At 43.1% G+C, this 134,766-nt stretch overlaps 4 protein-coding genes and 1 non-coding gene across 5 annotated transcripts; 4 read left to right on the forward strand and 1 right to left on the reverse strand.

The window, feature by feature from the left end:
- Nucleotides 1–63,562: 63,562 nt before the first annotated feature.
- On the forward strand, nucleotides 63,563–66,139 carry LOC134338404 (cytochrome c oxidase subunit 6A, mitochondrial-like). The gene is made up of 3 exons (XM_063034206.1): nucleotides 63,563–63,722; nucleotides 65,021–65,163; nucleotides 65,918–66,139. Exons 1-3 carry the CDS (start codon nucleotides 63,626–63,628, stop codon nucleotides 65,996–65,998), a joined length of 321 nt encoding a protein of 106 aa, XP_062890276.1. The 5' UTR covers nucleotides 63,563–63,625; the 3' UTR covers nucleotides 65,999–66,139.
- An 11,417-nt stretch (nucleotides 66,140–77,556) lies between these two features.
- trnak-uuu (transfer RNA lysine (anticodon UUU)) lies at nucleotides 77,557–77,629 on the forward strand. The gene has a single exon. It is a non-coding gene; the product is annotated as a tRNA-Lys (tRNA).
- Nucleotides 77,630–77,872: 243 nt separating this feature from the next.
- On the forward strand, nucleotides 77,873–79,022 carry triap1 (TP53 regulated inhibitor of apoptosis 1). The gene is made up of 2 exons (XM_063034207.1): nucleotides 77,873–78,169; nucleotides 78,741–79,022. The coding sequence occupies exons 1-2, from the start codon at nucleotides 78,023–78,025 to the stop codon at nucleotides 78,831–78,833; spliced, it is 240 nt and encodes a 79-aa protein (XP_062890277.1). The 5' UTR covers nucleotides 77,873–78,022; the 3' UTR covers nucleotides 78,834–79,022.
- Nucleotides 79,023–83,870: 4,848 nt separating this feature from the next.
- gatc (glutamyl-tRNA amidotransferase subunit C) lies at nucleotides 83,871–98,546 on the forward strand. The gene is made up of 5 exons (XM_063034599.1): nucleotides 83,871–84,101; nucleotides 87,339–87,389; nucleotides 88,523–88,683; nucleotides 93,773–93,876; nucleotides 98,411–98,546. The coding sequence occupies exons 1-5, from the start codon at nucleotides 83,958–83,960 to the stop codon at nucleotides 98,455–98,457; spliced, it is 507 nt and encodes a 168-aa protein (XP_062890669.1). The 5' UTR covers nucleotides 83,871–83,957; the 3' UTR covers nucleotides 98,458–98,546.
- Nucleotides 98,547–99,475: 929 nt separating this feature from the next.
- On the reverse strand, nucleotides 99,476–115,303 carry LOC134338617 (serine/arginine-rich splicing factor 1B-like). The gene is made up of 5 exons (XM_063034598.1): nucleotides 115,154–115,303; nucleotides 114,785–114,996; nucleotides 105,509–105,672; nucleotides 103,497–103,669; nucleotides 99,476–99,617 (listed from the first exon to the last, which is right to left on the reverse strand). Exons 2-5 carry the CDS (start codon nucleotides 114,973–114,975, stop codon nucleotides 99,486–99,488), a joined length of 660 nt encoding a protein of 219 aa, XP_062890668.1. The 5' UTR covers nucleotides 114,976–114,996; nucleotides 115,154–115,303; the 3' UTR covers nucleotides 99,476–99,485.
- Between the last annotated feature and the right edge of the window lie 19,463 nt (nucleotides 115,304–134,766).

Below are 134,766 nucleotides of genomic sequence, written 5' to 3' on the forward strand. Positions count from 1 at the left end.
GTTTGTACTGTGTCCACCTCAATTCCTGTTCTCTCATCAGTGAGTCCTTACACAAACGTACTCCCCTTGTTGGGGATGTGGGCCACACAAACCCCTGGGGAAGGCAGGAAATAGTTATGTACACTAACTACTTGTCAGAGTCATATTTCCCTCCACATTTGGTTGTGTTGGGTTCAATGTAATGCGACTTGTAGATGACAGTACAGTCAGCAACCAGCACATATGTGCAATTAACAAAGAGGAATTTCTCTGTCTGAACTGGGGTCCAAAGCGCAGCCCTGGAATAAAGGGGTGTCCTTTCAAACTGAGAGGAGGAGGAAGTTATTCAGCTAGATGCTGATAAATCTGTGGATTTTGTTGCCACAGAGGGTTGTGGAGGCCAAGTCACCGGGTGCATTTAAGGCAGATTCTTGACTGGTAAAGGATTAAAGATTATGAGGAGAAGGTGGACGAATGGGGTTGAAAAAAGCTCAGACAAGAGAAAATTTGCCGATGCTGGAAATCCTAGAAACAGACACAAAATGCTGGAGGAACTCAGCAGGCCAGGCAGCATCTATGGAAAAGAGTACAGTCAACGTTTCAGTCCAAGACCCTTCGACAGGACTCAGCCCTGATTTGAATGGCAGAGCAGAATTGATGGGCCAGGTAGCCTAATTCTGCTCCTATAGTTCACAAGATCACAAGACAAAGGAGCAAAAGTAGGCCATTCGGCCCATCGAGTCTGCTTCGCTACTCCCCCATGAGCTAAACTATTCTCCCAACTAGTTCCAATTTCTGATTTTTTCCCCATATCCCTTGATACCCTGACTAATTAGATACCTGTCAATCTCCTCCTTAAACACCCTCAATGATTGGGCCTCCATAGCTGTATGTGGCAACAAATTCCATAAATCCATGACCCTCTGGCTAAAAAATTTCTCCTCATCGCTGTTTTAAATGGGTACCCTCTAATTCTAAGACTGTGGCCTCTTGTCCTGGACTCACCCACCAAGGGAAACAGCCTTTCCACTCTACTCTGTCCAACCCTTTCAACATTCGAAATGTTTCTATGAGATCCCCTCTCATTCTTCTAATGAATACAGTCCAAGAGCCGACAAACGCTCCTCATATATTAGCCCCTGCACTCCAGGAATCATCCTCGTAAATCTTCTCTGAACTCTCTCTAACATCAGAACATCCCTTCTAAGATAGGGGGCCCAAAACTGCACACAGTATTCCAAATGAGGTCTCACCAGTGCCCCATAGAGCCTCATCAACACCTCCTTACACTTATACACTATTCCTCTTGAAATGAATGCCAACATAGCATTCGCTTTCCTTACCGCCGATCCAACCTGGTGGTTAACCTTTAGGGTATCCTGCACGAGGACCCCCAAGTTGCTTTGCACTTCCCATTTTTGAATTTTCTCCTCATCTAAATAATAATCTGCCCAATTATTTCTTCTTCCAAAATGTACAACTGTCCATTTCTCAACATTGTATCTCATCTGCCATTTCTTTGCCCACTCTCCTGAACTGACTAAGTCTCTCTCCAACCTTTCCGTTTCTTCAACTCTTCCTGCTCCTCCACCTATCTTGGTGTCATCCGCAAACTTAGCCACAAAACAATTTAATCCATAATCTAAATCATCCATATACATTGTAAAAAGAAGCGGCCCAACACCGACCCCCGCGGAACACCACTAGTAACCGGCAACCAATCAGAATAGAATCCCTTTATTCCCACCCTTTGCTTTCTGCCTATCAGCCAATGCTCCACCCATTCCAATATCTTTCCTGTAATTCCACGGGCTCTCATCTTATTAAGCAGCCTCTTATGTGCCACCTTATCGAAGGCCTTTTGAAAATCCAAATACGCAACATCCACAGCTTCTCCCTTATCAACCTTATTTGAGATTACCTCAAAAAATTCCAATAGGTTGGTGAGGCAGCATCTTCCCTTCACAAAACCATGCTGGCTTGGGCCTATCTTGTCATGCATGTCGAGGTATTTCACAACCTCGTCCTTGAGGATCAACTCCAATAACTTCGCAACTACCGATGTCAGACTAATAGATCTGTATTTTCTTTTTGCTGCCTCCCTCCTTTCTTAAACAGCGGAACTACATTTGCAACCTTCCAGTCCTCCAGAACCATGCCAGAATCTAGTGGTTCCTGGAAGATCATTTCCAATGCCTCCACAATCTCCAAAGCCACCTCCTGCAGAACCCGTGTGTACACCTCATCCGGTCTGGGAGACTTATCTATTCTTAGTCCGTTTAGCTTCCCAAGCACTTTCTCTTTAGTAATCTTGACTGTACCTAATTCTATTCCCTGAGACCTCTGGCTATCAGGTATGTTGCTAATGTCTTCCACTGTGAAGACTGATGCAAAATACTCATTTAGTTCCTCTGACATCTCTTTGTTACCCATCATAATTTCTCCAGCATCATTTTCAATCGGTCCTATATCTACCCGTGTCACTCTTTTACTCTTCATATATTTAAAAAAACTCTTAGTATCCTTTTTTATGTTAATTTATGTTCCTGTCGTAGCCTTCTGGGATTTCTTCATGCTGCTCCCACCACTTCTTTTTCTCCGGAGTATTTGAGTTATCTTAACCAGGCCTGCAATCGGTGGCAAATGAACGGCCAGCATGTCCGCAAGGATGGAGGGGAGTAGCTTCCGGGGAAAAGATCCACATTTATTTTCAGCCAGAGGTCAACACACCTGAGGTATTTCACAATCAATGAAACGGTTTTGAATTGTAGTCAGTCGTGTGGAGCAAAAGGCAAGGGGAAAGTACAGCAAGATTCCACCTGGCACCATACCAACTCGATGTCCTCTGAAGTGGCACAGAAAGCCACCGGACTATCATTTCCATCGTGCTTGGACAGGGAAGGATTATAACTGACTAGACCTCCTGGCATTGACCAAGGCACTGAACTAGGCTGTGACAAAGTCACTCCCGTCTCAGCTGATCCCGCTCCGTCCTCCTTATAATCACCTGGGCTCTGCTCTCTGAGTTGGTAGAGCTGTCCCACAGACTAATCAAGTAACACCCTGCGCAACACATACAAAATGCTGAAGGAACTCAGCAGGTCGGACAGCATATATGGAGAGGAACGAATCACTCCAGGCATGTCAGAGCCCTGATGAAGGCTCTCGGCCCCAAACGTCAACTCTTTATTCCTCTCCCTGGAGGCTGCCTGACCTGCTGAGCTCCTCCATCATTTTGAACGTGATACTCTGGATTTCCAGCATCTTCAGAATCTTTTGTGTTAAAGTAACACCCAGACAGAGTTGTACCTACATTTAGTCACATGGCATTAGCTCAAAGCTGAGCAAGGAAACCTTCTCCTCAGCTGATGAATCAATGCTTCTCTACGTCAGTCAGATTCAGATTCAGATCTACTTATCACAAGTACATCGAAACGTACAGGGAAATGCATCGTTTGTGTTGACAACCAACACACCTAGGGATTCTCTGGGGGCAGCCCGCAAGTGTCACCACACATTCTGGCGCCAACATAGCATTCCCACAATGCTCAACAGAACAACACAGAGCACAACGAGCATGAAAACAACAGCAGTGAAACAAGCCCCTTTCGCCCCTCCCACCTGCTCAACCACACACAGTCCTCCAGCTCCAGGACAGGCCTCCAGGCTCCAGGCTTCTGCCGTCGGGCTTCAACCTCGAGAGTTCTGATCAACCTTCCGGCTCCAGTCTTTGGTATCAACCCCCAGACGAGATGATGGCCGAATCCCGAACTCCAGGTCCGAAATCCGGCTGTGCCGACTTAACTGGCCTCGTCCCCTCCTGCGTGCACAGACATCCATACCCAGGACCCACCTGACCTGGGACAGCCCAACATCCGTGGATGCCCATCACCCGTCCACGCTGAACAGCACTTGGCAGAGAATGCACTTCGGGTGAGGACAGTGCTCACCTCCTGTGATCTCGGTCATTGCGGAAGCCAGTGTCACGATACCAGGAAACAGCTGAAAGCTCTGGACCCAGCAAAGCTGGTGGGGCCAGACGAGGTTGCTGCAGGAGTACTGAAGAGGTACAGTTCGGAAAAAGCCGTGCCTCTAGCCAAGCTGCCTCGCAACAGCCACAACACCGGCATCTGCTCAACAATGTGGAAAAATGCCCAGGTATGTCTCATTCACAAAAGCAGGACAAATCCAAGCCACAGGTTACTGCCCAGTCAATCTACCTTCGATCAAATATCTGCAACAGTGCTGTCAAAAGGGTTTGATTCACCAATAACCCGCTCGCCACAACCACTCAGCCAGTGATATCATCATAGCCAGTGAATTCATCACAACCAGTGATATCATCACAGCCAGTGAATTCATCACAACCAGTGATATCATCACAGCCAGTGAATTCGTCACAGTCCTGGTCCAAAGAGTCAGAATCAGAATCAGGTTTATTATCATGAAATTTGTTATTTTGCAGTGAGAATATATAGAAACAAATTAAATTAAATAAGTAGTTCAAAGAGAGAGCAAAAATAGTGAGGAAGCATTGATGGACCATTCATTAATCTGAAGGCGGAGGGGAAAAAGCTGTTCCCAAGTTGTTGTATGTGAGGTCTTCAGGCTCTTGTACCTCCTCTTGGATGGTAATAATGAAAAGAGGGCCTGTCTTGGATGGGGAAAATCTTTGAGTCCTGATGAAGGGTTTTGGACCAAAACTTCAGCGATTTATTCCTCTGCATTAATGCTGCCTGACCTGATGAGTTCCCCCAGCATTGTGCGCGCGCGTGTGTGTGTGTGTGTGTGTGTGTGTGTGTGTCTGTCTGTCTGTCTGTCTCTCAAGATTTCCAGCATCTGCAGAATCACTTGTGTTTGTGAGGTGAGAGTGGCCACGTTTGACATCAAATGTAGCTTGAAGGTGCCCTGATAAAACTGATATTCATGGACATCAGAGCAGAGCTAGACTTATTTCCTGGCATAATTTACCTATTACTATTTAACTATTTATGGTTTTATTAATATTTAATTATTTATGGTGCAACTGTAACGAAAACCAATTTCCCCTGGGATCAATAAAGTATGACTATGACTATGACTAGAAACACTTCAATGGTCGAGGCCACTGCTCATGGCAAACACAGATGGTTGAAGCTGGAGGTCCGTCATCCCAGCCCCAGGATACCACAGCAGTTCCTCAAAGAAGTGTCCTCAGTCCTTCTTCAACTGCTTTGTTTGTGACCTCCCTTCCATCGTGAGTTCAGAGGCAGGGATGTTTACTATTGTCAATTCCACACAAGCAACTCCACTCACCTTTCTTCAGTAAAGGAAGCAGTTCCACGTCGGCACATGGCAAACCCTGAGCAATACTCAGACACAAGCTGAGAAGTGGCAACTAACACCTGTACCACAAGCATAATGTTCCCTTTCAACAGGAGAGGTTTGATAGCTTCGTGGGGATGGTTTGGGGGACAGGGAGGGGAGTTAGGGGTTACGGACAGGGATGTGGGGGAATTAGTGGTCAGAATCAGGTTTAATATCACTGATATATGCCATGAAATCTGTTGCTTTGGGGCAGCAGTACAGTGCAATAAAAATACCAAGAAAAACATATTTAAACATTAAATTAAATAACTAGAGCAAAAATAGTGAGGTAGTGTTCAGGGGTTTATGGTCCATTCAAAAATCTGATGGTGAAAGGAAGAAGCTGTTCCTAAAACATTGAGGCTCCTGACCCTCCTCCCTGATGGTACAATAAGAATAGAGCACGCCCTGGGTGATGGGTGCTGCCTTTCTGATGCTGGGGAGGTCAGTGTCCATGGTGGGACTGGCTGAGTTTGCAACTCTCTGCAGCTTTTCCTGATCCTGTGCATTGGTCCTCTCTGCACCAGATGGTGACGCAACCAGCTAGAATACTTATTTATTTATTTATTATTATTATTATTATTTTATTTTGGGTTTTTTTTGCTTCCATATCATGTATCGCATTGAACTGCTGCTACTAAGTTAACAAATTTCATGACACATGCCGGTGATAATAGACCTGACTCTGATACTCTCTATGGTACATTCACTGAAATTTGTTAGACTTTGGTGACACCAATTTCACTCACACTCCTACAGCCACCGAGGTGTCTTCTTCATAATTGGATCAACATGTTGTCTCGTCCTTTGTTTCACATTAGGAGGGCACCGACGTGGGCATGGGACGAAGGACATCCATGGTCAGATGACAGCAAGTACAAGGGCAGGTCAGTCAATCATCGGCGGGTTCTGGGACCGGACTTCTGTGTGGGTAAGAGCCACGAGGGCCAGTGAACACCTGGGTAGGCAAATCGGCGAGACTGGAGTTTGAAGCCTGGTGATTGGGTTCCCGTCATTGACGAGACCGGAGTCCGAGGCCTTGTGTCAGTGTCCTCCATTGTCAGCAGCGAGTCCTGGGGTCGATACCGAAAATCAAAGCCCAAGGGTTGATCAGATGTTCGGAGGTCTGCAAGTCCACTGGGTGTGCTGGAGGCTGTCCTGGGACCGGAGGATGCGTACGTATGTGGGAGGGAGGGAGGAATAGGGCTTGTTTTGCTGTTGTTGCTTTTGTTGCCTGTTGTGTTCTGCTGAGCAGTGTGGGCACATGGAATGTGTGGCAATGCGTATAGCTTGCCTCTGTCATATCATTAGGTTGTTGGTTGTTGATACAAGTGACACATTTCACTGCAGGCTTCGATGTACATCTGATAAATACATTAATCTGGATCTGACAGAGTCATTGCTGCCAATTCAGAGGGCTCTAACCAGTGAGGTGCCTTTAAACCTCTACAACTTCCAATATAGAACATAGGACAGGGAACAGCACAGTCTGGGCCCTTCAGCCCACAATGTTGTGCTGATTTATATAAACCTACACCACATTCAATCTAACCTTTCCCTTCTTACATCCACGTGCCTAAGAGCTTCATAAATGCCTTACCTTAAATCTTTGCACCCGGCTATAAGCAGCTCAGCTACAGGGAAATGCTTCTCACTATTCATCCCCCCTCATAGTTTTTTAGGTCTCAACCTCAGCCTCCTCTGCTCCTAGGGGAACAAACGTAGCCTGTTTAGTCTCTCATGATATCTAAAATGTTCCCATAACGTCCTTGTGAATCCCCTCTCCTGTACGATGACATCCCTCCTAAGGTGCCGTGGCCAGAACTGTACACAGAACTCCAGCTGTGACCTAACTAAATGTTATATTCTTTGGCCTGGCAAATGCAGGCACATATCCTACTGCTAACTACCGGTGCTGTCTACCTGTGTTGCTGTCCTCAGGTGATCCTTAGACACGTACCCCACTGCTCCTCAGTGATGCTCAGAGGCCGACCATACGCTCTGCCCATCCTAGTCACATTGGTCCTCACAACATGCTTCACCTCACATTTCTCAGGATTAAATTCCACCTGCCATCTTCTGCCTGTTTGTCAACTCATCCTTATTTTCCTGTAACCTGAGACTACCCTCTTCATTGCTAACATCACCGGTTTTCAAGCTATCGACATACTTACTGACCATACTGCCTCCGCTCACATGTACAACAGTAGAGTGCCAATCCCTACAGTTTGTCATTGGTCACTGGCTTCCAATCACAAAGCAGCCCTGCCACGTCATCCCCTGCCTCTATCACCAAGACAATTATGGATTTAATTTGCATAATTCCATGCAACCCCCTTGACTCTGATCTCTTGGACCTGTCTCTCATGTGGGACCTTGTCAAAGACCTTACTGAATGCCATGAACAATGTCAGTCACAGTGCCCCCATCAGCAATCTTAGTCACCTCCTCGAGAAATTTGGTTATATTAGTCAACAAGAATTAACAAAGACATGACCCACCAAGTGCAGATCAATCCTGTCCCTCATTATTTTTAATAATAATTACCCTTTGTTTGATCTTATTCTCATCAGCCTATAATTACTTTACATATGCCAGCTGCCCTTCATGAATAAAGGCATGGCATGGCATGGCATTTCCTGCCCTCTGCTTCTGCAGTCTGAAAAGTCTTTATAATCTCTATCAGAGCTCAGCACCCCTTCCTCGCCTCCCATAGCTGCCTGGGTACATCTCATCAGATCCTGTAGGCTCATCCACCTCTAAGCCAGCGTGAGCATCTAAAACAGCACGCAGAAAGTGCTGCAGGATCTCAGCAGGTCGAGCAACAGCCATGGAAATGAACAAACAGCCAAAGTTCCATGCCAATACCCTTCTCGGGGACTGGAAAGGAAGGGAGAAGACGCTTGCTGAGTTCCTCCAGTATTTTGTGTGTGTAGCTTTGGATTTCCAGCATCTGCAGAGTGTCTCGTGTTTATAAACATCTAATAGCTCCTTATTCTAGAATTCCACCGTTCGCTCCCTAAATTCTCCAACTATAATGTTCCACAATAAATACAGACAAGAAGTATCCACTTAAGATCTCACTTATGTCTTTCAGCTCCATTGGCCCTATTCTTTACCCGACTGCCCTATGAACCTTAATATAAAGTCATTTGGGATTTTCCTTAACCTTGCCCAACAGGGTTATTTTGTTCCTCTCTTTCCCCTCCTCATTATGTTTCTAACAATTCCGCTACACTTTTTAATCTCTTGTATGTTTTCTCCTGTATTGTTTTATCAAAACTTGCCGTAAGTTACCTTTTCTTCTTTCATCCAACCTTCAATATTCGCTGACATCCAGACTTGTTATCTTCACCTTCACCATTACCCAAACAGCTGGGTCCTGAATTCTCACTCAATACACATAAAAGTTGCTGGCGAACGCAGCAGGCCAGGCAGCATCTCGAGGAAGAGGTACAGTCAATGTTTTGGGCTGAGACCCTTCATCAGGACTAACTGAAGGAAGAGCTAGTAAGAGATTTTGAAAGTGGGAGGGGGAGATCCGAAATGATAGGAGAAGACAGGAGGGGGAGGGATGGAGCCAAGAGCTGGACAGTTGATTGGCAAAAGGGATATGAGAGGATCATGGGACAGGAGGCCTAGGGAGAAAGAAAAGGGGGAGGAAGGGAAAAAGCCCAGAGGATGGGCAAGGGGTATAGTGAGAGGGACAGAGGGAGAAAAAGGAGAGAGAAAAAGAATGTGTGTATATAAATAAATAATGGATGGTGTACCAGGGGGAGGCAGGGCATTAGCAGAAGTTTGAGAAGTCAATGTTCATGCCATCAGGTTGGAGACTACCCAGACGGAATATAAGGTGTTGTTCCTCCAACCTGAGTGCGGCTTCATCTTTACAGTAGAGTTCACCAGTAACTTTTATGTGTGTTGCTTGAAATTCCAGCATCTGCAGATTTCCTCGTGTTTGTATTCCTGAATTCTCACTGTTTTGTTTTGGAAAACCTTTCCATATCCAACAGTAAACTTACCTGAAAGTAGCTGCTTCCAGTCTACTTTTGCCATGTACTATCTTATCATATTGAAACCAGCCGACCCCAATTCAGAAACTTAATTTCTGGTCTATCCTTGTCCTTCATAACAATACATCTACCCTGGGATGCTAAAGAAAGCAAGGAAGAAGACTGTGACGAGGTTTTTGCAACTTCATCAGCAACAGGCAAAGTACCAGAAGAGTGTAGGATAGCTAATGTTCTCTTGTTCAAAAAGGCCTTGAGGAACAGCTTGGAAACCACGAGCTTGGGAGCCTCACATCAAAGGTGGGGAATTTGTTGTACAAGGTTCTAGAGGACAGGATTAATGCTCCCCTGGGAAGACAGGGACTGATGAGGAGGAGTCAGCATGATTTGATCATGTCTCACAAATCTGCTTGAGGTCTATCAGAGGCAAAAGGGATTGGTGTAGGCAGGCATCATAGTTGGCATGGATGAGGTGTGCTGACAGGACCTGGTTCTGTGCTGTACAAAGGTCAGAATCAGAATCAGGTTTATTATCAAGGACATTTGTCATGGAAAATGTTACTTCATGGCAGCAGTGCAGTGAAAATCATAGAAATTACCGAAGTTACTATAATAAACAAAAGGTGCAAAAGAGGAATAATGTGTTCATGGGTTCATGGGCAGTTTAGGAATCGGATGGCAAAGGAGAAATAGCTGCTCCTAAAACATTGATAGTGGGTCTTCAGGCTCCGGTATCGCCTCCCTGATGGTGGTTTTGAGAAGAGGGCATGTCCTGGGTGGTGGGAGTCATTAATGATGAATGCTACCTTCCTGAGGCACTAGCTTTTGAAGATGTCCTCGATGGGTTCTACTTGTGATGGAGCTGGCCTACTCTGCAGCCTCTTCCATCTTGTGCATTGGAGCCTCCACACCAGGTGGTGATGCAACCAGTCAGGATACTCTCCACCGTACATCTGCAGAAATTTGCTGGAGTCTTTAGTGGTTTACCAAATCACCTCAAACTCCATGGTACATCTGTAGAAATCTCCTCATACTCCATGGTACATCTGTAGAAATCTCAAACTCCATGGTACATCTGTAGAAATCTCCTCAAACTCCATGGTAGATCTGTAGAAATCTCCTCAAACTCCATGGTAGATCTGTAGAAATCACCTCAAACTCCATGGTACATCTGTAGAAATCACCTCAAACTCCTAATGAAGTATTGGTGCTAGTGTGCTTTCTTAGTGATTACCTCAAGGTGTTGGGCCCAGAATAGATCCTTTGAGATGTTGATGCCCAGGAACTTGAAGCTGCTCATTCTTTCCACTGCTGACCTCCTAATGAACACTGGTGTGTGTTCTCCCAGCTTTCCCTTCCTGAAGCTTACAATAAATTCCTTGGTCTTGCTGACACTGAGTGCAAGGTTGCTGTTCCAATACCACTCAACCAGCCAATACATCTTGCTCCTGTAGTCCTCCTCGTCGCCTTCAGAGATTATGCCATCAACAGTAGTGTCATCAGCAAACTTATAGATGGCATTTGAGCTGTACCTAGCCATGCAGTGATGAGTGTAGAGAGAGTAGAACTATGGACTAAGCACGTAACCTTGAATTGCACTGGTGTTGATTGTCAGCGAGGAGGAGAAGGTATTTTTGATCACACTGACTATGGACCCACGATGATGAGCCAGTTGCAGAGTCTGATGCTGGGTCTTGACCCAAGTTGTTGACTATCCCTTTGGTTTCACCTTAAAGGGGGATGTGAGGGGCAAGTTCTTTACATAGAGAGTGGCGGGTGCATGGAAAGGCCTGCCAGTGGTGGAGGTAGAGGCAGATACATTAGGGGCATTTAAGAAACTGATTAAAAGATGGAGGGCTATACAGAAAATGTCACATACAAAAAGCATGCCGGGCAGACAAAGTAAGCACAGGGAAGAGGTAAAGCTAAAAAGTCAAGCTGCAGTTTCAAAACGAGCACTAATCTACACGCTGTTGATGAAAAATCTGAAAATGATGACAGTGACATTGGACTGAGTAGCCTTGAGATTTACAGTGTGGAAACTAACAATAGACAAGCACTATGGCTTATGCCGGAATTGAACGGAAAATGAATTAAAATGGAATTGGACATTGGTTCGGTTGTTTCAGTTATTCCACAAAATGAGTTTGAACACCATTTCAAACATACTGGACTGAAACCTGCAGTTACCCACCTAAGAACTCATACTGGAGAAAAGATCAGTCCTGTGGGAATGACATTCCTAACAGTGAAGGACAACAACCAACAAGGCACATTGGGCTTATATGCCGTAAAAACAGGAGGGCCAGTGTTGTGTGGGCATGAGTGGCTGAGGCAACTACAACTTGATTGGAGATCCATCCACCACTTGCATGCCATATCCCTTGCAACAGAGTCAACTGAAAGCAAATTAAGAAATGTTCTGGATGATGCTGGAGCAGGGTTCAGGGATGGCATTGGAAAACTCAAACAATAACAAGGGTAAAATAGTGTTAAATGAAAATGCCACATCCAAGTTCAGTTCCTTATACCAACCATGATAAAATAGTCAGTGAGCTAGATCACACGGAGGCTGAAGAAATTCTTTCCTAGGTTCAGTGGAGCCCATCAGCAATGCCAGTGGTCCCAGTAGCCAAGAAAAATAGTGTCTGTTAGGATCTGTGGTGATTGTAAGGTCACCATCAACCCAGTACTGAAAGAAGATCAATATCTTCTGGTCAGGTTACCTTTGCAAACCTTTCTGGAGGAAAACACTTCAACAAACCTTTCTGGAGGGAAAACTGGACTTAGCTGAGGCTTTCCTACAGATGGCAAGGGAAGAAGAGTGTCTAACCATAAACACAAAGGGCTTTATAATAGGTGTAATTTGGGAGTAGCATCTTCATCTGCATCTGCACTCTGACAGAAAGCTATGGACCAGGTGCTGCCAGGCTGCCCAGGCACTCAGTGTTACCTGGATAACATCATCGTTACAGGTGAGGATGACTAGGAACATCTCCAAAATCTCAATGCAGAGTTAAAAAGATTAGAAGATTATGGGCTCGGAGGACGACACAACAAATGTGAATTCTTTAAACCAAGCATCACTTACTGTGGGCACACAAGCGTGCTAAGAAAATTTAAGCAGTGATGAATGCCCCAAGGCCAAATGATGTGTCACAGTTGTGGTCCCTTTTGGGATTTGCCAACTACTGTAACAGATTCCTGCCAAACCTGGCTACCATGTTCCACCCCTTGATCTCATTACTACAGATTGGGAAGAAATGGCAATGGACAAAGCAGTGTGAGGTGTCTTTCCAAAAGGTAAAGGAAATGGTGACGTCAGACACTGTACTCCCACATTATGATTCACACCATCCAGTGAAGCTTACCTGTGATGCCTCGCCTTATGTTATAGGTGCAGTCATGTCACAAGTTATGAGTTATGGAAGTGAACGCCCCATAGACCTTACATCACATTCCAAAGAAAAACAATTATCAACACTTTACAAAGGTGCCTTAAGTCTGGTTTGGGGTGTAAAATGTTTCAACCAGTACCTGTATGGGAGAGAGTTTACCCTCAATTACTAACTATCAACCACTGGTGTCCATTTTCAACCCACAGTAGAGTGTTCCACGAACAGCAGCGGCAGGAATGCAGAGATGGGCTCTGTTTCTTGGAGGACACAATCACAAAATGAAACTCAAGAGGACAACTAATCATGCAAACGCTGACGGATTCTCCTGTTTATCCTTGGAAAAGGAAATATCTGAAAAATTTACAAAAGAGGACATTCCTCTTGACATATTCCCTAATGCAAATCGAGAGTCTCTGTATTACGGCAGAGATGATCCAAAGGGAAACCAGAAAAGAGCCCACATTGTCTCAGGTCTACATCATGACTCAAAATACCCGAAGGTGCAATGTGCAGCAGAAACTCCAGTAGTTTACCAGCAATGGGACGAACTTGCTCTTGACGGGGGCGGGGGAGGGGATTGCTTTATGTGGGGATTGAGAGTCGCGGTACCATCCAAGCTGAGAGCTGAAGTGTTGGAGGAGCTACATGCCAGTCAAAGTGTTGGCCGGGATAGGTCAGCAGATCGAGCAGCTTACCATACACTGCTCAGGAAGCCAAGAGCAGAGCCTCTCCGTCCCTGGGAATAGCCTGCATTGTCCTGGCAGAGGATTCGTGAGGATTTTGCCAGACCATTCATAGGCACAAATTCTTTGGTAGTAGTAGATGCAGCTGCAAAGTGGCCAGGAGGGTTCCCAATAGCCTCCACTACAGCTTCGCACACTGTCAATGTGCTGAGAAGCCTCTGCTCAAGGACTGGTGTTCCAGAACACTTGGTCAGGGACAATGGATCACAGTTTGTTTACAAACAGTTTCAGTCATTCCTGAAAATGAATGGAATAAGGCATATTACATCTGCACCGTACCATCCAGCTTGGCGGAAAGGTTTGTCCAGAGTTTAAAGAAGGCACTGTGAGTAATGTCAGCAGAACACACAACATGACACTGAATCAGAAGCTCACCAACTTCCTCCTTGCATATTGTAATGTAACACACTCCACACCCAACAACTCAGCAGCTATACTGTTCCTGGGTCATCCCTTGTGCTCACATTTGGATCTCCTCAAACCCAGTCTCAGAAGGAGTATGCAGGACAAACAGCTGAGACAAATTGAGGGCTCCTCAAACCAGGAGGTTCGATGTTTCACTCCTGGACAAGCAGTCCTGCCGAGGGACTACAGAGGTGATCAAATGTGCGAACTTGGAAAGATTAAGATCAGAACTGGACCACTTTCCTACACAATGGGGATTGAGTCTGATGTCTTCTGGAGACCACACATCAGTCAGCTGAGGAGAGCAGAGTCAATTGCTGGAGAAGAAAGGTGGTCAGAGCTGTCACAACCACTTCCTGCAGTCCCAGATTCAATGCCTACAACCTCCATGGAGGAGACCCCAAAACCTGAGATTGTTTCACAGCCACAAGTCTCACCTGCCAAGCAGAATGCCCCCCTCACACCTTTTTCAGGTAAGACATTATCATCCAAGATTAAGAAATCCCCCGCAGCGCTCTTTAGGCCTAAATAGAAAATTTTAAATTTACTGTGCTGTGGGTGCCTATATAGTAGTTACAGATAGCTAAGCAGGGAGGAGTGCTGTGTAATTTGCATTCCATTCCATTTCAGTTATTATCAAAGAATGTGTAAATTACACAACCTTGAGATTTGTTTGCTCACAGGTGATCACAAAGCAAGAAACCCAAAAGAACCCAATTAAAGAAGGAAAAATAATAAAAAGAAAAATAAAAGACCAACACTTGATGTACAAGTAAGAAAAAAATACAAATCATGCAAACAAATTAAGCAAACAACAGCGTTCCAAACCAAAACTGAGTCCTCACATCTGAACCCGAGTAGCTTGGAGTAGGCCGAAAGCCTCGCTTATCAGTTCATCATATGAGTGGGCACAGAGCGCAGCAGCTGGGGCAGTCTTCATAGCCTCAGCACCATGGAGATGACCATCGCGGAGCACGAACAAAATCAGCTCTTGCCACAGATCCCAACACCCTGTCTTTTCAGTCTACCTGGGCCAGCGTTTAAACTGACACAGTGATAGAACAGCAAAAGGCTCCGATGCCCTGGAAAGGAGTGAAGATCACGGAGAGTGAGCAAAATCGGCTCTCACCTCCGATCTGAGCCAGCGTTTAAGCTGTCTAAACGGTGTATTGTATCTCGCACTAGGACCCAGGCGCCGCTGCTGCGAAAGGCTATGGACCTAGACCATGCTGGCCAGCAACCCGATCCAGGCCCAGATTCCGCCGCCCAGCCTGAAACCGCTCTCAAGCTCTTAATATTTCGGTAATATTTGAATAATATTGTAAAGATATGGTTTAACTAAGCATTCTTAGGTTTGTTTAAAGAATTCATCACAGGTTATATGTGAGAAGTACATGAATGGCACACGTCATTACACCACCACATCATAAACACGCACCTCACTAAAGAAAGACAAAGACACTCCATGTTTTTCCTTCAATTAGTCTTATGGTTTGGAATTACAGGTTACGTTGATCTTAGACTAGGTTAAAAGGTCGGCGTGACATCGTGTGCCTAAGAGCCTGTACTATGCTGTAATGTTCTATGTTGTATGCTGATGGAGCCACTGAGTTCCCTCGGCAAGTAGCTTTTGTGAACCCAGTTGATAATGACGATGATAATGCTGAGGAAATGTCTTGGCCCAAAAATTTGACTGTCTATTCTCCTCCAGAGATGATACCTGTCACGTCGTGTGTGTTGGTCTGGCTGGGAACAGTTGTATTGATAGTAGTGGAGATAGGGCATAAAAATTAGATCTAACCAAACAAAGTGTGGCTTAAGACAGCTGATATCAATGTGCCTTTAAACAGCCTAAGATGGCCTTGTTGTACTTTCCCTGCCATATTAGTCAAAAGCACCATGCTGCCACATAAGAAATTCTGAATAGGACAAGGGCCAAGTCATAAATGCAGAGAATAAACTGACATGACAACTTCCACAGCATGCTTATGGGAGTTTCCTAATGCGGTTAGCTAATGAACATGGCTTTGTTCTTGCTCTCTCAAGCACCCAAGGGTTGGACTCAGTAGCAGCGGTTGACGTACTGTACATTCCAATTACAGGGCCTTTAACATTGTGCAGGGAGTGCATGGTTCTCCTTCCAGCGCTAAGTGACTTGACTTGAATCCCTGGGAGCAGAGATCCAGATTTCTACATGGAGCAGCCATTTTCTCTGGCTCTTCCCTTTTAATAGTCCATGAAATCAATCATCTTAAAGCCAGCCAGTGATAATGATGCTGACTGTAAACAAGACCCACTGTGACAATGAGAACATTACAGGACAGTACAGGCCCTTCGGCCCACAATGTTGTGCTGACCTTGAGATCAATCTCACCCTTCCCTCTCATACAGCTTCCATTTAAGAGTTTGATAATGCCTATCTAAGAGTTTCTTAAATGTCTACCACCCCGGCAGTGTGCTCCGCGCACCCACCACTCTCTGTGCTAAAATCATGCCTCTGACATGCCCTCCTATACTTTCCTCCAATCACATTAAAATCATTCTATGGTTCTTTGCGGGAATGGGACCCGCTCTCGGGGTTTCACGACTAGCCGTTGTTCGGCATGCCAAGGGCTCGGCCTAAGAGCTCAGCTCACCTTCGAAGGGCCGAGATCTCGTGGCTCTGGAGACTGGCAGATCGAAGGTCGGTGTCTGGGCAGAGAGCGCTGTGTCGTGGGAGATGGAAGATCTACGGCTGCGTGCCCAGAGACCCGAGATCTTTGGGCACAGAGTTCAAAAAAAGCGACACAACAGACTTCTAACATCATAAACCAGCGAGTTGTTTATGTCTCCCCTCTCGCTGTGAAATGGAGACATTGGAGACATCTCTTTTTCCTTTATTAGGAGAGAGAGAGCCTGTGGTATGTTGAATACTGGGTGAATGAGTAGTCTTCGGAGCAAGTCTGTGTCTTTACTGAGGCTTTGCTCACGCTTGAGTGCTTGGTGGTGGGTGCCAATGCTGTTTTTTTGTCAGTGGGGAGAAGGGGGAATAGTTGCTTGTTGCCGCTGACACACGGGAGGGAGGGGAGCTTGGGGGGAGGACTTTGGGGTTCTAACATTTAACTGTCGTTCATTCTTTGGGGCATTCCTCTGTTTTCGTGGATGGTTGCGAAGAAAAAGCATTTCAGGATGTGTATTGTATACATTTCTCTGACATTAAATGTACTTTTGAAACCTCTGAAACTCTTCGAATTAGCTATTTCTGCCCTGGTAAAGGTTTCTGGCCGTCCACTTGATCTATGCCTCTTATCATCCTGTAAACCTCCATCATGTCACCTCTCATCCTCCTTCGCTCCAGAGAGAAAAGCCCCAGCTCACTCAACCTCTCCATATAAGACATGCTCTCTAATCCAGCCAGCATCCCAGTAAATCTCCTCTGCACCCTTTCTAAAGCTTCCACTCCTTCCTATAATGAGGCAACAAGATTGTCCACACGGGGTGTCAGATCACAGACTTCCCTGCGACACTCAGTCAGTTTTATGGATGGGAAACAGAAAGTTTGGAGCTGTCCTGAAAAGACTGGAAAGATAAAAGAGGTTCAAATTGAGGACAAAAACAACAGGAATTCTGCAGATGCTGGAAATTCAAGCAACATACATCAAAGTTGCTGGTGAACGCAGCAGGCCAGGCAGCATCTATAGGAAGAAGCGCAGTCGACGTTTCAGGCCGAGACCCTTCGTCAGGACTGCGCTTCTTCCTATAGATGCTGCCTGGCCTGCTGCGTTCACCAGCAACTTTGATGTATGTTGCTTCAAATTGAGGACAAAGCTTTAGGTCATAAAAAGTACACTTGAAGTCATCAAGATGTGTGTGTGCCTCCGAGAGCATACCAGACATACCCAAACCAAACGCTGTGGATGAACCAGGAGATTCATTGTCTACTGAGGACTAGATGTGTGGCATTCAAGACAAATGATCCAGAACTACACAAGAAGTCCAGGTTTAACCTGCGGGAGGCTATTTTGACAGTGAGAAAACAATTCCGATTGAAGTTAGAGACAGAATCAGGTGCACATCAACTCTGGCAGGGTTTTCAGGCCATTTCCTACAACGTAAAATCTAACCATGGATAGCTGTGACGCTTCAGTCCCAGATGAGCTCAACACCTTTTATGCATGCTTTAAAAGGGAGAATAAAACTACACCTCTTCAGCATCTGGTGACCCTCAGATCTCTGTCTCAGAGACTAACATCAGAACACCTTTCAAGAGGGTGAACCCTCAGAAGGCATCAGGCACTGATGATATACCTGGTAGGGCACTGAAAATCTGTGCCAACCAACTGGCAGGAGTGTTCAAGGACATCTTCAACCTCTCACTGCTGCAGTTGGAGGTTCCCACCTGCTTCAAAAGGGTGACAATCACGCCAGTGCCCAGGAAGAGCAGGGAGAGCTACCTCGATGACTAACACCCAGTTGCACTCACATCTACTGTGATGAAGTGTTTTGAGAGGTTGGTCAGGGCCAAAATCAACTCCAGCCTAAGCAAGGACCTGGACCCACTGTAATTTGCTTATCACCACAATAGGTCTACAGCAGATGCAACCTCATTGGCTCTCCACTCAGCCTCGGATAACCTGGATAGTAGCAATACCTATGTCAGGCTGCTGTTTATTGATTACAGCTCAGTGTTCAACATCATCCCCTCAGTACCAATCAACAAGCTCCAAAACCTCCCTCTGCAACTGGATCCTTGACTTCCTCACCGGGACACCACAGTCAGTGCAGATTGGAAATAAAATCTCCCCCTCACTGGCAGTCAACAGAGGCACACCTCAAGGAAGCATGCTTTGCCCACTGCTCTACTCTCTCTACACCCACCTCTGTGTGGCTTGGCACAGTTCAAACACCATCTAAAAATTTGCCGATGACATAACTACTGTTGGCAGAATTTCAGATGGTGATGAAGAGGTGTACAGGAGTGAGATAGATCAGCTGGTTGAGTGGTGTTGCAACAACAACCTTCCATTCAACATCAGTAAGACCAAGGAACTGATTGCGAACTTCAGGAAGAGGAAGTTAAGGGAACATACAGCAGTCCTCATTGAGGGATCCAAAGTGGAAAGGATGAGCATTTTTAAGTCCTTGGGTGTCAACATCTCTGAAGTTCTATCCTGAGGCCAACATACGGATGCAATTACAAAGAGGCATAACTATATTTAATTAGGATTTTGAGGAGACTTGAGATGTCATCAGATACTCTCATGGACTCTTATGGAGGGGCTAAAAGGATTGGAAAAAGCTGCAGAAAGTTGTAAACTCAGCCAGCTCCATCATGGGTGCTGGTCTTTCCTGCATCCAGGACACCTTCAAAATGTGAAGCCCCAGAAAGGAAGCGTCCATCATAAAGGACCCTCATCAGCCAGGACATGCCCTCTTCTCATTGAGGAAGAAGTACAGGAACCTGAAGTTTCAGGAGCAACACATGCAAAATGCTGGAGGAACTCAGCAGACCAGGCAGCGTCTATGGAACAACCTCTTCCCCTCCACCATCAGATTTCTGAATGGACAATGAATCCATGAACACCACCTCAGTAAATGTTTCGCTCTCCTTTTGCACCATTAATTTCATTTAATTTTTATATATACTTCTTATTTATAGTGTTTTAATTATTATGTATTATGTATTATTATGTAAGTTGGTGACCTATTCCAGAGATATTAAACCTGATTCTGGTTCCCTGTTACTGTAATATTCACATTGTTAATTCAGAAGGACATTGTATTTACCAACCCTACATTGACTCCTCGTCTACTTACTATTCCTGAAGCTTCCTCCACTCCTCTTCTCCCTCTCCTTTTCTCTTTGATCTTCTCCGGCTCTACAAACTTCCGAGATGTTTCTCCAAGACTGGTACAATCAGGACATATAAACGATTCTTAGATGCCAGTCTCTTTTTCCGAGGGTTCAGATGTCTAACACTAGGGGAATACATGTAAGGTGAGAGCGGGGCGGGGGGGGGGGAGTTCAAAGGAGGTGTGCAGGACAAGGTGTTTGTCGAGTGTCAGGTGCCTGGAATGCGCTGTCATAGGTGGCAGTGGAGGGAAATTTGATTGTGCTTAAGAGACTCTCAGAGAGGCATGCGGATATGCAGATAATGGAAGCATTAAGACTTGGTGTAGACAGAAGGGGCTTGTTTAATTGGTTCTGCACAACAACACGAGCTGCAGGGCTTGTTCCAGTTTTGTGCTGATCTATAAACACAAAGTAATCTGCAGATGCTGTGATCAAAGCAATACTTTCAGTATGCTGGATGAACTCAGCCGGTCGGGCAGCATCAGTTAGATACGATGAGTCGACGTTTCGGGCCGGAACCCTTCGTCGGGACTGAAGAATGAAAGATGGGGAAGGATTTGAAGAATCTTGTGCTGATCTATGTTCTATAGGCACATGGCTGTAAGGAAAATAGAGGGTTATGGGTGATGTAGGAGGGAAGGACTCATCGTGAAATAGGTTTATATAGATGGGCACAATATTGCAGGGTGAAGGGCTTATACTGAGCTACGACTTTCTATGTTCTATGTTCAACACAATCACTCCCTCAGTTCTAATCCTCCAAAACCTGGACCACTGTACCTCCTTCTGCAACTGGATTCTTGACTTCCTCACCGGGAATAAAATCTCCTTGCTGACAGCCAACACTGGTGCACCTCGAGGATTTGTGCTTAGCCCACTGCTCTACTCTCTCTACCCTGACGACTGTGTGGCTAGGCACTGCTCAAGTGCCATCTATAAATTTGCCGATGACTTAACTGTCATTGGCAGAATTTCAGGTGGTGACGAGGAGGCGTAAGGAGGGAGATAGATCAGCTGGTTGAGTAGTGTTACTGCAACACCTTGCACTCAGCGTCAGTAAGACCAAGGAACTGATCGTGGACTTCAGGAGGGGGAGGTCGAGGGAACGCACACCAGTCCTCATGTAGGGATCAGAAGTGGACAGGGTGAGCAGTTTCAAATTCCTGGGTGTCAGCATCTCTGAGAATCTACCCTGGGCCCAACACATTGATGAAATTATGAAGAAGGTGTGACAGTATCTATATTTCATTAGGAGTTTAAGGAGAATTGTTATGTCACCAAAGTCACTCACAATTTTTTACAGGGGTACCATGGAGATCATTCTGTTTATATTACTTAGGATATGGAGGGGCCCCTGCACCAGGTCAGAAAAAGCTGCAGAAAGTTGTAAACTCAGCCAGCTCCATCCCGGGCACTCGCCTCTCCAGCATCGAAAACAACTTCAAAAGGTGATGCCTCAGGAAGGCAGCATCCATCATTAAGGACCCCCATCACCCAGGACATGCCCTCTTCTCATTGCTACCATCGAGGAGGAGATACAGGAGCCTGAAGGCGCACACGCAATGTTTCAGGAACAGCTTCTTCCCCTCTGTCATCCGATTTCTGAATGGGCACTGAACCCATGAACTCTTCCTCAATATTATCCCTCTCTTTTTGCACTACTTACTTCATTTTTGCATATAGTCCTTATTGTAATTTACAGTTTTTATTAATATGTACTACACTGTACTGCTGCCACAAAGCAACACATTTCACGACATCGCTGCTGAAATTAAACCTGAGTCTGATCCTGATACTTCTGGGCGTGAGGGAGAGAAAGATGACGTTGACGATGATGTCTGTCGAAGAAAACCCCCTCACCAGAACCGCCCCCATTGCCGGCCTCTTTCACTGCCCTGACACGTCCCAGTGGTGTTACTGCGGGCAACAAAGGAGCAATGGCCGTAAAAGGCAGCCTCCTTCATCCTCCTGGACAATGTAGACTGAAGCTCTGCTGGAGAGCAGGGTATTCCCTGGAAAAGGAATTCTGAGGGCCCTGCTGTTACTCTTTCACACCATCCTTGACAACATAACAAGGGTTTGTTTGACAATAGAACATGTCATTCACACCTGATGCTGTTTCTTTGCAGAGCATCCAGCAGCCTGTCTCACAGATAACAAGAGACATTAATCTTTCATTTTAACAGAGCGGCTGGTTATTATTCTCATTTCTAAAATGGTTCTCTGTACAGCAGTGAGGTGGTTGTAAATCACCCAGCCTTATAGTGACTGACCAGTTCACTTCCCTTGTGCTTTTCCCAGGATTTCTTCACCTTAGAATGATTGGTTGGGTGGATTTCCAATTCACTGCCCTGAATTATGAATTGGGCATTTTCTATGGAAATCAATTGGGTGTTTTCCTTACTGTTGTTCCAATATAAAGATCAATGTTTCCCCCCACCACCTGTATCACCTGTTGGAACTCATACGACTGGGTGGTAATCTTGCCCCAGGGTCAGACAATTCTTATATAGAATCAAGCAGCATGAAATCAGGCCCTTCAGCCCACCTTGTCCAGACTAGCCATCAAATACCTCTCCATACTAATCCCATTTACCAACACCAGATCACAAGAGACACAAGAGTATAGGAGCTGGAGCAGACCACTCCCCCATCCCTCCCCTCAAGCCTCCACATGCAATATGATCATGGCTGGTCTATGCTGCCCGCATCTCCTCAGACTCAGGTTCATTTACCACGTGTACATCGAAACATACAGCGAAATGTCCCGTTTGCGTAAACAGCTTATAAACCCGAGCCCCCACACATTCTGGCGCCAACGCAGCATGCCCATGATGTTTGGCAGAACGACAGCAACAAAGCAGCCACACTGAAACAAGCAGCTTTCCAGATGCATTGGTCAGGATCTTTCAAGAATCACTTAATCCTGGCATGGTCCAGGAGATGTGACTCCACTCTTTAAGGGAGGAATGCAAAAGAAAGGAAATTATAGGCCAGCTAGCCTAACCTCAGTGGTTGGGAAAGTGTTGGAGTCTATTATTAAGGATGAGGTTTCCGTATAGGGAACTCTTCCCTGACAAATCTGTTAGAACTCTTCGAGGAAGTAACAAGCAGGGTGGAGAAAGGATAGGCAGTTGATGTCATTTACTTGGATCTTCAGAAAGCATCTAATAAGGTGCCACACATGAGGCTGCTTAACAGGATAAAATCCCATGGCGTTACAGGAAAGATACTGGCATGGATAGAGGAATAGCTGACTGGTAGGAGGCAGTGAGTGGGCATAAAGGGGGCTTTTCTGGTTGGCTGCCAGTCTCTAGTGGAGTTCCTCAGGGGTCAGTATTGGGACCACTACTTTTCACATTGTTTGTCAATGATTTGGATAATGGTACTGACGGCTTTGTGGCAAAGTTTGTGGATGATATGAGGATAGGTGGAGGGGTTGGTAGTGCTGAGGAAGCAATGCAATTGCAGCAGGACTTAGACGAATTGGAAGAATGGGCAAAGAAGTGGCAGATGGAATACAATGTTGCAAAATGTCTGATAATGCATTTTGGTAAGAGGAACGATAATGTAGACTATTATCTAAATGGGGAGAAGGTTCAAACATCAGAGGTGCAGAGGGGCTTAGGAGTCCTCATGCAATACTCCCAGAAGGTTAAATTACAGGTTGAGTCTATGGTAAAAAAAAAACAAATGCAATGTTGGCATTTATTTCTAGGGAAATAGAATAAAAAAGCAAGCAGATAATGCAGAGGCTTTATAAGACACTAGTCAGGCTGCACTTGCAGTATTGTCAACAGTTTTGGGTCCCATAGCTCAGAAGGGGTGTGCTGTCATTGGAGAAAGTTCAGAGGGGGTTCACAAGGATGATTCCAGGAATGAAGGGGTTAACATATGAGGAGCATTTGGCATCTTTGGGCCTGAACTCACTGGAATTTAAAAAAAAATGTGGGGGGATTTTGTTGAAACCTACCGAATGTTGAAAGGACTGGATAAGATGGATGTGGAGAGGATGCTTCCTATGGTGGGGCTATCCAGAACTAGAGGGCATAGCCTCAAAGTTGAATGGAGTTAAGGAGAAATACTTTTAACTAGAGAGTGATAAATCTGTGGAATGCTTTGCCACAGACTGCAGTGGAGGCCAAGTCCGTGCATATATTTAAGGCAGAAGTTGATAGTTTCCTGATCAATCGGGGCACCAAAGGATATGGCAAGAAGGCAGGTGTATGAGGTTGAGTGGGGTCTGGGATCAGCCATGATGGAATGGCGGAGCAGACTCGACGGGCTGAATGGCCTAATTCTGCTCCTTCGTCTTATGGACCTATAATGTTTCCTACCTCCCATCCACACACCCACACACTCACACACAGTGTCTTCTGAACACAGGACAGGCCACCTCTAGGCTTTCAGCCTCCAGTGAACTCACTGACATTGGGCCTACGACTTTCCCAATGTAATCACAGACTCAGACTCAGGCTTTGGACATCAGACCTCAACTTCCAGACTTCTGATTGATCTTCGGATTTGCTCTTCAGTATCAACCCCAGGAACCAACCACGGTGTAGTCCCGAACTCCAGAATCACCAATGGTGGGATCCTGAACTCCAGGCCTTAGGAACTCTGGACTTGCCAACTCGCTACCCGGGGATCACTGCACCTTCATTAGCCACAGATGAGTATTCAAAAGACTGGAGACCTCATGTGGTTCCTTGAGTTTAGAAAGGTAACAGTTTTCACCAACACTTTCTCAAGGGCAGCTAGAGATGGACAATAAACGCTGGTCTTGACAGCAATGTCCATATCTCAAAAATATGATTTTTTTTTAAATCAGCCTCGATTTTTTTTATTGAGGGTTCTGGTGTGGGTCACAAAACAAGAGTGCACTGAACTGCTTCTTGTTTTTTGTTATTCTGGAAGCTCTCCATTCTTCCACTTTTTTGACCGAATTGGAAGACTTTGCAATTGAAGTTGAATCCATCCACTTAAGTCTTCAACTAACCTGTTAATATTTCACTGTAATTAGGTGCTTCCCTCTGCACTTCTAACAATGCCATGCCTTGCTCTGTCAATGGGTGTGTGGCTCCCTATCCCACCCTCTGAGGTGCTGAAGAACATGATGAATGGTCAGGTCCCTGTACAGTTTCACATGTGCTCACAAGATGGTAATTAGATAATCCAACTGTTGAACCTATTCTCTATATTCTCCATCATCGAGTTTCATTGAATCATTGAGTGAATATATCAACAATTCTACTCAGCGCTGCCACCCACACCCCTCTATTAACCCAGCCACTGCCCTGCACTGTAAACCCTTTAAACCACGTTTTATAATCCTGGTTACATTGTAAATGCATGATGCTGTTTATGTATTTATGCAAATTTTATTTAATATTTATACTTTAACCTCGATGTTATTTATTATACAATTCTTCATAATTGTTGAATGTTGTTGTATTTTGTTGCATGTTGTGTCTCACCAGTAGCAAATTCCCAGTACATGGAAATGTATACGGTGGTCCAAGAGAGTTTCTCACTTCAGGCAATTAGTTAGCTTCAGTTCAGGATGCCAATGCCATGCAATGAGAAGGATATACTGTCTTGTCATTAGTTCACTTTACAATACTGCTTTGTAAAAGAGCATTGAAACAGAAAATGCTGTTTTAGTGCAAAAACAGAAAATGCTGGAGCATCTCAGCTGGTTGGGCAGCATCTGTGGAAGGAGAAACAAAGTTATGGGTTCCACCTGGTGTTCTGACCAACATACTGTACATCTAATGAGCACAAACTGCAGATTATTTGACTCACTGCTTGCACACGGAGTGCTGTGTTTCCCACACACCATGGTGGTGAGAGCCCATGGAGAGTTTCACTTTGGGATATTGTGGGTTTATTAAATCTGCTACAGAAATGCAACTCTCATTGTCAAGGAGGAGGAAAGCCAGCAGAGGAAGGGTGGGAATAGGTAATGGTGAATGGCCACACAGAAGCAGTAAGAAGAATACCCACTCCCAGATGCCCAGTGTTCATACTTGATGAGCGTACACCAAGAGGAGGCTAATCTGTGGAATTCACTGCCACAGACGGCTGTGGAGGCCAAGCCTTTGCGGGATATTTAAAGCGGAACTCTGCTTCTCTTGAAAAATTAAAAGCTGGAACTAATAAAAGGAAATGTGATTGTCGGATTATCTAAGTTCCAAAGTAAGGATGTCCAAGGTTACAGGAAGAAGGCAGGATGATGAGAATGATGGGGTAATAAATCGGCCAAAGCTGAATGGCAAAAACAGACTTGACGGGCTGAATGGCCTAACTTTGCTTCTATGTCTTGTAGTCGTATGGTCTAACATGGGTGGCTTCCTATTAAATGTGTATGGCCTGAATGGCAACTTGAATTAACAATCTGGAGGGAGTGCGTTCAATTCTTGCTGTGCCAGCAGAGAAGTTGAACTCTGCATCTCTTGAAAAATTAAGAGCTGGAACCAATAAAAGGAAACGTAAATTGTCGAAGTATCAAAATTCAAAAGCTCAAAGGAAATTTATCAAGATACATATATCTCACCTTATACAACCCTGAGATTTGTTTTTGTTTGTTTATAATTTTTAATTGACATACAACGCAGAATAGGCTCTTGCGGCACTTGGAGCCACGCCACCCAGCAACTCCCCCATTTTAATCCTAGCCTAATTAGGGACAATTCTACAATGACCAATTACCCAACCAACCACTACATCTTTTGGACCGTGGGAGGAAACTGGAGCACCCGGAGCAAACCCACGTGGTCACGGGGAGAACGTATAAACTCCTTACAGGCAGTGGCGGAAATGAAGCAGGGTCATCTATACTGTGAAACGTTGTGCTAACCACTACGCTACCATGTCATTCTCTTGCGGGCATACACAGTAAATCCAAGAAACTGAATAGAACCATTGAAAGAATTAACCCTACAGACCTTACAAACAACCATTGTGCAAAGACGACAAAGTGTGCAAAAACAAAAGAAAAAACAATAATATTAAATAAATAAGCAATAAAAATCAAGAAGATGAGATGAGTCCTTGAAAGTGAGTCTGTTGGTTATGGGAACAGTTGAGTGATGGGGCGAGCGAAGTAGAGTGAAGTTAACCCCTCTGGTTCAAGAACCTGATGGTTGAGAGGTAATAATTGTTCATGAACCTGGTGGTGTGCATCCTGGGGCTCCTGTACCTCCTCCCTGACGTAGCATCGAGAAGAGAGCTTGCCTGAGTGTTGGGAGTCCTTGGTAATGCGTGTTGCTTTCCTGCGCCAGCGCTCCGTGTAAAAGCGCTCAGTGGTGGGGAGAGCTTTACCCGTGATGGACTGGGCCGTATCCACTGCTTTTTACAGGATTTTCCATTCAAGGGCATTGGTGTTCCCACACCAGGCAGTGATGTAGCAGTTAATATACTCTATAGAAGTTAGTCAAAGTTTTAGATGTCATGCTGAATCTTTGCAGTGCAGACTCTGCCATGCTTTCTTCATAAAGGCACTTTCGTGCTGGGCCCAGAGCAGGTCCTCACAGAGGAATTCGGAGTTGCTGAACCCCTCTACCTCTGATCCTCCAAGGAAGGGCTGGCATAAATCACTCAGTTGGGTCAAAACTGCATGAAAGAATTAACATAATTCATGGCACCTTGCCACGCTGATAGAGATAGAATCACAGCAGACGGAGGCAAACCCATCGGCTCACCGAGACAGCACTGACCACCAGTCATTGACGCTAATTCCACAATAATTCCATTTTACTCCCCCCACATTCCCACCAATTTTCCCCAGATTCCACCATTCAGCCACACACGAGGGATAATTTACAGTGGCCAGTTCACCTACCAACCTACATCTCCTTGGGACGGAGAAGGAATCCAGAGAATCTGGGGGGAGCCCTCACAGTCCCAGAAGAAAACGTACAGGCCCCACACAGACAGGGCAGGAGCAAACCCAGGTCTCTAGTGCTGTGAGGCAGCAACTCTCATGGCTACACTACTGTGCAATGTTTCCATTTCTGGGATCATCTGAAGACAGGCTAGTGTAACAAGTTTGCCAGGGAAACACATCCAGAGTATGTAAGTAAAGGGCAGAGCAGGGAGGGAGCAGCTCACAGTTGTGTAGCATTTCTTTGAACAGATTAAGCACCTTGAGGGACCCTGCTGAAACAAAATCACATAAAATCCGACATCAAGTCACTTAAGGCCAGGTGATGAAAAGTTTGGCCAAAGAGGATTTAACAAATGTCAAAGTCAATGCCAATTTGTCTAACTAAACGTATTATCAAAGTACGTATGTTGCCATATACTACCTTGAGATTCATTTTCTTGCAGGCATTTTGAGGGCAGTAAAGAAATACGTGAATAGGATTTATGAAAAGCTACAAGACCCTAAGACCAAAAGACATAGCAGAATTAGGCCACTTGGACCATTGCGTTTGTTCCACCATTCCATCATGGCTGATTTATTATCCCTCTCAACCCCATTCTCCTGCCTTCTCCCTGTAACCTTTGACGCCCTGACTAATCAAGAACCTATCAACCTCCACTTTAAATATACTCAGTGACTTGACCTCCACAGCCACCCATGGCAATGAATTCCACAGATTCACCATCCTCTGGCTAAAGAAATTCCTCCTCATCTCTGTTCTAAATGGACGTCCATCTAATCTGAGGCTGTGCCCTCTGGTCCCAGACTCACCCACTATAGGAAACATATTTTGCACATCCAATCTATCATGGCCATTCAGTATTCGATAGGCTTCAATGAGATCCTCCCTCATTCTACTAAACTCCAGTGAGTACAGGCCCAGAGCCATCAAACACTCCTTATACATTAACCCTTTCAATCCTGGAATCATTCTTGTGAACTCCTGGGAACTCTCCCCAATGTCAGCACATCATTTCTTAGATAAAGAGCCCAAAACTTCTCACAATACTACAAGTGCAGTCTGACCAAATCCTTATAAAGCCTCAGCATCACATCCTTGTTCTTATATTCTTGCGAAATAAATGTTAACACTGCATTTGCCTTCCTTACCACCAAATCAACCTCCCAGGTTAACCTTTACAGAATCCTGCACAAGGACTCCCAACTCCCTTTGCACCTCTGAGTACTGAAATTTCAAATTTTCTCCCTGTTTAGAAAATAGTCTATGCCTTTATTCCTCCTACCAAGGTGCATGACCTTGTACTTTCCTATGCTATATTCCATTTGCCACTTTTTTGCCCATTCTCCTAATCTGTCTTTCAGCAGACACTCTGCTTCCTCAACGTTATCTGCGCCTCCATCTACCTTTGTATCATCAGCAAACTTGGCCCCAGACCGTCAATTCCATCATTCAAGTCATTGATACATAGAACGTGAAAAAAAAGAGTCCCAATACCGACCAGTAGTCACCAGCAGCTGACCAGAATAGGCCACCTTCACTCCCACACTTTGCCTCCCTCCAGTCGGCCAATCTCTATCCTAGCTATGTAATACCATGTAATACTTCCTGTAATACCAAAACATGTAATGTTTTAAATAAAACATGTAACATTTCCTGTAATGTAATCTTGCTAAGCAGCCTCACGTGCAGCTCCTTGTCAAAGGCCTTCTGATAATCCAAGTAAGTAACATCCACTGACTCTCCTTTGTCTATTCTGCCTGTTGTTTCCTCAATGACCTCCAACTGATTTGTCAGGCAAGATTTCACCTCAAGGAAACCATGCTGACATTGGCCTACTCTATATTGTGTCTCCAAGTACCCCGAAACCTCGTGCTTAATAATGGACTCCATCTTCCCAACCACTGAAGTCAGACTAACTGGCCTATAATTTCCTTTCTTCTGCCTCCTTCCCTTCTTAAAGAGTGGAGTGACATTTGTAATTTTTCAGTGCTCCGGAACCACTCCAGAACCACTCTGTACATTCTAGAACTGTTCTATACATTAATAAGGACTGTCAAACAACCAAAGTGCAAAAGGAGACAAACTGTCCAAATAAAAAGATAAATAATGCTGAGAACTTGAGTTGAAGAGTCCATGAAAGTGAGTCTGCAGCTCGTAGGATCAGTTTAGAGTTGAGGTGAGTGAAGTTATCCTCAGTGGTTTTCAGGAGCCTGATTATTGTAGGATAATGACTCTTCATGAGCCTGCTGGTGTGGGACCCAGGGCTCCTGTACCTCCTGCTGATGGTAGTAGTGAGAAGAGAGCATGGTTTGGATGGTGGGGGTCCTTGACGATGGATGCTGCTTTCCTCTGGCACTCCTTGTAATGGTGGGGTGGGCTTCGCCGGTGGTGGAAGATGGACCCTACGAGGGGGTAGGGTAGGGAAGGTGATCCAAGGGAGAAAAACCCAGCCAGACAGACCGGGTTGGAGAGGCACGAGCACTAAACAGAACAGAGCTTTAGCAACTGTTTAGCAGAGCACTTGTTCTCTGTCCAGAACAGACACCCTGAGCTCAGGTTGCAGGTCATTTCACCTCCCCTTCCCATTCCCACATTGACTTGTCCGCCCTTGACCTTCTCCACTGCCACAGCAAGACCACACACACACAGTTACTTAATATGGTGACCAGGGAAATTGCTGCAGACAGTGACAAAGGAATGGCTTTTACATTGGCACCCAAAGATCAAGTCTTCTGTTGCCAATAATAGATTGGAGATTCCTGGGGGAGCAGTTGAAATGGAGACCATCAGGGAGGAGGTACAAGAGCCTGATGACCCACACTCAATGCTTTAAGAACAGTTTCTTCCCCTCTGCCATCAGATTTCTGAACCCATGAACAGTACCTAAGCCCCATGGTACATGGAGCTTAGAAAAACATAGGACTATGCAGTACACACAACACCTTGGGCTGAAGGGCCTGTAATGTGCTGTAGATTTCTCTGTTCTATGTTCTACCTCACTATTCCTCTTTTGCACTTTTTTAATGTAACAGTTTTTAAAAAATATATTGTACCATGTTACTACCACAAAACAACAAATCTCACCACGTCAGTGACAATAAACCTGATTCTGATTTTGACCCTTATTTTCACCTCCCGTTCTGCGAGGAGTGTGGCTCTGGCTCCCTTAACCATGGGGATATCAGTGGTGTCAGGGGTGAAAGCAGGCAGGATCGGGGTAGTAAGGCATTCAGCACAAATGATAAAACAGAGAGGAGTGTGTATACATCCCTCTGATAGGAAATTTGAGTTTCCTCTCTGCCCCCGAGTGGGGCCGACCAAAATGAAGGTCTGTGTTGTGTAACTGCCACTGACAGTGGGAAAGCTGGGCGTCTGCAGTCAACGGCACTTGTGAAGCAAGGTCCCACGGCCTTTATTCCCGACAAACAATCGCCTTTCTTCTCTTCCCTTGGTTCAGCAGCGAATCCAATTACTGGGCTGCTGCGCTGGGGAGCAGCCGGTCTGCTCGCTAATGAACGCAGGGGGAGAAGGTGGGCACGGGGAGAGTGCAGTGGAGGGTTGGGAGATGCATGCGGACAGGGCTGGGGTCTGCAGAAGGCAGCCCTGTAACAGCTCCCTGCTTTTGCAACAAAAACACGGAGAGTTCTGTTAAAACTTTCCAAACGCTCCTCTTCAGTATCCTTAAGGCCCAGGCAGTGTTTTGTTTTAAAGATTTTTAATGAGATTCTACTCCCTCTTTTTCTTTATCCCCCCCCGCCCCCCCCCGTTGACATAATTAAGCACAAAACACTCCTCTGGATGACCTTTAACCTGCAAGTCCCACCTCATTTACACATGAAATAGGAGATGGAGACCTTTTCTCTTTTCTCATTCAGGGTGAGTCCAGCCCCTTGAACTGCACAATGAGGAAGGCAGTAAAGCCTTTGTAAGCAGTGGCCCTTTGAAAAGGGCGGGCTGCACCTCACAAAGAATTACCCTTTCACTCCATTCCAGCCATCTGCACTGGGACTTTGAATTGGATCGAATCAGATTCAAGAAATAATCAGGTGTAAAATTAAAGGGGATGACCGAGCTTCCTTGCACTTTCCAGCACTGGGGTGCCCTTCCTTCTTTTTGTTTGTCCTCTTTATTTATTCTGCCTCCTCTGCTCGCTCCACCAACCATTAGGCCTCCTCGCCATGTCCCTGTCTCAGGCATCCCTCAGCACAAGGCCATCAAAATGGCAGCCTTCGGTTTAATTCTATCGAGACCAAATCCTGTGGCTCGCCGGCACTAAAAATAAAGCAGCCTGGCCCAGCGTGTTTGGACTTTTATTATCTGTCTTTGAACTGAGCCTGCCCCTCGTGTCGAAGGTCCCGTGGAACCACCAACAGAGGAGCAGGCGACCTCTAAACCAGAGTCCCTACAACACTCTATCTGGTTGTCGTCCATTCATTAATAGAAGCACAGAGGCACAAACCACAGAACCATTTCCTCGCAGTGCGAGCACCCCGGGTTCAATCCTGACCTCGGGTGCTGTCGGTGTGGGGTTCGCACGATCTCACTGTGGTTGCATGAGTTCCAAATCGTCAACACAAAATAATCTGCAGATCGGCCTGAAACATCGACTAACCTTTTCAACTGATGCTGACTGACCCTGCTGAGTTCCTCCAGCGCATTGTGAGTGTTCCGTTGTATGAGTTCCGTCTGGGTGCTCTGGTTTCCAGGAAAGTTTGCTATGTGTACATTAGAACAGAAGAAAAATAGGACAGGAGAGGCCACTCGACCCCTCAAGCCTGCCCCACCATTCAACATGATAATGCTTATATATGCTGGGCCTGTTCTCCATAACTTTCAGTTCCTCAATCATTCAGGGACAGACAGCCCCCGAGTTACGGGGGAGGGTTGCTGTTCCAGAAAATGGTCCGTACTGCGTTTTCCCATAACACTTGTGCACACAGGTTGAAGTAAATGTGTTTGGTGTTTCTTTTACTTTCTTCTGACATAAATTCAGTGCGAGCCAATTTTAGTTCAACACCACCAATGACGGACTGGAGCACGGCTTCAAAAGCAGGAGGGTTGGACGTGGGGCTTGCAACCCCGTCCTGTGGAAAGCTGACAGACACAGAAACGCAAACAGAAGCTCTAAAGATCTTATCCCTGGGAGGGGAAGGATCTTTGAGGAAGGGTCACATCTGGAGACGATTTGAAGGACAGGCCCAGGAGAGAGGACTGTGGCGAGCTGCTGTCAGCAGCCAATGCCCAGAAGGGCTGAAGAAGAAGAAGAAATAATTTATTTCATATTACAAAAATTTGGGTAGCAATTTGTGAATTCTGTGAGGACAGATTTCTGTAACTTAAGAGCTGGGACCTGTATGTATCCAGGTCCACCTTAGATGTACCCAATATGAATTGCCATCTTTCTTCTTCTGCAGCAATGACTACACTTCAATAGAGTTCTATCGGTTACTAAGGGTGGTGAAAGGTACTGAGTAAATTCAAGTCTTTTCTTTTCTAGATTGCCTGAGAATAGTGGGAATCTGGGACGCGGGAGTCTGGGATGTGGATGTGCTTTGATCTCTCAATGTTGCAGGCTCTAGTGACACCAACAATAGAATGTGCGCAATGCCCTTTGAGGAACAGTTGGACGGGCCAGATTTGGATCTGGTGGAGCTTAGGCAAGTTAGAGGCAACACAGTTGAAACCGGTTAGGTCCTGAGGGTGGATGTGAAGAGGATGTTTCCTCTTATGGGAGAATCTTGAATGAATGGTCATTGTTTAATAACAAGGGGGTCGACCGTTGAAAACGTAGAACAAGTCAAATCTTTTCCTTCAGGAAAATTGTGAATCTTTGATATTCTCTTCACAAAGGGAGGTGGAAGAAAGCCGTCACCACTAGGCTCAGGGACAGCTTCTTCCCCGCTCTTATAAGACTTTTAAACAGTTCCCTAGTACAAAAAAATGGACTCTTGACCTCATAATCTACCCCGTTATAATCTTGCACCTCACTGTTTACCTGCACTGCACTTTCTCTATAGCTGTCACACTTTATTCCGCATTCAGTTTTTGTTTTACCTCAGTGCCTTGATCTGTACAAACAGTATGCAGGACAAGCTTTTCACTGAATCTCAGTACCTGTGACAATAATAAACCAACTCCAATTCCACTTCCAGTTCTGATACTTTAAAGGCATAGGCGAAAGAGAGTGGTGGACGTCTGGCGTGGTGATAGAGGCAAGTACATTAGAGGCTTTGAACAGACATTTAGGTAGGCACATGAATATGCGGAAGGTGGAGGGATACGGACATTGTGTAGGTCGGAGGGGTTAGTTTTCAGGACTATTTGATTTATTTTTTAGCTGGTTCGGCACAACATTGTGTCCCTGTCCTGTCCTGTCTATGTTCTATGGAACCTGACCAGCAAATGGGGTGAAGGGACAGGACGATGTGGAGATGAGCTTGCAGACAGATCAGCCATGGATGGCCCTGTCAAACAGTGAGGCAGGTTCATGGGGCTGAGTGCCCTACTTGACATGTACAGGAGGACCAGGAACCACAGTCTACGTTTCCTGAGAAGAAATGGACACGTTCCAGCATTTATTCACCTGTAAACTCGGACATTTCTCTTTGTCTTGTAAACTCATTGATAGTGCACTATATGTTCAACAAAAAAACATGTTTTGGGCTCCAGTTAGGATAAGCAGGCGTAAAAGTAGGCCACTTGGACCCTTGTGTCGGCTCAGTCAGATCAGGGCTGATCTTTTACCTCAGTGTTATTTTCCTGCACTAAATCCTTACCCCTTTCAGTCCCTGGCTATCAAAAGATCAAAAGAGGTGAGTTGTTCCCAGCCTTCCTTTTTGGCTGTGTTGATTTGAGTGAGTCATTAAATTAAGGGGTTATTTTTAAACCAAATCGAGTGACGCTCACGGCAAACGAATTAGACTGAGCAGGTCTGGGTTTGCTGCAGAGCAGTTAACGGCTGGTGTTCATGCACATTCCCAAAATAGCGCCACCTAGGGCACACGAGGGACAGGTACCACTCTGAACAAACAGCATTTGTCCTAATGAAGGGGACTTCCTCCTCCAAAAGAAAAACTACCGGATTGGAAGAACCATCAGCTAGCTTGTCATCCTGATAGTCACATGACAAAAGTACACTGGAGGTGTCAACCATTGTAACAATCACCTTGACGGCATGAACACCGATTTCTCTGGCTTTCAGTAACTTCCCTCTGCCTCTTTTTCCCATAGATCAGTAAACACAGTACAATATTTTTGCCACCCTTTAACCTATTCCAAAATCAATCTAACCCTTTCCTCCTAAATAGCCCTTCATTTTTTTTAAATCAATGTTATTATCTAAAGGACTCTTAAATGTCCTTAATCATGGGGGCCTAATGCATATCTGCCTTAACCACCACTTATGACAGTGTATTCTTTATGCCTGTACTAAAAAACTATATCTGGCACCAACCCCACCTCCAAACTTCCCTCCAATCACCTTTAAATTATGCCCTGATGTATTAGCCATTTCCGCCCTGCGAGAAAGTCACTGGCTGTCCACTCAGTCTATAAGTCTTAACATCTTGTACACTTTTATCAAGTCACTTCTCATCGTCCTTCATTCTAAAGAGAACAGCCCTAGCTCGCTCAACCTACCCTCATAAGTGTGCTCTCTCATACAAGCCGCGTTCCAACAAACCTCCTCTGCACTCTCTCTAAAGCTTCCTCGTCCTTACTCTACGGAGGCAAACAGAACCGAACACAACACTCGCGGTGTGATTCATAGAGCCACAGCATTACCTCACAGCTCTTGAACAAGAACACGATTACAACAAATGAAAAGGTGTACTGCTGTGCAAAGTGGTCGTGATTAGGGTTGCACCAAATGGGCCTGAAGGAGCCTGCTACCTCATGTAGGAAGTCTACACATGGCTGTGGTCAGAGGCACTTGGTCTCAGCCCTGACAAACCACCCAACATCTGCAAGGCTGGAATTAAATGAATACAACAACATTTTAAGTCCCTCCAGGACACTATCAAATCAGTGTCACTGCCATTGGATTCTGTCCTCCTCTCCCCCACCCCCACCCTTCGGAGCCCTTCCACAGAGACCGCAGACTGTTGAACCTGCAGCCTAGGCGCGCCCACCGCCTGGAACACGGACTTCCACATCATCTCTCAGCCTCGCAAGTTCAACGAGTTGCAGAGGACATCTCAGCTGCCTGCCCTCCCTCCAGGCCTGGCAGGCTCATTCTGTACACCCATGGGAGGAGGCCTGCATTTTGAAAGGCTAACTAAAGTGGCAAGGCTTTGCTGGAGGAGCAGATGTTTCCGTCCCCCACCCCCGCATTCATTTGTTTCATGGATTAGATTATGAGGACACTCAGTCCTCGTTTATTGTCATTTAGTAACGCATGCATTAAGAAATGATACAATGTTCCTCCAGTATGATATCACAGAAACACAAGACAGACCAAGACTAAAACTGACAAAAACCACATAATTACAACAGTGAAAAGCAATACCGTAATTTGATAAAGAACAGACCATGGGCACGGTAAAAAAAGTCTCTAAGTCTCTCAAAAGTCCCATCATCTCACGCAGACGGTAGAAGGAAGAAAAACTCTCCTCGCCATGAACCTCCAGCGCCGCAAACTTGCCGATGCAGCACCCTGGAAGCACCCGACCACAGCCGATTCTAAGTCTGTCTGAAAACTTTTAGCCTCCGACCAGCCCTCCGACACCGAGCACCGAGCACCACCTCTGCCAAGCGCTTTGACCGGCCGCCGAGCAACAGGCAAAGCTGAGGACTCGGGGCCTTCCCCTCCGGAGATTCTGGATCACACAGTAGCAGCGGCAGCGAAGCAGGCATTTCAGAAGTTTCACCAGATGTTCCTCCGTGCTTCTCACGTCCGTCTCCATCAAATCAGGATTGTGTATGGCATCCTACTTGACAGATAACCGATATTCATTCCAGAGTGGCCGCTGCGTGCTATGTCGCGCTGTCATCTTCTCTTCTTCTTATTACTTTATTGACCTGTCCAATTCTCGGCCAAGATTACTAAAGAAACTGATTTTACCACACATGCAGACAGCACATACCAGATAAATATGTGGATACTGCACAGAAACAGGCCCTTCGGTCCATCAAATCCATGCTGACAATCACCAAGCCATGTACATTAATTCTATGTAATCACCCGGTTATTATTTTCACGTTGCGAACGACTGCCCTCGGGCTCCACAACGCACCTACACACTAAGAGCAATTTGCAGTTTTCGACTGAGCAGCAAACCCACGCTCTTTTGGGACATGGGAGAAAACCAGACAGAACCCCACACAGTCACAGGGGGAATGCGTGATCTCCACATGGACAGCGCCCCAGGTCAGGATTGAACCCACGTCTCTGACACTGTGAGAGCTGTGTCTCTGTGTCGCTGACATGACGAAAGGCTTTGCTTTCCTCCTGACCTTTTGCCAAATACGCTGACCTGACGGGAGAACGTACATCACTGCCAAGTCAGAAGCTTAGAACCTCCCTGGGAGGGAACACCCAGACCAGCAGCGGTTCAGAGAGAGGACTAGTTTCACTCTCTTTTTCTCTACTTATTTAACTTAGTGTTGTTTATACCTACTGCACACTCACCGGCCATTTTATTAGGTACCTCCACCTCCTAATGAAGCGGTCACTGAGTGGTCTTCTGTTGCTGTAGCCCATCCTCTTCAAAGTTTGATGTGTTGTGCGTTTACAGATGCTCATCATTGTAATGTGATTATTTGAGTTCCTGTCCCCTTCCTGTCAGCTTCAACCAGTCTGACCATTCACCTCCAATTTCTCCCATTAACAAGGCATTTTCACCCACAGAACTGCTACTCATCCGATGTTTTTGGTTTTTTTTCATCATTCTCTGTAAACCTAGAGACCGTTGTGCATGAAAATCCCAGGAGACTGACAGCTTCTGAGATACTCAAACCACCCCATCTGGCACCAACAATCATTCCACAGTCAAAGTCATTTAGATCACATTTCTTCCCCCCTCCCATTCTGATGTTTGGCCTGAACAACTGAACCTCTTGACCACGTCTGCATGCTTTTATGCATTGAGTTGCTGCCACATGATTGGCTGATTAGGTATTTGCATTAACGAGCAGGAGTACAGGTGTATCTAATCACTGAGTGCAAGTTTCTTATTGTAATTTATTGTATCTGCTGAACTGCTGCAACAAAACAACACATTTCTCAACATATATCAGTGATATTAAACCTGATTGCGATGCAGCAGCGTTTACAGGGAATGAATCAGAAATGCGATTTCGGTAGCATTTCCCAAAGACTGGGAAGATACAAATGGGAAGCTGGCACAAAAACAATAGCAAAAGCATCTGGGTGGAGAGCACGACCAGCTTTCAGGTGTGGCTGGCTGACTAATTCCAGTATCTGGGCTGTTGTTCCTGAGAAATAGTCCAATAATGCATTGTGGACGTTGAACAAGGAAGACTGGCAGAATCTCAAAATCCAACAGGCCGGGACCAATATTCACCTGAAGACGTTGCGTCAGCTGGCAGTGGGGTGCAGGGGCACTTCAGGTGGACCAATGCCGTCTCAGCTCAGTCTGGAGGCTGTATGCACCAGTTGAAATCAGAAGGTGGGCCAGCGTTTATAATGGCACTGCCTAGGTTATCCATGCGTCTCTGGGACTGGTGTTCCCCTGCAGAAGAAAGAGACGGTCCTCCCCACCCTTCGAACCCCAGCTCTCACCAAGTTTGTAGGGCCCACGGGGAGCAGAAATGTGTGCGGGTTATGGATGCAACGCGGATGGTGTTTTAATGATATGGACAAGCCTGCAAAAGATCATAAATGCTGACCCAAACATGGAGCCAACCTTAAATTAAAGTTATTTAATTTAATTAATTCTATGTAATTTTATCAATCTACTTATTTATTTTAATTTTATTTAATTATGTAGAGTACTGAGTTTACACCTTCTCCCCATGACCACTGGGTTTCCCCCAGCTGCTCCGGTTCCTCCACATTCCAAAGGCTTGGGGAGTTGTGGCACGCTGTGTTCACTTCAGACACCAAAGGCTTGGGGAGTTGTGGCATGCTGTGTTCGCTCCGGACACCAAAGGCTTAGGGAGTTGTGGCACGCTGTGTTGGGTCTGGATACCAAAGGCTTAGGGAGTCATGGGCATGCTGTGTTCATTCCGGACACATGGCCACTCTAGGGGCTGACCACCAGAGCAACCTTTACTCATCTGATTTGATGCAAATGACACATCTCACTCCACGTTTTGGTGTTTCAATGTACATGGGACAAATAAAAAGCTGATCTTTAAATCCACCTGCTTGTTATCCATCACAGCACGACTTACGGTCACTTTCACCTGTATGACGTCACTTGCCCTTCACCATCACCACTCATCTAAATCCTTCTGCCTCACTCAGACAATGCCCTGTCTGTAGGAGATTCGTTCAGACTCATTTATCACACTTACATTGAAAGACAGAGTGTACGGCATCATTTGGGTTAACAGCCAACATGACGGAGGATGTGCTGGGGGCAGCCTGCAAGTGTCGCCACACGTTCCCACCAACACAGTGCGCCCGCAATGCTCGGCGGAAGAACACAGAATGCAACAAACAACGAAACAACAACAGCAAAACAACTCCCACCTATTCACCCACCTACACACACGTACAATCGTCCAACCCCAGGATTGCTGTCTACGGCCTTCAACCCCAGTGGATTCGCAGACATTGGGCTCGACTTCCCCAGTCGTCTCAGGGCTCCAGCCATCGGGTTTCCACTTTCGGATTTCCAATTGACCTTTGTGTCTTGATCTTTGGGATGGACCCTGGACTCACCGATGATGACAATTGAGGAGTCTGGATGAGGTCCATGAGCTCCAGGCCTCGATTCTGGACTCTCCGATGACCAAGACCCTGACTCTCCGATGATCTGGACCCTGAATACAAGATCTCAATCTCTGATCTCCGTAATTTGCCGACCAGGGGGGTGGGGGAGGGGGGCTTGTGACTCCTGCCCACGTGGAACCCTGATCCCAGAACCTGCCAACAACTCACTGACATGGGGGGGGGGGGGCGGTGCACACTGCCTTCGAATGCGGACAGAGGCCTAAATCCTGGCCTGGCCTCTAATTGGCCATATCCCTGATCGTAAACCCTAATCTGACCCCAAACTCCCTGCTCTGTCCCCAAAACCATCCCTATGAATTAAAAATAAACTAAGGAAGATCTGACTGGAAATTTACTCACATCTCATAAATGATCAAACTTTCATTTAATGATGATTTTATATGGTAGATGTTATCAAAAATTGTGTGTTAATAGTTACATTCATTTTCCTGAATGTTGTTTTGTAAAACAAACTCAGGAAGAGACTGAAAAAGGTACATGGGCTCATTCATTTAGTCCCTCATCTTTACATGTCTGTCCTATGTCTGTCTGACTCTGTACCAGGAGTCAGCTTTGGTGCCACGTAAGAGGACAAAACTGAAGTGAGGTGCCAGAAATTGTACAGAGAAGGTCTTAGAGTCATGGTACTTGAGTAAGGGAGATATGGAGCTTTCAGACAGCAGATGACAGAATTACAATTATTTCCACCATTAAAACGTTGACTACATACATTCCTTGACTGAAGGTATGTTGAGTGGACTGCTGATGGGAATTGTTAACACATTGTGTCATAACTACACAAAGAGAAGAATTAGGAGCGGAAGTATGCATGAAGAGGTCATGCTTCAGTTAGATAGGACATTGGTAGGATCACATTTGAAGTATAGTATACAGTTTTGGATTCTTCCTCATTTAAGGAAGGATATTAATGGTCTGGAAGCTGTCCAGAAACTTTGTCTCTGTCTTAAATATTTAATTTATTCTCTGTCTTGTTATTTTTAAACAGTAGCTCCTGGTTCTCAGCTCTCCCAAAAGAGGAATCATTCTGTGCTGATTCCTCGAGAACTTATAACAAAGTCAAGTCCTCTCTCGCTCTCTGAACTCGAAGTGGATATAACTGCAACCTTTCCTCACAAGACTGGTGCCCAGGTGCAATAAATCCTCCCTGAACCCCTGCTCTGAGCACTCGGTGACAGGGAGGACGGACAGCATTGGACTCAGTCTTGGATGCCACAAGTAGAAGTTCTACCAGCTGTACTACCATGTCCTCTTCACTGATTGGTGTGTGTGAGCTCCTTCATCCTCCAACATCTCTCCAGGGGTGGCGCGGTGCAGAACAAACCATATAAAATGGAGAGCTACATGGGTGTGATTGATCTTGGAGCAGGTTAAAAGGTTGGCACAACATCGTGGGTCAAGGGGCCTGCAGAGTTTTATGTTTAAATTGATATCCTTCTGAACAGCCTCACTACTGTGAACAGTGGTGCACTTTCTCCAGAGACCTGCTGTGAGACACTTTTCATCCCAGTCCTACCAGGTCGACAACATAACGTCAACACTCTGAAACACAAGAGATCCTGCAGATGCTAGAAGTCCAGGGCAACACACACACACAAACTGCTGGAGGGACTCAGCAGGTCGGACAGCATCTGTGGAGAGGAGTTAACAAGTCCTGATGAAGGAGCTCAGTCCAAAACGTTGACTGTTTATTCCTCCCAGGGATGGCCAGAGTCTCGCTCCCTGGATGGATGGAAATGTCAAATATTAGAGGGAATTGGTTTAAGGTGGAGGGGGAAGCTTAAGGGAGTTTTATCAGGAATGTTTGAGGACAGTCAGTGGCTGGAGCAGAGACGTGGTGGAAGCAGATACGATCCCAAATACTTCTTGAGAAGATTGTGACGATCAAACACATACAGTTGCAAACAAAGTGTAACGGAGTATTTTTTTTTAAACGGTAGCACCTTTGGCTGAAAGACATAAGAGTTGAATTAGGCCATTCGGCCCATCGAGCCTGTTCTGCCATTCCATCATGGCTGATGCATTGTCCCTCTCAATCCCATTCTCCTGCCTTCTCCCTGTAACCTTTGATGCTCTGACTAGTCAAGAACCTATCAGCCTCCACTTTGAGGGATTTAGGGCAGGAATATCAGAATTAAGGGTCTTGCCACTGGAAGGCACGAGCATAGATGATGAATGATGATACTCAGGATGATCAAAAGGCCAGAAGGAGAAGAGTGGACGAAGGGTTTCAGCCCAAAACATCAGCTGTTAATTCTCCTCTGTAGTTGTTGCCTGACCTGCTGAGTTCCTCCAGCATTGTGTGGGTGTTGCTTAAGGATAGAGCTGAGATAACATTGTAGAGTTGTGGGATTGCAGAAGATTAGCAAGGCTGAGTCAAAGAAGGACCTGCAAACAAGAGCGAGTAGTATTTAATCAGTAGGTTAGCGAGTAAATGGTGATGGACGAACAGGGTTCGGTTTACAAGTCAAGGTGCAAACGAAGATGAAACCAATAGATCATAACACATTCCGCCCATCGAATACATTCCACCGTTCCATAATGGCTGATTTATTATTCCTCCCAACTCTGGCCTCTCGCCTTTGACATCCTCAATAATCAAAAACCTATCAACGGCCACTTTAAATACACTCAGTGAGGACAGTGTAATTCTGAACTCTACCTCCGCTATTGATCTGCGGTCATAACATAAACTCTTGAGGGAAAGAAGCTGAGGTAAGACTCATAGCTGGTAAATTTGTCACACGGTGTTCCATGATACCGTGTGTGGCAGAAGGTCCCGGATTTCACCTGCGGCTTTGTCCTACATTGTCCTGCACGGCTCTTACTGCAAAGTGGATTGCCCCACCTTCTGGCTCCACGGGGAACTGAAAGCTCCCCACACCAACCCAACGTGGACAGATGATTGTTCCTGCAGGTGACTGTGATCTCAGGTTAATCATTGTCACAGTAAACTACTCAATACTGAAAACATCAGCTGTTGCCATAAGTAAGAGTCACGGCAGATGAAATAAACACTGGGCATGTTACAGGGATGAGCAGAACAGGTATCACACTTACACTTCAGCCAAAGCTCCTGCTCACAACAGCAATTGCTCGGACATGTGTGGCCCAAGAATTTTGTGCTGGTGAAATGGAAACTGTGAGCATGGGTCTGGGACAGGAACACAGGTTGAGGAAGTGAGCATTGATGGAACGAAAACATTTCTATAAGGCATTTCACATGTAAGTAATGAAGTCAATTCAATTCAACAAACTCAGGGCATCACAAAGCTCTTAGCAGCAAATCTGCTCACAGGTTCTGAGTTAGAGAGAGGCCATTCAGCCCACCAAGTCCACGCTGATATCTACCACCCATTTACACAAATCCCATTATTTTAATTCAACTCTCCCCAGATTCTAACCGCTCACCTACACACCAGGGACAATTTATAGTGGCCAACTAACCTACAAACCCCATCATCTTTGGGACGTGGCAGGAAAGCAGAGCACCCGTAGTCACCGAGTGAAGGTGCACACTCCTTACAAAAGGGTACCTGAGGTCAGGATTAACCCCTGAGAGCAACGTGATCTATTTTGGTGATGTTGGCTGGGCCGAGTCACCAGAGAGAACTCATTTCCTCTTTATCCTTTAGTCTCTCGGGATGACCTGCACCAGCCTGACAGAGCAGATAGTACCAGAGTTTAATATCTCGTCTTAAAGCAAGCGGGGCTTCCTTCAGCTCCAACTGGACACTCAGTTCAGAGCAGTGGAGCGAACACCGCCACCTAATTCAAGGTGAGAATGTTTCCTACTCAACCATGGTTAACTGGTCTAGGATGACAGCAGCTGTCAGGAGGGCTCTGCTCCATCCCCTCTTTCATCTTGTGATGCGGTTGGCCCTTCCTTCGATGATTCCAGGAAACGTTCTTCAAATGTTTGGTTCTTCTAGAGGCTGGAAGCTCTCATGTGCTGCAGGGATCGGTGCTGGTACCACTGTTCCCTGTCATCTGTGTCAACAATCTGGATGATAATGTGGTCAACTGGATCTGTAGATTTATGGATGACACCAAGATTGGGGGGGGGGCATAAGTGGACAGTGAGGAAGGCTAACGAAGCTCGCAGTGAGATCTGGACCAACCAGAAAAATGGGCTGAAAAATGGCAGATGGAATTTAATGCAGACAAGTGCAAGGTGTAGCACTTTTGGAGGACAAATCAAGGTAGGAGTTACACAGTGAATGGTTGGGCACTGCGGAGTGTGGGAGAACAGAAGGATCTGGGAATACTGATCCAATAATTATTTGAATATCACAGGTAGATAGGATCATAAAGAGAGCTTTTAGTACATTGGCCTTCATAAATCAAAATACTGAGTACAGGAGTTATGTTGAAATTGTATAAGGCACTCTTATTCTTCTAATCCCATCTCCCCTTTACTGAGGTCTACAACAGGAGCTCCCCAGAGTCCTCTGAAGATTAATTGGCCCACTGGCTTCCGCTTTCACCATCTGACTTCATACATCTTCTAGGCGAAGATCCTTCCTCTCTTGGGGATGAGGTCTTTGGTGTTTCTGTAGCTCTGGGTTTTTAAGGGATGGGGTTGCTAGCCCCATTCCCACCTTCCTCCTTTCAGAGCTGGGCTTGGGACCGACTATGGCGGAGTTGTATAAGGCACTGGGGAGACCTAATTAGGAGTATCATGTGCACAATATGGTAACCAATTCGATTAGTATCTCCCCGCCATCATGATCACCAGTGACTCTCAGTGTAATTTATGCACCTTGCGATTTATGCACATTGAAATCTTTGCCACCAAGAGAATGAGCTTGCTTCTCATTCCCTTGTGCGGATTTTTTAAAGAACAAATTATTCAATTGCGGTGTTCCTGATCATGAAAAGAAATTACTTCCTCTGATGTGGAATGAGTAGGTATTGTTAAAAATCACGAGGGAACGGAAAAAGAATTGTGTCGTGGAAAGAGAGGAAGAAATTTGGATTGTTCTCCCTCAAAAGGTCAGTGGAATCACTGGATCACTGGAACAAAAATTAAATACTGCAGGTGCAGGAAATCTGAAATAAAAACAGAAAGCATACAGCAGGTCAGGCAGCACCTACTGAGAGACAAACAGAATAATGTTCCGAGTTAATGATCTTTCATCAGAGCCAGTAGATGTTAAAAGTAAAAATTAGCTTTAAGTTGCAGTAAAAGCAGGGTGGGCAGAGAGATTAGATTTGGAGGTCTGTGGCAGGGTGGAGGTTGGAGGAATGATTCAAGGGGTGGTTGACAGAGGGTGGTAGAAACCCGTCAGGAGGAGATCAGAGGGAAACAACCCTTTGCTTGAACTGTGGGATACAGTGGCAGAATGGCTGGTCTGATGTTGAATTTGTTAAGTCAGAGGGTGAGGAAAGAATATAAAACTGGTATAATATTGGTTTATTATTGTCACACACACCGAGACACAGTGAAAAACTTGTTCATACAGATCAAATCATTGATGTAACTAGTCTCTCCAACTCCTCTTTACTGCTGCCCCCTTCCTAGACACACCACCTCAGCATTCCCAACCCTGCACACCTACTCCTCTTCGGAGGCCACTCAAACAATATCGGTTTGGAGCCACCCGGGGGACGGAAGCCAATTACGATGTGCACACCTTCCCTCCCATCTCCCTTTGACTCAGCGTAAACCAGGGCTGCAGCAGGGAGACCTCTGTGCTCCTAGATACTAAGCTGCCCCTTGGGCAGTCCGTTTAGCTACAGATCGAATCCCTTGTCTATGCAAACAGGGATCCCTGCTGCTCGCAACCTGTTCTGTCCCACGTGACACGACCCAGATGAGAAACATTTCCACAGCAAACTCACACTCTGGTCCCTCTGTAAAACCAGCAGGATCTGTCCCACTGTAACTGACAGGAAGACAACACTGGAGAGCCGAAGATAACATATTTTGCAATGAAATAGAATTCAATTCAAGTCATCACAGAATAATTGATGAGTACTGTGTGATGAGAGGGACCTCCTTCCCCTGCTCTTCAAGATAATCTTAAGTCCTGAGTTGTGAGGAGATCAGTCTACATAGTTCCCCTTAGCCAGCCGACCTCTCCCTACCAGATGGTGGTGGAGAGAGATCAGAGGAGATTCACTAGGATCTTGCCTGGGATGGAGCAGTTCAGTTATGTAGAGAGACTGAAAAAGCCAAGTTTGTTCCCTGGAGCAGAGCAGGTTATGAGGGAACATCATATAGTGAGGTATTCTGAGGGATATAGAGGGGGTCGACTTCAGGAAGCCTATCTCAAAATCAGAAGTAAGTAAAACTAAAAGACATAATTTTAAGATAAAGAGGTAAAGATTTAGAGGGAAATTCAAATGTTCAAATAAATGTATTATCAAAGTACGGATATGTAACTAAGGAAGAAGGAAGAAGATAGAAGATAGAAAGATAGATAATACTAAGGACATGTGTTGTAAAATGAATCCATAGATCACAGAATCAGTTCAGTGTTGGCCAGAGGAAAGTTATTCACTGTGGGTCAGAAGCCTGATGGTTAAAGGGTAATAACACTTCCTAAACCTGCTGGTATTGGGACCCAAGGCTCCTGTACCCCCTTCCTGATGGTGGTAGCAAGAAGAGAGCATGGCCTGGAGGGTGGGGGTCCTTGATAATGGATGCCACTTTCTTGTGGCAGTGCTCTTTGTAGGTGTGCTCAAAGAGGGGAGGCCCTCTGATGGACCGGGCTGTGACCACCACTTTTTGCAGACTTTTTCATTCATGAGCACTGGTGTGACACCAGGTGACGATGCAACAGCCAGAACACTCGACACCATGCATCTACAGAAGTTTATCAAAGTTTTAGATGGCCTGCCTAATTTGTGCAAACATCTAAGACTATAGAGGCTCTGTCACGTCTTCTTTGTGAGGCACTTACGTCCTGGCCCCAGGACAGATCATCTGATATGATCTAAAATGAGGTGGGCCTTGAAGAAGAGACTGGCAAGTAACAGGGATGCCTGAGAAAGTGAATGAAGCAAAGTTGCTGACGATATTTATCACATGCTTAGATGGACACTGGAACTGGTTAGGCATAGAGAGAGCCACGGACCAAGTGCCGGGCAATGGGATTAGCACAGAAGGGTGCATGAAAGAGCTAGGCTGTATGACCCCCTCCATGGACTCTGTCTACACTTCTCCCTGCCTCGGCAGAGCAGCCAGCATATCAAAGATTCCACCCACCTTGGACATTTTCTCTTCTCCCCTCTTCCATTGGGCAGAAGAAGCAAAAGCCCGAAAGCATGTAGCACCAGGCTTGAGGGCAGCTTCTACCCCACTGCTATTACACTCCGTTACACTGCTATTACACTCTTGAATATGCTTCTTGTACAAGAAGATAGACTCCTGACCTCACAATCTACCTTGTTATGATATTGCATTTCCTTGTTTACCTGCACTGCACTTTCTCTGTAGCTGTTACACTTCATTCTGCATTGTTATTGCTTTACTTTGTTCTACCTCAATGCTCTGTGAAATGATTTGATCTGTACGAACAGTAATCGAGATAAGCTTTCGACTGTATCTTTAAGGTACATAATAATAACCAATTCCAATTCCAAATTGTGGTGTACAATTCTATGATCAGATGTTTGGAGTAAAACACAGGCAGATATTGAAAGCTAAATTTATTATCAAAGTATTCATATGGCACTATATACCACCTTGAGATTCATTTCCTGCAGGCATTTACAGCAAAATAAGTAAATACAATAGAAATTATATAAAAATACATAAAGACCAACAAACAATGTGCAAAAAGAAGACAAATTGTGCAATTTTTAAAAATACTGTGAACATGAGTTGCAGAGACTTTCGAAGGGAGTCAGTAGGTTGTGGAATCAAGCAACACACATCAAATTTGCTGGTGAACGCAGCAGGCCAGGCAGCATCTGTAGGAAGAGGTACAGTCGACGTTTCAGGCCGAGACCCTTCGTCCTGACAAAGGGTCTCGGCCTGAAACGTCGACTGTACCTCTTCCTAGAGGTACAGCATCGGCAGAATTCCTGTTGTTAGGTTGTGGAATCAGTTCAGAATTGTGGCGAGTGAAGTTACTCATGCCTGTTCAGGAATTTAATGGTTGTCGGGTAATAACAGCTCCTGAACCTAGGCCTCTTCGAATTGTGGAATGGGGCGATTCTGATGGTCCATTTGCAGTGGGATACGCTTTTCATAGAGGCCACAGGAGATGAGCCAAACTTCTCCAGTGGCTGACAGAATCCCTTTGATCCCGGGTCCAACGCTGCCAGTGTTTTGTGGTGTGTCCAACAGCGCCACCTACTGTGGAAACACCATCCAGGCACTTCCTGTTCCACTTTCTCTCCAAGCCCAGGCTCTCGGCCAAGGTCGTCACATCAAGTGAAGAGGAAAATGATTATTAATAATACCTCTTGGGAATATTCGCTTTGGTTTTGGGAGTTTAAAAGAAAATACAAGTAGAGGCCGAGTTTGTATCCCCTCAGATTGGAAGCTATTCCAAACAGCTGCCGATCAGTAGTTACTTTTAGGCAAGCCAAGACTAACATCGTCTCCCCACAGATTTTAACTAAATTGCAATAAAACTTTAACAGCTGCTAAGAGCCCTGTCAGGCTCTGGAAGTTACCAAGTTACTAGCACTATTTAAAAACTGGAAGCAAAAAGGATGGTGTCATTAAAAGGTGACATTGATCAGGCATCCCACCTCTCCCGGAAATTCCGGGAGTCTCCCGCATGGCCGCAAATTATATACAATGTCACGGAAATCAATTTTTTTGAGAGCGAGCGAGAGAGCGCAAGAGAGAAAGCAAAAGAGAAAGCGTGAGAGCGACCACAAGAGAGAGCGAGAGCAAGCAAGCGAGAGAGAGGGAGGGAGAGAGTGAGGGGGGAGGGAGAGAGAGCGAGCACGAGAGCAAGCGAGGGAGAGAAAGCAAGTGAGAGAGAGAGCAAGAGAGAGAGAGCGAGAGCGAGCGAGCGCACGCCATGGCAGAGTGTTCCAAAAAAAGAAAATATAAAACGTATGTCACCCCAGACTACCCTAAAGTGTACCCCGGCCCAATAGGGGTCAAAACAGTGTTGCTCGCTGCACTGTTTGCAACAGTGACTTTTCTATTGCCCATGGTGGGTTAAGACTGTAAAAGACATGTTGAGGTGAGTTTAACAGGTGTCATTCGTTCATTAGCATAGCTAACGTTATTTAAACTAGCTGGCCGGCTGCTAAGGAGCTACTCTGTTGCAGACATCCCACACCTCTCCTGGAAGTCTCCCGCAAATTGATGGTGCTACCTCCCTGAAATGAGTTTTTGCAGGGTGGGATGTCTGCATTGATACTTCCAGATTCCTCACTATTTTTTGAAAACAGCCTTGTCTTTAAAACAACTTCAGATTCACTGGGAGCTAGAATTCCGCAAGTGCCTACACTGTAACTTTAAATCTTCATTCACTTCTGGATTTCAAAATCTTCCTTCCTCTTACCACATTTTTGTACATCGTTGTGACCATAATTCAATTAGTTTTATACTAGTGATGGAAAAGGATGGGGCAGGTCTACAAGTTAGGGTTCAGAACTAGTTTGGGAGGAATTGGGGAGGATCTAGCAGAGGTTAATTGGTGACGCCTGTTTGAAGGAAAAGTAATGAATGGCAAGTGGCAGGCTTTTAAGAGTGAGGTAGCAAGTGGCCAGAACCAGCAGGAAAAGAGTAAACATAGCAAATTTAGGGAACCTTGGCTGACAAGAGATATTGAGGTTCTGGTCAAGAAACAGAAGAAAGTATGTATTAGGATAAGGAGGTTGAGATCGAGTGAATCCCTTGATGATTATAAAAAGATTTAGAATATTCTTAATAGGCAAATCAGGAGGACAGAGAGGATATGAGATTGATATGACAGGCAAGGTTACAGAAAATCGCAATAGATTCTTTAGCTGCTTTAAGAGTAAAAGGAGATAGAGATAGAGACAGAGACTGAGACCAAGTTCACTTAGAGATCAACAGGAGCTGCAGGGGATGGGTAGGACCTAAATATTTCTCTTTGGTTTTTACTGAGGAGAAAATCATGATGCTTGAGAGATGAGGGAAACGTGGAGATGTTTTGGAGGATGTCTGTGTAACCCTCTCACCAGGGCTTGTATACAAACTCAGCTTGTTAGCTAACAGCCATGTGATTCAACAGTGAGGAGGTCACATCCAATGAATGATATATACCTAGGGTCGGTATGATTTGGGGTTCAACCAAATAGGAACATCGTGACGTTCTGATTAAAGAAACCTCGATTTGAGCAAATGCTGTGTAAATTCTGCCCATACACAGTTATCAGTCGGCAAGAAATGACAGCTTGTACACTACATAAAATTATAAAGAAAGTATATTTACTGAACTTTCAACTTTAACAAACAGTTACAGAAAAGGAAAAGAAAAAGAAAAGGGCCCATTACAGTTAAACCAGTCCAATGTGCATGTAATGTTGGATCTCATACTGGAGTATTTGGGGGTGTATCTTTTACTCACACGCTGACCCATGGTCTGCGGAAAACACCTGCCACATTCTGAAATTCCCTCAAAGTCCATTTCGAACAAACTGGCTCTCTCTCAGGAATATTGATCCTTCCTCCTTGGAGCCATTCATCCGCACACAGCACTTCTTGCAACGGAGACTCCCCTTCCAACGGCATTCTGTGGCGTCTTCTCCTGTGCCCCCCTCCACTTCTCCCACCAAAGGACCCCAAGCCAGACTACCGTCCTTCAGAAATCTCTTCCCCACAGCTCTCCGGAACCTTCTCTCACAATTCACAATTCTGACTGGCTGACTCACATTCCTAATTTGGGCAACATGTGTCCTTATCTTAGCCGAAGCCGAAACACACTTTCCACCATGGTACACTGCTTTTACAGAAAACTGCTCATGTAAACCACCTCTCAGCATAACCCGGGTATTACACTTGTATTGCCAAGGAAGAGGTATTTGACATTTGACACAGCCATGCAGCACATTAAGGTGGATAAATGGGCAGCCCTGTAGCTTAGCAGTTAGCGTAACACTATTACAGCGCCAGCAGCCCAGGTTCAATTCCTGCCACCGTCTGTAAGGAGTTTTAACGTTCTCCCTCTCACTGCAGGGGTTTCCTCTGGATTCTCCGGTTTTCTCCCATATTCCTAAGGCCTGCAGGTTTGTAGGTTAATTGGTCCTATGGGTGTGATTGGGCGGTAGGGCTCAGTAAGCCGAGAGGATCTCAGCCCGCTGACGCACGAATGTGTCGCAGGACTCACCTCAAACCGTGTCGTCAGGCTTGAGGATGACACAACAGTGGTTGGTCTCATCAACAACAATGATGAGTCGGAGTACAGAGAGGAAGTGGAATGGCAGGTGTGTGAACAACAACCTTAGTCTGAACTCGGAGAAGACCAAGGAAATGATTGTGGACTTTAGGAAGGTGCTGATGAACCATCCCTCTCTGCACATACTTGGCTCCTCCGTAGAGAGAGTCAAGTGCACCAAGTTCCTGGGAGTTCACATCACAGATGACCTCACCTGGTCCCTTAATATCACCTCCCTGAATACAGAGGCACAGCAGCTCCTCCACTTCTCGAGGGGATTGAGGCAAATGAGTCTCCCCTCCATCTCCACTGAACGTTGCAGGAGCACCACTGAGAGTGTCCTGACCAGCTGCATCTCCATCTGATATGGGAGCAGCCGAGCATCGGACCAGAAATCCCTACAAAGGGCAGTGAAAATGGCTGAGAGGATCATAGGAATCTCCCTACCATACATTGGGGCCATTTATCAGGAGCGCTGCATACACAGGGCCCTTAGTATGACCAACAATTTCACCCACCCATCCAGCATCCTCTTTGACTTTCTACCATCAGGCGGGAGACTGCATTGCATGAAAATAAGAACAGTCAGGATGGGAAACAGTTTCTTCCCTCAGGCCATTAGGCTTCTGAACTCTCTGCTGCATCACAATCGAAGTGTCACTGGTTAGCTTGCTCTGCACCTTGCAATATTTAAAGTGCAAAGTGCACTTTACTTTGTTTATTCATGCCTAATTCATTTGTAGATTTTATTCTTACTTTCCTAAGTTGTGTGTTATATGTACTATAGTGCTTTACACCCTGGTCTGGAGAAATGTTGTTTCGTTTGACGGTATACATGTATGTAGTTAGATTAGAGTAGATTCAACTTTATTGTCATTGTGCCGAGTACAGATACAAAGCCAAAGAAATGCAGTTAGCATCAGACCAGAAATGCACAGAATAGTGTTATTTACAAAATAACTGTCAATAAAAAGTAAGTGCTACAGCACACAAATATAAAAGTACTGAGATAGTACAATATGGGTGCAATACTGCTTAGCGCTGTGATGTGAGGTTCAGCAGTGTCACAGCCTCAGGAAAGAAGCTCCTCCTATCCCTGCTGGTGCGGGAGCGGAGGCTCCTGTAGCACCTACCGGATGGGAGGAGAGTAAATGACAATAAACTTGGTACAGGAGCCTCAGGACTCACACCACCAGATTTACGAACAGTTATTACCCCTCACTTATTAGGCTCTTAAACCGAAGGAGATTACTGAACTCAACTTCACTCGCCCCACCACTGAAATGTTCCCACAACCAATGGACTCACTTTCAAGGACTCTTCACCTCACGTTTTTGATATTTATTGCTTATTTATTATTATAATTTCTTTATTTTCATATTTGCACAGTTCGTTGTCTTTTGCACACTGGTTGAAGGTCCAAGTCGGTGCGGTCTTTCATTGAATCTATTAAGGTTTTTATTCTATTGTGGATTTATTGAGTATGACCACAAGACAATGAATCTCTGGGTTGTATGTGGTGACATACATGTACTTTGAACTAGATAGCAAATTGACAGAGAGAAAATGGAGTGGTGGAAAAGTGACTGGATGCTGGTGGAGACCTCCCCTGACGCTCAGGGCTGGGAGCACTGATTTTCTTCTTAATATCCATATCAATGGCTTTGAAATGAAGCTTGAAAGTGTGGTAAACACTGAAGATTGCAAGGAACAAGCAGATGAAATGTAATGCGGAGAACATGGAGAACTGGAGAAAGGATATGGAGAGATAACGTGGATTAAATGCCAGGTGAGCGCAAGAGCAGAGAGACCTGGGTTTTCCGGAGATGGAGCAGGAGAGAAAGAGAGAGATGGAGGGATATGTCAAGAGGTGATCTGATAAGTATATACATGGCAATTTTAAAGAGAGTTAACAGAGGGAAGCATTTTCCTGGTAGCAGACAAATCAATAACCAGTCATACAGGTTTTGGACACAAGATAGAGGTGACAGAGGGGTATGTGAGGCAAAATATATATAAATTTTTTAAAAATGCAAGAGAGTCTACAGATGCTGGAAATCCAGACCAACCCACACAAAATGCTTGAGGAACTCAGCAGGTCAGACAGCATCCAGGGAGAGGAATAAACAGTGGACATTAGAGCCAAATCCCTTCACTGAGACTGGAAAGGAGGGGAAGAAATCAGAATAAAAAGGTGGGGGGGGGGAATGTAAGAAGTACAAGCTGCTAGGTGATAGGTGAAACCAGGTGAGGAGGAAGGTGGGTGTCTGGAGGAGGGGGAATGAAGTGAGAATCTGGGAGCTGATAACTGGAGGATGTAAAGTGCTGAAGAAGGAATCTGACAGGAGGAGAGAGGCCCATGAGAGAAACATCTCTTTTAAACTGTTATAATCTGAAGCTCACTTCCTGTAAGTGTGCTGGAAACAAAATCAATAGGGGCTTTGAAGAGGGAATAAGTAGTTAATGGATGGAGTGGGAAGCTAGGATTTAAAAGATTCGATTATTTTAACTTTAATTTGCACTGCCAGCAGCAGTGGTGGAAGCAGGTACAATTGAGTCTTTTAAGAGCCTCTTAGATAGATAGATGGAGCTTAGAAAAATAGAGGGCCATGCACTAGGGAAATTCTAGGCAGCTTCTAGAGTAGGTTCCATGGTCGGTACAACATTGTGGGCCAAAGGGCCTGTAATGTGCTGTAAAATTTGTATGTTCTATGTTTAATTGTCAAATATATATTGAAACATACAGTGAAATGTACCTTTTGCATCTACAACCAACACAGTCCAAGGATTGTGGTGGGGGCACACGCAAGTGTCACCACACTTCCAGTACCAACACAGCATGCCCACAACTTACTAACCCTAACCCATATATCTTTGAAATGTGGGAGAAAACTAGAACTATAAACTCCTTACAGTCAGCAGTGGGAATTGAACCCTGATCATCGGCACTGTAGAGTGCTGCATTAACCGCTATGTTACTGTGCTTTCAGGAAACCTGTATTGACTCAATGGGCTGAATGGTCTCATTCTCCAATTTGATGACACATGAAAATCCAACCTTCTAGGCCTCCTGTGAAGCAGAACGTGCTGGGAATCTGCAGGACTGGACGACAGATCTAAACCCGAGGAAAGACAATCTGTGGACCAAAGTCAATAGCATCCACAAAGCGAACCCTGACACCTCAGAAATGTGTAATGACATTGAAGAAAGACTGATAGACTGGAGGCAATAGGCTAAGGATCTCCGAACCGAATCGTTAACTGTTCCTCTCTTCACAGATGCTGCCTGACCTGCTGAGTGTTTCCAGTTCTGTTTGATTTTATAATGGAGATTATTACGGTGTCTTCATTTCAACCCAATATTGTCTCACGTTTACCTTTCCCAATACAATGGCAGTTCTGCTAATGTTACAACATCCACCTTTCGATACAGTAAATTCCGAGTGACTTCACAGAAGGAATTTTGGATTGTTCAAAGAGGAAATGCTTGAGAGCATTTATAGAAACATTAGCTTCCTGTTCTTTTGTTGCAATTTTCTAATATCAACACTGATGAATTGGACTGCAGTTTAAAAGTATTTCATGGTGGGAAAGACCTCGAGGTGTCCTGTAGAACTACACAAGATTTCCCTTTTTGGTCTCAGGCACTCCTTGGGAATTTACTTGGAAGCGACATTGCCCAACAACAGGGATTCTGCATGAAGGGCCAAGCAGAGTGAAAGAGAAGGTAACCAACTTTCTCATCCCTTCATGCTTAGTAGAGGGCGAGCAGAGAAAACAATATGACCACATCCCTTCTTGATTAAAGATGGTCTTGTATCATAGTCCTGAGCAAGATGTCCAGAAGAAGACTGGGATCACCATCTAACAGGATTTCTTCCTTTTCAGTATCAAGTTATAACTACTTTCGAGCACAAGGTAAAGCCTAGCTCCCACCCTGAGCAAAAGGGATGATGCTAATGATTGGTGCAAAGTTATTGGCTCCCAACGAGTCAGAAGTTCGGAGTAGATCCAGTGATATAGTATGAGACTGAGATCAGAAGCGTTTCATACCTCCATACTTGCAGTGCATATGGTGAACAGTGTGAGAAATTGGGGGGGGGGCGGGGTTGGGGGATGTTGGGACGTAAGCTGCTTGTAGGAACTGGGTGAAGGGAGTAGTCTGGCGGGTTGTGGGCTGAACCATTCTCAAGCAGAGTCTGCGGTCCGTTCTGTGGAAGTGCATGATCTCATTAAATGTATCATTTCAAGAACATGCAATGGATCAGACTGGATGCAAAAGACAAGGAAATGGGAGCTGGAGTAAGCTTATATGTCCCTGCTATTTGATGTGATCATGGCTAATTTGCCCTAAGCCTCAACTCCTCTTCTGTGCCAGTTCCTCACAGTCCACAAACCCCTCATCTTCCAAAAACTGTCGACTTCTCCTTTAAATCCTCCTGTGTGCAAGCCTTCTTAACCTCATGAAATAGAGAACTCCAGAAGGAAGAAGAAATCACAAAACACCCCAATTATAAACAGCTAACCCTTTATCATGCCCCACATTTACATCGATCCCAAGCCTTCCCAGGACCTTAAATGGTTCAATAAGCTCCCCCCTCATTCCTCTAAACTCCAAAGGTTACTGATCAAAAACACAAGGGACTCTGCAGATGCTGGAAATCTTGTGTGTGTGGATACTGTTTCTGGTGCATGCGTTAGGACAATCCTCTAGTGCTAGGAATTTGCATAATGAATCTCTTTTGGATTGTGTCTAGTGCGAGTATTTCCTTCCTTAAATAGGGGAACGAAGGTGTCCAGGTGTGCAATCACCATCATTTCATAGAATTGTAACCATATTTTCCTTTTGCTAAATTCAGACCCCCTTCACAATGAGGCCAATATGCCACCTGCCTTCCTACCTACTGTACCTGCTGCACCTGACTGCTAACTGCGATTCATGTGCAAGTACACCTATATTTTTGTGTTCTATTTATACACAGTTGCTTTGTTGAGATAATTGTCTGTAAGAAAAAATGAAATACATTAAATTCCATTTGCCAAGTTTGTGCCCACTCACTCAACCTATCCATAACTGCCTGTCATAAAGGCTAACATACTCTTTGCGTTTCTAATCACCTGTTGACCCTTTCCATCGGCCTTCAGTCCTTTGTGTGTTTCTTTGAATATTGGCATCACCCAGTCTCACCATTTCCCCTTATGTGCACCAATGTGGATGACCTCACCTTTTTCCTGATTATATTTCACAGATACGGCCCCACCCATTCATTCAACTTTCCAAATTCCACTGAAGTCTCTCTTGATCTGCCACAATAGTGACGATGCGAGGGCTGGTTCAAAGAGAATGACTAATTAACTGCAAACATAAGTGTTCTTGGAGGAGCAGCGGAAAAAAATACAGTGAAATGCATCATTTCCGTTAACAGCCAGCACACCCAAGGGCGTGCTGGGGGCAGCCCACAAGTGTCGCCACATGATCCATGCCAATGCAGAATACCCACAATGCTCAGCAGAACAACACAGAACACAAGTAACAAAACAACAACAGTAAAACACAAGCCCCTTTCCTCCCTCCCACATATCTATATACAAGGACAGTCCTGCAACTCCAGGACAGGGCAGGCCTTCGAGCCTCCAGCCTCAAGGCTTCAGCCATCGGGCCCATCAACTTTTGGGCTTTCACCTTTAGTATCAACCCCCCCCCCGGACTATCTGATGACGGGACCCCAATCTCCAGGCTCAAACTGTGGGCTCATCAACTTATCGGCCCTTGTGCTTCCTGTTCACACAGAGCTCCGACCCCAGGACCCACCGACCTGTGACAGCAAGTCACCCATGGACGTTCTTCGTCACCTATGGATGTTCTTCATCTATGCAGCTGGTCTTTGAGTGCAGAGCAAAGGCCTGGACTCCAGATGTTCTTCATCACCCGTCCATGTCACTAGCCTTTGAGCAAGGAGCAGAGGCCTACACTCTGAATGTCCTTCATCCATGTCCACATTGCTGGCCTTCGAGCTTGGAACGGAGGTCTAGACTCCACATGATTTAACTCCTCTACATCCCTATTCTAACCTGTAACTCCCTGATATCCCTGTCCCTGAACCCTAATCAAACCACTAATTCCCCTCTCTGCCCTCAAAACCATCCCTAAGAACATAAATGAACTAAGTCTGAGCCACAACCTCAACAGAGGCACTTGAGGATTAATGGAACACTTGGGACCCATAGATATGAGATGCATTGGACATCTACATGGATTGGAAAGGTTTAAAGGGACATGTGCCAACCACAGGCAAACGGGACCAGCTCCATTAGGCAACTGATCAGCATGAGTGAATTAGGCTGAAGGACACTGTTTCTGTGCTGTCTAACTCTGTGCCTGACAATTAGCCCATAAACTAGCAGCTTAGAACCCTGAGATATCTAAAGTAAAGATTGACGATTGGCTTTACTTGTCACATGTACATCAGAACATACAAAGAAAAAAAACACGTCACAAACAAGATGGCCTGCTGAGTTCCTCCAGCATTTTGTGCGTGTTGCTTGAAAAAAAAATTTCATCAAATCAGCCAGGATTGTGCTGGGCAGCCCAGAAATGTCGCCACTCTTCCGGCACAGACGGAGCATGCCCACAGTCACTAACTTTAATCTGTACATCTTTGCAATGTGGGAAGAAACTAGAGCACCTGAAGGACACCCATACAGTCACGGGGAGAACATACAAACTCCTGACAGGCAGAGGCAGGAATCAAACCCCAATCTTACGGCTGGCGTGCTCTAAAGCTGTGGTTCTCAACCTTTTACTGCTCATGGCCCACATTTGACTTTTATTGTGGGCCAAGGGGCCTGTATTGTGCTGTAGGTTTTCTATGTTTCTATTTACTGTTCCTCTGTGGCCCCCACCCCCCAGTCTCTACTAGTTGCTCAAGTGTTTTTTTTTTGGTCAACTGTACTAATTATTCTAACATACAGTCAATATTTATGTTTTAACAAGTTATACATACATATTATATGTTAAATATAATCTTACAGATGCATATGAAAAATAAAACTATTTCAAAGCTCTGAATAGGATACTTCATTTATAATACAGTTTATCTTCCAACCAGACTAGCAATTCCTTTGGGTATTTAGTGAGCTCCTTATGACTGATACAAACTAGTGAGTTTTTGAATATCTGGTTGTTACTTGATTAAAGATAATCAAAGATCACCTCTTTTCACATCAAGGTGGATACGAGCTTTTGATAGCAGGTGAAGAGCTTGATTTTTAAAAAAAATCACATTCAACTAAATAAGAGGTGGGACATCCAATTAATGACAACTTTGCTTTCTCCCAGAGCTGTGGAAACTTATTTGGAATGTCAGGAGTTATCCAGGATTTTTTTGGGGGGCTGTGTTTGAATTTTGCTTGAGCTGCTGGGTCACTCTGCAGCTCAGTGAGATATTGTTGCAACATGATGTCAACATCATTCATGGATCCACCACCCAATCTGGAATATCCATTTCCAGCAGCTCTCAGAACCAAAATCCATATCAGTATGCAGTTGTTTCAAATGATCAAGGTACAATCAGATCGCAATTCTATTTTAAGAGTAGCCAGTAAAGGAAATTACAGAAACTTGTAACGTCCAGTATTGCTGCTGAAAAGTTTGAGTCTTCCAGGGAAAGTGGTAATAACCTCTTTGCACGATATTGGATTACCGTTTTTCCCTCGTTTAATAAATTCAGCTTTTCAGATAGATCTGACAGTTAGCTTTCATAAGTCAAGGGATAGAGTTTAAGAGTCACGAGGTAATGATGCAGCTCTATAAAACTCTGGTTAGGCCACACTTGGAGTATTGTGTCCAGTTCTGGTCACCTCACTATAGGAAGGATGTGGAAGCATTGGAAAGGGTACAGAGGAGATTTACCAGGATGCTGCCTGGTTTAGAGAGTATGGATTATGATCAGAGATTAAGGGAGCTAGGTCTTTACTCTTTGGAGAGAAGGAGGATAAGAGGAGACATGATAGAGATATACAAGATATTAAGAGGAAATAGATAGAGTGGATAGCCAGTGCCTCTTCCCCAGGGCACCACTGCTCAATATAAGAGGACATGGCTTTAAGGTAAGGGGTGGGAAGTTCAAGGGGGATATTAGAGGAAGGTTTTTCACTCAGAGAGTGGTTGGTACGTGGAATGCACTGCCTGAGTCAGTGGTGGAGGCAGATACACTAGTGAAATTTAAGAGACTACTAGACAGGTAAACGGAGGAATTTAAGGTGGGAGTGTTATATGGGAGGCAGGGTTTGAGGGTCGGCTCAACAATGTGGGCCGAAGGGCCTGTACTGCGCTGTACTATTCTATGTTCTATGTTCTAAGATATGGTCAGACTTATTAACAGTGACAATTTGTTCTCCAAGCAGCTTATCGCTTAGAAACTATCCCAAGGTGCAACCAAGTGACAAAGGCAATTACCTTTTGATAACCACTGGACCGCGGTGTGCATTAGCAGCCGTTCAAATTCTTCTTCGTTCCCCCCACTAACTTGTGGGGGAAGACGATCTTGAAGTGCTTTTGGTTTGATGAAGCTGGCAGCCGCTATTACAGCAGCAAGGGCGTTGTGTGAACCTCCTCCCAATTTTTTTGCCATTGAAGCAGCACCATCAGTTACAGAGACTATTATACTTTCTGCCTGTAGTTTCTGCTATCATTTCTACTGATACAAATCAGAGCGCATACGCAGTCAGCCACTCTCTTGAGCAACTCAACGGTATCAAGGCGCATTGATGAAATGTCGGATCACATGGAAAATCAACGAGCTGCACCTGGAAATCGAAATAAACTAAATTTTCAGGCAGTTCTTTGAACATGTCATAAATATTTTCGAAATGCTACTATATATGCACATTCTAAGTGACAATAAAGAGCCAAGAAGTGTGAATTGAACTTCCTTTCAAAAGATGATGCATACCAGGGATGTCATGGAAGCTGCAGCGGGAGATAGCGATGCAGTGGCAGACCTCAGGTGTTCTCGGTTCTCCGCTGTTTAGCCCTTTCTCGCCGGTGACCCCACTGCAGTAACTGCGGCCTTCGTGTCACGTTTTATAAGTATCATGACACGAGCAGGTCAGTGGAAGGCAGACAGACCCAGCTTCCTGCTGCAGACAACCTGGCCAATCTCCAGCTTGCTTGCAATACTCATAAACTGTTTTAATTAGATTACTACAACATGCGCCAGTCCAGGCTTTCGGTATTACTTCCCTTCTGATATGGAAGACCTGACAACTTCTGACAGTCTTTCAGCTGGATTTAGGCATGGAAGGTTCCCTATTAACACATAATTATCTGTAGCAAATTAATCATAATCACTAGCTAGCAGAACACGTAGCGGGGTGTTGTGCTGGGTCACGCACGACTGCTCACTGTATAATCAGTGATTTGGGGGTGGATGTGGAGTGGGACTCAGTGGGGTGTGAACGGGGATTTGTGCATGGTCGGGAGCGTGGCGCGTGGCCAAGTGGTTAAGGTGTTGGTCTAGTGACCTGAAGGTCGCTAGTTCGAGCCTCAGCTGAGGCAGCGTGTTGTGTCCTTGAGCAAGGCACTTAACCACACATTGCTCTGCGACGACACCGCTGCTAAGCTGTATCAGCCCTAGTGCCCTTCCCTTGGACAACATCGCTGGTGTGGAGAGGGAAGACTTGCAGCATGGGCAACTGCTGGTCTTCCATACAACCTTGCCCAGGCCTGCGCCCTGGAAACCTTCCAAGGCGCAAAGCCTTGGTCTCACAAGACTAACAGATGCCTAAAAAGAATGCTAGGGAGCATATATCTCAATGGTTTAATCTGACTTGAAGTCTGCCATACGTGCAAACCTGAAAGTAAAGTTCACAAAATCCTTCAGGGGATCGTAAACTCCCTAGTTTCTTTAGACGGTTCTACAGTATGTTTCTTAAACTTGGTGGAGAAGGACTTCAGTCACAAATTCACAGGCTCATCATCCACATCTGCAAAGAGGGAGTCATGTCAAGAGACATCAGACATGCCACAATCATGACCATATTCCAGAAAGGAATCAAATTTAATGATGGTACCTGCAGAGGGGTCTCCCAACAATGAAAAGGACAATGGATGGCTTCCCTTCATCAGTCCCCTCCCCCAAAGAACAAGAGGGTCCTTCCCAAATCACCTTGTAAATTCAGTCCATGCAGAAGAAAGACAAATAAGATCTTCACTAACTTCAGGAGAAATGAAGGAAGCAATAGCAATGATGAAGAAAGTATTTCTCAAAAGCATCAGTCACCATCAGTTGAGAAAGTTTGTGCAGTATCCTTCTTTATGTTTAGGTGTCTTCAATTACATATCTCCCTCCTTCATCTGTTACATGGTGGCAGGGAAACCATGATCTTCAGAAAGACTTGGGTACTGCAGCATCTATTCACCAACTGCTGCTAGGCAACGGGGCTTTGACCTGCTCCGTTTCCGACCTGGGCCAATTCACCCCTCTTTACAAACCTGGTCATTCCGGACTCCTCTGGAGACACCATATGGTGGCATGGAAACTGTGATCTTAAGAAAGACTCGGGCATCAAGTAAGGCTGTGTCATCACCCCAACCCTTTTCTCAAACTTTCTCCACACAATACCCTCTCAGAAAATTCCAAATGGACAAAAATGTATCTGCAGATCAAAAGGGGAATGGTTCAACCACCATCACCTCTACCCCAGAACAAGGTCACCCCCAACCCGTGTCATCAAGCAGCAGCATGCAAGTGAGGTTGCACGTGACTCCTTCAAAGACTGAACCCCAAGTCCTCCCTCCTTCACTGAAACATGCAAACGAACAAGACATACAGCTACCATCCAAAGAATAAAGGTCATTTGCAAAGCTGCTCAGCAGTACCCCACCACTCAACAAAAGCCCACGATAGACCCTGGAGAGGGTGGACTGTATGCCATCCCTCAGGAGCCCCCTCGCAACAAGCAGGGACATCAATGATGAAATTAGAGGCCCGTAGAGAAATGCTGCTGACTGGATCACTCTAGCTGGCAGGAGTGTGCGCTGAGTGACACACTGAAGTTTGGTGCAGGCTCGGTGGGGAAGGATCACGGTGAGGGTTTTTCTGCTACAGGGCAGAGGCAAGCTGGGCCAGGTGAGGAAACCCCCTTAAATATTGTATTCGCATGTCATCCCAGGTGAGTGGCAATGGTGCGATCAGTTTTAAATCTGTAAGTTAGTGCAGCTTAACTGTGCTTATGATAGGTGAGAACGAGGGGACATAGCTTCAACACTCGGGGAGCAGACAGGGGTGAGGAGGAACTACTTTCCCCAGAGGGTGGTGAATCTGTGGAATTCTCTGCCCAAAGAAGCAGTGGAGGCTACCTCAGTAAGTATATGTAAGACAAGGTTGGATAGATTTTTGCATGGCAGGGGAATTAGGGGTTATGGGGAAAAGGCAGGGAGGTGGAGATGAGTCCATGGCCAGATCATCCATGATCTTATTGAATGGTGGAGCAGGCTCGACGAGCCAGTTTGCCTACTCCTGCTCCTGTTTTATATGTTCTTATTTCTCAAAAGCATCAGTCACCATTGGTGGTGATGTCTGTTATCTGTCAAGTAGGGGACCATGCACAATCCTGATTTGATGGAGACAGACGTGAGAGAACGGAGGAACATCTGGAAAACTTCTGAAATGCCCGCTTCGCTGCCACTGCTACTGTGTGGTAACTGGAATCTCCGGAGCAGAAGGCCCTGAAATCCTCAGCTTTGCATGTTTCAGCAGCCAGGGCGAGGTTCAAGGCGCTCGGCAGAGGATGGCGCTCGGGAGGCTGTATCGGAGAGGCTGGTCGGAAGCTCGAAGTTTTCAGATGGATGGACTCAGTGTCGGCTGTGGTCGTTTGCTTCCAAGGCATCGGCAAGTTGACGGTGCCTGGAGGTTTATGGCAGGCAGTTTCTCCCTTTTGTCGCCTGCTATCGGGGACTCCGGAGTCGATCGACTCGGGACTTTGAGACTATTTTTACCGTGCCCATGGTTTGTTCTTCATCAAACTATGGTATTTCTTTGCACTGCTGTAACTATATGTTATAATTATGTGGTTCTGTCAGTGTTAGTCTTTGGTTTGTCCTGTTTTCTGTGATATCACTCCGGAGAAACATTGAATAATTTCTTAATGCATGTATGCATTTCTAAATGACAATAAAAAGAGGACTGAGTGTTCTCATAATCTAATCAGTTGAGAAAGATAGGGAAATTTAATAAAAGATAGAGAAAGTTAGGGAAATAGCTTAGTTCATGATGAAAAGGTTTTGCATGGTTTACTCTTGGATATATTATTTATTATGAATAAAGTTTATTTTGTTAAAGAATATTGACCATCATGTCCTGTGTCATCATAACCTTGGGCTAGCTGATGAATTATTGCCACAACAGATACCTCAAAATATTGGAAAGACAGCACTTACATAAAACCATCAAGGTTTACTAGCACCTTTAATTCACATACAGTATTTGTAAATATATGGCATGGTATTATGATAAAGTTCCCAGTAAACTCAATAGGGGCAAAGGCAGTGAGGTAACCCACCCAGGCTACTTCAGCTGATTTTACTGATGATGGGGTTAGGTTGCCCCGCCCCACGCCACAAACTAAAGTAGTATAAAAGATGGGAAAACAAACATGCTTACTTTGTTTCTGAGGAATTGCGAACGGATGGGAACGCTGAGCAGGGATTTAAACACAATTTAACATTCGCCCGGGCCGGCCTGACCTTTAACCCCACGCATGCGCACTGGGCGGCAGTGGGTCTATGATGGCGGCGATGTGGGGACGGCTTTTCCGCAGCGGCTTCAGCGGCGTCCGTCAGCTGTCGGCGACGGCGGCCGGGGCCGAGGAGCACCAGAGCGGTGAGCGTGCTTGGCGGTACTCTGCGGGGACGTGGACCGGGGCAGCGTACGCGCAGGCCGCAGCGGGGCTCGGTGTTGGGCGGTGACCTTGCGGCCCGAAGGAGCGGCTCCGGATGAGGAGCCTGGGCCGGGCGGGCGGGAGGAGCCGGCGGGGTCGGCCTGTGCTGGTAGACTTTCCCTTCGCTGAGGTGGGAGAGGGAGTTCCAATTGTAAGTGCGGATCGGGTGATGCCGGATGGGGCCTCTCGCCCAGATCTGGCTGCAGCCGGAGGGGTGCAGTTAAAGTGGCGTGTGGGTGATCATTGCCCAAATTAAAATAATATATTTGCTTTGCTAGGAATTTTTAAAACATCTTACTCTGGATTATTAACTATGTCCAACAAACAATTCCAAGCATGGAGAATACTGTCTGCGGCTTATGCTCAAGGTCATGGCCAGAGTTTAAACCATACACTGAGAAGTGGTTCTATACCGGGTGTTAAATGGGTTAGAAATGACCGTTTGACCTGATTTTGGCCCCCTTCTACTTGCTTTGCCATTAAATAAAATTGGCTGACTCTGCTTTCTTGTTGACTGCAGTAACCTTTCACTTAGCTTATCAGGTATCTGTCTGTATTTGTATTAAAAATGTTCAAAGATATTGTTTCCATTGTCCTCTGAAATGAAGGCTTACAGGACATGTCATTGAAGGGATGAATGAAGCATCTTATTTGACCCCTTGATGGTTTTAAGTTAATTTTTCCATAAGAGGAAACGTCTTTCTATATCACCTTGTAAGGAGTTTGTTTCAGTCAATTTTCTTCGAAGCACTGGCAGATATAAACCTTCACTTATTAACCTATCTTAGTAGACAATCCACCCATTTCAGGTTAGCTTACTAAACCTATGAACAGCTTCCAATGCATAACACCTGATGTAAGGAAACCAATATAACAGGGTTCTCTAGAAGTTTCCCCACCGGAGCTGGAGACAAAAGTAGGCAGGTAGATCTCCACTAACAGTAAAGATCTTTCCTATTTAACCTGCTGTATCTACCTACTAGCATTTTGAGAGTCATACATCGGACCACTATATTTGCAAATTTTTGCAACCAGCTGAGTTTGAACTTTATCTGAAGTCCTTATAAAATGACTCAATAGAGCTTTAAATCTGTACTGCCAAGGGATAGGTGTGTTAGATTGAAAGTATCTCATCAGAATGGGTAATGTGGTTTGTACCAGCGGTGATGGGAACATTGTCTTAGTGTATTATATCCTGGTGGACTTGGCTTTGGCAGTGATGTTCATTATCTTTCACTAGCACGCATGTGGAAAATCCTGACTTTTGTTGTTGCCATTCCTGGAGTATCCGTGTGCATGTTGAACTGCTACTTGAAGGCTCAGCAACACACCCATGAGAGGATAGAGTTTGTTCCTTACGAGCATCTTCGCATCAGGAGCAAAGTAAGTAGAGCACTTGTTGTAAGTGAGGGAATTTTGTGTGTTCGTAATGGTTAATGTATATAAATCTAAAATCAAAACAGCTATCTTTATCAATGGAAAAAAAGTCATCTTACAACCTATGAGCAAGCATTGTTCGCTTGCTAAATATTAATTGGACTGAATGTCATCCTCTGCAGATTTTGGTGAGAGATCGACACCTGCTCTAGATATTTCCTTGAATGTGGTTTGAGTGAAGTGGCTCATAGCTGTCTGGTGATCCACAGCCATGAGTTGCTACCTCACCTGCTGGCAGTGAGGTTAAATGATTTCCCAAGGGGTTAATGCCAGTTGAAGATTGAGTCACAGTGCAGCTGCAGGAGACTAAAACATTATTTGACACTTGACTGAATATGATGGGCAGACACTTCTAGGAATGAGAACTGCTCAGACCACCAGCTCTCTCCAAACACCACAATCCCTGGAGCAAGGTGATAACTGCAGTCCACACTGGGACTGGTCCCTAGGAGGCATCAATATCTCCTCTGGGCAAGGAAATATTGACTCTGTTCTATTCTTCCATAGTGATGCTTTGTGGAGATTAGCATTTCACACAGGGGTTTATCTCACTGGCACTATCAACGAATCCTCATGATGTTGCAGGCATATCTCTGAATTATGGTGGGTTTGAAGGAATGGAAGTAGTTGTACCATTTTAAATGGTTTCTGTTTCTGAATGAGTCATTCTAATATATATTTCTACCATTTTTGTTTACAGCCATTCCCTTGGGGTGATGGGAACCATTCTTTCTTCCATAACTCCCATACCAATCCTCTGCCCACTGGCTGGGAAGATTGAAATTTTGGAGCAGAAAATTCCCCAGAGGTTATGGATTAAACCGGATTATGTAAATGAATGCATTTTTCCCAAACAAGGGCAGAAGTCTGAGCCGTGTTTACCTTTACTGAGGTAGCACCATAATAAATATACTGTGGAGAATCATGTGTGTCGGCTGTTCTTTATTACATCAATCAAAAACAATTAACCACAAATGCTGCAACAAGGAACTCAGCAGGCCAGGCAGCATCTATGGTAAAGAGAGAACAGTCGATGTTTAAGACCGAGACCATTCATCAGGATCAGGAATGAAAAGTCAGCTGTTTACCCTTCTGCTGCTGCCTGGCCCACTGAGTTCCTCCAGCATTTTGTGTGTGTTGTTGCATCTGCAGATTTTCTTGTCTTTATGCAAATGCTGGAAGTCTGGAATGAAAACGAAATGTGACCCTGCATCAGTATCTAATGGTTTGAATAGTCTGAGGCCGAAATCTGATTTCCAAAGCTGAGGGACATTATTCCACCATGAAGCTTTTATTGCTAGGATATTCAAGTGAACCTGATGGTTTTTGGTGTACATCTTGGTTACTATTGTAGTGAGTGCCTGAGGAAACTAATTACAAGTTTTCCTGACTTGCAAATGTATTATTGTACCTTCAGCAGAAAGACTTCAGTTCTTCAAAAGAGTGACTTTATACCAATTAGGAATAGCAATGAATACTTGCCTTCCTGGTGATATCTAGTTTTAGTAATTCAATATCTAAAAGATATAAAAATGGCTGACACATGCCTTGTTAACAGCTACTGTCCTAAGATATCACAGTATTTGTTTTGGGCCAGCTACATCAATTTATTGAAAATAGTTATTAAAAGCATGCTAGAAATTTAAAATAAAACAAAAGCCAGAAGCACTCATCAAGTCGGGCAGTATCTGGAAATATTTTGGTTTAAAGACTATCAGAACTACATTAATGGTCTTAATTTGTTACTAATTTCCAGGTCACTGACAGTGTGTTGTACTTCATGGTTAATTTCCAATCTTGGTAAGCTGTACTTTAGATATTTATGCAGATGGTGGGGAATTTTCATGCGATTCTAGGTATTGATCAGAACTGAATTACTTTCAAAACCAAGGTGCTTTAAATTGTGGAGGAGGAACTATGTGGGTTAAATTCAGGGAATAAATTTAATAAATTTGTATTTACTGTTCAGTTATTTGGAGTCCCCACATTCAATGAAGTAACATCCTAATGATCAAATAAATTGCAAGCGTATGGTATTTTATGCCTATGAATGTTGCTCACTTGCACAGATTTAGCCAGGGCTTTCCATAACTGCAGTATACCATTTACTCCCCTGAACTCCTTTATAAATACATGGTATACAAGATCTAAACTTGGTCAATATGAAGTATGAGGAATGACTCCATTTTGATTTTCAAACACAATGGTCCAAATTTTCTTTGATTCTACTAATGGACTAACAAATGGACCATTGTATGTAGAAACAGTCATAGAAGTAAGGACACAGAAATATTTGTGAGGGGACTTGATCAGAATCAGGTTTAATATCACTGGCACATGTCCTGAAATTTGTTTTGTGGCAGCAGTACATTGCAATACATAAAAATAAAACAGATTACAATAAGTATATATGAAAATCATTAAATAAGTACTCTAAAGAGAGAGCAAAAACCGTGGTTGCAGAAGGGAAGAAGCTACTCTTATACCACCACCTCACTGGTAGCAATGAGAATAGGGTATGTCCTGGGTGATGAGGGTCATTAAAAGATGGACGCTGCCTCATAAAGGTGTCCTGGATACTGGGAATCTAGTGCCCATGGTGAAGCTGGATCAGACTACAATTTTCTGCAGTTCTTTTTGATCCTGTGCAGACAGTGATGCAACCAGTTAAAAGGCGCTCTACAGTACATGTGTAGAACCTTGCTGGTCTTTAGCGACATGCCAAATCTCAAATTCCTCATGAAATACATCTGCTGACATGCCTTCTTTGTTAATGCATCAATATGTTGGGCCAGGACAGATCTTCAGAGAGGCTGACAACCAGGAATTAAAGCTGCTCATCCTTTCCACTTCTGAGCTCTTGATGAGGACTGGTGTATGTTCACTTGACTTCCTCTTCCTGATGTTGAGTGCGAAGTGTTGTAACACCACTCAACCAGCTGATCTATCTTGGTCCTGTACACCACCTTGCCACCATCTGAAATTCTGCCAACAGTAGTTGTGCCATGGGCAAATTTACAAGTGTAGTTTGAGCTGTGACAAGACGCACAGTTACAGGTATAGAGAGAGTAGCGTAGTGGACTAAGCACACGTCCTTGAGGTGCATCAGTGAGGGGAAGATGTTAGTTCTGATCCACACTGACTGAAGAAGTCCAGGATCCAGTTGCTGAGGGGGTTACAGAGGCCCAGGTGTTGGAGCTTGTTGATTAGAACTGAGGGTATGACTCTGTTGCTATTTGCTGTATTGCAGCATTTGCTATAACAACAGGTAAGGAGTAGGGCCCCAGCAAAAGCTGTCAAATATGGACAGTCTGTCCTAGTAGTACAGGGTATAAGGGATGAGTTATACGCAGTCAAAGACTGTTTCTAGCTACAGGAATAACAGATATTGAAACTGCTGAATATGAGAACCCAAAATGGGAGTCGAAGTAGGCAACTTCGCTCCTGGAATCTACCATTCAGTATGACCATGGCTGAGTTTATACTTGGTCTGTACTCCTTTGCCAGTTCTACATATATGACTTGATGGTCTAACCTCAGATACTGATCAAGAAAACAAGGAATTATTAATAAGTGAAATTATTTACCCACAAATCTATCCATCCTGGAACTATTGAAACTAATTTTCACAATGGAGATGTGGAATGGCAACATTAATAACGTTACAGAAGAAAGACAAGTTGTGTATGGAACTTGACATGATCTTGCCCTGTTCTCCTCATCTACATCCTTTCGAACCATCTCCTTCCTATGCTTGTAGAAGTCCCACCAGAAATTGAGTTTAAATTTGAGGTGTTACAGGACTGGCAACATGATCATTACTTGACAGATCTAAGCCAAAGTATCAGCACAATCCATCTATTAACCTGACAGTCATTAAACACCCTCACCATCTGTGACACATGCCCTCTTCACATTACTACCATCAGGAGGAAGTCCAGGAGCCTGAAGAGAGACTCAACATTTTATAAAATAAAAATCTGCATCGGATTTCTGAATGGTCCATGACCCTGTTAACACTACCTTATTATTTGTCCTTTGCACTATTTTTGTAACTTATAGTAAATTTTATGAATTTTATGCACTGTACTGCTGCCACAAAACAACAAATTTCATGACACATCAGTAATAATTCTGATTCTGAGTTTGATTCAGAAGTCTATAAATCAAGAAGCCTATCAGAAATTGTCAGCCAGTTTAGAGTTTACTACATAAGTCATCAAAGTCATCATTCAAAGGCAGACTTGTCTCAATAGGGGTCAATGGTATGTTATCACCACAACAATCTTCTCCTTCATTCTAGTTCTTCCCAAAGATTGCCTTCCCTCCAGAAGCGTCATCGAACACAGAATAGGTGAGGTGAGGGATGTTCAGTCTTGTTCACCACTTTCAAACACCATAATTTCCAAGGTGTTTGTCGACGACCACTATGTGCTAAGATTGTAAAATCCTTATGCACATGAATAGTGACCTCTACCTTTCATCTTACAGAAACTCACCATAGCCTTGTTCAAGATGTACCCCAGTTTAGCTGCTTTCAGTTGTTAATATTTGGGCTTTTAAAACAGTTTGTTTTTTGACCTTGAAGGTAGTCTCCATAATTAAAATAAGTTGTATCCTGGTTCCGACCTGGGCAAACAGGGAATTTTATAATTAGTCTGTACAGCCCAATAAACTGCTCACTGGAGAACACATGGGATTCCACCATATTTTATTGCCACAAGATGAACACACATTCAACATTAAATAAAAACTTACATTTTTCAAGGGTATCAAACCTTTTGTTTCCTTCAAATTATATCCTGTCACAAACAAGAGAAAATCGACAGATGCTGGAACTCCAAGCAACACACAAAATACTGGAGGAACTCCGCAGGCCAGCCAGCATCTATGCAGAAGAGTACAGTGGACATTTCAGGCCAAGACCCTTCAGCAGGACCATATCCTGCTTACTTTTCCAACTGCCTAGATGTGCTAAACTGCTGGCTGTTGAGTTCACACATTAACTTTATATCCCAGAGAACAGTGGCTGGTGTGTCTTGGATCTGGATCACCAAGTTCAAAGAGGTCAAGAAGAAAACTCAATTGATATTCAAATCAGTGAGTATGTTGTCGGAACACCCTGAGGTACTTGCGGGCTGCTTTAACACCTCACTGCAACATCGTGCTGAAACAGCCCTGACTATTCTTTAAATTAAATCCAACTATTAATCTTCATTCTCATATAATCAGTGGTAAAAATCTGAGTGAATAGTGCTTCATCATAAATTCTTCTCCCAGACAACGTCCCTTGATGCTTCGCAGTCAATAATGTACCTTTGAAGGTGTGATTGTTATAGGGGTAAATCATGACCTACTGATGCCCCACAGACAACACCATCCCTTCACCACCTTTCACATTTGTTATCAGCCACGTCTGATCCTCTGTGTTTTCACTGTGGGCCACCACAGTGCAATTAAGCATGAACTGTGTCCTCGTCCTCTCTCCCTAGTCACTCCACTGGAATATTGTAGAGAACTGCAGCAGGGTTTAGGAATAATGGAACAAGTTTACACCTAGGTTTAAATGAATTGAAGAGAGCCAGAGAATACAGCAAAGAATCAGAATCAGGTTTATTGTCACTAACATAAGTCATGAAATGTGTTGTTTTGTGGCAGCACTACAGTGTAGGTACAACAGATTGCTATATGTTACAATAAAATTATGTAAATAAATTACAGAAGAGCAATAGACCTCTTGCACAACATGTTTACAGCAACGTTAACAAATATTCTAATCCATTTTGCCTGCAACAATTCCGATTCAGATTAGGTTATTGTGGTATATACCAGGGTGCACAGGAACCCTTTGCCTGCCCGAAGCCCACTTGGTAATAATGAATACACTCAAAACAGCAAAGAGCACGCAAGAACAGAATGGTGCAATGACTCCGATGTCATGTGAAGTAATGCTTAAAGTGACGATAACCTAATAACAGAGAAGGTGGAGTTAAGAGACGAAGAATATGGCGCGATCACCAGAAAAGAGGGTGTAAAAAGAGGTGTTTGGTCGGGGGAGGAAGTTGTTCTTGAATCTAGTCATCCAGGTTTTCAAACTCCAGAATCTTCTTCCAGAAAAGGGAATGACCAGGGTGGCAGGCATCCGTGACGAGACAAGTAACCTTCCGTAAGCAACACGTTGTAGAGATGGATGGGATGGAAGGAAGTGCTGAGCTATATCCCTCTGCGTTCTTGTCAGGACCCTTTTAAATGTTGTTACTGTTCCTGCCTTCACCACATCCTCTGGCAGCTCATTCCAGATACCGACAACTCACTGTGAAAAATCTACCCCTCAGACCTTCTTTAAATTTCCTTCCTCGCCTCTAGTTTTAAACGTCCCTAACATGGGAAACAGGCAGTGGTTATGTAGCTTCTGTGTGCCATATACATCTATCATGTCACCCTCAGCCTCCTTCGATCCAGGGAAAGAGACTCCACCTGTCCAATCGCTCCTGTTAATTCAAGCCCTCCATGTTTTTGTGCATCTTGGTAGACTATAAAGAAACAAATATTGGAGATGGGTTCTAGCATAAAGTTTAAATAGATACATTCTTATCACAGATAACCATTGGACAGTTTGAGATAATGGATGTATAGTAAATGATGTTTGGTCAGTTCCTGAGCCCCTCTAACACCTCCTTCTCATTCAAGAATCTTCCTGCTGCTCTTTGTCTGGTAAAAAAGGAAATCAAATCTTTCGACAGAGGTGACATAGGATCAGAAGATGTAGAATCCTTGTGGGTAGAGTGCAGAAACTGCAAGGAAAAGGAGACCCTGATACAAGCTGTAAACACAAAATAATCTGCAGATGCTGTAAAAGATCAAAGCAACACTTTCAGTACGCTGGATGAACTCGGCAGATCGGGCAGCATCAGTCAGAAATGATGAGTCGACATTTCGGGGCGGAACCCTTCGTCAGGACTGAAGAATGAAAGATGGGGACGGATTTGAAGAATGCTTGTAGCGTCAGTTGAAAGACCAGTAATTTGAAAGACAAAGGGGATGGGGGAGGGGAAGCATTGACGTCATAGCCCTGGAAACAATGGGTAGTAGAAGAAGGAGGTGGAACCATTTCCCCCACCACTTTGTCTTTCAATTTACTGGTCTTTCAACCGAAGCTACAAGCATTCTTCAAATCTTTCCCCACCTTTCATTTTTCAGTCCTGACGAAGGGTTCCGGCCCGAAACGTCGACTCATCATTTCTGACTGATGCTGCCTGACTTGCTGAGTTCATCCAGCGTACTGAAAATGATGCAAGCTACTTACAAGCTTCTGAACAGTAGCCGGGATGTGGTCTACAAATTACAAGAAGAAATAGAAAAAGCATGTCAAAAAGCCAATGTTATGTTAGTCATGTGGGATTTCAATATGCAGATAGATTGGGAAGATCACATTGATGCTGGATCCCAAGAGAGAGAATTTGTAGAATGCCTCCACTGGAGGATCAGCAATTCTGGATTGGGTGTTGTGTAATGAACTGGATATGATTAGGGAGCTTAAGGTAAAGGAACCCTTAGGAAATAATGATCATAATATGATAGCGTTCACCCTGCAATTTGAGAGGGAGAAGCTAAAGTCAGATATATCAGTACTACAGTGGAGTAAAGAGAATTACAGAGGCATGAGAGAGGAGCTGGCCAAAATTGATTGAAAGAGGACACTAGCAGGAATGATGGCAAAGCAGCAATGGCTGGACTTCCTGGGAACAATTCCAGGGGCACAGGACAGATACATCCCAAAGAAGAAAAAGTATTCTAAAGGCAGAATGGTGTAACCATGGCTGACAAGAGAAGTTGAAGCCAACATGAAAGCCAAGAGGGCATATAATAGAGCAAAAACTAATGGGAAGTTAGAGGATTGGGGAATTAAAAAAAAACAACAGAAGATAACTAAAAAAAAACAGGTGGGGGGCGGAGGAGACAATGAAATATGAAGGTCAGCCAGCCAATAATATCAAAAATGATACCAAAAGATTTTTCAGATACATAACGTAAAAGAGAGGTGAGAGTAGACATTAGACTGCTGGAAAAATGATGTTGGAGTGATAGTAATGTGGACAAGGAAATGGCGGACAGACTGAATAAGTATTTTGCATCAGTCTTCACTGTGGAAGACACTAGAAGTGTGCCGGAAGTTTGAGACTGTCAGGGGGCAGAAGTGAGTACAGTTGTTGTTAATAAGGAGAAGGTGCTAGGGAAACTGAGAGGTCGGAAGATGGATAAGTCACCTAGACCTGATGGACTACACCCCAGGGTCCTGAAAGAGGTAGCTGAAGAGATTGTGGAGGCATTAGTAATGATGTTTCAAGAATCAATAGATCTTGGGATGGTTCTGGAGGACTTGAAAATCGCAAATGTCACTCCATTCTTCAAGGAGGGAAGCAGAAAAAATGAAATTATAGGCCAGTTAGTTTGACCTCAGTTATTGGGAAGTTGTTGGAGTCAATTGGTAAGGTTGTGGTCTCAGGAGGCATGTGACAAAACAGGCTAAAGTCAGATGGTTTCCTTAAGGGAACATCTTGCCTGACAAATCTGTTGGAATTCTTTGAAGGCGTAACAAGAAGGAAAGACAAAGGAAACTCGGTGGATGTTGTGTACTTGTACTTAGATTTTCAGAAGGACTTTGACAAGGTGCTGCATCTGAGGCTACTAAACAAGGTAAGAGCCCATGGTATTCCTGGAAAGATACTAGCATGGATAGAGCATTGGCTGACTGGCAGGAGACAAAAAGTGTGAATAAAGGGATTACACTGCCGATGACTAGTGATGTTCCACAGGGATCTGTGATGGGACTGCTTCTATTTACGTTGTCGGTCAACAGTTTGGATGGTGGAATTGATGACTTTGTGGCCAAGTTTGCGGAAGATACAAAGACAGGTGGAGGGGCTGGTAGTGCTGAGGAAGCAGATCTGATGCAGAAGGACTTAAGCGGATTAGGAGAATGGGCGAAGAAGTGGCGGATGGAATACCGTGTCGAGATGTGTATAATCATGGTAGAAGGAATAGAAGCATACACTATTTTCTAAACGGGGAGAAAATTCTAACATCCGAGGTGGAAAGGGATTTGGGAGTCCACGTGGAGGATTCCCTGAGGGTTAATTTGCAGGTTGAGTCTATGGTGAGGAAGGTAAATACAATGCTAGCATTCATTTCAAGAGGACTAGAGTTTAATAGAAAGGATGTAAAATTGAGGCTGTATAAGGCTGGTGAGGCTTCACTTGGAGGATTGTGAGCAGTTCTGGGCTCCGTATGTGCTGATATTGGAGAGGATTCAGAGCAGGTTCACGAGAAAGATTCAGGGGATGAAAGGGTTATCATAGGAGCAGTGATTGAAGGCTTTGGTCTTGTATTTGCTGGAATTTAGAAGAAAGAGTGGGGAAATTCATTGAAACCTATCAAATGTTGAAGGGCCAAGACAGAGTGGATGTGAAGAGGATGTTTCCTTTGCTGGAGAATTCTAGGACCAGAGGGAAAATCCTCAAGATAGAGAGACATCTATTTAGAACAGAGATGAGGAGGAATTTCTTTAGCCAGAGGGTGGTGAATCTGTGGAATTCATTGCCACAGGCAGCTGTAGAGGCCAAGTCATTGGGTATACCTAGGCGAAGGTTGACAGGTTCTTGATTTATCAGGATGTGAAAGGTTATGGGGAGAAGGCAGGGGATTGGGGTTGTGAGGGAAATAAATGAGCCATGATTGAATGGTGGAGCAGACTCAATGGGCCAAATGGCCTAATTCTGCTCCTGTGGCTTATGGTTACTCAGCCAACTCTGAGTCAATTCTCCCAGTGCCTTTTCTCAGCACACGTCTCAAGCCATCGGGTTTCGCATGAGAAGTTAAAACAAGGCCCTCTACTCCCTGAACTGGTAAACTTGGAAGAAGAGATGGGGAGTTTCCCCTCCAGCTAATGTTTATCCCTCTGTCACCAGCATTAAAAAAGATTGAAAGGTCACTGTCATATTGCCATATGCAGGGAGATCAGTGGGGAGGGACAAATGGACAAGTCAGTTGCACAGGGAGCAATCCCTGTGGAAAGCAGAAAGTGAGGGGGAGGGAAGGATGTGCTTGGTGGTGGGATCCCGCTGGAGATGGCAGTTTTGGAGAAGTATGTGCTGGACACGAATGCTTGCCCTATCCCTGGTGGGGTGGCGGGAGGATGGGGTGAGGGCAGATGTGCATGAAACGGAAGAGATGCATTTGAAGGCAGCATTGATGGTGGAGGAAGGAAAGCCCCTTTCTTTGAAGAAGGAGGACTTCTCTTTAGTTCTGGAATGAAAAGCCTCACCCTGAGAGCAGAGCAGGAGAGATAGAGGAATTGAGAGAAGGGCATGGCACTTTTACAAGTAACAGGGTGGGAAGAGACCAGGTAGCTGTGAGAATCAGTGGGTTTATAAAATATCAGTGAGAATCACCTTTACCTTTATTTCTCCTCCCAAAGAGCATGACCATACACTTCCCTGCACTGTATTCCATTTGTTGTAATATCAACAAAATCACAGGAGAGACACAGCTGGTAGATATGGAGTAGTCTTTTATTCAACAAAATGAAGTACAGCAGGCATCATATCGAGGCCCTTTCAGAGGACGAGGCCTGTTCGACCCTACATGATACTTTATATGATAAAGATCAAAGGACAATTCCATATTTGCAATGCTTCCTTTGAGATACATATAACTTTCAGACATCCTTCTTCTCACCCACACTCCACTCTGTTTTTTCAATTAACTGCTGTTCACAGCTCTAGGAACCTGCATTTTAAATTTAATCTACAGACCATGCTCAGGTCTAAAGATTGGCTGCTGAAGTTAATATTTTGTTATACACCCTAAGGCCAGAATATGCCCTAACACCAGATGCCACTTCTCTGCACATTCTCTTAATCTGTGCAAATCCCTCTGCGGACTCCCTGCCTCCTCAACACTACCTGCACCTCTCCCCATCTTTGCAGCATCCGCAAACTTGTCTACAGATCCATCAATTCTGTCATCTAAATTATTGACGTGAAAACAGAATGAACCTAACAGCGGCCCCTGCAGGACACCAGTAAATTCGCAGCCAACTTGATGAGGCCCCATTTATTCTCTCTTTACCTTCAGGCAGTCAACCAATCTTCCATCCATGCTGGTATCTTTCCTGTTTTGTGTGCTTCCAAGTACCCTGAAATCTCATTCTTACTCTTTTATCTTGCCAACAACTGAAGCCAGGCTATATAGCCTATAATTCCAAACAGGAGAAAATCTGCAGATCTTTCAAATCTCTTACTAGCTCTTCTTTCAGTTAGTCCTGACAAAGGGTCTCGGCCCGAAACGTCGACTGTACCTCTTCCTAGAGATGCTGCCTGGCCTGCTGCGTTCACCAGCAATTTTTATGTGTGTTGCTTGAAAATCTGCAGATGCTGGAAATCCAAGCAACACACACAAAATGCTGGAGGAACTCAGCAGGTCAAGCAGCATCTATGGAAAAAAAGTACAGTCGACGTTTCGGCCCGAGACCCGTCAGCAGGAAAAAAAGATGAGGAGTCAGAGTAAGAAGGTCACTTCCCTGCCACCAAACTTCCTAATGATAGGCCGTGCCGCTGAAAGGGCTTGCCCAGCTGTATACTGTATACTGTACATCACCTGGGGAACAGGATTGCCATGAAGTTGTTGAACGTGGAAGTATAAATTCCAAAACCGCATTTAATAAACACAAGTGTTAACGAAAACAATTCACGTCGTATTTGAGAACTGTTGCTTATAGGTAATCTCTGATGAGTGTTCTGCAGAATTTCACAAATGTATTGGAAGTGGATTGGAATTGGAATGGGTTTATTGTCACGTGTGCCGAGCTACAGTGAGAAGCTTGTTGTGCACAGCTCATTCAGACCAATTACGCAGTGATTGAGGTAGTACAAGGTAAAACAGTATCAGGATGCAGAATAAACTGCCAGAGCCACTGAGAAAGTGCAGTGCAAGTAAACAACAAGGGTGCAATTCTATCTGATAGATTGTGAAGGAGATTTATTCAATAATCTAAATTAGATCAAGGGGGGAGGGAATGCCAATGTGAGTAGTTTGCAGAAGAAATGTTTGCATGATTTAAACAAAAAAAAAAGCGGCAATATCTGTGCAGGAAAAAGGATGGTCGATATTCCCTACCGACGTCCTGGTGTAGTGTTTCGGCCCGAAGTGCGGACTGACTGCTAATTCCTTTCTGCTTGACCTGCTGAGTTCCTCCGGCAGTGTATGTCACCTTGTCAAGTTGTTTGCAGAAGTTTGCTTCAATGCTCCAAAATTACTGTCGGCGGGTGGTTGGCCAGGGCCCGGATAGCTCAGTCGGTAGAGCATCAGACTTTTAATCTGAGGGTCCAGGGTTCAAGTCCCTGTTCGGGCGATCGCTTTTTACACTCAGCCACTTCACTTCTATTTTAAATTGAGCTGGTAACACGTAAAATGGACCCCGGCCGGCCGCAGGCATCGGGGAGGGTGCGGGGGCGGCACGGGGACATTCCGGGATCGGGATTGGGATCCGGTCCGGTCCGGCCAGCCATCGCCGACGCAAAGTGCGGGGAGCAGCCCGATCGCGGACCTTGAACCCGCGTGTCTTCCTTCAAGCGGCGCCGAGGCTTGGCCTCCCTTCCCGGCGTTGTGAGTGTGGACGGGGAGGAGGGCTCGGCCGGCGTCCGGACCCGAGTCCGGGGCCATCACGGCCCGCTGCGGCGCCGGCTGATGACGTCGGGACGGGTGCCCAGAAGGCGAGGCGCGGGCGGCGGGCGGCCTGGCCACCATGAACAGTGTGGGCTCTGAGTGCCTGGAGCTGAAGCGCGGCTACGACCTGTGCTTCAACCGCTGGTTCGCCGAGAAGTTCCTGAAGGGAGAGCGCAGTGCGGACCCGTGCAGCGAGCTCTTTAAGCAGTACCAGGAATGCGTGAAGGTAAGGCCGCCGCGGGGTTGGAAGGAGCAGCAGTCACCCCTAAATCTACTCTTCCTTGTTGGGGAACAACATTCTCTCCCCCATCTACTTTCTCCAAGAAATATTGCTCACAGAACTGCTGCTCAATACGTTTTTCTTTTGGGGGGGTGTAAACTCTAGAGACTTGTGTGTACAAATCTCGGGAGAAAAGCAGTTTCTGAGATACTCAAACCACCCCATCTGGCACCAGCAATCATTCCACTGTCAAAGTCACTTAGATCCCGTCTCTTCTCCCCCCACCCCCACCATTCTGATGTGTCGCCTGAACAACTGAACCTCTTGACCATGTCTGCATGCTTTAATGCATTGAGTTGCTGCCTCATGATTGGCCGATTAGATATCTGCATTATCGAGCAAGTGTATCTAATAAAGTGGCCACTGGACGCATGTCCAATTCTTTAAGAAGCCACTGGTATCAAATGGAATATTTTCTCTTTTTGGTACTTAATGTGTAGTGATTTATTTGTAAAATTAATATTTTTTGGTTGATTTAAGTTTTCAATGCAACCTGAGCTTTTTATTTCAATTACAGAAAGCCATCAAAGAAAAGGAAATCCCAATTGAAGGACTGGAATTCATGGGGCCCAGACAGGAAAAGCCCTTTGGAAGTGGTGGTTCATCATAATGAACACTGACACGGGATTGTTGCCTCCGTTAATGTGTGAACTCTACAAGCCATTTGTACATCTCGGTGTGGGGAACCTCACAACAGTGGACACAGGGAGCAGAGTATACAATGCTGTTCGACTCTGGTTAATTAAATTCTGGAACTATAGTTGTGAATCACTTGCAAAGTGATCATGATTTAAAGTTGGTGAATTTGTACGCTTTTTATAACTTTGAAGTGACGCGTGTCTTTGATGGTTCTTGTGAGACCCCGATCCTCAAAATAAGAATGCTACAGCAATGAGTCGATTTCTGCACTGAGCAACAAATAATTGTGTAATTTTTTTTGTGACACACAAAGTTTTAATATATTCCCTTAAGTCTTGTTGCTGTCTTTAATTTTACAACTATGTGTGGTTTTGTACAAACCCATGTTAAGATGCAGCTGTCTTTTCCGTTCAGTGGCATTATTGTGCGGCTGTTGGCTGGGCTGAGTGAGCATTTAGCAGTTGAGTCAGGCAGACCTGGTGTCATATCTGTTCTGAGTTGGTCTGTCTCAGTGGGGTTAGGGGGCGAGGTGGTTGCAGTGGGCAGTGACGGGAGAAAGAACCAAAGAAAATATGAGCAGGAGTCCCTCAAGCCTGCCATATCAGCCCTAGGCTCAATCTCCTTTTCTGTCTCAGTTCCTTGATCTTTTAAAAAAGTATCTTCTGTACCATCAATGATCTGGCCCCCACAACCCTCTGGAGTGGAAATTTCCAGAGCTCCAGCAACTTCTGTGAGAAGTTTCGAAGTGTATTTTCCTTAAAGAAATGTGTGTTGGATCTGTTCACGATAACCAGACTCCGCTTATCCTAATTTCCAAGGATTATTTTCCTGATGCTGTTCACCCCAGTTCAGCAGCATCTCTGCCTCCCTGGCTTTAACAGCTGACCCAGCAACACTTTCAAAAATATTTGTTCTCCAATGTAATCAGTGATCTCACTAACTACACTGAGGCTTTATTAGATGCATCGTATCACCCTCTAACTACTATAAGGCTACAAAAATAAGTGTTGCTTTCCTCCTAACAATCTCCTACACTTATTTGGTGGCCAATTTATTAAGTACTTCCAGTACCTAATACGGTTATCACTGTGTGTATGCTCGTGGTCCATCCACTTCAAGGTTTGACTTGTTGAGCATTCAGAGACACTGTTGTAGTGTGTTCTTGAGTTACTATCGCCTTCCTGTCAGCTTGAATCTGTCTGGCCACTCTCTGACTTCATTAACAAGGTATTTTCACCCACAGAACTGCTGCTCACTTTCGATGCCTTTTTGCTTTTGCGCACTCTCTGTAAATCCCAGGACATCAGTAATTTCTGAGATACTCAGTCTGGCACCAATAGTCATTCCATGGTCAAGGTCACATAGATGACATTTCTTTTTTCATTCTGATGTTTGAACTGAACCTCAAACACATGTTTAATGCATTAAGTTGCTGTCACATGATTGGCTGATTAAATATTTGCATCAACGAGCTGGTGCACGGGGTTCCGAATGAAATGGCCACTGAGTCTATTTTATTCCTCTCTCTGAGTGCAGATGATGGCTTACGGCTTATCCTCTGGGAACTCACTCACCAGTCTGGACTGTAGGATACTAACGGGTTATCTGTTAGATTGTGCTTCAGGGCAAAAATCAGATGAAAGCAGTTAAGTTCTCTGTAAAATACAGAGATCTAGGTGACATTGCACGTGAATCGCAAACAGTTATCAGGCAGATCTTGTTGAGGGTCCAGTCGTTTAGGAAATACGAACTAAGAGGACAGATTGTTCAAATTTCAAAACCATAATGAAAGTTAATGTGTGTTTCTTTTAATCTGCAAACTCAGTAGTGCACGCTACTTTTAGATTTCCTCAGTAACAGAACTTGGGCAGTTACAGAATCCAAATAAACAAACTCATTTGTATCCTTGCCTCGTCAAAAGCAGAATGTGTTGTAACAATGGACTACAGAGAACGTTGGGATGTTACAACCTCTGAGAAGTCACCGGAGCTACTGAAAAGCATAAGGAAATTAATAGTTAGGGGGTAGAGATACTTTGAATTTCATTAGTTCGCAGTAGAGTGGGATCTAGATACGTACATCTGGTGTTGATAGTCAGAGCAGTAAGCATAGTGCTGCCTTCTGTTTTTCTGAAGTTTGCAATTTCCAAGCTGATAAGCATGTTAGAGATGGACCTTCTCAGAATTCTCAAACTAGTAGGGTTTCCTACACTGAAGTTTCACAGAGTTGAAGCCTAATTACTAGAAAACAGTGCTCTAATATTCAAAAACATTCATATAAAATCAAAATGTTGAAAATATTCAGCGGGCCTATGAGGAGAGAAACAATGTTAACGTTTCTGTTCAGTGAATTTTCATCAGAGCTGGGTAAACAAGGGAATGGTTTTAGTAGGTCTCCTGTGGAATGGGAGAGATATCTGAGGTTAGAAGGAAGGGATGGAAATGAGCCATGATCAACCAACCATTACTCAACAGTCATCTGACCACATCACGGTGAAAGATAATTTAAAAGATCTGCCAAGTCAACTGAATAGAACCTTTCATTACAGACATTGGCCTTGGAACAGATACAGTGTAAATTCACCAACATTATTTCTGGGCTTAAAGGTTTAAATTACAGAACGGTCATAAATGTGATTTGTAATCTTGATTGTAGAAGACTGAAGTACGACACAGTACAGGGACTTAAAACAATGAGAGGGCTTGCTTGTTAAGACAGTGAAACGATTCCTCTGGACCAGAGTTAAAATTAGAACAAACCTTTTCACACAAATGGTATTGTAAATCTCGAACTTGTTCGCTGTACAAACCCAGGATGCTGTTTAGTTTCTGGATGTTTTTCATTGGCTCCTAGTGAATCCTTTCATCGCCTTCGCCTCACCCATTGTCACGCAGTGATAAGCACCATGATTTCCCATCATGGTCTGATGTGAATATTGACCAGTACATGGGAGGGTGGTAGAGAACAGATACTCATTAAACAGCTGAGTAGAGCATTTGGAATGGTACTGAGAACCGTGACTCAATGCACCAGGTGTGCTTGGATACCTGGCATAATCACGCAGAACGAACATGCTACCTCAGAAACTGCCCACCTGCTTCTACTGTCAGCTCCCTTTCCCTGATGCTTCTATTGCTTTAGCCTAACCCTAAATTTCTCTTTCTCAGTTTTTTTTTCATCCTTGCTCTTTCCCAACCATCATTAACAACCCCCCAATCTCATTTAGTCTCCCATACTATCTCTTTTCCAATGTCTTCTGGGATTTGCTTCCTGTTCTTATTTTCTCTTGCTTTTGCTTTTTCCCCCCTCTCTTCCCCCCACCCCATGTCCTATTTTGCTTTCTGTGACTCGATTGCTCTCTCCTACATGCATGTCTCTACGTCTATTTACTGTATCAGTTTGCTGTGCTCACTGCGTCCCCCTCAATTTATCCACCTCTTCTTCCTCTCACTGTGCATGAGAGACAGAGCCAACCCTACATATTCTTGCAGACTTTGCAATGAAGAAACCAGATCTGTCAAGCAGACTGGGAAAACACCAGCTCCAAATCCCTCCTAGTAAAACACATAATCCTGATTTCACCTACCTTTCACGTCAACGAGTCTAAATCACAGAATTCCCTACCTGACTGCACTGTTGCATTTTTGTTAGAAGACTACAGCAATTGCTCAGAAAGGATCACCATCTCCTCCTCAACTGCATCTGGGGTCTTGGGGGGAGAAAACGGGTCTTGAGTCACCCCATACATAACAAATACACAAGAACCTATGCACTGTTGTTGCAGAGGATTAGTACCGTAGTTTATTGATTTACAAATGTTGGAATCATGAACATACAAAATCCTTTGGGTTTTGATTTACAAAACTATTCTTTGTGGTAACAAATGGAAGGTTACTCTTTGCATGTGGGAATGAATGCGCTGCATCAAAATGTATCACACCTAGCTTTTAGAATTCATGAAATTTTCTTTAACAAAACATTTTTCCAGGAATGGATTCCTCTCATAAATTGATATAAGGCAAACGAGAATTAAACACATTTTGGAAATTGGAACTGAATTCAGTTTAGTAAATTATTTATTTGAAATAGCTTGTATGTGCCTCCATCACCACACTCAATACACTCAACTGTATACGGCACCTGGTTAGGAGGAACAAAGACAACGGTCCCAGTGAATTTGACAGGAATGACTACAACAAAAACATTCAAGTAAGTGTAAGTGTGTCTTAGCTAACGTCATGAAAAATACATTAATCAACTGTTTATCTAGGGATCTTGTTTCAGATCAGTAGGTTCATGGTGTCCATTCTGAAAGGATTCTTGGCTACATCAGTATGTTTATTCATCATACTGAGAACACGTAATATATATTAAGGTATTTGGGCAATTGATTAGAATCTGTCAAATTATTGATTGGAAATCAAAATTGTGGAATTATTAATTCAGACATGGTTTATTGATTAGGATTTTTAAGAGACTACTAGACAGGTATATGGAGGAATTTAAGGTGGGTTGTTATATGGGAGGCAGGGTTTAAGGGTCGGCACAACATTGTGGGCTGAAGGGTGTGTACTGTGCTGTAGTATTCTATGTTCTATTTGTGGGGTAATTGATCTAGGTCTATTTATCAACGCCTGCTGATTTTCAGTTACAGTCTGTGATGATAGCTGTTTAGTTTACTGAGGGTGAAGAACAATGATTCACATCTATTGGTAATGGATTAGGGGTCCCTGGATCTATGGGGTTAGTAATTTGACATGGTATATTGACTAAGTCTGGTTATTGTATAGGGTCTGTGGGGTTACTTATGCAGTTTGCTAGTTATAGATTGGTAGGGTTATTGAGATTAGGTTTTTTGAGATTATTGTCTCAGTCTGCTGGTTTTCGCCGTGGGTGTGTGGGGTTATTGATCCATTCTGCAGTTTTCGCCGAGGGTGTGTGGGGTTACCAATTCAGCCTGCCGTTCACTGAGTCACTCCCCGCGGTGTTTGCAGTCTCCGGCCGGGTTTCGGGCCTCAGAGCTGTTCCCTCCCCATGGGGCGGGGCCACGAGCCAGGGCCGAGCCTTCCCTTCCCTTCCCTTGACCGCTGCCGGGATGTGGGGCCTCGGTCGGTGGGTGCTGCTACCGGCATGGCTTCGGCCTGCCCGGGCGGCGATTCCTTGGGCTGCAGGAGGAACGGGACCGGCCGGCACCGAGGAGGCGGCTGCGGCGTCCGTGCTTCAACAGAGGCGGAGCAAGGTAGGGCAGGCCGGCCGGAGGATGGGGCCTCGTCCCGGGAGGGAGGAACCTGCCGCCTCCGTTCTCCCACATCTCTCTCCTTCTCCACCCTCCATCATCTCTCCTCATCCCCTCCCCTCTCTCCTCATCCCCTCCATCACCTCTCCTCATCCCCTCCATCACCTCTCCTCATCCCCTCCATCACCTCTCCTCATCCCCTCCATCACCTCTCCTCATCCCCTCCATCACCTCTCCTCATCCCCTCCATCACCTCTCCTCATCCCCTCCATCACCTCTCCTCATCCCCTCCATCATCTCTCCTCATCCCCTCCCCTCTCTCCTCATTCCCCTCCCCTCTCTCCTCATTCCCCTCCCCTCTCTCCTCATTCCCCTCCCCTCTCTCCTCATTCCCCTCCCCTCTCTCCTCATCCCCTCCATCATCTCTCCTCATCCCCTCCCCTCTCTCCTCCGTGACCTGTCGGCCGACCATCGGTAGAAATTGCTGCTTTTGGCTTCACCCCCTTCAAGGCAGTCCCTGAAAACCGAGAAGGACTTTTATTTCCACCCCGATGGGAATCTTGGAGGGGAGATGGAGCATTGTAGCAAGGGAGATTGAAAGATGCAATGGGACAATGAGACACATTTCTGCAGTCAGCCTGATTTGAAGATGTTGATGCCTCACATTCTTCCTGACTGATGAAATTTGCGTGTTAATAAGCTGCTATCACAGTGCATTTGAAGAGATGGATTCTACACTGTGGGGAACAGTTGTTCAGCCATTGGGAGGGTCACAGCAATGACTTTCCAGTCACAGCCTCTGTAATCACCATAATCAGACTTTCTCGAAGATGGTCACGATTATGGTGTCTCTGAGATTCCTCTGTCATGTCCTCCTCTTCCCAGTTTTTCACTTGTATAGGGCATTTTAAAATTCTTGCCACATATGGTGGCAAGGCTGGAACAGATAATTACTGTGGGACGGTGTCGAGGTTGGAGCTACATTTGAGTTTACCATATGTGGTAGGATGTTTCTGTTCTCCAGGATTACTGAAGTATTGTAGAACACACCTTCCCTGTAGGTGTACCCGTAACAGATCCTTCTGTACGACCGCTAACAGAACATTACACTTCCACCCACCTCCAGACTTGGTGTTTGTATTGTCACTTACAATTTTGTGCACCTGCCATTTTCCACTGTGTTACACTTCATCCCGTCCACAAAATACCAGCCAATTAGCAGGACTGAAAATATTCTCTAGGCCAATTTCCCTTACTTCATTAGGGCTTCATTCCCTGCTTGTTGCTGGATCCAGATAACCACTTGAATTTCTGATGCACAGAAAGTCCGTGGGCTGGCTGGTGGTAACTGGGGTTTGTTTAAGTAATTGCAACCTCAGGAAGACCAAGCAATTGATGGTGGACTCCTGAAAGGGGAAGTTGAGAGAACTCACACCAGTCCTCTTTGAAGTGTCGGCGATGGAAAGCTTCAAGTTCCTTGGTGTCAACATCTTAGGGGAGCTGTCCTGGACCTAATGCATTGTTAAAATCATGAAGAAGGCATGCCGGTATCTATATTATATTAGGAGTTTGAGGCGATTTTGTAAAAAAGACTCTAGCAAGTTTCTGTATATTTACAGTTGAGAGCATTCTGACTATGCATTTCAGCCTGGTATGGAGACTCGATGCACAGGATCAAAAGAGGCTGCAGATTGTAAACTCAGCCAGTTCCATCACTAAGAACATCTTTAAAAGGTGGTGCTTCAAGGAAGGCATCTGTCATGGGGGCCTTCACCACCCTGGGCATGCCCTCTTCTCATTACCCCCAGAGGGCAGAGATACAGGAACCGGAGAACCCAAGCTCAGCGTTTTAGGAACAGCTTCTTTCCCTCCACCTTCAGATTTCTGAACGGTCCATGAACCCCAGAACACAACCTTGCTATTCCTCTTTCGCATAACTTGTTAATAATTGTAACTGAAAGTACCGTCATTTTATTTGCCTTGCACTGTGCTGCTGGCACAAAACAACAAATTTCACAACATTTGTCAGTGGTGATAAACCTTATTCGGCTTGATGGCGAGCCAAGGGACCTGCTTCCACTCTGTATGACTGTGGTTCAAACTGTGGCGTAGTTCTCCCATTGCACAAAGGCACAAGCTCCTTTGTCCTTCCATTAACAAGTAGCGAGGACTGGTTTAGTCAACCGTTTCGCCAGTTGTGTTCTCAATACTGACGAGGTTTGCTGCCGGAACTGCTGAGTTCCTTCAGCGTTTTGTGTGTGTTACTCTGGATTGCCATCGTCTGCAGAATCTTTATACTTCATTGTCGCCAAACAATTGATACCAGAGCGTACAATCATCACAGCGATATTTGATTCTGCTCTTCGTGCTCCCTGGAGTACAAATCGATAGTAAATATTACAATTTTAAATTATAAATCATAAATAGAAAATAGAAAAGGGAAAGTAAGGTAGTGCAAAAAAAAACCGAGAGGCAGGTCCGGATATTTGGAGGGTACGGCCCAGATCCGGGTCAGGATCCATTCAGCAGTCTTATCACAGTTGGAAAGAAGCTGTTCCCAAATCTGGCCGTACGAGTCTTCAAGCTCCTGAGCCTTCTCCCGGAGGGAAGAGGGACGAAAAGTGTGTTGGCTGGGTGGGTCGTGTCCGTGATTATCCTGGCAGCACTGCTCCGACAGCGTGCAGTGTAAAGTGAGTCCAAGGATGGAAGATTGGTTTGTGTGATGTGCTGCGCCGTGTTCACGATCTTCTGCAGCTTCTTCTGGTCTTGGACAGGACTTCCATACCAGGTTGTGACGCACCCTAGAAGAATGCTTTCTACGGTGCATCTATAAAAATTAGTGAGGGTTTTAGGGGACAGGCCAAATTTCTTTAGTTTTCTCAGGAAGTAAAGGCACTGATGGGTCTTCTTGGCAGTGGACTGTGCTTGGTTGGACCAAGTCAGGTCATTTGTGATATTGACCCTGAGGAGCTGAATCTCTTGTGTTTATCATGTTCTTAATATTTTTTTAAAATATTTGCACAGTTTGTGTCTTTTGCATTTTGGGTATTTGCCAGTCATTGTTTGTATTTTTAAAAATTCTCTTGTATTTCTTAATTGTTCCTGTAAATGCCTGCAAGAAACTGAATTTCCAGGTTGTATATGGTGACATATATGTACTTTGATAATAAATTTACTTTGAACACCATGAGCACTTGCAGTTGGTATTCTGTTAATTATTATTATTCTCAATCTTCATAGGTGCCCAGGAGTCCAACCTGGAAGCCCAGTGAGTTCAGCCAGCCTCCGGAGGTAAGCAAGCTGCAGCGGATTCTGAAAGTAGCTGAAAACCAGTCGTCGTGACTCTGCTACAGGATTGGCAGCAAGAACGGAGGTTTTATTACGTTGATCCCATTGCTGCATTTCTGAAGTGGGGGTAGGATTGCGGCAATCGGATCCCTTTTGGAGGAGGAGGGAGCCGGCCCGTAAACTGTGTGTCCATTGTTGATTGCACTGTAGCAATCGCTGCCTGAAATTCACGTGCATACAGCCTGGCCTTGGGTCTGTATAGTCAGCCTGTAGATGCAACCTGTCAAGAACAGCACAGGAAGACTGCTTGTACACGAGGGGTGCAAGACGCCCGATGATAGAACCTGTTAGGTAATCGGTGTCATTGGAGTCAGAGTGGGACTTTTTTGGAGGTCTCCTATATAGGAACACTTTGGGCAAAGGGGTCAGCAAGGAAATGGCAGGCTGAAGAACAACTGTACAACCCTGAGTCCAGGGACTCTGTCTTCACCACGTTAGCTTGATATACACAGTTTAAAGTGCTTCACAATGTCTGCAGAAAGTGGTGGATATGGCCCAGCCCATCACGGGAGAAACCCTCCCCACCACTGTGCACATTTACAAGGAGCGCTGCCTCAGGAAAGCAGCATCCATCATCCATGCCATGCTCTCTTCTCGCTACCTCCATCGGGCAGAGGGTACAGAAGCCTTAAGTCCCACACCACCAGGTCCAGGAACAGTTATTACCCGACAACCATCAGGCTCCTGAACCAGCGTGGATATCTTCACTCACCTCAACTCTGAACTGATTCTGCAACCCACAGACTCTCTCTCTGGGGCTCTTTACAGCCCGTGTTCTCAGTGGTTTTTTTTATTGACTTATTTTGCACACTGGTTGGTTGTCAGTATTTATGTATAGTTGTTTTCATTAATTCTGTTGCATTTCTTTATTTTCCTGTTGATGCAAGAAAATAAATCTCAAGGAGCTTATGGTGACATGTATGTACTTTGATAATAAATGTACTTTAACTGGTGGGAGATGGTGGGGCTGCTTGATGATCAGCCCAGGCTTAGTTCTCAGTGTGCTACAGTCTGCTGATTTTGGGGTTGGGATGTTACACTAATGAGCTCCATTTCTTTACCTGGAAAAACTGTAGGTATCCATGGAGATGGTCGACCACCTGGAGCGCCTGGCACTTGTAGATTTTCGGAATCAGGAAGGAGTGCAAAGACTGGCAAGTGCCATACAATTTGCCAACCAGCTGCATGTTGTTGACACTGAGGGAGTGGAGCCCATGGACTCAGTACTGGAGAATCGGTAACAGCTGCCTCTTAATATATGATTGTAAAGTGGTTGTCTATTTGTAAATCTATAGACACAAATGCTTTAGGATAAAGATGCAACTCCTTGGTGATACTCAGCAAATCAAACAGAATACACGGAAAGAGAATTGGTTAACCTTTCATGATCTGCAGGATGGTGGCATTGGTACACTATATGTTCTAGATTAGGATGTCGAGAGTGTTAAGGAGAAATCTTTCCATAGAGGATTATGCATCTTTGAATTCTCTAGCCGAAAGAACTGAGGAAGCTGAATCATAAAATGTATTCAACGCTGAGACAGATTTTTGAAATACTGGGGAGTCACAGGTTATGGGGAACAAGCAGGTAAGTGGAACAGCAACCTAGATCTGAGCAGCAACCAAGGTCAGAGCAATCTTGAACGGAGGCAGAAGCTGAAGTGGTTATGTAGTCTATTCCTATACCTCCTGAGAAATCATCTTACCAGCAGCTTCTCAGGGCCAGTTTGGGATGACGGATGAACACAGACCTCGACAGAGACACCTCTATCCTGAGAGAAACTGCCTGCACTTAAGCAGCGTGATCTTGGTATAGACTTTTTGCACTGTCTTTCATTAGAGTTGTGGAGAACTGTGAAATACTCTTGAATTTGGACCTAGTGCTTTCCTGGCGTACAGGTATATGATGAATAAGCTCTTCTCGGGCTTCCAGACAGGTACAGATATCGATTATAACTGATGTTTTGAAATGTTGGTTCTAATTGATATCTGTACTTGGCTGGAAGCCTGAGAAGAGTTTATTCTTGAATTTGTTTTGATTTTGAAAGAGATGCTGGGGAATTTTGAACTATGCTGGAGAGAGTGCAGAGGAGATTCACCAGGATATTTGCCAAATTAGAGGACTTAAGTTATGGGGAGAGATTGGTTAGGTTGAGCTGGTTTTCCCTGATGCAGAGGAGGCTGAAGGCTGAGCTGACAGAGGTATATAAATTTATAAGATGCATGTACAGAGCAGACAGAATTATAGGCAACATGGTAGCGTAACACTACAGCGACAATGACCTGCGTTCAATACTGTAGTGTATTTATCATTTCAGTAATATTTGGGTAACATTGTAAATATATTGTTTGATTGAGCACTCTTTGTTTACATAGTTCATTATGGGTTATATGTAAAAGTACTCGAAATGTCCAAGTCATACGTGAATGCCTCACTAAAGAAAAGAAACTAAGTACAGATGCATCCCGACTCCCGTGATTTTCTTTTAATCAGCTCTAGAGTTATGAAATATAACAAAACAACCGCTGTCTGTAAGGACATTCTCTCGTGATCAAGTGGGTTTCCTCTGGGTGTAATTGGGCATCGCGAGCTCATTGGGCTAGAAGGGCCTTTTAATGTGCTGAACTAAAACAGTCAGAATTATTTCCTCCATTGAAGGGGTATCAAAACAAGAATATTCGAGTTTAAGGTGAGAGGAAGAAATGTTAAAGGGGATTTGAGTGGGGAAGGTTTTGACACAGCGGCTTTGCCAGAGAAGGTGGTGGAATCAGATACGTTTGTATTGTTTGACAGATAACTGGAGTAGGCGCGGTATAGCATACCAAACTAATGTAGGCAAATGGGATTAGTGTGGGTGGGCAAGAAGGTGAGTCTGGACATGTGGGCTGAAGGGCCATTTCTCTGTTGTATAAATCTACAACTGTATTGCAGTCAAAAGAATTGTTTGTTTATGTGATGGGCCTCATGACCTTTTAGCTAGAGAAACTAAGAGAACACAGTGCTATTCACAGTCGGTTAGAAGCGAAATGGCATTTACTGTTGGTGCTGCACAGCATCCCAGAACCTTTCTTTTCTTAGAGGTACAGCACGGTAACTGGCCCTTTTGACTCAATGAGCCCACGCTGCCCGTTTACGCATTAACTTACTAACTCCTACATCTTTGAGGAAATTGGAGCACCCGGAGGAAACCCACGCGGTCACGGGGAGGACGTACAAACTCCTTACAGACCGCAGCGGGAATCGAACCCAGGTTGCTAGGACTGTAGTGTATTTGATTGCACTAAAGATCTAATTGAGGTGCAAAGAAACAAGGAGTATTCCAATGACTCGTTAATCCTAAATCCTGCATCCAGGTAAATTTCTTGTAATTTACAATTTCTAATCCGTTGCAGAGAATTTGCCAGCCTTGGGTAGAGAGGAACAGAAGTTGCTACAAATGCTTGGCAGATCAGACAGTATCTGCAGCAAGATTTAGTGCCTCAGGTCAATGACCATTTGACAATACTGAAAACAGTTTTAGATGTGATAGAGGTACAGAAAGAGAACTGGGGAGAGGGGGGTGGGGATGTAAATTGCAAAAGAGAAAATCTGTAACCAAATGGAAATGGCTAAAGGGAAAAATAAGCCTGCAATGAGAAGATAAAGAAACAAGTAGAAAATAACAAACCGAGAGCCATTGCCAGTAGCCACTGTCTGGTTATAGCTATAATATTTGAATGATTTTAGTTTAAAAGTCCAGTTTTTAACATATATTGGGATGTGTATATTGGTGTGCACAACTACCGGTCATGGGTTAAGGGTGAAAGGTGAAATGTTTAAGGAGAACATGTTCACTCAGAGGGAGATGAGACTGGAATGAGTTGCTGGTGGAAGTGGTGGATGAAGGTTTGATTTCAACATTTAGGAGAAGTTTGGGTAAATACATGGATGGGAAGGGTATGGAGGGCTATGGTCCACATGCAGGTCGATGGGACTAGGCAGAATAATAGTTCAGCATGGACTTGATGGGCCAAAGGGCCTGCTTCTGTACTCTATGTCTATGACACCATGACTCTAACCTTTGCAATGTTAGAAAATGTGTGAAAAGAGTCCGTTTTTGTAGATGGTGCTGTAAGCACTAGGTTGTCTTTTACATATCTGCGAAGGTAGTTCAGGGAATTTCCTTTATTTTACCAGTAGCCACCTGTGCACTTTAACTATTGATATCTACAATATCTCGATCTTGTTTTCCTGAACCTCTGAAGGCAAATTAAACCAAATAGCACTTCTTAATTAGTCTTGACATCATCAAGGCTTTCAGCTTCTTTGCATACAGTCTACCCTGTTCTGGTTGTCAGTGTGGTGCACACTCTCCTCACTAATGTTAGCAGTAACACCTCCCAGAGCTATACTGAAGTTTACAGGGTCTACAGCATCGAATATTCATTAGTGAATTTACTGCTCTTAGTTTCAGGGAACTACAGGCCGGTTAGCCTGATGTCAGTGGTGGGGAAGTTACAGGAAGGTATTCTGAGGGATAGGATCTACTAGCATTTGGGTAGACAGTCAGATTAGCTGGAGTCAACATGGCTCTGTGCATGGAAAACTGTGCTCGATTATCCTTTTAAAGTTCCTTGAAGAGGTAGGCAAAAAAGGTAGATGAGGTAGTGGATGTTGTCCATATAGACTTTAGCACGGGCTTTGACAAGGTCCCACATGGTATGCTGATTTGGAAGATTAGATCCCATGGAAACCATGGAGAATTTGTTAAGCAGATTCACAATTGGCTCAGAGATAATTGAACGTTGTTTCTTGGAATGGGGCTGGTGACTTGGGGGTATGCTACAGGGATCACTGCTAGGACCCTTATTATTTGATATTTGTATATACAGTTTAGATGTGAATGCGCAGGGCTGATCAGTAAATTTGCAGGTGTCATGATATTGGGCTGCATCACCATCTGGTTTTGGGGTGGGGGGCCTTAGAAAGTTGGCATCCATCATTAAGGACCCCCACCACCCAGTTCGTGCCCTCTTTTCATTGCTACCGTCGGGAAGGAGGTATCGAAGCCTGTAGGCACACACTTGGCGATTCACGACAAATTTCACGACATATGCTGGTGATATTAAACCTGATTCCGATTCTATTGCTGATGGTGAAGGACATTACCATAGATTACAAGGGTGATCTTGATCAATTCGTGAAATGGGCTGAGGAGTTTAAAATAGATTTCAATACAAATAAGAGTGAGATGATGCATTTTGGAACGTCAAACCAATGTAGAGTTGTACTATGAATGGTAGTTGTAAGTGGTGTAATGAAACATAGAGACCTAATAGTACAAGTGCATGGTTATTTGGAATTGATAGAGTGGTGAAAAGGTTATTTAGCATGCTGGTCTGCATCGGTCAGGACACACTGTTTAGCAAAGATGTGGTTAAAATGGAGAATGCAGAAAAGATTTGGATGGATATTGCCAAGACTAGAAGGTATTAGATCCACAGAGTTCTTCAGAAGTTAAGAATGAAGCCCACATCTTATGGTTACAGTCATTTATTAGATGTTCATCATAGTATGGGTCAGACAGGGTCTGATGAAGGCAAGGCAAGTAAGAAGTAAGTAACAGCAACTTAGGCATATGCTTTCTTTTTATACTGCAAACCACCTGGACTGGTTTAGATGAAGAATCTGTTTAGCAGGTGCTGACTGAATCACATTTCAGCTTTGCAGATGAGACTACAGAAGTTTAGAATCAAATGCATTACAAGTTACTAAAAGTTTATAGGAAAAATAGATGATTATACAAACATGTAAGCAATCGAAATGCAAAGGCTAAAACTCCAAGGAAAAACAGTAAAAACAATCTGGATCCTAATCCAAAGTGGGATAGGCTGGGTTTTTATTCCTTGACACGTAGATTGGGAGTGACCTTATAGAAATGTTGAAAATCATGATGGATCGTAGCAGTCTTTTCCCCAGGGTAAGGGAGTTTAGAACTAGGGGGCATAGGTTTAGGGTAAAAGGGAAAAGATTTTAAAGGGAACTGAGGGGCAACTTTTTCACCCAGAGGATAGTGAGTATATGGAATGAGCTGCCAGAGGAAGTGGTTGAGGCAGGTAGAGTCATATCATTTAAGAAGCACTTGGATATATACATGTCAGAGTGGGGTTTAGAGGAATATAGGCTTAAATTGGGTCTAATTGGGTGGGCACTATGGTCAGCCAAACAACCCAAATCCATGCTCTATCGCTCTGACTCTAAGATGGATACCGAGTCAAGTATAAGCTATCGAAAAAGAACCATTCAATTATATTACAAGTATATTTATTTATTTCCCCCCACATAGGCCTTTGTATCTGCGTGCGGATGAAGTCACAGATGGTTACTGCACAGAGGCGGTCTTGAGCAATGCAAGGCAAGTTGTAGAGGAATACTTCGTGGCACCTCCAGGTAAATGGCCATAGCTGATGATTTTTGCAATCAATCTTCATGAATGTTCTGATTTTCAGTATGTTCCCTAGTTATAAAATGGAAATGTACTGGCTACCAGATTTTCGTTGATAGAAAATAATCCCCATTGAATATTTCCCAATGCAAGATCTGCACTTGCCACCGTTGGCCAAAGAGCTTCTATTTACCACCTGGGACTCAAAAGATTTTGTGGGGCAAGTACCGGACATAACATGATTCTGATTTCACCAGGTCTTCAGACATGGGCACTTACAAGGAGTTGTTATTTATGAGTTGAGCTAGAAGTCAGAATTGTGAATGTTGTTGATTTTGTTGCATGTTCCACCCTTACCAACATACCACAGCAAATTCTTAATATATGTGGTGAGTAAAGTTAATCCTTGATCTTGTTTTTCAAAGTCTTAAGGCAACTTTAGAAAAAAAATGCACTCTTTAATTATTCTACACATCATCAATGCTCGCAGCTTCTGTACGGACCAAATCTCTTCTGGTTGCATTTGTGGTGCACATTGTGTGGTCACCAATGTGAAGAATATTATTGTTGAAAGTAATACTTCCTAGAGCCAATACCAAAAATCAAAAAAAGGACTAGAGATGTGTGTCTTGGGTCAGAGCTGGGCATACTGTTTTTCACCTCTATATCAACAAGTGTAATAAGGATGGCTGGAAAGTTTGCAGATGACACAAAAACAGGTGGTGTCACAAACAGTAAAGGCGGCTATCAAACATTATAGGGAATGCAGGTCCAGCAACAGTTATTACCCTACAACCAGTAGGCTCCTAACCAGCCTGGATAACTTCACTCACCTGAACTCTGAACTGACTCAACAACCTATAGACACATTTTCAAGAACTCTACAACTCAGTATTATTTTTAAAATTTATTATTTGCATGATCCTGCCCCTTTTTACACACTTGATATTTGTCAGTCTTTGTTAAGTATAGTTTTTCATAAATAGAAGCGTGGACACTAAACTTGATTGACAAAGGAACTACCTCAACTATACTCCGGATTAATTTGTTGTTAACTTTTAACCGTGCATTATATTACTTACAAGTGATTTTTTGTATTTTTTAAATCCCTGCACAAATAGAAATGAGACCCAATTTTCTCTTGTGTGTTTAATCAAATGTCCCACATGATTACCTCAGAATGAAATCAAAGCATGACATTCAGCAGATGTGACCTTTCTGAATGTAATCCTGTTTCTATTTTTAGTCTTAACAGAGAATAAGAGCTCTGCAATGCCTCAATTGTCATTATTCTGGTGAATCTTAGTAATACAAATACACTAGGTCTCCGATCCAAGTTCTTTAGGACTGGACTGCACTTGAACATCAGATATGTTTGGGTAATAGATAGCAATCTTGACAATCTAAGGTTTTTGTATATCCAGTGCAATTTCAACATGTTATTTTTAAATAAAGTGTCTTTATGTAGCCAAGTAGTATATCAAAGAAAATAAAAATCATTATGCATTTGCCCAGATACATGGGATCAAAAGTCTGCAGAAACATTTCCATTTTGAAAATCTTGAATTTGATGTTTTTTGACTGGAAGACTTTTAATGTGGCAAGCAACCTGTTTGACCTTAATTTTTTGGCCAAACCAGAACCTGCCTTGATGAAGGGCAGGACCCTGGTTGATTTTTTTCCCCCCTTTCATATAAGCCAGTTGTAGATCTCTTGTTCTAACCTCTGCTACTCTTAGAGGCTGTAAACATCATTTAAACATGCTGTAGTAATGCCACTCCGAATGTACTTTTGATTTAGTTTGTAAAATTATTTCAGGTATTTTGGGCCACAAGTTAACCTCAAACTGTCGCACCGTTAGGCAGATTTACTTAAATAAAACATCAAGAGTCAACCTGGATCAGCTTGGTAGGCAATCCTGTTGAATTAATTTTTTTGTTGAGCAGATGACTAAATACATTGAGGGCAGTGCAGTTCATATGGTTTATATGGACTTCATTAAGGCCTTTGACAAGATCCTACGTAGAAATCTATAAAAGATTAGAGTCGATGGGATCCAAGGAAATTGGCAAATTAGATGCAAAATTACCTCGGTAATAGGAGACAGGAGGTGATGGCAGACAATTGCTTTTGTCACTGGAAACCTGTAGCCAAGTGTGCAAAACAGGCATTGGTGCTGCGACCCTTGCTATTCATCAATTTAACATTTGAATGTAAAGATGTTGTGGCATGGCAAGGGTTAAAATTCAGGCAAGAAAGATCTTTGAAGAGCATATCTTCCCTCTGCACAGCAGGAGCCTGCAGCCGTTTGGGATTCAGAGACAAGATAAGGATGTAAGCCACACACATCAACTAAGGGACAATTACTCTATTAATTTCAAAGTATTATCAGTTGTTATCCGCCGCATCTGCTCTCAGGGTGAGACTTTTCATTCCAGGATGAGGGAGATGTCCTCCTTTTTTAAAGAAAGGGGCTTCCCTTCCTCCACCATTAACTCTGCTCTCAAACACATCTCCCCCAAGACTGCCTCTCATCAGTTGTTATCTTGTAGTTTCTATTGACTTTTAACACCTGTATGGTGGCGATTGATCTTGCAAATAAGGAATTTGAACATACACAAACAAGGTTACCTATTGGTTGATATCTGTAACTACTAATCAATTCTGCATAAAAATGGCATTTCTCTGTTCAGATTTGAGAACGGTCTGTTTTCAGAGTCCTGTTAATCAGTGACGACAGAATGATTATCAGTAAGTTTCCAGTTTACATGAAAATTAGTGGTGTTCTGGATAATGAAGGTAGCTTTAGCTACAGAACAATAGTAAAAATACACTAATTCCGATCAGTGTGAGGTGATGCATTTTAGGGGAGTTTAATAAAGGGCTGTAGAAGTACAAGTCCAAAAATCTTTTAAGGTGCCAGTACAGTAGATAGGGTAGTGAATAGTATGCAGGATGATTGATTAACATGGACATAAAATGCTTCCACCCAGGACGGATATGATTACACTGGAGAGGGTGCAGATGAGATTCACCAGGATGTTGCCTCAGACAGAGTATATGCTGAACGTTTCCTTTCGAACAGAGGAGGCTGGATGTGAAACTTGATGCAGATATATATACAGCCTCATGAGAAGTCTGAGCACTTGAATTGTCAAGGCATAGGAGGCAGTGGACCAAGAGCTGCTAAAAGGGGCTAACTAGTAAATACAGGCGCTGATGGTTGGAGTGATGTTAAGAAAGCAACATCTCCCTCAATGTCGCAAAGACAAAGGAGCTGGTCGTGGACTACAGGAGGAATGGAGACAGGCTAACCCCAATAGACATCAATGGATCTGCAGTTGAGAGGGTGAACAGCTTTAAGTTCTTCGGCATAAACATCACCAGGGATCCCACGTGGTCTGTACATGCTGCCTGTGTGGTGAAAAAAAGGCACAACAGCACCTTCTTCACCTCAGACAGTTGAGGAAGTTTGGTATGGCCTCCCAAATTCTAAGAACTTTCTACAGGGGCACGATTGAGAGCATCCTGACTGGCTGCATCACTGCCTGGTATGGGAACTGTACTTCCCTCAATCGCAGGTCTCTGCAGAGAGTGGTGCGGACAGCCCAGTGCATCTGTAGATGTAAACTTCTCACTATTCAGGACATTTACAAAGACGGGTGTGAAGGATCATTGGAGACCCAAGTCACCCCAACCACAAACTATTCCGGCTGCTACCATCCGGGAAATGGTACCACAGCATAAAAACCAGGACCACCAGGCTTTGAGACAGCTTCTTCCACCAGGCCATCTGTCTCTCTTTTCGGTTGTCCATCAAAATCCGATGATGTCCACTCCTTTAATGGTGAGATCTTTGATGACTATACAGTCCTATCTTGGACCCACAAGCTCTATTGCAGGTGGGACATGTATATGTGGTAGTGGTGGCAACCATGGCTGCATTTCTCCTGGTTCCCTTCTGCTGGTTCTTTCCATCTCCAGAATACAAACCCCGTCCCTACACAGCTGTCGAGGGAAGACTATTTTCATTGACAACCTAATTTTAATGCAAGTTGACAGTGGGAATTTGTCACCTTTTGTAAGGTATTTATCTGCAAAAATCTATGAATAGTTAATATTAATCCCACACTGATGTTGTTAATTATTCAAATAATTGTTAATTATTTGAAGTTGATTACTGGAAATACAAATGCTAGAAGCAAATTGCTGATGATTCTGTAAATATATAAAGTTAACAATTGCCGAAGTTGGGGTGAGTTACAATACTGTTCTAGAGTAATAAAGCCAGAGCTGTTGCTCAGTGAGCAATCTGATGGAAAATACATGTGCTAAGCTGTGAATTCATCCCCACTGACAACAGAAAATCCATAGGGCCCAAGGATCATAACTGAGCTGCTGTCTTCAATGATTTTACAAGTATTATTTTGCTGGGAAGTGCCTAGAGGTAGTGAAAATGACTTTTTTGAGCAATATGTACACGAGTGCATTATCAGGATTGCATTTTGCATAATACAAATAAACATCTTTTAATTCCAGGCAATATTCCACTTCCACGGAAAGAGGAGAGAGATGATGGTCTTTAATATTCCGAATGGCAAACACGGACTTGCTGCTTTACGGCAGATACTGAATTCAAAGCAAACATCTGGTCGCAGCGATCCACTGAAGACTGAAGTGCAACAACATTTTCATTTGAACTGAAGGACAGTGCCATCATTTTTGGAATTTATTGATGTATAATATTTCTCTTGTGGAAATGTCATTTGTTATGTCGTGGAGAGTTTACTAAGACAAATGCAGAAAAGAAATAGCTCATTCATAGCATTCCTGACGAAGCAAGCAAGCTGTGACTCCCCAACTGTGAGCAGGATCTAGGTGCACACTAACACAGTATGGATGGAACATTTATTTCTGAGATCTAAATAAGGCCAGACAGTGTTCCTCAGTAAAATGAAAGATCATGTGGCCCATTTGTTTTTTTAAAAATGCTGTATCAGACCTGCAGTAACAATCATTTCATTCTCCTTTATACCCTTATATGAAAGAATGGAAATAAACTATCTTGAATCTTTTGAAGAATCGCCATCCAGAACTGCACAAAACTTCGACTTGCAAGCAGTCTTAAGCAACCAGAGTACCCTTCGTTAACTTAAAACTTCATCTAGAAGTCAGCACTGCTTGTTGCAGGTCTACTCCTGCCTGTTGAGAAGATTCAGCCAGTGGCCAGAGGTGCTGTCAAATACTAAACGGGCAAGCATCTGCAGCAACAGCAATATCCTCTATAACCTGAATTTGGGCAACATCTTCCTTTTTAAAATTCACTTTCAACTTAAATGAAGTTAATATATTATTTTCAGTACGTTTGGGCTTGATATATCAGAACTGTATTTGAGGGCAAAAGGCTCAGAAATAAGCACACCAGTTCCCTGCTATTTTTTATTTAATAAAAAGGGAAGTGTGTAAGTTAGCTGAAACCAGTAAAGATCAACACAGTCAATAATAAAAAGGAAAAAAACAAGTTTATTCAAAGCATTACATGAAATATAGAACTGAAGGAAAAACTAACCACTAGTGATGGAATGTAGATTTAAAAAAATTGACTACCAAGTCCTCATCTATATTGGGGGGAGCTTCTGCCTTGATAGGGAGAATAACGACCTCTAGAAAGGGACCTTGATCTTGATCTCCCATAACTGGAACTTCTGGGTTTGTCAGCGCGAACTCGAATATAAGCAGTTTCTCCCTGGAAAAGAATTGAAGATGATTAGTGGCAGAAGCCAAACTTGTTGGGAAAGACTGGACTGCAACATTCAGAACTGGTGCTTCAATAATAAACAGTACAATGGGCAGGAGGAATTTATCACAGGTACTCCTGCCAATTTATCAACCAAACATCTCCAGGACCTTTCTTGGAATTCCAACTGATATTTCAGAGGATAATGTTCTGTCTACTGACCAAAAGGGTTAGGTAAACAGTTTTGGTGTCTTAATCTGGGTTCCTAAGTATATGCTGTTTCACAAACTCTCTGCCCCCACTTCAGCAATACAACAGAATCTCAAAAAGGGCACAGAGTGGCTGATGGTGGAAGTTGGATGGTTTCTCCTTGCTGCACCCACTAGGATTTTTGAGAGATTAATACCGAGGCTTGTTATTGACAGAGTAGTTCTTAATTTGCTTCTAGCTGCAATGTACCTAACCTGGGAGTACTTTATGCAAATATTTAATATCTGAAAGAAATACATTCCTATCACTTAGTAAAAATAAATTCTACAAGGTCCCAAATTGTTTAGCTCATAATCCCAATGTGTTAACTGGTAAACAGACCAAAGTGCATCTACCAGAGTGACAGCAGTTACAATTAGACTGTGTGTTTCCCCCACCTCTGCCTTTTTAATCAATTGGGCTTTTTTTGCAATATTTGAATGAATTATAAGAAAAAGATGCTGCTGTCATGTAAGCATAGGGGATTCTGGCTATAATCCAGACACAAAATATACAACAGGAATTACAGAAAGGAAGGGGAATAATTTTGGGAAGAAAATACATACCATATTCTATATAAATTAACAATGAAAGATCTCGATAATTTATGCTGAAACTAAACCAAGCTGTTAGCAAACACCTGAATTACTGAAATAGCAGGATAATATATCTTACAGGCTTTGTAAGTCTGAAACCATTAAGACTGAGCCAAGCCAAACCAAAGTATGTGCCTAGTCCAGATGATTGATATGAAAGGATAAAAGCGGAGGCATGGTCTAGTGAAAGTTAACAGTTACTTACAGACTCGAAATTATACAGGGAAAAAATCAGAAAACAAATTAAATATTTTGGATTTGCCTTCATGGATGAATTGAAAACCTGCTTGACACAGTGGAAACTACAGGTCTAAAGTGAATGGAATTGCCAACAAAATTAGCATTGGTACAAAATTAGTATTGGTGGAACTTGTTGGGTGTTTTTAGGGTTTCAAATGTTGCTGTCTTTCAAAGCTCCATAAGTTAGAAGATAACAAATGTAACCCCACCATTTAAGAAAGGGCACACGGAGAGAGAGACCAGAGACAGAATTAACGTGTGGAACTATACACCAATAGTCCTGACATCAGTATTAGGGAAATGCTACAATTTATTGAGCAGTGTTTAGAAAATAATATCAGGACTGGACAGTCAACATGGATTTATAAAAGGATAATTATGTTTAACAAATTTGTTTGAGATTCTGAAGACGCAACTAGTGGATTAGGTAAGTGAAAACCATAATGTATTATTTATAAACATTTAGCAGATACATTCAGTACATTTTTGATAAGGTTTTGCATAAAAGATTATTAAAAATTCAAACCTGATATTGTTGTAGATTGATGGTTAACTGAAAGAAAATAGCATGAATAAATGGGCTATTTTCTAGTTGTGAAACAGTGATATGGGACAAAACTGAGATCTGTGCTGGGGATTTAGCTGTTCAGTGTAATACAACCCACCCACATTTACTGAAGTTACAAAGTTTGGGTGGTTCTGAGGGAGCTGTAGAGAATATAGACGCACCAAATTTATGAGCATGGATTTGACGGATGGAATACAAGTGTGGAAAATAGTTATCCACTTTGCTAGAATAAAAGAAGCCCGAAAAGAGTTTATTTGTTAGTATCTATTTTCTTCAAATGGTGTTTGAAAGATGCTAATATTCATAGGCCTTAGTGTTCTTATACAGAGCCTTGAAAAAGTATTCAGCTCACAATCCTTTGTTCAGGAGTATTACAACCAGGGATTTTGATCAATTTAACTGAGAATTTTTATTTGCAAATCACGTGCTTTTCTAAAAAAAAACAGTAGAGTCCAAAAACCAGAGGAATATTGTAAAACGTGTAAAACTAAAAATTCAAAAACTGAAATGTCAGTTAAATAAGCATTCATCCCTTAGTTGAACCACCTCTCGCAGCTATTATAACCAGTAGTCATTTTGATCAGTCTATTAGCTTTGCATAATGTAATGGAACAAAATTTTCCCATTCCTCCTTGCAAAATGGCTCAAGCTGTGCCAGTTAGTTGAGGAGTGGCGATGGACAGCAATCTTGAGGTCTTGCCAGAGATGTTTGATCAGGTTAAGGACAGGACTCTGAATGGGCCACTCAATAGCGACTCCATGGTTGCTCTGGAAGTGTGCTTTGGGTCGTTGTCCTGCTGAAAGACAAACTTCCTCCAAAGTTTAAGCATTCTGACAAGACGCTAGCACGTTTTTATCCAGGATCTCTCAGTATTTAACAGCATTCGACTTCCCATCAATCCTGACCAGATTTCCAGTCCCTGCTGCTGAAAAGCATCCCCATAGCATGATACTACCTCCACCATAATTTGCAATGGGGATGGTGTTACCTGGCTTTTGTGCAGTATTAGATTTACACCACACATACCACTTAGTGTTGAGGCCAAAGAGTTCCACTTTGGTCTCATCTGATATACATATTCATTGAAAACAGGCGATCAATTTTCTACATCAAGAAATTGGGGTGAGTTGGTAATTATAAAAGGGGAAGAATACTTTTTCAGCCTCACAATTTAGATTTATTTTTTAGTAAATTGTTGACAGGTTTTGGAATTTGTTTTGTAGATTAGCTCAAAAATTCTACTTCAATACATTTTAAATTTAGAAAATGAGACAGTAGAATATGAAAATAGTTGTGGGGGCTGAATGTTTTCCAAAGCACTGTATATGAATCACTGAAAGTAACATCTTAGGTACCACAACCAATTTGGAACATCAACCTTTAATGCAAGAGAGCGTCTTGTTATACCGCTCCATATGGACCCGGGTGAGGCCATATTTGGAATATTATGTACAGGATCTGTTCTCTGTCGGTACAAAAAATATACATGACAGAATGAGTGTCATTCACCAGATTGATTCCTGGATGGGTCCTTCCCTCTATAAGAGATTAAGCAGAATACTTTATAGGGGTTAGAGAAGAACAAGAAGCCATCTTATTGAAACATACAAAATTCTCACAAGTCTTGACAGGGTACAGGGATGAATGATGTAATAATAATAATGAATGAAACATAGAACCTGGGGTCACCGTCTCAAACTAGGGGGTTGGCAATCAGACAGCGGAAAATCTTTGGAATGGTCTGACCAAGTGAGTCGTGGAATATTAATATAGAGAGAATCCAAAGGTGGGAGATAGTGCAGCAACGTGACACCAAATTTTAAAATAAGCCACAACCTTAGTGAATAGTGCAGCAAGAATGGTCTATTCTTACCATTGTTCTTGAGCCAGTTTAGTGTTACAGTTATGTGTCTCATCCAAAATAAATACTAATCAAATTAGACTGAGACAGTCACCATTTTTAAACAGTAGCCATCATGCACACTTGGGTTCTAAACAATTTTGAGAGTTGCCCCACCTAAATTCCATGAGAGCAAATGTTATTCTGCATCTCAGATTTTGGGGTAGTGATTTGCGAATTCACATAGCCCACGTTATGTAAACCAATTAACATCATGGATCAAATCAGATCAAAATAGGACTCAGCAACAGAACTGGCAGTAAACAGCATCACTAATACCCATATCTTGTAAAATTTTTAAAAGCACACCCGGAATTAATACAAACTAACTAACCTGATGAGAACGGAACTTCGTATCGTCAAGCTTCCTTACTGCATAATCCACATCTTCTTTACGGAGGAATTCCACCACTCCGGCACCTTCTCCCAAAACATCTGCATAACAAACATCACCAGCTTCTCGCATGTGATCCTTCAAATCCTGCCAGCTGCCAGAGGGTGGTAGCCCTACACAGAAAAAGACGGAAGTGTTAAATTCTGATAAATGAATTGGGATGTACTGAACGTGCAAGCCCTGATGATTTTAATTCGGAATACTATAAAAATGAAGAAATAGCTAAAGGGAAATAAGTGTATATGTAATCACGACTTTTCCAAAGTTCACAGGAAAAATACACAATAAAGAGGACATTTAATTTTTCTTAGGAGTTTTTGTGGTACTTGACTATCTCCTAAACTAGGATGTGTGCATTAATTTGCTGTATTTATTCTCCAAAATCACATTAGGAGTGAATGCTCAAGCAACAAATCTAACCGCATTTTAAGTGCTGGTTAAGAAAAAGGTTCACATGAATCATCTTTATTTTCACCCAAAGAAAGTATATTTGAAATATACAGGCCAAGTCCTGTGACCTTTTCATATGGTATTAATTGCTGTCCAAGTGCCTGAAGTTCCAGAGTAGTGAGGATGCCAGATGTGGTTTCAGCTGTTCTCAGTTTCCTTTTGCCAGAACTTATAATTCATTTCCAGATGTTTCGTTTTTAATCTGTCAGCTCGTTCCACAAGTGAGAAAGACCCAAGTACACAATGTGTTCAGCTTTGTGAGTAACGGCTACAGACCACTAAAATCTCAAATCAACGTGGAAAAACTTATCAATGTCCAGCATAATTAAGCAACATCTGTGAAGAATCAATCCAGAAATAATGTCTTTTATCGTAACATTTTCTTCAGTGTTATTGAAACAAATGGGCCTCACATTCTTCTTCTCTTCATTAAGATTGAAGCATCTGTCCAGGGATTATCAGTCATCAGAATTAAATTTAGGGGCAAAAATAGCAACCCAAAAGGGACTGGACAGCACAAAGTTGAAAAAAAAAGATTGTCTTTTCCCCTTTAATGTGTTGATTGATCCGATATAAAACATTTTGTTTTTACATCAAGGAATCAGTGGTACCTCGAAATGAATCATATCAAAATATAACAAGTGTTGTTACAATTGATTTCGGAACCCGTGGACTAGAGGAGAGAAAATTGTCAGGATTTCTCACTTGAGAGATGCTCATTAAAATGCTGGATGGATGAGGATGGGAATCAGACTTTGTCACTATGGCCTTCAGAGGGGAAAACAGGTTGCTAGCCGGGCTCACCTCAAATTGAGAGGCTGTTTTTTTTTAAAAAAGGTACTTTAAGATTCCCGTGGTACCATAGTCTTGCAAGTAACCAATGTCTAGAAGAGGGTGGAGGAAAGAATTAGCAAGAGAGATTTTTTAAAAAAGGCTTTCTATTCATTTTTTTAAATGAATAATTTTCACGAATGATTTCTAAACTGAAATTACTGTGGCAGTGCACTGACGATTCCAAAGGATAGCAGAAATAATGCACTTGCTACCCTGTGTGTTGGTAGTTCTGTAGCAGAATAAGAACGTATAAATCTCCATAGGAAGCCTCTTGTGCCAATGATCTTCATCCACAAACATATGAAGTTGCTCGATACCAGCTGTGTCCAAATCTTTATTGAGTCCAAACTTAATTCATGGTGCACCACAGGGTTCTATGCAGTCCAATATAAAGCCTAAATGGGTGTTCCAGTTAATTTGCTGGACTAACAGATGTTGATATTTTCATTGATGGTTTATCAACAAGCAGCCCATTCCAAGCCTCCCAGATCATAAAAATCATATAAAACATACTAGAGTGAAAAGAAAAAAGTTTGCTAGGGTTGTTGGTCAGCATACGGAAATCCCAGCTTTAAAAGGACACTACACTAATCGGTTTTCCAATTCTATTCAGCTCTTTAGAAGAAAAACATTGGCTCTTAAACATGAAATGGAAAACAAAAACGCACCGGAGACAATGACCCTGAAATCTGATCTGCGGGCTGGTGGTCCTGGTCTTCCTCTAGATCCACCGCCGATTCCGCCAATTCCTCGGCCTCTCTGGAACTCCACGCGCAAGCGATAGACTCCATAATCATACCCATTTCTTCCATAGACTGCGTCTTGTGCATCTCTGCCAATGCAAGGGGGGAGGAAGAAGTTAAGCCACAGTTTTCCATCTATTTGGAAATTTCTTCCTTATGTGCAATGCAACAGAAGATCCAGCCATTGATGACATCAACAGGAGTTCTATAATTGGTTTATTTATTTCAGATGTTTCATAGGCCGCCCAGCTGAGATGTTTATGGATGGTCCTGTTGGCTGTGCTGTTTCACAGGCTGCAAAAAGTAAACAAGCAAATGAACACGAAACCTAGGTTGTAGCTCAATCATGAGAGAATTTGTAAATTTATCAAGTAATTAGGCCTGTGATGGGAGCAGCTTCTTGTGTTTGAGAATTTAAGACAATCATTCCAGTACGCAGAAACAGTACACAGACGAGTTTTCTATAGTAATAGAACTACACCAGTTAAACAATATGGAGGCAATACAAGCACTAAAAAAAGCACCATAACATTTTTCATATTATATCTAATTTAACAGCTGAAATGTACAATTATGAATCTGACTTTCAGACTGTGTCCAGGCAAATTATTTTGAACTGCATTAAAAACAAAGCAAGGCACTGCTAGTAAAGTTACAGGGGTAGGCATGTTGCTGAATGGACAATTGAAAATACATTAAGGGGTTGGGAAGTAAAAGCCAATAAATCTTGATTTAGTACTACAGCTGAGAATCATAACTTTCCCATATATAATTAAGGTGAACAAATACAACATCTTCATTTTATTTATTTTTGTATTTATTTCGATACAGAGCAGTAAGTAACAGGCCCTTCCAGCCCAACAAGCCTGTGCCACCCAAATTACACCCGTGTGACCAATTAACCTACTAGCCTATCTACCTTTGGAATATGGGAGGAAAGCAGAGCACCAGAAGGAATCCCAAGCAAGAGAAGAATGTACAAAATCCTTACAAATAGGGCAGGAACTGAACACAGGTCACTGGTGCTATAAACATTACACTAACCACTACACTACTGTGCCGTCCCCAATAATTTTTGTTATTCAAGGCAGTCTTACAAATGGATCTAAATAAGCTTGGACAGAAAAGTCACTTGGCACAGTATAATCATAGTTTACAATCTGCAATGTCCTCAACAAAACCTGAATAAATTAATGTCATCAGACCAACTTTGATACACCTCACCTGTTAAGCTAATGCATTCTTTAAAGATGTAAACAAATTCTTAACATATCAAATTGAAAACATGTTCTAAAGTGCATGGCAGGTTACATAGCATCTGAAGAAAAAATACAAGTTAATATTTAGTTTTGAATTTGTCTTCTTCTCTTTTTGTATACAGGCCAATTTGCTGCATATTTCTACATTTTAGCCAGGTTTGGATTGCCAGTTCATGCTAACAGTTCACTGATAACATTTCAGCAAAAACACCAGATGAAGATTTAATGAGTACACAGCCTAGCCTGTTACGTTCCCAGTTCCATGACTCAGCTACCATCATGAAAATCATTTTAACATAACAATCTACTAACTGATGAAAAATAATTTTTATGGCTCACAATCTACCAAATAAATAGCAGGATAACCACTTCCGCCAACCAAAATTTCTAATCAACTTCGATGTAGTCTATCCTGTAATATCCAAAAACTTTCAATCTATTTACAGTGTAAGCTTCCACGGCCTTTTTAGATACAAAATTCCAAAGATTCTTCAGCCTCTGGAAGAAACTTCGCATCTGTCCCAAAAGCCCAATCAATCCCTCAAATTGATACCAAGACAGATTTCACTGGATTTTATTTCTGCAACTTTCCTGTCAAGCCCCGTGAGAATTTATGTTCCAGCAACATTACCTCTTATTCTCCTAAACTCTTTTTAGGGCAATTTATCCTGTTAATTCCCAGAAATTAATTTGGTAATTAATTTGCATTTCCTCTATCCTCCTTCTTGATCTTAGGAAAGAAGGTCAAACCTGCAAACAATATCTCAGGTATAGTTTCATCAAGACCCTAAGTAAATGCAATATCTTCACTCTTAGTCTCAAATCTGATTCTAATAAAGGCCATCATACTACCCACCCCTTAAATGCCCTTGTACTGGAGTGTAACTTGTGTCTTCAAGAATACCAAGGTCCCTGTTAACCCCAACACCTTTCAACCTCTTGCCATCTTGAACATACAGGCTCCCCACACTCCTATTTTTCCCTACCCCACAGCAGAATGACTTAAAGTTTTCCAATATTAGATTCCATCTGCCATGTCCTCACTAATTCACTTGACCCGTCTACAATCCTCATCTGCATCTTCTTCAAAACCCAAACTGCCAGCCATATTATCAGGAAAAGAAAATTCATTACACTTGATCTTCCCATCCAAATCATTACGCTAGATTGGGAAAAACTCAAACATTACAGGTCATTATGCCACCCCACTAGGCCTATCTTTTTCATTGTTTTATCTCTCAACCAATCCTCATTCCATGTCAGATAATTACCCCCGATCCCACATGCTCCAAATTTTGATGACTTTGTGGGACACCTCAATTATTGGTGGCAGGGAAATCAAGTTCAAAGTAAAATTTATTAGCAGAGTACATATATGTCACCACATACAACTCTCGCGATTCTTTTTTCCTGTGGGAATACTCAGCAAATCTATAGAATAGTAACTATAAACAAAATCAATGGAAGAGTAAGGGCACGGAAAACAACAATGTGCAAATGCAAATACAAATAAGTAGCAACAGAGCATGAAAGAAGATTAAGAAGTCCTTACAGTGAGATCGAGATCATCGGTTGTGGGAACATCTCAATGGATTGAGTGTAGTTATCCCCTTTTGTTCTAGAGCTGGATGGTTGAGAAATAGTAAACCGTTCCTGAACCTGGTGGTGCGAGACCTGAGCCACTTGCACCTTCTACCTGATGGCAGCAGCGAGGAAAGAGCACGGCCTGGGTGGTGAGGATCTTTGATGATGGATGCTGCTTCCCTACAACAGCGTTTCATCTAGATGTGCTCAATGTTTGGGAGGACTTTACTTGTGATATACTGGGCCGAATCCAGTACCTTTAGTAGAATGTTCTGCTCAAAAGGCGTTGGTGTTCCCATACTGGCTGTAATGTCGCCAGTCAATACACTTTTCACCACACATCTATAGAAGTTTGTCAAAGTTTTTGTCGTCATGCCAAATCGCCACAAACTCTGAAGGAAGTAGAGGTGCTGTCGTGCTTTCTTTGCAATTACATTTATATGATGGGTCAGGACAGGTCCTCTGAGATGGTGACATTCAGGAATTTAAAGTTACTGACCCTCTCCACATCTGTTGAGGACTGGCTCATAGACCACTGGTTTCTCTCTCCCAAAGTCTACAATCAGTTTTCTGGTCTTGCTGACGTTCAGTGGGAGGTTGTTGTTATGACACCACTCAGCCAAATTTTCAATCTCCCTCCTGTATGCGGATTCATCAGCATCTTTGATACAGCCCACAGTGGAGTCGTCAGCAAACTTCAGTAAGGTGTTGGAGCTGTACTTAGCCACACAGTCATAGGTGTAAGAAGCGACTTGAAGAATATTCTGTCATTCAGCAATGATGAGGCCCAGCACGAGTGATACAGACAAAGCTAAAAACATTCAATGCCACGTTCATTCAGAAGTGCCAAATAGATGGCTTTCTCATCATCACAAAGCCAAACTCCCACCAACATGATTAAATCCACAAATTAACTAGAAATGGCAGGGTGACTGGTTGTGGCAAAGACTAAGGAACCAGGCAACATCCCACAGCTGCAATTCCAAAGATTTGCATTCCAGTACCAGTTACACTTCTAGGCAATTAGTTTCACTACAGTTACAATACTGGGTTCTACACCACAATATGAAAAATTGCCCAAGTATGTTGCTCACAAGATGCAGGCAAAATCCATTTGGCTAAACTAGCAATCCGATTCACCCCCCAATCAGCAGAATTGAAGTGTTGTACCTCTAACGCTATTCTCCTGTAACGCTACTGCAAATAAATTTTTCATTGCAGCCATATATACACATACTTGTGCAAATATAAAAACCTCAATGAGTGATTGGTATCAAGAGGCACTTTATCACCAATATTCTGCTCCCCAATGCTCAGTTCAGATTATTATATGGCCACAAAGACATCATCACACCCTTGCTCCAAGCATGGATGCCAGACCTGAATTCCACAGTGATTATTCTTGACATCAAGGCAGCATTTGATCAAATGTGACGTCAAGGTATCCAAGTAAAACGGAGCAATAAGCAAAGGGAGAGTATGCCATACCTCACAAAAAGGATGATGGTGATTGGACGTCAGTCATCCTGACTACCACCTTAACACCAGTGTCCGAGGCCCAACAGCTGAGCCTAGAAAACAATGCCATCCTTTTATCAAAAGATTAAGAGTGGCAATTTAGCTGATGATTATTCAATATCCAATTCCTTTCATAACTACACAGCAAATGAAGTCCTGTACTGATGCTTGTACCTATTAAAAACATATCTCTACCAAACAAATATTTGAGCCACAAATTCAATTCTTGAATCATCTTAGCCCCATCCAATTTGCATGTACATAGAGCAGTACAGCACAACACAGGCTCGTTGCCCCATGATGTGCCAATCTTTTAACCTACTCCCAAGATCGATCCAAACCTCCCCTCCAACCAAGCCCTCCATTTTTCTTTCATTGAGTGGCAGATGTAGTAATCTAGGCTTATACTAGGCATACGAACCTCAATAATCCACTGTAAGATTTCAGAATTATTCATATGCTCTTGGAGAAACAAACAGAAGGTGGAACATGTGGATCAAAGTATTATGTTGAATGAGGGGAGTAAGCAAACCAGTTCAAAGGTCCACCATTTACTAAAGAGGAAAGGAAGTGGAGCCCAATACACAGTTAACTCAGAATAAAGTATGCAAGTCCCACCTCAGATACCCAATAACTCAACCTTCACTACAAATATTATTTTGGAAAATTGAAGATTTAAAGCCTACTTTTCATCAAAATGTTTCTGCAAATGTACAGATTTTCCTAGTGCATATTACATTGAAAATTATTAATTAAATGGCAAATAAGTAATCTTAAGTTTCCAAACATCAATTTTATCCCTTTCCCTGAAGTAGGCAGCTCTCCATTAAATAGTTATTTCTCAACAAATATTTAGATACGATCATAATCATTTGGGGAAAAAAAATTTAACATTGAATCCCTGCAATGGAATTGGGACTTACAAAGATAGTAGAATGCTTAGGATCCAGGCAGGTGAGCGTCTAAAATAGGAGATGTCAGTGTCAGAATCTGAAAACAAAACTGACAATTTTAAGAATAAGGGTACTGCCAAATTAGGTGTCAAATAAAACAAGTACAGGAATGATGAGTGAACAGTCCTTGGTGCATAAATAGTCAACTTTAGGTGTAACAAAATTTTGAATGGTGGGGTGATACAAGGATGCAACTAGGCAATGATATAGGTGAAAGGAGATGGTTTCTTGTTTAAATTACCCAAGACCAATGCACCCTCAGATACTAGGCTTCAGACAAACCTATCTAAACCTCCAGTGAAAGGATCATCTTCCTAAAATCCAGATTTAAAGACAGAACTTCAAACAGCTCCCTGCAATACATGGATTTATGATACTTTATTACTTAAATACCGAGCATGTGTTTAAATAACAGATTCACTCACTTCAAATATAGAATTGAAATCAATTTAAAATGAAGCTAATCTTGATCTTGCTCTAACATGTGTTGCCTGATCTTAGACAACACACAAGCAGGAACAATCCCCCTTCCTAGCAAATATCCGATAAACACACCCCCACTGAAGTAAATAGTAGTTGGGAGTGGAGTGTTTTAGAAGCAAATGGCAGTAACTCTGCAACTTAATGAAATGGAGCAAGAAACTTCGGATTTAAAATGTTTAAATATCAGGTCCCTTTCAGCAGTTACTGCTCCAAGCTTCAGTTTTTATTCCTTTACAACCCAGCCGCTATTTGGTAGCACTTTTACAAATTCTGGCAAGTTGGTGTGTGCATTAAGTTTACCAATCACTGACTGAGGTTAGAGACATCCTGCCCCAACCTAAACATATTTTTCCTTGGTTCAAAATGCTTTTTAAACTTGACTGAGTGTTTCTTTGGGAGGACTTGACTGGTTCTATGCTGTTTGACCATTTAACAAGGTGCTTCATGGTACCTGATTCAGAAGATGGAATGCATGGGATTCATAGTACCTTGATGGTTTGGAATTGGAATTGGCTAGCACATGGAAGAATGAGGGTAGTAGAGGAAGGGCGCTCTGGCTGGAGGTCCATGACCAGTGGTATCCAGCAGGGACCAGCGCTGGAGCATCTGCTGTTTCAGATATATTTGAAGGACTTGGGTGAAAATGTAGTGGACGGGTTAGCACTTTACAGAGGACACAAAAACTGGAGGAGCTGTGGAGAGTGACAAGGCTATCAAAGGACAGCAGGATATATATCATTTAGATATGGGGAGATTGAGTTAATCCAGCTACGCGTTACTTTGGGAGGTCAAATTTAAGAAGAAACTACACAGTTGATGGCAAGACTCTTAATAGCATTTATGGACCCCAAGATTCCTCTGCACAACTCCATAGTTGCCCGAAAATGCCATGCAAGTAGACTGGTAGTAAAGGAGGTATATGGTCAGGGCACTGAGAATGTGGTTAAGGAAAAGGAAGTCATTTTGCAGTTTAAAAAAATGGTATGGTCACACTTGAAGTACAGTGTGAAATTCTGGTCACCTCAGTAAAGGAGAAGATGGAGGCTTGGGAAAGGATCCAGGTTTATCAGGAAGATGGAGGCTTGGGAAAGAATCCAGGTTTATCAGGATGTTGCCTGGATTAGAGGGTATGGGCTGTAAGAAGAGGTTTGACAAACTCAGGTTGTTTCTCCACAGAGTCAGGAGAGACCTGGAAGTTCAAAAAGTTATGAAAAAGTATAGATATTATTACTCCTTTCATTTCGTATTTGCATAGTCTGTTGTCTTTTGCACAATGGTTGAATGTCCAAGTTGGTGCAGTCTTTCATTGATTCTGTTATTGTTATTATTCTATGGATTTATTGAGTATCCCCGCAAGAAAAATAAATCTCAGGGTTGTATATGGTGACACGTGCTTTGATAGTAGATTTACTTTGAACACGTATTTCAAATATTATGCAAGAGAACTCAAGTAATGGGGAGCAAACTGAACAGAAATGCAAATTTGGACAATTTGAAAAATGGATTCAACACTGAACTTCTTTTGTGCTGCAAACTTTTAAGACAGCTGTTCTAACTCTGCTTTAGATTTGATGAAACCTGAAAACACAGCCAGTTGAAAAGGCAGGGAATTACACCATCTCTGAACAACCCAAAACCAACAACCTTACCTGAGTTAGAAGCTCCACTGCAGAAGTTTATATCATGTACAAAGATAATAATCTATAACAGTTCTTGGGAAATTTTATATCCTTAAATTTATAACAAACAGGTGTAATTTACACATTCAAACATTCAGATGAATCAAGGACATTTGAAGAGTAAGGCAGAACTTCAATGCCATAGCTAATCACCTCCCTAGAAAAATAACTAGCAAGTCTCATGATTACTACTTCTGTGATTACATAAGATCATATAATATCTACTGCACTATATAACCAACTACATGTGAAGCATCTTACAAGTTTGGGAGATACCAGAAATGCCACTTTTTAGTGGCAAGGTTTTAGTTACAATTTGGTCACAAGGGCAGTTCACATTTCACTTTGCAGGTTTTAGCATCCAGGAGAACAGAACTGAGGTCTGCATTAAGCTAAGACAAAGTTCCCCAAACGGTCAACAAGAATATTCATTGCACAGCACACATCTGAATCAGTGCTATCTCAAAAGTTAAGAAATCAATTTCAATGAGCACTACAATGACCAAAGCCACCTGGGCAGGACCCACCAGGCTTATTTTTAACTTGGTGTTTGCCTACACCATCCGTTCAGATTTTTTGACAGTAATCAAGATTGTCCCTGCAGGGAAGACCATAAGGATCACAAACTAGTTTGGAAGGTTGCTGAAGGCTTTTAAGACTTCAGGAATGATTCTGAAACTAAAGAGCTTTCTTCACTGCACACTCTAGGAGCAAATCACTGTCTATTCCAATGGGAATAAACCCCAGGCTCACTCTAATTTCAAAACTCAATTCAAGTGAAAACTGGATAGGTTTTGCATCACTTAGATATTCTGAAGTTGTTACGCTAATAAAAAATAAATCAGCACAAGTCTTTAGTTTAAAACACAAAACATAAATGTTAATATCTGTGTTAGCATTTTTCAACTGACATGTTTAGAGCTTGAATTAAGAACGTGGAATGAATAAATGAAATGGGAAAATTTTAAATCTTGAGATGCAATTAGATAGAACGAATCTGATTCAATTGAGATCTTTGGAAGAGAGGGATAAAAAGCTGGATGAGGCATGATTGTCTGAAATTAAAGGTGGGGGAAATCAGATAAAAAGATTTAACCAAATTTGAGATGCATACACAGGGAACATAAACAAGTTCGATCAGGGACTGAGAATTTAGGATGTTCCGATCTGCTTGTATAGTCAGCAGGCCAGGCAGCATCTATGGAAAAGAGTACAGTCCATGTTTAGAGCAGAGATCTGTCCTGATGAACGGTCTGGGTCCTAAACGTGGACTGTACTTTTTTCCATAGATGCTGCCTATCCAGCTGAATTCCTCCAGCACTGAGGTGTATTGGTTGGATTTCCAGCATCTGCAGGTTTTCCTCTGTTTGTTTGGATAGTGATGGCATTGAGAAGGGAAAGTGGAAATGACACAGGCTTTGGTTCTGGGCTAGGGGTATAACTGAGACCCTGGGAAGGATGGAGACAATAGCCCAGTTTCGGGAGCGGGGAAAGACAAGGCACAAGAAGGGTTCTCAAACGGTGGAGGGTGAGACTGAGAGCAGCAGCCCTGTTCAGGGAGGGATGGAGGAAGAGAGAGGCAGTAAGGGGGTGGGGGCACCAACCGGATTCGGGACGAGGCTGTGGGGGACACCAGCCTGGTCAGGGGCCAGAAGCCCACGACTGAATGTCGAAACAGTGGCTTTAGGGTCTTTCTCTGATCCGATGTCGGAGGCCTGCGTGTACCTGTGGTCCTCGAACTCCACAAAGGCGAAAGGCGCGGAGCCGCGCTTGTTCTTCAGGTCGATGTCCCGGATTTTCCCGTATTTATAGAAGATGTCCTCGATGTCCCGGATCCGCACGTCGGTCGGAAGGTTCCCAACGTAGATACGGTTCTCGCCGCCGGATGGGCCTCCCCATCGGTAGCCGCCCGACATTTTCCCCTCAGAATAAGATCCCTGCAATGAAACAAGGTAAACTGAGCGACGGCTGAACACCCTCCCCCCGTCCAGCCACGCCGGTCTGGGCCAGGCCGCTCCGACTTGCCGGTCTCGCCAAACTTCGGCCCTCCCACGCCCTGGCTCGGGCCTCAGCAGCCCGCCGACGGAGACTAACCCGAAGCTCGATGATCACTACGCTCCCGGGCTCTCCACGCTCCTGGTTCCGAGCAGGCCGCAGCTCAAACCGATTTCCACCTCGGCAGCCTTGCTTCCCGCCGCCCGCTTCTCGTTTGGCGGCCGGCCGCACGGGGGCGGTGTGGCCTCGGCAGCGGGTTAACCCGCGCCGCGCCGGCCGGCCGCTCCAGCTCAGCGCTTGTCCTCAGGCGCGGTTCCCTCCATCTTCTCGTTCAGGATGAATTACTTGCCTTCGCAGCTCTCAGCTGGCTGATGGGGACACTGTTGGAATAAGTAGGGTGGGTAGATAGTCCGAGAGATGGAGTGTCCTCCCCCCATCATCTGACGCTTCCATTAGTTCCCACACTCTCATTGCCATCCCAAATGCTTCTTCTCCACTTTAGTACCAGCTCAAGGATCCCGTAAATCGGTGGAATGTTGCATCTTTTCCTAGAGACATTGGAAATTTTTCTGAAGCATTTCCATGGTCCACCTGGTAACCTCTTGTGACATCGCTTGGAGTGTCTCTTTCAAGATCCTGGCTATGTGGCCCACAGAAAAGTTGCAAGCTTAATGACAGGTTAGGTGCTGGGAATGTTGGACTGAGAGGGGACGCGACATTGCTTCTTTTTCTGCCTATCGATTAGAGGATTCTGGCACACTGAAGACAATGCTGAATATTTTCATTGAGAGATGCCCTCTAAAATTTGTTCCCTTTATCTCATGTATCACTGCGTACCATTCTACATCATTGTCCACCCTACATCTACTACACAATGACATGCAAGCTATAATAGTAACTAACAGGTCACAACAAACTCAATCTCAATGCAACTAATGGGAAGCATCATTGCCCAAAAACCATTACCTAATTACTTCACTGTAATGCATTTGATCTGATTATGTTGTGTAGATGAATGTGCAGAAGCTGGGGTGCAGGTGAGTTCTGGGTGACAGGAAAAATTATGCACAATTCCACCCATCAGTTCACTCAGTAATATCATCGTACCAATGCAGACTGAATCAATCAACTTTTCCAGATTTACAATGCGTCTACAGTATTGATATTACTAGCTAGCAGTGCCATATCAGGAATGACTGAATATTGTTATACAAGGAATGATGGTACCAGACTGAAACTAGGTCTTGCTACTTATATGGGTAGCAATTGACAATTGCAATGTAACACCCATACTCACTGGTATTTTACAATCAGGGACTATTCACACTGCCATTTACTTACACCATGGTGAGTGAAAAATGAAACTTGACTTGTTTTCTATCTAGTCAATAACATGATCACTCATTGTGTAAGCTATCATACTGGTGCAGCAGCACTGACTTAATTTCCTCAGTATGTTTGTCCCATCGGAAGAATAATGATTCTAACATCACTATCACAGTCACACAATCACATTAGACTTGCTGATACATATTATGGGGATAACACTACCAAAAATTGCTCCACCTCATTCTTTATTTCAAATGGATCACATCTCCTCAACATTTAATTTTGAGCCAAGATTTCCTAACATAATAACTTGTAACAGCACAGCTAGGAATGTGCCAGCCAGCTTATCTTATTAACATGTGTAAAATCTAATACTAAATTGTGAGGTGAGTATGTGGGATTAAATGGTTACAAGTGAAGGGAATGTGAGCTCCAATGTATGATGATCTGACACAGAACCAGGGAATATGTAGAGACATTGCTGCTAAAATCTGGAACTGAAAAACAGGAATGGGTGTGGACTGAGCACATTTAGGGGCATCTGATATAAATCTGGGATGTTAATGCACAACACAGGCTTCTGTGTGCACAAGTTTCCAATATGCTGTTTAGCTAACAAGGAAATCTGAAAAGATGTCTATTGTTATCTAGAAGTTTGATATGAGAACCATTACTCAGATACCTGATAGTTAACCAGATTTAATCACAGAAATGGAAATTGGCTTTATTGGGTTGAGATTTGTGCATGCTGTGGTTTGGAGGATGGTGGCACTGCTTCATACATTTTATGGTCAATATCAGAACATGAACAGTATTAGAACCTTCTCTTCGGTTATGAAGTGCTCAGGTCAGGGAAAGCTCTTTTTGTGATATCAGGATGACATTAACAGCTAAGAATGTGATAACTAAATCAAAGCTGCAACTCATTTATCAACAGTAGGTCCTTATGAACTTTCAATTGCTGGGAAGTACTAATTACCATTCCTTTTGACTTGAAGAGTGTTTAAGATAATATCTTTGCCAATGGGAAATATTAACCAGATCAATCAGATAGGGAAGATTTAATATCCTGTCTTTTCCAAACCAGTTCATTTGTAGAAGATAAGTAGACAGGCATGTAACAAGATCAAACAAGAAATTTCTGTTACACATACAAGAAATTTCTAACTTTTTTCATAGACAGGAAGTTTTTGTGTACGGATAACTCGGTGGTGGTATCTTAATGGGGGAGAGTGATCGGAGTTAGGCAAAGAGCAGAAATCTTTAGTTCATGCTAATGGACAGGTTCTGTTTTTATAGAAGTTGATCATTAATTTTGTCCATAGGTTGGAAAGTACACAAAATCATTCGATATGGGAACATAACCTCCACATTATCGTAACAAAAGGCATCAAAAGCATGTTAGACTGATAAGAAAAATAATTACTAGAAGTGGATAGTTGAGGCAACAAGCTCTGCGATTCATAGGAAAAAACAGGTATTCACATTGGATTTTGAATTTAATAACATTGTGGGAGCTCACCATTTGTGTAGCTGTCCATAAATGGGGCGTTTGTAACTAGGGCACAGTCTATATTAGCAAACTCCACAGTTTTATTTTCCTGCAGATGTTCAATGTCAAAGTGTTACACCTACAAGAGTTTTTATATGTATGAAGAGCTTTCTCCTGAAAAGCCGATGTCTTAGCCTTCTAGATTTGAGTAAGTAGGCTGAATGTCGTGTTTTTGAGATGGACGTCAATCAGGCAAAAAGATAATATATATACTTAAGTCAAGGAAATAATAAAACGTAATGGTTTCTCAACATATTGGACACCAAATTGATGACATAGTGTGAGAAGCACAACCTTTTCTGATTCACTTGAGTACAATAATCACTAGATCACTGAACTGACTGGAATATTCATGCTTAGGAGGGACTTGTGTACAGACAAGTGTTCTGCAAAACTTATGAGATTATATTCTGCGACAGATGAATTTATCTCCTGAAAGCCAAGTGCAGGGCAACATGGACTGATAGGTTTTATCTGCAGTTCCATGTTCAGCCATGTATTCTTGGATTGTCAATGTTAAAATGTAATGACATTAAAATAACATGATGTCAAAATTACATAAAGTCAAAGACCAGACCAGCTTAAGCTATCTAATATGGACACGAAATCTGACAGTGATTATTCGTTTTAGTTTCAGTAAAGTTAATTAAACAGTAGTAATTTGGGTTAAACAGTTTGGATGTACAAAATCTAAGCATTCAAACTGGGCTACAATTTGGTAAGTGGGTTCAGAGAATCATTGAATTTTAAACACAGAAGGAAGCTATTGAGTGAGCACATTGCACCCATACCTATAAAAAAGGCCTGTTTAGAATTCTTCTCACATCCCTGTCTGAGGTCCAATAAACTATGACAGATTAACTTAAATGGGGTGAGGATTTCTACTTATATGTCTGTTTAGGCAGTGGGTTCCAGAACCACAACACTGCTGCTTAGGAAGAGGCATTTGTCCCACAATGTTGTACCAAACTAACCAAACTAGTAATTAAACAGCTAATTAAATTATTCTTTTATACACAATGTCTCCACCCCTCCATTCTTGTGCCTCCCTAAGAGACTTTTAAAAGCTCTATCATATTTGCCTCTACTACCACCCCAGGCTGTACATTTCAGGAACCCACCACTCTCTGTATATAAAAAAATGCCCCACATACCTCCTTTGAACTTACCTCCTTTCATTTTGAATGCGTGCCCTTATAGTATTTGATATTTTGACCCTGGTGAAAAGTTACTGGTTGTCTACCCTATCTGTGCCTCTCAGAATTTTGTAAACTTTTATCATGTCTCCCCTTAGTCCCTGCCTCTCCAGAGAACACAATCCAAGTTCGTCCAACCTGCCTTTATAGAATATACCCTTAATAGAGGCAGCATACTGCTTAACCTCTTCTGCACCATTTCCAAAGCCTCCATATCCTTCCTGTAATGGAGGTTCTAGCTGCCGTTTTTCACGTGGCCAAGCTGTTAGTTTTTGTCTGAGGGAAGGAATTCGGACTTTGGGGCTTGCAAGTTTTTGTTTCATTTTTGTGTTTGGAGTGACGTCTTTCAAAGACTTCTGCTGTTTTCTTTGTTTCGTGGCTATCTGGAGAAGACAAATCTCAGATAAATACTGCATACATACTTAGATAATAAAATTAACCTTTGAACCTTTTAGAAATGAATGGAGTACTCCAGATGCAACCTCACCAGAATTTATAAAGCATCAACATAACCTCCTGACCTTTGAACTCATTGCCTTGTCTAATGATGGCAAACATGTCGTACCCCTTTTTCACCACTCTATATACCTGCACAGCCATTTTCAGGGAGCTATGGACTTGGACCTCGAGATCCCTGTGTACGTCAACACTTATTGGGGAATTTTCATTTACCCTCAGCTCTCCTTTAATTCATTTTTCAATTTTCTTAAATCTTTGCCTTCTACTTAATGATCTTTATGTTATGGAAAGAATGATAATATTAAGTTACTCTGAGCCCTGTGGAACTCAGTAGTAAATACCCTTACACTTATTTATTGCTTCCTACACTGAGCTGGTTTTGGCAGCAGTTTGCCCATTTCCCTCCCTATTCTTGGATTTTCACTTTTTGATTAGACCACGAATTGTAACTTTGCCAAGCACTTCACTAAAATCCGTTTAAGTTGCACCAGATACACTGACCTACAGTAACTCTGCCATGGACAGTCCCAAGTCTGACTGCAAAAGGAAGAGGGTTGAGCATGGGGCTATCAGTCTGAAATGCAGAACTACAGAAGCTCCAAAGACCTCATCCTTGCAGAGAAGGATATTCGCGTAGAAGGCATATGAAGTCGTCTGGGAAAGCAGAAGACACAGGGCTGATCGACCTTCAGCCCAGGACTGAAGACTGACGAGCTGCTGTCTGTGGCCTATGCCCTAGTAGAGGTGATGGTCCTAAGAAGAAGATACACTGAGCTCCTTGTGCCTCCACAAAAAAATTAACAATCATAAATGACCTTCCTTCAACAAATCCATGCCAACAATCCTTAATTTACGAGGGGTGATTGATAAGTTCGTGGCCTAAGGTAGAAAGAGTCAATTTTAGAAAACCTAGCACATTTATTTTTCAACATTTCCCCCTCCTACATTTACACACTTAGTCCAGTGGTCATGGAGCATACGGATCTCTTCTTTGTAGAAGTGGTCCACGGCAGGTGTGATTGATAAGTTTGTGGCCTAAGATAGAAGGAGATGAGTTATACAGCTCTCATTACACACACATGCAGTTCAACTCTTTGAGTGACTATGCAGAAAGTTTGAAGTTAATAACTCATTTCCTTCTACCTTAGGCCACAAACTTATCAATCACCCCTGCTGTGGACCACTTTCTGGAGGTCCAAGATCCTTATACTCCATGACTGCTGGACTAAGTGTGTAAATGTAGGAGGGGACTATGTTGAAAAATAAATGTGCTAGGTTTTCTAAAATAGACTCCTACTACCTTAGGCCATGAACTTATCAATCACCCCTTGTATGTCTATTTAAATAATGATTTATACTGCCCCTTACAATTTATTCTGATAATAAATTTGAATAACTGATGTTTGACTGACAGTGATAACTGATATTACCCTTTGTTGTTTTATAAACCGTGATCCCACATTAATAGCTTAGTGATCCCACATTAATGATTTGATGGAGATAGATGTGAGAGCACGGAGGAACATCTGGAAAATTTCTGAAATGCCCGCTTCGCTGCCGCTGCTACTGTGTGGTAACCGGAATCTTCGGAGCTGAAGGCCTCGAAATCCTCGGCTTTGCGTGTTTTGGCAGCCGGGGAGAGGCCGAAGGCGCTCGGCAGAGGATGGCGCTGGGGAGGCTGTATCGGAGAGGATGGTCGGAAGCTCAAAGTTTTCGGATGGATGGACTCAGTGTCGGCTGTGGTCGGGTGCTTCCAAGGTATCGGCAAGTTGATGGTGCTTGGAGGTTTATGGCAGGGAGTTTCTCCCTTTTGCTGCCTGCTATTGGGGACTCGGGAGTCAATCGACTCGGTACTTTGAGACTTTTTTTTACTGTGGCTATGATCTGTTCTTCATCAAATTATGGTATTGTTTTGCACTGCTGTAACTATATGTTATAATTATGTGGTTCTGTCAGTGTTAGTCTTTGGTCTGTCCTGTTTTCTGTGATTTCCGGAGAAACATTGTATCATTTCTTAATGCATGTATGCATTTCTAAATGACAATAAAAGAGGACTGAGTGTTCTCATAATCTAATAGCTGTTAGTTCTTTGGAATCACATCTGTAACCAAAGAAGTTTGGGAATCAGATCAGAATGTTTGTTTTTTCCAGTTTTGTTTTCCTTAACAGCCTTGGATATATCGTATCTTGGCCTGGCAAATTATCTACTTTTAAGGAAGCTAAATCTCACAATCTCTCTCTTTATGGCTACCATAAACAATTTTCACACTTTATTCCTTAATTAGAATGCCTACATTATTCTTTTCTTTTGTGAAGGAAGACATGAAAGTTTCATTTACAAACTTATCCAAGTCTCTATCTATCCTCTCCGGTTACCTTTTTGTTTCTTAAGAGCCTTCCATTTCCTCTTGTCGACCTCTGATACTAAGCATTCATAAGATATATTAACACTATCTGTGATTTCAGTTGCAAATCTGTGTTACATATTCTCTGACTTTCTCATTTCCTTTTCAATTTTACCTTACCACTGCTTGTCTTGTTCTTCTAGAATATTGAGCTCTTGGTATCTAACATAACTTTCCTTTTTTCTTTTTAGCCTTATCCCACCTTATTGGCTCTTTGACATGTTGGACTAGTGTTGGGGGGCAGATTTGGAGATGGGAGGTACTGATGTGATCTAGTTTTGAGAGGTCTTTTAGTGGGAATATTTTTGTCCTGAAACTTTATTGACTTCTTGATTCTTGGAAATATCACATTGCATATCTCTTTAGTCTGACATTGGTTTACCTTCAAGTAGCTTTTCTCACCACTCGGCCATTCTAAATCAATTTAGCCTTATCCCAAATGAGGAGAAGGACTCCTGATCCTTCTCTTTTCCTGAATTATGCTAAATTTAACCATTTATTAGAATCAGAATCAGAATCCTTTATGATAAAAAGATTCTTACATTGATCCATTTCATAAGTCCATTGTCAATTGCTAAAACTTAGTCAAAACTATCCCTCTCTTCTGTGAGATGATGTATATTGTTCCAGATTATCTTACTCAGCGTCATCACTTCTCTGCAGTGTTTACAGGAGAAGCTCACCAGTAAAGTGCCACTTGTTCCTTATGCCAGAATCTTGATAGAAGCCAGCAGTCCTGCATTGCAGAAACCTTAGTGGCACATAAATGCTTATTAAACATTGGTTTTGATATTATTAGTCATTTTCTACAAACAGTAGTTTACTTCTAAGCAGTTTCAAGCAATTCCAATTTATAAATGAAATGAATAAATTCCATTAATTTTAAGCTATTAGAATTCCATTAATACTACTCTACCATACCATACAGTTACACTTAACTGTAAGAACTACAGTTCTGTACTAAATTAAATGAAAATGAGTACCCTATTTTCCCATTAACTCCTCTTCACAGCAAAAGTACAGGAGTTAATTTATTTTTTCATTTGTCTCTTGATCATGATCACTTTAAAATGATTTTCATCTGTAGATCTTGATTTATATAGTATACACTTGCCGGTCAAATGGGAAACAGTTGCTTGAGCAACACACATCAAAGTTGCTGATGAACGCAGCAGGCCAGGCAGCATCTGTAGGAAGAGGTACAGTCGACGTTTCAGGCCGAGACCCTTGGTCAGGACTAACTGAAGGAAGAGTGAGTAAGGGATTTGAAAGTTGGAGGGGGAGGGGGAGAACCACAATGATAGGAGAAGACAGGAGGGGGAGGGATAGAGCCGGTGCTCCCCATGTGGCCTTTTATATATTGGCGAGACCCAACGCAGACTGGGAGACCACTTTGCTGAACACCTACGCTCTGTCTGCCAGAGAAAGCAGGATCTCCCAATGCCCACACATTTTAATTCCACATCCCATTCCCATTCTGACATGTCTATCCACGGCCTTGATATAGATGGCAAATCACAATGGACCCAGCACAGATCCCTGCCACACTCCGCTAGTCACAGGCCTCCTGTCAGAGAGACAACCATCTACTACCACTCTCTGGCTTCTCCCACAAAACCAATGTCTAATCCAATTTACTTCCTCACCTTGAATGCCGAGCGACTGAACCTTCTTGACCAACCTCCCATACAGGAACCTAGTCAAATGCCTTGCTGAACTCCATGCACACAATATCCACTGCCTTGCCTTCATCAACTTTTCTGGTAACTTTCTCAAAAAACTCTATAAAATGAGTTAGACATGACCTACCACACCTGAAACCATGCTGACTATCCCTAATCAGTCTCTGTCTATCCAAATACTCCTATATCCAGTCCCTTCGAATACCTTCCAATAACTTTCCCACTATTGACATCAGGCTTAGTGGCCTATTATTTTCTGGTTTATTCTTAGAGCCTTTCTCAATTAGCGGAACAACATTAGCTATCCTCCAATATGGACCAGGAGAACTCATCCCCTCCTTACATTGGCAGAATAGCAATGAAAACTGCAAGTAATTTCAAACTCCAGGAAGTGCACATCACGCACAACTTGTCATGGTCCCAGAACTGATCCTACACAGTAAGAAAGCTCACCAATGCCTCTACTTTTTGAGGAGACTGAAGAGAGATGGACTTTGCCCATCCATGTCATTTTATGGATGTGCAGTCGAGAGTATCCTAACAAGCTGCATCACATTGGTACAGCGGACAGGAAGGATCTACAATGGGTAGTCAAAACCGCCCAGTGCATCACTGGCTCCACCCTTTCCACCATCTGGGACATATATACAGAAAGGTGCTGGAAAAGGGCTAGTAACTTCACAAAGGATCCCATACACCCTCCTTATGGAACATTTGTCCCAGTTCCATCAGGGAGTAGGCTATGTGAAACCACCAGACTCAAAAACAGTTACTTTTCTGAAGATGTAAGACTGATCAACACCTCCATCACTACTTTATTATTTCCCATGAGTCACTTTATGTATAGCTTAGCATCAGTTTAAGGACATGCAATCTGTGTATATAAGCTATCTTATGCATTTATATTTATTGTGTTTTTATTATTATTATTATGTTACTCATCTTTTACATTTTTTTGTGCTGCATCAGATTGGAAGTAACAATTATGTTCTCCTTACATTTGTGGTGCAGGAAATGATGCTAAACAATCTTGAATCTTGAATCCCCAGCAATGCTTGCTGCAACAAATGCTGACTGATGTAGGAAAATTATTAACTTAACAAATAATATAGTTTTATCTGCCAGAAGCTTCATGGTCTTCCAGAGCAAGCTGCAAGACTGCTGAGGGATACACTGAGGTTTGGTTCAGGTGCTGCGAGGCTCCAGGGAGAAAGCCACTACTTGACACTGATCTTCCTAAACCTATCTCCAATGGAATATTTGTCAATGAAAAATGACAATTTAAATATTCTAAGTGAATGTAATGATGTGTTTAAGCACAATGCAGCAGAATGTCTTGCTTTGTTGAATTGTAAATTTCATGAATAAAATTTACCTTTTGGTATTTGAGTGTGAAAGAGAGAGAGCTTGAGTGAAAGTGTGAACTACCGAGTGGGTGACCTCCTGTAAGAATGTTATGACAATGATGGTGACAGCCTCTAAGGAACTTACCTGAGTCTCTATATCCCCTGATGTCTTTAAACTTGCGAGGGCCTCTGTCTCCTATCTTGCCTTTCTTTTAAAACGGGACGAGAGTGAAAATTGTTGGTGTAGGTGCTCGGAAGGATCGGAATGTACTTATAGATGAATCACTGATGTTTAATGACTGGGTAGAGCAAGCAATTAGGACAACGCTAGGTTAATTGTTATTGTACAAACTTCTATTCCTAATGGGGTCTGTGAAGGATCAGTTACATGTAATAATCAGAAATGCAATATACTAATATATTTTTGGATATTAAGAGAATCGATGGATAGGACACATTAGAAGCTTCATGGAAATCAAAGGCCCTGCTGGTTTAAAGGTAGTATGGGAGTCAGAGGGCTAGAGAGATTCAGGGGATAAGAGTTTTAGCAGTGGACTTCGAGTAAGACTTGGTGGAAGGGGCTGGGCCAATGGGCAATCACAGGGCAGTTCCGAAGAGGTAATTAATAATTCATAACTGGTTTATTATTGTCACGTACCGAGATACAGTGAAAAGCTTATGTTTGCATCCCATCCAGATAGATCATTCCAAACATAAGTACAATGAGGTAGTACAAAAGGAAGATAAATAACAGAATGCAGAATATAGTTACTGGTTACAGAGGAAATGCAATGCAGGTGGACAAAGTGCATGGGCATGACTAGGTAGATCAAGTTAATCTCTTAGCGTACTAGAGATTCATTCCTACTGTTAATAGCATTCATATCTTCTGCCCAAAGGAAGGAGGAAGAACAGTGAATACTGGGGTGAGAGAGGTTCTTGATTATGTTGGCTGGTTTCCCAAGGCAGTGGGAAGTATGGGCAGAGTCAGTGGAAGAGAGGTGGCCCTTTATAGTGATGTCATCTGCAAACTTGTAGGTGGAGTTAGCAGGATCTGGCCACAGAGTTGTGAGTGTAGGAGGAAAAATAGGAGCTGAGGATGCAGTCTTGAGTGCAAGTTGAAGTGATTAGTGACAGCTTTCCTCTAGGAAAGAGCAAACAGCCTGCAATTGCAGAGTTTGGGACAGTAGGATAGGAAGTGTGAGAGGAAGAGTAGGAGAATCTAGATGGAAAGGAGCAAGAAGGAAAGGAGTTGAGGCTAGTTGGGGAGGAAGAAGCCTTAGGGAGTCAATTAGGCAAGGAGATTAAAATAGGCCTCTGTCTCCTATGTTGCCTTTCTTTTAAAATGGGATGAGAGCGGAAGTTGTTGGAGTAGGTGTTTGGAAGGACCTGGGTATCCTCATACATGAACCCTGTATGTGCTAAGTGTGCCACAGACCTTAGACTTCAATTGTCATAGACCCTCTAACTATTAGACCTGGATGATTCAAGACTTTTTCAAGTCTGTGTAGTGGCTTGTGTCCAATGCTATCCTATGGGGAAGCAATACATGCAGTAGCATCTTCCACTCCTCAGAACTCGAGTGGAAGCAAATTATCCTCAGTCCTGTGGAAATTCAAGGAGGGAGTTAGGTGGGTGAATGACAGTGATTACCACACATACTGTATGTCATGAATAACCACCTCATCATGTTTACTAAACAGTCATCCCTGCAAATAGGGCTGGGTAACACAGGATATTGAATTTGGGTCCTTATTTACGTGAGGTAGGTGATCTTCAAATAACTGATATTTGCAGCCAGCTTCTGAAAAGCATCTCATTTTGGGCTATGTCATCAATGGCAGAAGCTCTTGGAAAATGGGGTAAAGAGGCAGGGACCAGCAATTGGGAGAGAGTTGCCAAAGCTTTTAGTGTTAGGTATGAGACGAGCATTCCTACTTCTCCTAGCTCTAAAGAAACAATTGCGTGAAGGACCTACCTTTCTCATGGCAGCCTCTAACAGTTCTCTCACTGACCACCAGGATGACCTGAAATAAAACAGAAAAAAATTGTAGTTGTTCCAACAGGTCATTTAGTACGAGTGGAGAGAGAAAAGGAGTTTCAAGTTCATGTTTCATTTCAGGTTGATGGCCTTCAATCAGAATCAACTGAAACCAAATCAAGTTGCTATAAAATTAGACATTGTGATCTGACACATCTATTGAAAGCTCATTGACTTGACCTGCAGAATACTTACTGGATGCTCTGTTTCAGATTTCCAGTATCTGCAGTTATTTTGCTTTTCCATCATATACATGTTTCCAAAATTCAGATGGTAAAGCCCTTGTTAACGGACATAGAAGGTCATATTCAGGTTTGGCTGTGGTGCAATCTGAAGCTGAACAAACTGCTGACCTTCACACAGCTTGAGTTTGTGGAATCGTATCTAGTATGAGTTAGCACTTTCAAGTGACGAAGGGTAACTAAAAGAAAGATTGTCTATCAAACAGGATTGGAGTACAAATCCCCCTGCTAACAGCATCTAAGTAGCATGGTATTAATGTGATAATGGTAGTACATTGCTAGAAATTATTATAATATTCTCATGATAGATATTTGATTGTTTTCTTTCTACACATAATTCCACATACATCAAATGTTCTTCCAAATTTCCTTTTGTTTTTGAGTCAAGGCCTATCATAAATGCCCCTCTCCAAAAATGTACTTTTCTTGGAAAAGGAAGAACACTTTGGCCTTGAAAGATAACAAAATGCATACTCCATTGATAAACGGAATTGGGCATATACCCAAGGGAACACCACGTACAAAGGATTTTTTTACTGCACTAATAAGATGGCTTAGAACTAATCAAACTGAGATACAGTATGCAATGCCTTTAAGGGAATTAAAGAAAATAAATCTCCTGGTCACATTTAATAGGTCATGGAAGTTTTATATTTTTGTTTAGTTTATCAGATTTTTTGGTGAATATTTGTATGTGCTATTTTGGATGTATGAACAAGTGAAGTAAATTATTTTGCAAGGATGACACTTATGGGAGTCTTTGAAGGCTTTAATATCTTAATCTTTGAGTTTACCCAGTGAATAAAGTTCCCTCGCCTATAAGGCTCTAGCACAAGACAGATTGGAGAGGGGTGGGAAAGGGGAAGTGGGGGATATGTTGTTTAGGAATGAGAAGTTTTATAATGTGCATGTAGTTGATAGTTTCTTATCTTATTATTGAGATTTTTGTCCTAAGCTGTTCGTTCGCCTTTCCAGTTTTATGAGACTGAAACCTTGACCTATCTTCTTATCTCTGGTTTGTAATGCCTCAATAACTGAGCCTTGTGATGGTGCCAAAGTTATTACTAGCAAGACTTCAGTTCACTACCTCTCTAACCTTCTCCAGCCCAATAACTCTCCAAAACCTTAGACCTATCTTAATTCAAATCTGTACTGCATCTACAATTTTCTCTCCTCCACCAATGAAGATATATTAAGAAATGCCTTAATTCTCTCTAGCTCTAACTTCTATTTAAATATATCTATCTCTTCAAATTGTCCTATTTGATAAAGTGAAGCCTATTGGGATGTTTCACTCCATAGAAGATTCTATATAAATGCAAGTTGTTGCCATTGATCTGTCCTGTTAGCATCTGAAAATGTTTTGAGATTTATATCTCAAATTTTGTTTCATATAGCCAACCCAGCACCACATATGCTACAATTATTCTTCAGGTGTAATTATTTGACATATTAGGTACAAGTATGTTGCCAGTGATGGAACAGCCAAAAAAGTATGCTTTAAATGTAGCCACTTTCAAATTGTGTGAAAACCGACAGCCAATTTGTGCATGGCAAAGCCACACAACCAGCTAATGACCAAGACCAAATGACCTTACATTTCAATTTTGGGCAGGAAAAGATATCAAGCATTTCTGGTTGAATGCTGGAGTGATTCTGATGTTAACAACTCTGTAAAATCTGTTACTGTTAATAACTTTACTGGGTATGTATTCTTTAAAGTAGTAGAAATCCTCTACAGTCTCTGTGAAATTGGTAATCTTAATACTACAGGGGCTGGAAACATGAAACAAAAAAAGAAACTAACTGCTCACTGGGTCAGGCAGCATCTGTGAGAAAAAACAGAGAACATTTCACTTGGAGATGAAACAAGTATTAAAATGAAGAAAAGTGGGGAAAAGGAAGAAGAAAACATGGGAAAGTCTGGTGATAGATTGGTAATGGTTTGGAAGGCCGAAGTGATAATAAGGTGAAATAAAGAGAGAGAGAGGGATTAATGAACAAAAAAAGGTCAATCAGAAGGAATTGTAAATTCTCTTAAATTATCTGGAAAAATTAATGCCAAAATCAGAAATTCTAGAGAAAATAGAATTACTTACATTATTTAACAGGCTATAATGTCAGAGTTGTATTGTACATGCATACTTTGACAATAAAATGAATCTAAAAAAAAAAGAAGTGTTGTTCCTGAAAGTTATGTTAAGCTTCACTGGAACAATAAATGAGACCAGACACAGTCAGTGTCAGATGGAGGAATTGCCCAATCTGTGTGGTTTTCCAGTGTTGAGGAGCAAATACCCTGGCCGTTAAGCATTGTTTCAGACAGAAAGATTCTGAATACCTACACAAGGAGAAAGGAGGCGATAAAAGGGTAGGCCTGGCATCGAAGGTACTGTGGGAGGGAAAGTGGATAATGATGAAAAAGGATAAATGAACAAGACCATCCTATGGAAAACAGCCCCTTTAGAATAGTGGAAGGAGAAAGGAGGAAAAGACATGTGTAATGGAAACATCATGTGGAAAGTATTTGAAATTTTGCTGAGATGGAAGCTGAAGGCAAGAAGATCTCTAATTTGTTTCAGGGCTAGAGGACAAGGGATGGGAACAAAAGTGTGAGAAACCCATTGAACATAGTGGAGGTTCTATCAGTTATGGTGGATGGGAACAAGCTATTTTAGATTGTCATGTGTAATGAAGTTGGATAAATAAAAGATCTTTTCATTAAGGTATCTCTAAGGCAGGGGTTCTCAACCTTTTTATGCCATGGACCCCTACCATTAACCGAGGGGTCCATGGACCCCAGGTTGGGAACTCCTCTAGGGAATAGAAATCACAATAAGGTAGAATTTCAAAGACAATTTGAGAGAGAATACCTCAGCTACAAAACCAGTTTCCTTAACTTATATAAGCTCAATTCCAAATAGATATGAAGAACAAGGTGTTTAGAGTGGTCTGGGAAAATAGGAAAAGGAGAGTTCAGAAGATGAACAGTGGCAGATATTTCAGCATCTGTTGCATGATATTCAGCAGAAGGTAATTCCAATCAAAAAGAGGGACTCAATATGAAGAATTAATCTTGCATGGTTAATGAGAGAAGTCAGAGGAGAATATTAAATCATAAACCAGAGCATACAATGATAAAAGCCAGAAGAAAGTGGGAGGACTGAGAATTTTACAGAAACTAGCCATAAGAGACTATGGTCACTTGCCTAGTATAGAGGCCCCCATGCACACATCAAAAGAGGTTTCAGAGGTTTGTTGACTCATCCAGCCCCATCATGGGCACAACCTTCCCCACCATGAAGGACATCTTCAAAAGGTGGTGTCTCAAGAAAGCAGCAACCATCATTAAGGGCCCTCACCATTCTGACCCTCAGAAAGGAGCATGAGGACCCACACTCAGCATTTTAGGAAATTTCTTGGTGTTATCATATCAAAAATTCTCTCCTGGGACCACCATGTGAGTACCATCACAAAGCATGCATGACAGCGCCTCTACTTAGAAGTTTGCATAAATTCAGCATGTCATCTAAAACTTCGACAAATTTTTATAGATGCACAGTGGGGAGTATCCTGACTGATTGCATCATGGCCTGAAATGGATGCACAAAAGTCCAGAAGCAAAAAAGGCATCCTGGTGGTGGATACAGCCCAGTCCATCTCAGGCAAACCCCCCTCTACCCTTGAGCACATTTAAAGGAACACTGCCACAAGAAAGCAGTATCCATTGTAAAGGACACCCACCATCTAGGCGATACACTCTTCTTGTTACTACCATCAGATAGGATATACAGGAGCCTTATGTCCCACACCAGCAGGTTCAGAAACAGCTATTACCTTACAACAATCAGACTCATGAATCTTCATGTATACCTTCACACCTCAAATCTGAACCAATTCCACAACCTACAGACTCACTTGCAAGGACTCTACATTTCACGTTCTTAGTTGTCACAACCACGGATTTGGCAGTGCAGCAGATACGGCAAATGTGCTCATGAAGATACATGTGACAGCTAATCATTATTTCATGGTGATGGTATTTAACTCCATTCTTTTCGTCATAGTGCTTGTTGGGACTTGAGCAAAGCACAGCAGCCCTTCGCTGCCTGCTTGCATTCAGCCTTGCCTGAGAAATTGGACTGTCAAGCAACTGACCATGAAGACTAGAGATATTTGCTTTATATTTAGTTACTCCTTTCAGCCACAGTGTTGGTTTCTTTTTCCATTTGAGAATTTTAGTTAATGGCCCTGTTTGGTCTAGCGTTCATCGTTTTCTTTTTTTCTCTAACTCTGTTCACATTAAAGTCTGTGAACTATCAACCCACTTCAGTGTCTCTCGCTCTGCACTTGGGCCATATCCAAATGTAGTGGTATTAGTATTATCTATCTATCTATTTATTTGCATAATTTGTCTTCTTTTGCACATTGATTGCTTGTCAGGCTTTGCGTCTAATTTTTCATAAATTCTATTATACTTCGTTATTTCCCTGTAAATGCCTGCAAGAAAGTGAATCTTAAGGTGACGTTTATGTACTTTGATAATAAATTTACTTTGACTATTTGATTTTGTAACTTATAGTATTTTTTACATCTTGCAATGCATTGCTGTCACAAAACAACAGATTTCCTGTCATAACCAGTCAACGATAATACACCTGATTCTGATTGACTAAAAAACTACTAAGAAGAGAGGAAAGCAATGAGAGTAAACAGCAAGTAATATCAAAACAAAAAGCAGGAATTTCTATGGATTATAAAAAGTAGTAGCTATAGTATGTAGAGGACACTTGGAGAGTGAGACTGGGGAAATAATAAGAGGAAACAAGGAAATGACAGTTAATTTCAATCAATACCTTGCATTGGTTTACTTGGTGAAGGATGTGGCAAATATCCCAAGAATAACAAATGGCAACGTTTCAAATAAGAAGGGAAGAACTTGTAACAATCTCTATCACAAATGGCAAAGTACTGGAAAAAAAAACTTATGGGACCGAAGATGGACGGTCTTCACTTGAGGATAGTTGCAGATACAGCAGAAACATTGATTGACTGAAGTTTTCCAAAACTACTGGGCCCCAGCAGATAGGAAAACTGCAAACGTTCAGGAGAGAGACCGAGATAAAAAGGGGGAAAAAAACTACAGGTATAGGCAAGTTTACGCTTGTTGGGAAGATACTGGAGACCAGAATCAAAGAAGAAATAACTTGCCATTTAGAGAAACTTAATGAAATCAAATCAAGTAAATGTTGTTTTATGGAAGAAAACTCATATTTGACAGTTTTCCTAGAGTGCTTTGGGCTATAACAAGGAGAGGTAATGAAGAGTAACCTGTAGTGCATTTGAATTTCCAGACAGAATTTAGCTAGATATATAGGATATTAAACTATTTTGCTTCAGAATGAATAGTTTGTCATGTCTATTAACATATTTCCCATACAAACAGCAGAGGAACATCAGCTTAGAAAACACACGCCCATTGCACACCTTACCTTGTAATACTGAGCCAGACAAATCCTAGGTTCCGTCTCAAGCTAAGGGCTTTGGATTTTATTTTCACATGGGATATTACCAGCAAAGTCAGCATTTAGTGCCCATCCCCAACTGTTTTTTAAAAAAAAAATTGGTGATGAGCCACCATCCTGAACTGACTCATTTCTTGTGGTAAAAGCATTACCACAATGCTGTTGGGCAAAGAGATTCATAATTTTAAACTACTGATGAAAAATAATAAAACAGTACAGAATAACACTAGCTTTTCTTAGAGAGAATACTCAGTTCTCTTTCTTTCTCTTAATACTAACACTGGGCCAAAGAAGACATTTTCATCAAATCTACATTTTGAAAAATGCTGATAGGACCACTCTAAACTTCTGCAACACCTACTTGTTTCTTAATCAGTGAAATGTGGTTATAATGACTCAAAATTATTTTATAGTGTTTATTTTATTTATTAAATTGCCAGTTTAAGATTTGTAAATTAAGCAAGTTCTTTACAGAATACATTGTTGGGCCAATTAATTTTGCATCGAACCTCAATTCCTTTAAAAAATAGCCTTCATAGCCAATTAACAGAAAAATAATGGAAAATTTCTGGAAGTCAGCAGCATCTGTGGAGAAACACAGTTAATATTTCATGTCACTGACCTTCCATCAGTATCAAAAATATTATAGATAAACTTTAAGCAAAAAGGATTAGCTGAGAATGAAATAAATGGGAAGACACTAATTAGGAGGATTTGTTTTTAAAGCCAGTATGTAGCAAGAGCAGGAATTTAAGAAAAGGGTCAATTCTGAATTTAGCATTATGAAATGAACCAAGCAGGTGGAAAGAATATCAGTGATAAAGCATTTTTGTTGTGATAATCAAAACAGTTAGATTTAGTGCAATTTTGGGGGAAAAAAAGATAAAATAGGCTGAGATGTAATTTAGAAGTGGACCAGCTACTTGACAACAATTCAATTTTAGATAAATAGGAGGGTTTCAGGAAGAAGAGGAGATAAGGGTAATCATAGCATGACTTCCAAATCTATAGCCCCTTGGACTAACGAGCTTGGGATAAAGGAAACTAGGAAGCCATGGCACATGCAAAATCCTTGAAGAATATAGGAAATGGGGTAAGAAAGCAAAGAGACGGCATGAAATAATTGGCAGATGAAATGACAAAGGAATGAGTAGGGCTATTAGGGACCAAAAAGTAACCACTGAGTGGCAGCAGAGGATTCAGTAAACGTTCTTAATGAATACTTTGTAGAAATCTTTACAAGGAGGAGAATGGTGCTGGTGTTATATTAAGAAACGGGTGTGTGGAACAGTGGACAAGCAGAGTAAAAAAATAAGTATTATTGAGCATAGGATTGTTGAAAGGGATAATTGACCAGCCTCAGATGTTTTCTTATCCTGCCAGAGTATTTGGAAGATTTTGAGGAGATAATATTGATGAACCTCGCCAATCCTTTGAAGCACCTGCCATGAATAGTCCATGTTTCACAAGTGTAGTAGAGGGCATGGATACCGCTGCCTGGTCGATCATGGGATATCATACATGCAGAGCACCAGAATATTGATGCGGAAGTGACTTTGCAGTTCATTGTAAGTGGTACTGTCACAATGGGGGGGCATTGGGAGCAAGGGTGGACCCAAATGCAAGACACATCTTGTGAGGTTAATTAGATTTAGTTTATTGTTTGATACCAGGAGAGCAAAGCAGGAGCAGGAATACCGAACTGGACAAGGATTCAGGACTACGACTAGGCTGGGACTAGGGGTCTGGGCTTGGACTCGGAATTGGATCCCAGAACTAGAGGAGACATGAAGAGGCTAGGGTATGGATTCCGAGTCAGGGACTGGGCAAGGACCCATTACCTTGGTCTTGCCTCGGGCTCGGACCCCAGAACCAGGCATGGACATGACATGGGCTAGGGAGAGGAGGAACATGGAAAACAGAGCCTCGTTCTCA

This window comes from Mobula hypostoma, chromosome 27 (genome assembly GCF_963921235.1).
Source record: "Mobula hypostoma chromosome 27, sMobHyp1.1, whole genome shotgun sequence".
In the NCBI taxonomy this organism is placed as follows: Eukaryota; Metazoa; Chordata; class Chondrichthyes; order Myliobatiformes; family Myliobatidae; genus Mobula; species Mobula hypostoma.

Coding starts and splice junctions, on each gene's coding strand:
- LOC134338404 (XM_063034206.1), top strand. CDS start 63,626: ATGATGGCGGCGATGTGGGGACGGCTTTTCCGCAGCGGCTTCAGCGGC. Junction 63,723..65,020: donor GGCCGAGGAGCACCAGAGCG/GTGAGCGTGCTT, acceptor ATCTTTCACTAG/CACGCATGTGGAAAATCCTG. Junction 65,164..65,917: donor ATCTTCGCATCAGGAGCAAA/GTAAGTAGAGCA, acceptor TTTTGTTTACAG/CCATTCCCTTGGGGTGATGG.
- LOC134338617 (XM_063034598.1), bottom strand. CDS start 114,975: ATGTCGGGCGGCTACCGATGGGGAGGCCCATCCGGCGGCGAGAACCGT. Junction 103,670..105,508: donor TTTCAGGGTCATTGTCTCCG/GTGCGTTTTTGT, acceptor TTTTCTGTGTAG/GGCTACCACCCTCTGGCAGC. Junction 99,618..103,496: donor CGAAGTTCCGTTCTCATCAG/GTTAGTTAGTTT, acceptor ATTCTTTTCCAG/GGAGAAACTGCTTATATTCG.
- triap1 (XM_063034207.1), top strand. CDS start 78,023: ATGAACAGTGTGGGCTCTGAGTGCCTGGAGCTGAAGCGCGGCTACGAC. Junction 78,170..78,740: donor AGTACCAGGAATGCGTGAAG/GTAAGGCCGCCG, acceptor TTTCAATTACAG/AAAGCCATCAAAGAAAAGGA.
- gatc (XM_063034599.1), top strand. CDS start 83,958: ATGTGGGGCCTCGGTCGGTGGGTGCTGCTACCGGCATGGCTTCGGCCT. Junction 84,102..87,338: donor TTCAACAGAGGCGGAGCAAG/GTAGGGCAGGCC, acceptor CAATCTTCATAG/GTGCCCAGGAGTCCAACCTG. Junction 88,684..93,772: donor GACTCAGTACTGGAGAATCG/GTAACAGCTGCC, acceptor CCCCCCACATAG/GCCTTTGTATCTGCGTGCGG.